At 45.0% G+C, this 126,528-nt stretch overlaps 4 protein-coding genes and 1 pseudogene across 11 annotated transcripts; 3 read left to right on the top strand and 2 right to left on the bottom strand.

The window, feature by feature from the left end:
* Positions 1-2,118: 2,118 nt before the first annotated feature.
* LOC101092471 (zinc finger protein 501) lies at positions 2,119-27,453 on the top strand. The gene is made up of 5 exons (XM_019818993.3): positions 2,119-2,379; positions 17,493-17,574; positions 21,794-22,236; positions 23,801-23,927; positions 24,790-27,453. The coding sequence occupies exons 3-5, from the start codon at positions 22,204-22,206 to the stop codon at positions 26,073-26,075; spliced, it is 1,446 nt and encodes a 481-aa protein (XP_019674552.2). The 5' UTR covers positions 2,119-2,379; positions 17,493-17,574; positions 21,794-22,203; the 3' UTR covers positions 26,076-27,453.
* LOC101092972 (zinc finger protein 211) lies at positions 24,980-69,207 on the bottom strand. 2 transcript variants are annotated; one of them, XM_003997358.6, is made up of 3 exons: positions 68,315-69,125; positions 64,080-64,206; positions 60,375-62,785 (listed from the first exon to the last, which is right to left on the bottom strand). In XM_003997358.6, the coding sequence occupies exons 1-3, from the start codon at positions 68,345-68,347 to the stop codon at positions 61,302-61,304; spliced, it is 1,644 nt and encodes a 547-aa protein (XP_003997407.2). In that variant the 5' UTR covers positions 68,348-69,125; the 3' UTR covers positions 60,375-61,301. The 2 variants fall into 2 exon arrangements, 1 of the variants encoding a protein (XP_003997407.2); XR_006590844.1 differs by lacking the exons at positions 60,375-62,785; positions 64,080-64,206 and adding an exon at positions 24,980-26,650 and having other exon boundaries at positions 68,315-69,207.
* On the top strand, positions 44,165-44,504 carry FELCATV1R-PS24 (vomeronasal 1 receptor felCatV1R-ps24 pseudogene; annotated as a pseudogene).
* A 7,971-nt stretch (positions 69,208-77,178) lies between the features above and the next one.
* Positions 77,179-110,586, bottom strand: LOC111556192 (zinc finger protein 551-like). 4 transcript variants are annotated; one of them, XM_045047314.1, is made up of 3 exons: positions 109,576-110,586; positions 106,696-106,819; positions 77,179-79,742 (listed from the first exon to the last, which is right to left on the bottom strand). In XM_045047314.1, the coding sequence occupies exons 1-3, from the start codon at positions 109,879-109,881 to the stop codon at positions 79,675-79,677; spliced, it is 498 nt and encodes a 165-aa protein (XP_044903249.1). In that variant the 5' UTR covers positions 109,882-110,586; the 3' UTR covers positions 77,179-79,674. The 4 variants fall into 4 exon arrangements, with proteins under 4 accessions (XP_044903249.1, XP_019674553.1, XP_044903248.1 ...); XM_019818994.3 differs by lacking the exon at positions 77,179-79,742 and adding an exon at positions 100,585-105,169 and having other exon boundaries at positions 109,576-109,843; XM_045047313.1 differs by lacking the exon at positions 77,179-79,742 and adding an exon at positions 100,585-105,570 and having other exon boundaries at positions 109,576-109,840.
* LOC105261204 (zinc finger protein 154-like) lies at positions 77,268-83,935 on the top strand. 4 transcript variants are annotated; one of them, XM_011289507.4, is made up of 3 exons: positions 77,268-77,406; positions 80,317-80,443; positions 81,767-83,935. In XM_011289507.4, exons 1-3 carry the CDS (start codon positions 77,374-77,376, stop codon positions 83,152-83,154), a joined length of 1,548 nt encoding a protein of 515 aa, XP_011287809.3. In that variant the 5' UTR covers positions 77,268-77,373; the 3' UTR covers positions 83,155-83,935. The 4 variants fall into 4 exon arrangements, with proteins under 4 accessions (XP_011287809.3, XP_044903253.1, XP_044903251.1 ...); XM_045047318.1 differs by having other exon boundaries at positions 77,269-77,406; positions 80,322-80,443; XM_045047316.1 differs by having other exon boundaries at positions 77,278-77,406; positions 80,299-80,443.
* Positions 110,587-126,528: the final 15,942 nt, after the last annotated feature.

A 126,528-nucleotide genomic window follows, 5' to 3' on the forward strand; every position in this document is an offset into this window, starting at 1 on the left:
TATTTCACTAGGTTAGTTTCTGAAATGAGGATGAGCTTTTCTTTTCTTTCTTTTTTTTTTTTTTTTTTTTTATGTTTATTTACTTATTTTGGGAGAGAGCAAGCAGGGAAAGTGCAGGGAGAGGGAGAGAGAGAGAATCCCAAGAAGCCTCTGTGCTGTCAGTGCAGAGCCCAATGTGGGGCTCAAACCCACAAAACATGAGATCATGACCTGAGCTGAAACCAAGAGTCAGATGCTTAACCGACTGAGCCCTGAGAATGAGCATTTCTAACAAGTCACCAGGTGACACTGATGGTGAAGGTCTAGGAATCAAACTTGAAAAACAGGGTTCTATGAAAAATGAGACTGCCTAGTTCCAGGCCTTCGAGTCCACCACCATGAAGAAATGCAGGCTCCCAGAAGCAGAGCCAAGGTTTCTCACGTACATCCCCTGAGCATCTGTGCAGGAGCAAGTCAGGCTAATGGCCTACTTGGCTAGAGTCCTTCACTGTGGAGCCCTTTGAGTGCTTTATCCACCAAAGCTATCTAACCACCTGTGTATTTTGCCTAGAGCTTATTCCAAAAATGCCCACCCAGTTATCCCTCATATATTATCCTTCAAGTTTTTGCTCAATGACCCTCCAGAGAGGCCTGCCTTACTGCTGTATGTAATACACATACCATACTCCTAAGCACATTCACCTTATGTTCGTCTTGTGCCTACCACATTCTAACATGCCGTATGATTTAGTATTTCTTCTATGATTTCTGTGACCTCCTTGTATATAATATAGCCCCCAGGAGGACAGAAATCTTTTGTCCCTTTTGTGTCCTAATGTCTCCTGTGCGTGTACAATAAGTTCTTGAAGCCAAATACTCATTGATCATTTGTTAGAACAGAAAAAACACGACACTTTAGCTTCCCTTTATAGTTTTACAGTTCTGCCTATTCCTCATGTGCCTGTTAGCTTTCCCTGAATGCCAATATCGCTTCATTTCAAGAATGAGTAAGAATCAAATTTTGGAGACAGAGTCTTCAGAATGATTGTTACAGTCACATGCTCAGCTTAATTGTATTTCTTCTCAGACAACACTGATATAATTTCTCTGAGGTCTTTTTGCCATCCACTGATATTTCCATTAATATCACAATTCTGACACAATTCTGAATCATTACATAGCCACTATTAATAGCTTTCTGTAATTTGCATTTTACAACTGTTTTTCTCAGATGTCAATTCCTCATGCAGAATATTCCCTGTAATCATAGGGGAAATGATAACCACTTTCCAGTAATGAGATGAAATCATGGATTTAAGTTGCTCCCTACATTTTGAAGTTCACAACACCGTTTTCATACATGCTACACCTGTGAACACAAGCCACTGAAGCTATCAAAGTAGCAGGTTCTTCACAGTTCTATTTTTGAGACTATTTTCATTTTTGAAAATGACTATCAGGCTATCCAAAAAGATTAAATAGATTTTAAAAAAGAGGTAAATATGTCGCTCACTAGGTTGGACACAATAGTTTACAGTCAAAGGAGACATTTTCTGTAGTAATTACAGAGCTCACCTTTTATTCCTGCTTCAGGGTAGCCCAGCCTCCCTCTACAATATTTCCTGTCATGACGCAACCTGTTTTTTCTCTTGTCCTTAATCAAGCATAGACTGATACAACGACTCTTCATACACTGCACAGTATATGGATTTGAACTGCAACGTGACATGTTAGCTTCTGCTACCAGTGGACACATTTTGTCTGAATGACTACGGATAAGTGCATTTGGATCTGTAGCCTCTGGGAGCAAACCGAACTTCACAAAGTCCGAAGTTAACACTTTTCCAAACGCTTGGGTGAACAGCTGCAGACAATACACAACACGCCCCAGAAACTTGAGTTCTGCTCCTTGAGGAAGGGACAAAGACCCTTCTACTCCCTTGGACTCGCAGACGCCATCCCCCAGGGCAGCTCGCGGCTCTAAACTCGTCCGCAGGTCTGCTGGGGAGCGCTCTTGCCCGAGACACCGGAGTCCGTGGGAACTACATTACCCGGCAGGCTCCGCGTCTAACGGCCCCCTCGCCGAGCCAATGAAGGTTTAGCACAGGGGCCTTCCGTGTGTGACACCTAGCGCGGGGCGGGACTTCCGGCGTCCTCCTCCGGGCGGTCATTTTGGCTTCTCCCCTGTGTTCATCCGGGCAGAAGTTCCGGAGCGGTGGGTCTGCGCGGAGGTGACGTGCCGGAGAAGGAGTCGGAGGAGCCGTTGTCCCCGCCGCACAGAGGCGGGTCTGAGGCTCGGCGACACCGCCCGGGGCGCCCCGCACGAGGGCCTGCCCGCTCCCCGCCCCGCTCCGCCCACAGGCCCGGATGGCGGCAGCCACGCTGAGGGACCCGGCTCAGGTAAACGCTGCGTTCCCCGTCCCCTCACCGCTTCCCAGGTCCTAAAGCGCCGGCGGAGGGGCGCCTGCTCACGTCCTCACGTCCCAGGCCTGACTGTCTGGGACAATAGGGCACGGGTAGGTGGGGTCCCGTTTCTGACAATGGCCGTGAACAAACATGACATCTCCGCTTCTCTGTTCAGCTTTACTGTTGTGGTTGTGATGAGGAGCGGGGGAGTGTTGCAGGCAGAGGAGCCGACCCGTGCCGAGGCTGGGAGGTGCGACTCAGCTGGCAGCGTTCGGGAAAGCTGGGGTCCGGTGTGCCTGCGAGGAACAGTGTTTGAGGCGGAGTCACACCTGGAATAGCAGGCCGAGGGTTCCACCTGCATCTCGGGATTCTGGAAGCTGTGGAGAACGGTAAAGAAAGGAGCGACACGAATTACGTCAGGGCTTTAAGAGCTTCTCAAAGGTAGTTGGTTGGAGGGTGGTGGAAACATTGAAGCGCTGGAAGGTTGACTCTTCAAGGACGCAGAGCTAGGAAGAGGAAACCCTGAGGCACAGAGGTGAGGCATCCAGTCCCAGATTCACCTGGCTCACGGGCCAGCCTGAGCGCACTCAATCTGACGTGGCCCTGTTCCTCTGGAACCTGCCTGTTAAAACATGGCTACGGACGCTCTCATGGAACCTGCACCGGTCCGTGTACGGTGTCCCGGGCCCACACTGGCTCCTCCCCCTCTTGTGTTCTCTGTCCCGTAGTGCCTGGGGACTCTCAGTGCCGTTCCTCCAGACCTTCCAGACCTTGGGTAGAGGGACCCTCGAGAAACCCCAGGCTTCCCCCCGCCCTGGGTCCATACCAGGGATTATATAGAGGTGTTTCCGTTTTGTGCGCCTGAGGGAAACAGCCGAGGAAAGGTTATCTCCATACTGGCACACAAGAACGCTTAGAGCTTTAGGGAAGCTGGGAGCGTTAAGGAAACCACAGATTCCTTTTCCTTCAGGTGGGAACAAAGAGCAGTGAGACAGGATTCAGGACTGAAATGGCTGCCTGAGAAGTTGCTTATCTGTTCTGGAGGTGACTCGAGCTTTGGATTAGAGGACGGAGATGATCTTACCCGGGTCTTCCTCTGGCTTCACTGTGGAGAAAAGATCGTGAGGATGAGGGAAGAGGAAGGAAAACTAAGGTGGAGCCCAGTGTAACATTCCAGTTCAGGGTTCACAGAACAGAGTGGTGGCTTAGGAGAAGTAACTGGATTCTGGATCTGTTTTTATTAAGGGCCAATTAGATTTCCTAATGTGGAAGGGAAGTCGCATGCTTGGTCTGCTGCTGTTGCTGTAACAAAATACCATAAACTAGGTGATTTATAAACAGCAGAAATTTATTTCTCATAGTTCTGGAGGCTAGAAGTCCAAGATCAGGCTGGTCAGTTTCTGTGTCTGGTGCGGGCCTGCTTCCTAATTTCAGCCCAAAGGCCCCAGCTCCTAATACCATCAGCTTGTGGGGGGTAGAATGTCAAAATATGAATTGGGGTGGGAGACATAAACATTCTATAACAGTGGGAAAGTGAAGCACTTTCAGAGATGACCCTAGGGTTTTGATCTAAGCAACGGGAAGGATGAAAATTCCATCAATTGATATGGGAAAATTGGTCATAATTTTCACTGGGGATATTGGGAACTTTGTTGTGGCTATTTTAAGATCTGAGGTGTTTCAGACACCACTGGGTAAAAGCATCAAGTAGGCAGCTGAACACCCATGTTTGGAAATCTGGGGAGGGCTTCGGGATGGAGACATCCAAAATATTGTGGCTACTGTATATGTCCAGGTAAGTGAGCTGTGATTACAAGAAGCAGTCTCTAGGCTATGATGGTAAAACCATTTTCAGACTAGGAAAGGGAAGTAGCCGAGGACTGGGCCTCTTGCTTGGATGTCTGGTTGATGGCATTGAGTTTTACATACTGAAGTTAACAGAAGTGAGTAACATGAAGGGAGAAAACATTGAGGATGGCGTAGACTCATAGCCGATGAAGGGTACCAGGAGAAGAGTGGACATGAGATGGACACAGAAGCATAGGAGTTGGCCCATTAATACTCAGTCCTTGGAGCTAGTGTTTATTCCACTTAAGGGACTTCATGGATTTTGTGGCAATTTTGGCGGGGCCTGGGATATTTCATTCAGTATGGAGGATAAGATTAGGGGCAAATCTGGGAGAAACACTGGGACTCAGGTAGGTGACCAGTAGGGCTGGGCTTTGAATGAGGGGTTAAGTCAAAATCAGAAAGTTCTGACTGCAGAGGGCACAGCAAGGGCAGCACAGAAATGGAATGAGGCCATGGGTATCTGCAATCTGCAGGTCAGTCTGGGTTGTGGAGGTTGTAGCAAGAGATCAAGTTAAGCAGGAAGAACTACATACCAGGCTTCACAGCTGCCTCTGGCAGTGAGGATCATCAGAGGATCAATTGAATCTTGATTGAATTTACAAAAAACTCTCTGGGTACCATGGAGCAAGTAACATGGGGAGGCCAGGGAGATGCCTGTACCTTCCTGTGGAGCACGAAGTGGCTGTGGCTTCTAAGAAGCAGCAAGAGAGAACCTCTCTAGGAAATGAAGGTATTTAAAGGCAATCATATATGCTGTAGCTAACACACACACTCAAACACAGGGAATATGCATTCCCAGAAAAGATTTGAGTGATCCCAGAACCTCTGAGGTAAGGAGATTAGTGAAGGTCTTCCCCTGCACAGGGCCAGTTCTTAATGACTGGAAAAGTTGGCTTTTATTTATTTATTTATTTTTTAAATTCAAATGCCTACATCTCAACAAAAGATCACAGAGCATACAAAGAAATAAGGAAACATGGCCCAACCAAAGGAACAAAATAAATGTCTGGAAACTGGCCATATAGAAATGTAGGCCTCTGAATTACTTGGCAAAAAGTTAAAACAGCTGTGCTAAAGATGCTCGGTGACTTAAGAGAACACAAACAACAATGTAGAAAACAATTCATGCACAATGTGAGAATGTCAATAAAGAGATAGGGACTGTAAGAGAGAACCAACCAGAAATTCTAGAGCTGAAAAACAATTAAGCTGAAAACTTTACTAGAGAGGTTCAGTAGCAGACTTGATCAGGTAAAGAATCTACAAACTTGAAAACAGGTCATTTGAAATTGACGAAGTCAGAGGAGCAAAAAAAAAAAAAAAAAAAAAAAAAAGGAGAAGAAGAAAAGTAAAGAGAGCTTAAGGGGCATGTAGGATACTAGCAGCTGACCCATATATGCATTATGGCAGGCCCAGAAGGAGAAGAGAGGGACTTTATTTGCAAAACGTATCTAAGGACAAGTATCTAAAATACATAAAGAACATTTATAACTCGATAGTTAGAAACAGTTTTTAAAAACAGGCAATAGATTTGAACAGATATTTCAAAAAAAAAAGTTTGGCAAAAAATTTACATAAAAAGATGCTGGAAAGAGTCATTAGGAAAATGAAAAACCCATAATGACTTAACCACTGTGCACTTTTAGAATTGATAATGTCACGGAACCTGTTCTGGATCACCCGGCAGAAGAACCAAGCAGCACTCCGAGATGTTGGAAGGCTGGAGGTTTATTTTATGCTGGCAGGCTCAGAGGAGATCCCTCTCCAGAGGTCTGAGCCCCGAGCATAAGCAGAGGGAATAATTTATAGTTTGTTACTTCTGCATTCCTCATTAGTAGTAATTTGGTGTTTGTGAGTGTGGCAAGTGGGGTGGGAAGAAGAACCCGGAAGGGAAGTCTTCAGTCGAGGACTGGAATTTCCCTATCAGTCCTGTTGGCCATCTTATAACAGATTTTTCCCTATCAGTAACATTAAAAACTGGCCATACCATCTTTTGTTAAGCATGTGGAGCAAATGGAACTCTCATCCACTGATAGTAGGAAGGGAAATTGTACAAGCACTTTGTAAAGCAATTTGGCAGCATCTTTAAAATTAAACATACAGGGGTGCCTGGGTGGCTCAGTTAAGTGTCTGACCCTTGATGTCGGGTCGTGAGACCGATTGAGCTCTGTGCTGAGCATGGAGCCTGCTTGGGATTCTCTCTCCCTCCTTCTCTCTGCCCCTCCTCCCCTGGTGCACACACTCTCAAGATAAATATACATTTTTTTTAATTTTTTTTTAACGTTTATTTATTTTTGAGACAGAGAGAGGCAGAGCGTGAACGGGGGAGGGTCAGAGAGAGAGGGAGACACAGAATCAGAAGCAGGCTCCAGGCTCTGAGCCATCAGCCCAGAGCCCAACGCAGGGCTCGAACTCATGGACCGCGAGATCGTGACCTGAGCTGAAGTCGGACGCTTAACCGACTGCGCCACCCAGGAGCCCCAAATATACATTTTTTTAAGTTTATTTTTGAGAGAATGCATGCATGTGTGAGCAGGGGAGGGGCAGAGAGCAAGAATCCCAAGCAGGCTTCACACCATTAGTGCAGAGGCTGATGTGGAGCTTGAACTCATGAACTGTGAGATCATGACCTGAGCCGAAATCAAGTTGGATGCTTAACCACTGAGCCACCCAGGTGTCCCAATAAATAAACATTTTTTTAAAGTTTATTTGAGGGGCGCCTGGGTGGCTCAGTCGGTTAAGCATCCGACTTCAGCTCAAGTCATGATCTTGCGGTCCGTGAGTTCGAGCCCCGTGTTGGGCTCTGGCTGATGGCTCAGAGCCTGGAGCCTGCTTCCGATTCTGTGTCTCCATTTCTCTCTGCCCCTCCCCCGTTCATGCTCTGTCTTTCTCTGTCTCAAAAATAAATAAACGTTAAAAAAAAAAGTTTATTTATTTTGAGATAGCATGAGTCAGGTAGGGGCAGAGAGAGAGAATGCCAAGCAGGCTCCTTGCTGTCAGCACAGAGCCTGATGTGGGGCTCAAACTCACAAACTGAGATCATGACCTGAGCCAAAATCAAGAATTGGACACTTAACCAACTGAGCCACCCAGGCACCCCTAAATAAACATTTTTAAAAAAATAAATAAAATTAAACATACAGCTTTCATACAACCCAGTCATCCCATTCCTAGGTATTTATCCGAAGGAAATAAAAGCATATGTTTATGCAAAGACCTGTGAACAAATGTTTAAAACAGCTTTACTTTTAATGGAAAAGGGGGAAAAAACTCAGTCCATCAAAAACAGTTGAATGAATAAACAAATTGTAATACCTCTATATAATGGAATATCACTCAGGAATAAACAATTTTCTTTGTCAGCTGTAACGAAATACCATAGACTAGGTGGCTTAAAGAACAGAAATGTATTCTTCAGAGTTCTGGAAGCTGGGAAGGAAGTCCAGGTTAAGTGCTTATTGCTTTGGTTCCTGATGAGGATTCTTCTTGGTTTGCAGATGGCTCTCTTGTGTCTTCACATGATGGAAAGACAGGGAGTGACAGTTCTCTGGTGTTCCCACTCCCCTCTTTTTTTATTGAAGTATAGTTGACATTAATTTTAGTTTCAGGTCTACAACATAATGATTTAACTATTACATACTTTACAGAATGCTCATTATAAGTGTACTATCTCTCACCAAAGTTATTACAATGTTAGTGACTATTCTCTATAATGTACTTTTCACCTTTGTAACTTGTTTTAGAGCTGGAAGGCTGTGCCTCTTAATCTTCCTCACCTGTTTTGTCCATCACCCCACACTCTTCCCTTTTGGCAACCACTAGTTTGTTCTCTGTATTTATAAGTCTGCCTCTGTTATTGCTGTTGATAGTTTTGTTTTCTACATTCCATAGATAACTGAAATCCTATCTTGTCTTTCTGTGACTTATTCCACTTGGCATAATACCCTCTAGGTCCATCCTTGTTGTAAATGTCAAGATTCCTTTTTTTTTTTTTTTTTTTTTTTTAAGGTAATCTCCATGCCCAGTATAGGGTTTGAACTCATGACCTGGAGATCAAGAGTTGCACTGTCTACCAGCTAAGCCAGCCAGACACCCTATGATTTCTTTTTTTTTTTTTTTAATGGCTAAGTAATATTCCCGTGTGTGTGTATCATGTCTTTATTCATTTATATATCAGTGAACACTTAGATTGTGTCCATATCCTATTTATTGTAAATAATGCTGCAGTAAACAGGGATGTATATATCTTTTTGAATTAGTGTTTTCATTTTCTTCAGGTAAATACCCAGAAGTGGAATTACTGGATCATATGGTTTTTCTATTTTTAGTTTTCTAAGGACCCTCCATACTGTTTTCCAGAGTGGCTGCACCTGTTTACATTCCACCCAGCAGTGCACAAGAGTTCTCTTTCCTCTATTTCATCATCTTGTTATTTCTTGTCTTTTTGATACTGTTTTGACTGGTGTGAGGTGATATCTCATTGTGGATTTGATTTGCATTTCCCTGATTACATTGAGCATCTTTTCATGTCTGTTGGCCATCTGTATGTCTTCTTTGGAAAAATGCCCATTTGGGTCTTCTGCTAATTTTTAATTGAATTGTTTCAGGTGTTTTGGTGTTAAGGTGTGTGAATTCTTTATATATTTTGGATATTAAGTATTGGGGTATTTGGAGTATAATATATATGTTATATATATTATGTATACATATATATTATATTTTTTGGATGTATCATTAGCAAATATTTTTTCTAATTCAGTAGGTTGCCTTTTTGTTTTGTTGATGGCTTTGCTTTGCAAAAGTTTTTTAGTTTGATGTGGTCCCAATTGTTTATTTTTGCTTTTGTTTCCCTTTTGTCCCTTTTACTTTTGTTTTTGCTTTTGTCTCCCTGAAGAAACATATCCAGAAAAATGTTGCTAAGGCTGATGTCAAAGAAATTATTGCATATGTCATTTAATTTTATGGTTTCAGGACTTACATCCAAGTCTTTAATCCATTTTGAGTTTTTAGTTTGTTTTGTTCTGTTTTATTGTTTTATTTTGAGAGAGAGTGTATGCATGTACTCTGGGGTTTGATCTCATGAACCATGAGATCATGACCTGAGCTGAAGTCCAAGAGTCAGACACTTAACCAACTGAGCCACCCAGGTGCCCCCCACCCAAGTTTATTTTTGTGTAGGGTGTAAGAAAGTGGTCCAATTTCGTTCTTTCGAATGTAGCTGTCCAGTTTTCCCAACACTGTTTATTGAAGAGACTTTTCTTCATTGTGTATTCTAGCCTCCTTTGTCACAGAGTAACTGACCATATAAGCATAGGTTTCTCAGCTCTATTCTGTTCCATTTTTGTGCCAGTACCATACTGTTTTGATTACTATGGCTTTGTAGTATGGTTTGAAATCTGGTGTATATTTCCAGCTCTGTTGTTCTTTCTCAAGCTTGCTTTGGCTATTTGTGGTTTTTTGTGGTTCCATACAAATTTTTGGATTCCTTGTTCTAGTTTTGTGAAAAATACTATTGGTATTTTGGTAGGGATTGCATTGAATCTGTGGATTGCTTTTGGTAGTATGGACATTTTAACAATGTTAATTCTCCCATTCCATGAACATGATACATGGTACGTCTTTTTATTTATTTGTGCTGTCTTCATCAGTGTCATATAGTTTTCAGAAAACAAGTCTTTCACCTCCTTATCTACATTTATTCCTAGGTACTTTACACTTTTTGATGCAATTATAAATGGAATTGTTTTCCTAATTACTCTTTCTGCTGGGTTTTTATTAGTGTGTAGAAACACAACAGATTTCTGCATATTAATTTTATATCCTGCAAATTGACTGAATTCATTTATTAGTTGGAGTCTTTAGGGTTTTCTGTATATAGCATATCACCTGCAAATAGTGACAGTTTTACATTTTTCTTCCAACTTGGATGCTGTTTAGTTCTTTTTATTATCTGAATTGAATGAAGGTGGTGAGAGTAGATGGTGAGGAAAGCTTTCAGCTCTTCACCATTGGGTATGATGTTAGCTGTGAGTTTTTTCATATATGGCCTTTATTGTGTTGAGGAATTTTCCCTCTAAACCCACTTTGTTGAGAGTTTTTATTATGAACGGATGTTAAATTTTGTCAAATGCTGTTTCTGCATATATTGAGATGATTATATAATTCTTACTTTCCATTTTGTTAATATATTGTATCATGTTGATTGATTTGCAGATATTGAACCATCCTTACATCCCTGAAATAAATCCCACTTGTTGTGGTGAATGACCTTTTTCATATGTTGAATTCAGTTTCCTAATTTGTTGAGGATTTTTGTATCTGTGTTCATCAGGGATATTGGTCTGTAGTTTTCATTTTTTGTGGTGTCTTTGTTTGGTTTTGTATCAAGGTATATGCTAGCTTTGAGGATGAGTTTGGAAGCATTGCTTTTCTATTTTTGGAGTAGTGTGAAAAGGATAGGCATTAACCCTAAATGAAATATTTGGTAGAATTCACCTGTGAAGCCATCTGGTCCTGGACTTTTGTTTGTGGTGAGGTTTTTGATTACTGATTTAGTTTTGTTACTAGTAATCAGTCTGTTCAAATTTTTTATTTCTTTGTGATCCAGTCTTGGAAGGTTATATATATATATATATACATACATATATATATATATATATATATGCTTTAGGAATTTATCCATTTCTTCTATGTTGTCCAATTTGTTGGCAAATAATTAATCCTTTATATTTCTATGGTGTTAGTTGTAACTCCTCTTTGATTTCTGATTTTGAGTCCTCTCTCTTTTCCTTTATGAGTCTGTCTAAAGGTTTATCTCTTTTATCTTTTCAAAGAACTGTCTCTTAGTGTCCCTGATCTTTTCTATTGTTTTTCAGTCTTCATTTCTTTCTACTCAGATCTTTATTATTATTTTTTCATTCTACTAACTTTCGACCTTGTTTGTTCTTCTGGTTACTTTAAATATAAGGTTAGATTGTTTGAGATTTTTCTTGTTTCTTGGTAGGTCTGTATTGCTATAAACTTCCCTCTTAGAACAGCTTTTGCTTCATCCCAAAGATTTTGAACTGTTGCATTTCCATTTTTATATGTCTCCAGCTGTTTTTTAATTTCTTTGACCTATTGGTTGTTTAGTAGCATGTTGTTTAGCCCCCACGTGTTTGTGTTTTCCATTTTCTTTTCTTGTAATTGATTTCTAGTTTCGTACTGTTGTTGGAAAAGACACTTGATATGATTTCAATCTTAAATTTATTGAGACTTGTTCTGTGGCCTAACATGTAATCTATCCTGGAAAATGTTCCAGATGCATTTGAAAAGAATGTATTCTGTTTGGAAATGATGTTCTGTGTATATCTGTTAAGTCTATGTGTCTAATGTGCCTTATTGATTTTCTCTCTGGATGATCTGTCCATTGATGTAAGTGGAGCATTGAAGCCCCTTTTTTAAGAAGAAAAAAAAATTAAACATTTATTTATATTTGAGAGACAGAGAGAAACAGAGCACAAGCTGGGGAGGGTCAGAGAGAGAGGGAGACACAGAATCCAAAGCAGGCTCCAGGCTCTGGGCTGTCAGCCCAGAGCCCATCACGGGGCTTGAACTCACAGACCGCGGGATCATGACCTGAGCCGAAGTCAAGATACTCAACCGACTGAGCCACCCAGGAGCCCCGAAGTCCCCTTCTATTACTGTATTGTTAGTTTCTCCCTTTATGGCTGCCAATATTTGCTTTATATTTGTAGGTGCTCCTATGTTGGTTTCATAGATATTTACAGTTATTCTGTTCTCTTGTTGGATTAATTCCTTTATAGTTATGCATGACTTTTGTCTTTAACAGTCCATGTCTTAAAGTCTATTATTATAAGTATTGCTACCCCAGCTTGTTTTCACTTCGGTATGCATGGAATATGTTTTTTTCATTCCTCTATTTTCAGTGTGTATGTCTTTAGATCTGAAGTGAGTCTGTTGTAGGCAGCGTATAGATAGGTCTTGTTTTTTTTTTATCCATTCAGTCACCCTACATCTTTTGATTGAGCACTTAGTCCATTTACATTTAAAGTAATTATTGGTAGGTATGTACTTACTGCATTTTGTTTTTTTTCTTTTGTGCTCTTCCCTTGTGATTTGTTGGCTTTCTTCAGTATTACAAGTTTTTAAGTTGGTGGTCATGTAAATTCTAAAAGCACTACATTTATTACTCTCTCCCCCCACGAAGTTTTATGTACATGATGTCATATTTTACATCTTCTTGTATATATTGCTTAACCAATTTTTGTAAAATAAAATTAATAAAACCAAAATTTTACTACTTTTGCTGTTTAGCCTTCATACTAGCTTTATAAGTCATTGATCCACTACCTTTATTATATACTTGTCTTACCAGTAAAACTTTTCCTTTCATAATTTTCTTCTAGTTATATGTTTTTCTCTTTTTCTGCTTAAAGAATTCCCTTTAACATTGCTTGTAAGGCCAGATGAGTGGTGATGAACTTTAACTTTTGTTTGTCTGGAAAAGTTTTATCTCTTCTTCAATTCTGAATGATAACCTTGCTTGGTAAAGTTCTTGGTTGTAGGTTTTTTTCCTTTCAGTATCATGCCACATGCCACTCCCTTCTGGCCAGAAGTGTTTCTGGGGAAAATTCAGCTGATAGCCTTATGGAGTCTCCATTGTATGTAGGTAACTGTTAGCTTTGCTTTTGCTGCTTTTAAGATCATCTCTTTAGATTTTGTTTCTACTTTAACTGTTATGTGTTTTGGTGTGGACCTGCTTGGGTTCATCTTGTTTGGGGCTCTCTGTGTTTCCTGGGATTGGTCATCAGTTTCCTTTCCCCAGGTTAGGGAAGTTTACACCATTTTCTCTCTTCTTCGGAGACTCCTACAGTGCAGATGTTGGTACAGTTGAGGTTGTCCCAGAGGTCCCTTAACCTATCCCAGTTTTAAAAAATACGTTTTTCTTTTTGCTATTCAGCTTGAGTGCTTTGCACTGCTGTATTTCCACTGCCATATCTTCTGGCTCACTGATCCATTCTGCTGCATCTTCTAATTTGTGAATTCCCTCTAGTATAGTTTTCATTTCAGTTATTGTATTTTTCAGCTCTAGCTCTTTTTTATATTTCTTTATTGAAGGTCTCACTGAATTCATCCACTCTTCCGCCAAGACCAGTGAGCATCTTTATGACTGTTACTTTGAACTCTTTATCAGGTAGATCGTTTCATTTAGTTCTCGTCCCAAGGTTTTGTTGTGTTTCATATTTGAAACATACTCCTCTTTTCACATTTTGTCTGACTCCTTGTGTTTGTTTGTATGTATCAGGTAGAGTGTACAGCCATACCACCCTGAATGCGCCCGGTCTCATCTGTATGTATTAGTAGATCAGCTACGGGGGTTCTGGTCTTGAAAAGAATGACCTTTTATGTAGAAGGCATCCTGTGGGGCCCAGTAGCCCAGTCCCCCAGTCACCAGGACCAGTTGCTGCAGGGTGTGTCCCCTGTGTGTGCTTTATGAGCTCTTTTGTAACTGGGCCAGGACTGCTGTGGGCATGCTAGTGGGTGGGGCTGGCCCTCAGCCCATCTGTGTGCAGTGACCAGCCGTGACTACTACAAGCATACCGGTGGGCAGGGCTGGTCCCTGGTGTGGCTGGCTGAGAGGCCAAGCTGTAGCTGCTGCTGGTATGCTGGTGAGGGGGGCCGATCTCTCCTCCCTGGGGCAGGACAGGAGTGGCTTTGGAGAGGTGCCTGTCTGGGGCTGCCTGCCGGCTGAGACAGGGCAGGAGCTGCTTTGGACGGGTACCTGCTGGGGTGAGTAGCTTAGGTCGAGTGGGTTTGCAGGGGGATGCTAGGAAGGGGGGAGGGTCTAACAAGGTAGCACTGACAGACGGTCCAAACTGACTCCCACAAGCATCCAGTCAGCTAGGCTGAAGGAGAGCAAGAAAAATGGCTCCTGCCAGCACTTCTCTTCCTTAAAAAGGCTTCTACAGATCCTTGCTCCTCTGGCATATGCTCTAAAATTAGTCAGTAAATCTTCATATGTAGTACAGTTATTTTTCAAACTTCTGCCTTTTGTCCTGGGTTTCAGCCTGAGTGTTATGGTATGCTGGCCCTTTAAGAACAGAATCTCAGTTTCCTATATAGCCTTCTGGCTCTCCCATTACCAGAGTTAAGTTCTGCTCATTTCAAAGTCAGACATTGTGGGGCTCATCTTCCTGGTACAGGTCCCCAGGACCAGGGGTGCCGGATGTGGGGATCGATCCTCTCATTCCTCAGAGAGGACCTCTGTGCCTGTGGTATCCCTCCTGCTTGTGGCTTGCCATGCTTGGGGTTTGGTTATGGACCATATCTCTGCTCCTCCTACCCTTTTCGATTTGGCTTTTTGTCTTGAGCCGTGGAATAAGAGTTCTGCTGGCCTTAAAGTCATTTTCAGAGTGAGTTGGGTTATACTTAGTTGTTGCCTTGTTGCGTTTGTGGGAGGAGGTGAGCCATGCTGCTCTGCCATCTTCCTCTGTTGTCTCTTACGTGGTATCACTAATCTCTTGATGAGAGTCCCAGCCAGATGACCTTATCTAACATAATTACCTGTCCGTACTCCACCTTCTAATTCTACTACATTGGGTTTGGGGGTTCAGCCTATGAATTTGGGGGGCACGTACCCACTACATAACAGGAATGAAATGTGGCTATATGTAATAACGTGGATGAATCTCTAAATAACTATGCTGAGTGGAAACATTCAGACAAAGTGAACACACAGCATGGTTCTGTTTAAGATTCTTGAAAATGCAAACTAATGCATTATAACACAGGCAGATCAGTTGTTTCCTGAGAATGGTGGTTGAATGGGGGAGAGATATAGTGAAAAGGGTTGTAAGAAAATTTTGGATGGTGATGAATATGTTTCCTGTCTTGATTATGGTGATGGTTTCAGTGGTGTAGGTCTACGTTAAAACTCACCACATTGTACGCTTTAACTGTATTCAGTTATTATAATTCATTAAAGCCACGAAAATACAGATAAATAAAAAATACTTTTGCTTCAGCAAAATAAAGAATGTATCTGAGGAGAATGGTTGGAATGAAAGCAATAAGGAGAAGAAACTGTAGCTACCAGCATCACATCCTGAAGAAGAGAGGAAACTGCATTTGTTTCTTCTTTCTCTTCCTCTGCCCAGTGGTATCAGTATGCAGTTAAGGACAAAGCAGAAACCCCCCTAAAAAGATAAGAATTGTTGGAGTCAATATCATACCATTAGGGCTTGAGGGGGATCCAGCACCAGATACTCCTAAAACCATATAACCCAATGTTCCTAATGAGAGGGAAGTTTGTGCTGGATTTTGGGAATTATAGTCATTTTTAAGCCAATGGGATAGGCAGAAAACTGCCCCACTTAAATGTCCTTGTCTTTTTTAGGTTTATTTATTTATTATTTTGAGAGAGAGAGAGAAAGGGCACGTGCACAAGTTGGGGAAGGGCAGAGAGAGAATCCCAAGCAGGCTCTGTACTGTCAGCACGTGGAGCCCGACTCAGGCCTCGATCTCACAAACCCGGAGATCGTGACCTGAGCCGAAACCAAGCGTTAGATACTTAATTGACTGAGCCACCCAGGTGTCCCTTAAATGTCTATGTCTTAATGTCGGATTACACAGCAAAGGGGAGTTAAGGTAGTAGGTAGAATTAAGAGTACTAATCCACTGACCTAGAAATGGGGAGATTATGCTGGATTACCTGAGCCTGCCCAGTATGATTGTAAGCGTTCTTACATGGGGAAACGATAGGCAGAAAATGGAAAAAGTTCAAGTGATGCAGGGTGAGAAAGACTCAGCTGGCCTTTTCTGGCTTTGAGATGAAAAGGGGCCATGAGCCCAGGTCTGTGTGTGGCCTCTGAAACTGGAAAAGGCGAAAGAATAAATTCTTTCCTAGCGCCTCCAGAAAGGAAGGCAGCCTTGCTGACTCCAGTGGAGACCCGTTGTGGACTTCTGACTTCCAGAACTGTAATTCAATGTTTGTATTGTTTAAGCAGCAACAAAAAAGTCAGAAGGCCAGTTTCACATGTTAAAATGATACCCAGTTGAAATTGTGCATTACCAGTATACTTAGGGTTGCCAGATTTAGAAAATAAATAATATATATATTTTTTACTATAAGTATGCAATAGACCCCATGCAATAGACCTTATAAAGTTATTCATTACTCATCTGAAATTCACATTAAACTGGGTATCCTATTCTGTTAGGGAATTCTAGATATATTAGAAAGCACTGTGAGCATGTTTTGCTATTTTAAGAATCCTGGTTATTCTTTGTGATGAAGAAGGATAAAACAAATGCATTTATTACTTAGCTGACTGCCGGTAGGATAACCTAGGATAAGATCTGAAAGTGTACACAAAAGTGTCCAGTTAGCTTCAGGCTATTAGGAGAACCTTGTGAGTGACTTGGAGAACATTCTGGGGCCCTGATACAGGTATGCAGATGCACTACTGAGTGTCAAAATAATCAAATCGTTTATGAATCACAGTTTGATCAGCGTTAGGAGCACCCAGAAACACCCCTTACTTGTCCCTTTTCCATGCCCTACCCAACCACAAATATTCAAACACAAACATGCACACATCCCCCTCTCGCGCTTTACTTAATAGAAGATTAAGACCTGAAGTTTCAGCAGTGGGAAAGTTACCGATCACATCCACAACTACCTAATGCTCCATGAGGATTTATTCAATTCCCAGTTGATAGATGTTAGGTTGATTCTGTGATTCTCATCTTTGTCATTAAAAAACAATGTACATAAAATAGCTTTGTAATTATGAAAGACTTGGTCTTATGATTATTACTAAATTGAAACAACTTGTTATGTGAGCAAAGAAATTTTCTGGTATAACGACCCAGTGTTCCTTCTTTGTCACTAGAGTCTTCTCATTCAATTAAATCAGCCTCTAGCACACTCTCTAAATTGGTTGATAAAGTAGTTTCTTTTAACTTAAATATTGTCTTCCTCATTCAGACTAGAGTTGATATCTTTGGAAATTCCTTGCAGTTTTCTCTATAATTTTATGACTTAATATTGACATTCCCTTGAGAGTGCCAGTTTGTTGAGCAGAAACAGGAGTGGGGGGCGGGGGTGGGAATGTATACATTTTTCCTGGGATATTGCAGATTGGAAGGCTTAGGAGGCATAGGAAATTTAGTCAGCATCTGTGATATTAATGTAATGTGTTTGAGCTTCGTGGTCTGGGCTTTTGACTCCACATTGTCTTTGTTCTTTACAGGTCCAAGCAGTGGGTTCAGTACCTTCTCAGCAGTGGACTCTCCTCCTGTGAAGCCAGAGCCATATGCACCATCCTGATCCTAGTATGTTTGACTCTTTTTACTCATTTACTTGTGTTTTTTCCTTTTGGGTAACCCTGACTCACAAACACCTCTCTTCTCTTGTATCTGCATGCTTCTCAGCATTTCCTCCCATTGTGCTCATTAGCAGTGACAACTTGTTTCTCAGTTCTGCTTGAGGGCAAGGAAAACATCTTTTTCCAAATACAGGCTCTGGGCTCTAAGTTCCTTCCAGAATATAAACTGTCATTTGAGCTGCTGGGAATTTTGCTTTCAGTGTTGAATAGCCATTGTAGGATACAAAAGAAGCTGTTGTATGAGCAATTATCCAAAGACAGAATTTCATGAAAATGTAAATGTATGTCTTTTTCAGATTTTGAGAGTATAACGGTAGGAATCCAATGCTGATCTGAATTTTAAGCTAACGTCCAAAATGTTTATTTTGTAAACATTGGGTGAAAAATGTTTTGTGTGAAGGTATGGACAGTGCATGTGGACCTTGAGGAGTATAAATCTCTAAATTGACTCAATAGTATTTTAATCTAATGCTATGAATGATGCAGAAAAGGTCACATGTCTTGTGTAGGGACCTGTTTCCCTTTATGTTCTTAGCAGAAGAAGGTAAAAATGTGAGAAAGCTAGAGGTTGGTTTGTGTAGTTTGAGTTCAGTTCCAACTTTCTTCTGAGGGAGGGTGGATTGAGAACACTACTCATTTCTAAAAAGTTTCTGCTTTTATCAGATGGATGCTCAGGAAGGCTTCTTTCTGCCTATGTTGATTCTTACGCCAAAGTAGCTTATTTTAGGCCATCAACAGAAACACTTTGGGTACAAATTTGGTTCCACACCACTGCAATAAAGCAAGTCAGATGAGTCGTTGGTTTCCCAGTACATACATAACTGTTGTCTTTACAGTATATAATAGCATTATGTCTTAAAAACAATATACATACCTTGAGAAATACTGTCTTCTAAAAAAAAACATTAACCCTCATCTGAGCTGTTAGTGAGTCATAATCTTTTTGTTTATGACCCTGAACGTGGGGGTGGCTATGGCAGTTTATTAAAATAAGGCAGTGAAGTTGCCATATCAGTGGATCTTCCTGTCACAATTTCGCCAAAGCACACGATGCTGTTTGATAGCATCTTATCCACCAACTGGATTTCTCTAGTCTTCAGGCCTCTCCCCAGAGTAGGTTCCCCCTCAAGCAACCAGTTCTCTGGTCATCCACTTCCGGTTCTATTGTGAGCTTGTCCCTTGCAGCAATTTGGTCACATCTTGTCTACTTCTTTTTTTTTTCTTAACATTTATTTATTTTTGAGACCGAGAGAGACAGAGCATGAATGGGGGAGGGTCAGAGAGAGAGGGAGACACAGAATCTGAAACAGGCTCCAGGCTCTGAGCTGTCAGCACAGAGCCCGATGCGGGGCTTGAACTCACGCACAGCGAGATCATGACCTGAGCCGAAGTCGGACGCTTAACCGACTGAGCCACCCAGGCGTCCCGCATCTCGTCTACTTCTAATTCTAGTTCTCTTGCCATTGCCAGCGCATCTGCAGTGACTTCTTCCAAACTCCTGCTACCGATGAATGGCAGCTAAATGGAATTCCAGAAGGATTTCAGTTTACTTTTCTGGCCTTTCAAATCATATTCTTAAGACTTGAAAGTCAAAATTACTCCTTGATCCACAGGCAACAGAATGGATGTCGTGTTAGCAGGCATGAGACATTAGTCTCATCATACATCTCCATCAGGATGCTTTGTCACTGAGCAGTGATATTTTGAAAGAGATCTTTTTTTCTGAGCACTGTGTTTCAGCAATGGGCTTAAAATATTCAGTAAACCAGGAGCACTTGGGTGGCTCCGTCAGTGAGCGTCCAACTTCGGCTCAGGTCATAATCTAGCCGTTTGTGAGTTTGAGCCCCACGTCAGGCTCACCGCTGTCAGACTGTCAGTGCAGAGGCCTGCCTCTTTAGATCCTCTGTCCCTCTCTCTGCCCCTCCCCCACTTGTGCTCTCCCCAAAGTAAATAAATATTTTTTAAAAAATTATTTAGTAAGCCATATTATAAACAGATGTGCTGTCATCCAGACTTTGCTGTTCTATTTATAGCACGGGCAGAGTAGAATTCCTAAGGGCCCTGGGCTTTTCAGAATGATACGTGAGCCTTGGCCCTAACAAGCTTGACTTTTCCAGCTATGAAAGTGCTAGATGGCCATCTTGCAGTCGAAGGCTGCTCGGTCTGCATTTGGAAAATCCGTGGTTCAGTGTCACCACCTTCACGAACGATCTCTGATCTCCACTAGGGCTACCAGAGCACTTGCTGCAGCTTCTCCGTCAGCACCTGCTGCCCCACCTGGTCCTTTGCAGTTAGGAGACGGCTTCTTTCCTTCAGTGTCACGAGCCAGCCTCTGCTAACTTCAAACTTGTGTTCAGCAGCTTCCTCACCTCCCCTGGCCTTCATAGAAGGGAGAGAGAGTTAGGGCCTTGCTCTGGATTAGGCTTTGGCTTAAGGGAATGTTGTGACTGCTTTGAGCTTCTGTCCAGAGCACTAAAACTTTCTCTGTATCCGTAGTAAGGCTGTCCTGTGTTCTTATCATTTGTTCACTGGAGTAGCACTTTTTTTTTTTAAGTGCTTATTTTTGAGAGAGAGGGAAATAGAGGATCCAAAGCAGGCTCTGCACTGTCAGCGCAGAGTCTGATGCAGGGCTCGAACTCAACAAACCACGAGATCATGACTTGAGTTGAAGTTGGATGCTTAACCAGCTGAGCCACCCAGGCGCCCCTGGAATAGCACTTTTAATTTCCTTTAAAGACTTTGTGGGTTTTTTGCGTTCATAACTTGGCTACGGGGATAGTTTTTGGCCTGTCTTGGCTTTCAACATACCTTCCTTACTAATCTTAATCATTTCTAGCTTATGATTTCAATGAGAGAGACTTACAACTCTTCTTTTCATCTAGAAGCTATTGTAGGCTTATTAATTGGGATAGTTTCAATATTGTGTCTCAATAAGGAAGCCTGAGGGTAGAGCAGTCAGAACAAATACCACAGCATTTATAAATTCTAGGTGGCCCTTTGAATAGGGCCTCATTACCTGCAAATCCCAAACCTGTTAAGTATTTCACAAGAGAGTCATGAGGTTTAGGATGTTTTCTAATTGAATGTCCAAAAAGATTATTCTTGGTGCATGTACTGTTTGTCCCCCGCCCCTCCGGAACTGTGAGAAACTCTTAGCATCAACACACAACAGGTTTCTCTCAGCCTTTCATACCATATCCTTTAAGTAGCAAATCATGGGGCACCTGGGTGACTCAGTTGGTTAAGTGTCCGACTTCGGCTCAGGTCATGATCTCCTGGTTTGTGAGTTCAAGCCCTGCATCAGGGTCTGTGCTGACACCTCAGAACCTGGAACTGCTTCGGATTCTGTCTCCCTCTGTCTCTGCCCCTCCCCCATTCACGTTCTGTCTCTGTGTCTTGAAAATAAAGAAACATTAAAAAAATGTAACTATCAAATCACAAATCATGTTCTTTGCCAACTCGATTCAGGAGTATATACATCAAAATATTCTTAATGAGTCTATATCTTCATCTGTTTAAGCCCCCTACATAGGTAAAATATATGGTTTTATTTGCTGCTTTCTCAGACACACGGAGTAACTCAGAACTACCTCTACAGAAGTGAGTACTCGTGCACGGTGCTCCTATCTTTGTGTTCTCTCTTCTCAGTCCTTGCATAGGTAATCCTCTTACGGTAGGTGCTACGTAAAGCCGTAGGAGCTAGTGAGCACAACTGGTGTCGGTCAAATCTCTAACACGACATAGAATTCGCTTTGGAGCCTTCTGTTTTATAATCCACATCTCTTGAGAACACTAATAACATTTGTAGAGTGTGGAGAAAGTTCTGCATGGAGAATTGGGCTTGGAAAGCCTTGGAATCCCTTTCATTTCCAAGTGTGTGAGGCTATAATGGTCTCCGTCATACTCCTCTGTAAGCGGCTGTAAAACTGGACCAAATACCAGAATCCATGGCCTTCGGGTGTTGGAAAAAAGCACTGACTGGGCGGTGACCCTTGAGAAAATAAAACCATGGCAGATGAGGTCCCACACGCTATGTGAGTGACAATGGAATGCTGTGTGCATTTGGATCTGTAACCTTTGGGGGCATCTGGGATAGAACTTGTCGCCTCTGGGAGCACATGGACTTCATGAAGTCTGAAGCAGCATCATTGTTGCTAACCCTTTAGGTGAGCAGTTGCCGGCAACTCCCCAGGAACCTGGCCTGGCCTGTTGAGGAGTGAAGCTGCTTCACCTGTGTTCCAGGAGGTTCTGATGTGCGGTGCCCTTCGCAGAGGCCCACGGAGCTGTGAGAACCACACTGCCCAGAGGACCCTGCACCAAGCGACGTCAGCGTGGAGCCAATGAAGGTCCAGGAGACGGGCGTTTCCACGTGTGCCAACTCCTCAGGGTGGAACTTGCGGGGTCCTGGTGGCAGTCATTTTGGCAGCTCTCGAGTCCATTTCCTGGTCAGAGGCTCCAGAGTGCTGGGTCGAGACGAGGTGAGGACTGCAGCGGCCCGAGAGGAGGTGTCCCCACTGCTCAGAGGAGGGTCTGAGACGCCGGACCGCTCCCAGCCCTGCTCTGCTCACAGAGTCCGATGGCGGCAGCCGCGCCCAGGGACTCAGCTCAGGTAAATGCACAGCCCCTGGGCCTGAGCTCTGGGCACCCGCTGGCTTCCCTGCGGTCCAGACCTCGGGGTCCCAGACAGGGAGGCACTCGTGGGCGGGGGCCACGTGTCTGAGCACCCGCTTGCAAGCTCCAAACCGAGGTGTGAGTTTTGTGCATGCGTAAGCAGAATATGAGGCAGAGTCATGCCTAGACTTACAGGCCAGGGGTGGGAGTGGGGGGTTAGAGGAACAGTAGAGACCAGATCTCTTTGAGCCCCACCCTCTACAGATGAAGCACTTTTAGAACCTATCGAAGTAAGAGGAGGGTGTTCAGGACCCTGGAGAGACATTAAACTAGAGGTTGTGTGGGGGGAGGCCTTCTCCATTCTAGCGGTCAGTAAGATGAGGTTGTCCTGGGACACAGCTACCCGTTTGCCGGAGCTGTGAGTATTCAGAGAAATGCAAATGTTCTTTCGTTCTGATGGTCTGGATCTTCTCTTACCCATGCTTCGTAGCTGCAGAAAACATACTGGGAAGGTTAGCGGGGAGGCTACGTAGATGTAAATTGTGGCCATGGAGGTAAGGGGAGTTGTTGGATTTTAACTTCCTTCTTCAGGTAGAACCAATCTGATTTTCTACTGTGGAGAGTGAGTTAGAATAAAGCCCTAGGGGCCACCCCTGTCTCTTTGTCTCAGAAAGCTTTGAGTGCAGGCACGAAGTGGGCAGCTGGATATAAAGTCTAAAAATTTGAGGTGGTTCAACATTAGATGTGTAGGTGGCGCTTTGTGTTGCATTTAGGAAGGGAAATTCTGATTATGGCAATAACATTATTAAGAGGCCAGGAATTTGGGCACTGAGTTCAAACCTGTTTCTTGGAGCAAGTGGCCTCTCAAACACGGGTAAGGGACAGAAGACTTTCAGGGGAAGAGTGGACATGAGCAGGCTGCTGCTTATTTGTGGCAAGCTCTCATGGAGCCTGGTGGGTGAGCTCAGGGGCAAAGATCATTAATTCCCAGTATTTGGATATAGGGTCTTTAAAGACCTTATAAAGTGAGGCTCTAAATCCAATATGATTAGTAGTATCCTTAAAAGAAGAGGAAATTGGAACACATACAATGAAAGGCAGGTCTTCATAGTGGATTTGAGGTTGCCCTGGAAAGTGGGGTCCATCTTGCCAAGCACTCTTGATGCTGTGGGCTCAGTACTAGGAAGAGGCACTTATGGGGTAAAAGAGGTGTGTGAACTGAGGGACCCCCCCCCCCCCCCCCCCAGGCCTTCAGTATCAGGGACTTAGGTGGGAGGGTGGAGTCTATCTTTGGTTGTACCTGGCCGGTACACTGTGGAGGATTTCAGGGACATTGCCTGGTTGGGGGCTGGAGAGGCCATGCCCACCCAAGCTTAAGATTATGTCTGTCTGCCCACATCGTCCTTGTTCTTGTAGAGGGTTGGACATAGTGATTTACTGGCAGCAGGGCTTGGTATCTCCTCTCAGTCGGGCGGCCTGCGAGGAGGATGAGTGTGGGATAGATGTGTGGGTCCTGTGGAGAGGGGACTGTTTGTAGTTTCATCTCTCCCCCATTACGACAGGATACTGTGACCTTTGAAGACGTGGTCGTGTACTTCTCCTGGGAGGAGTGGGGTCTCCTTGATGAGACTCAGAGATGCCTGTACCACGATGTGATGCTGGAGAACTTTGCACTTGTGATCTCACTGGGTAAGACCCTCACCCCCACTCCGTGGTATCCTGCCCCTCACATTTGGGTTGTAGAGATTGTAGGGACTGCCATCACCAGGGCTGGGCTCAGCAACTGCCCTCTTGCTGAGCCTGCAACATCAGCGTCCAGCACTGTTGTCCACATCTGTGGCCCCTGCCCAGGTTTTTCCCCTCCTTCTAGCTCATGTTTCTTCTGGTCTCTGGCAGCAGTTGCTTGGAGGACCAGGGACCGTTTGTACACACAGTATTATTTTTGTTGCCAGTTTTTGGTCGTGTGCAGAATTGCTCTGGGGCATTGCTAGTCCCTGCCTGTCCTTGCCTCAGGGATTTGTGTCATCCAAGTCCCGCTTCGCTCACCCGGGGTTTAGAAGAGTCCAGGGTCTTAGCAGGATGGCCCACCGGTGTATTTATGCCAGTGGTCGCACACATCATTTCTGTCTTTCCTTCCCCCTTCCTCAGGTTTTGTCCCTTGCTGTTTCCGTCTTCCATACATCAACCTTTCTTCTCTACTGTTCCCAATGTTAGGTTACGTGTCCTTAGTCTTTGAATACCATCTAGTCAGTTGCAACCAGATGTTCTGGTGCCTGGACATAAACTCCCACACAGCACTCCCAGCTGCAGGCCAGTGGCAGGGGTGCATTGGAGAACCTGCTTCTTCCTGTGCTGCTGCCCCCCCACCCCCAGTCTTGTGACATTAGAGTTCCAGGACTGCAACCCTTTTACCAACCCGACCCCAGCACCCTCATCTTGAAAACACATCCAGTGGACTCATTCTTTAGTGTGCCCGACAGACATTTGTGTTGAGCCCTCCCCTTCCACCAAAGATAGCATGCACTTCACACCAGCGTCTCTGGGCTTTCAGGTTGCTGGTACGGAATGGAGGACGAGGAGGCACTGTCTGTGCCACGAATGTCACTGGGCAAGGCTACAGATCCAGGTCCACCCGTGTGGAAAGCTCATCCCTGCGAGAAGTGTGTCTTGGTTGGGAGAGATATTCTGTACCTGGCAGAGGACCAAGGACCACATCCGGGCCAGAAATCCTACACCTGTGAGGCATGCGGGAAGCAGTTGTGGTTCAGCACAAGCCTTCACCAGCACCAGAAGCACAACGAAGAGAAGCCATTCAGGTGGGACATGGAGGTTGTGACAAGCTACAAGTTGCACGTGTCAGGGAAGCCCTTCCCCTGCGGGGAGATAGGGAAGGACTTCCTGGCCATATTGAGTCTCCTCCAGCATCAGGCCACTCTCAAAGGGGCAAAACCACACAGCAGCTTCGAGCACGGGGAGTCCTTTCAGGGCGGAAAAAGTCCACACACATGCAGCGACTATGGGAAATCATTCAGCTGTGACTATAATAAACTTTTCCAGCCTCAGCAGCTTGACCCTAGAGAAAGTTCCCATGCCTGGGAGAACTGTGCGAAACCTTTTAACCAAAGCTCCATCCTGAGTAATTGCCAGAGAGCTTACCCAGCAACAAGGTCTTACGAGTGCAACGAATGTGGGAGATCCTTCAGCCAAAGCTACAACCTCATTCAACACCACAGAATTCACACTGGCGCAAGGCCTTACAAGTGCAGCGAATGTGGAAAAGCCTTCAGCTTCAAATTCAGGCTTGTGCAGCACCTGCAAATTCACACCAGAGTGAGACCCTATGCGTGTGGCGAATGCGGGAAAGCCTTCAGCTACAGCTCTACCCTCATTAAACACCAGAGAGTTCACACGAGAGAGAAGCCTTACAAGTGTGGCGAGTGTGGGAATTCCTTCAGCCAAAGCTCCAACCTCATTCAACACCAGAAAATTCACAGTGGAGCAAGGCCTTATAAATGCAACGAATGTGCAAAATCCTTCAGCTACAAATGCAAACTTGTTCAGCACCTGCGCATTCACACCGGAGAAAGGCCTTATGAGTGTGGTGAATGTGGGAAATCCTTCAGCCACAGGTCCACTCTCAATCAACACCAGAGAATTCACACTGGAGCCAGACCTTATAAGTGCAACGAGTGTGAGAAATCCTTTAGCCAAAAGTCCAACCTCATTCAGCACCGGAGAGTCCACACAGGAGAAAAGCCTTATGAGTGTGGGGAATGTGGGAAATCCTTCAGCCAAAGCTCCCACATCATTCAGCACCGAAAACTTCACACCAGATAACCTCATGAGCTCAACAACTGTGGGGAAATGGCTCGTAAGCTACATATGTTACATATGTGCAGCAGATGTCGGTGGAAAGCCTTCATCTAAACGTCCGGCCTTGTTGGGCCCCAGAAGGTCCTGCCCAGAATATGGTATTTCATAGAACTAGAGACCTTGTGAGGGAGCCAGCTCTTGGCAATTGAACGTCACACACGTGTGAACGTCCACACTGGGGAGATCCCCCAAAACTCCTAGGTTTGTGGGGAAGCTTCCGGGAGCCCTGCATATTCTTACTCTGCTCTGCGAGGTTCCTCATTCAGGGCAGAGGTCCTTTCTCAACCACTGTCAGTGATGGGTGGGGGGGCATGTAACACAGCAAGTCCCTTCTTCCTCATTCGGGTTCTGACCCAGTTTTGACAGTGCCAAGGGGTTGAAATGAAAATACTGTTTACCTTCTAGACCTCCTTGCAGTGCACCACGAGGACATCGTATTTCTCTTCTGACCACCTGTAGGGCTCCCGCGAGAGTGGTTCCTCTTTCCCAGGGCTGTCGCACGATGTCGAGCATTATCATGGGGAAGCTGTTCCCGAGCACTGCAAAGGAATCATGTGCCTTCATGTGTAAAGTTCACTTTCTGGTGTCATTGGCTGGTTGTAAAACTACGATAGGAGCCAGGTTGAAAACCCGTGATTGTACAGAAACAGAAAATGGCAGGACTTAGGATATATAAACATCTAACAAAACTTGCGTCCACTGACATGCTGGTTTGTACACTCCACACCAGTGTTCCTCCTATAGTTGTGGAAATCGAGGCCATCGTGCCAATCTTAATTTTTAGCCCATCTCACAGATATTTGCTGCGTAGGCAAGAAAATGGCAATAGGATTAGAAAATCCCACTGAGATCTGTAGCTTTTTCTGACCAGTTGCTGACCCAGATAGAAATGACCTTGAAACTCTTCTTTGATGCAGGGCATCCCTTCCCCAGGCACGAGGAAGGATGGCGGACTCTTGTGCAAAAATATAGGGGACCCAGACCTCTATTTGATTTTTAAAAAAAGCTTTATTGAGGTATAATTAACATGCTGTAAAACTGCACATATTTAAATTGTATACAAAACCATGGGTGGTAATAAATCTATATAACTCCTTTTATTTTGTGCCCTTTTTAAACCTCTACCCTGCACAGTAAATTATTTTGTATTTTTTACATGATTAGAGTCAAATGTTTTACTTTTTTAAATTGTGGTTTCCTTTATGCTGAATAATTTTGAGAGAGCACATTTTTTTATTGCTGAATGCTATTCTGTATGGATGTACCATGATTTTGCTTACCCCACTTACCTATGCGCTTGCTGATCACCACAAATAAAACTTCAAATGTACGTTTTGCTGAACCTCTTTGAACCTTCCCCATTCGTTGTTTATTGCCTTGCTCCTACTATATTACTGACCCTGCAGCCCATTACCACCATGAAAAAATCATTTCAAAGTCAGTGGAGACTCTGCAGCAATGTTGCCACTAAAAATACTGTAGACTTTAACAGATTACCCACAGAACTACTACTGTCTTAGGTAAAAACCTGAAATTCTTAACAAAAAATTTTAACGTTTATATGTATTTGAGAGAGACAGAATCCGAAGTAGGCTGCAGGCTCCCAGCTGACAACACAGAGCCCAAAACAGGGCTCAAACCCACGAGCAGTGAGATCCAGACCAGAGCCGAAGTCTGACACTCAACTGAATGAGCCACCCAGGTGCCCCGAGAAATTCTTTCTTATCCCCAAACCATGAAATGGAAGACTGGTAAGCATGTTCAAGAAAAAAATTTCACACACACCAGGGAATTTTTGCAAGAAACACATTAGCATTTGGTTTCCCACTGGGATTTCTGTATACATGATGGCCTTTCTAAAACTAAGAAAAATAACATTGCAGCAGACTGCCTGCCTGCCTCACTCCCTTCCTTACTCCCTGGTTTCACACCAGGAAAATCGCACTCAAAATGGGATTCATCAACTCAGGAACAATGTGGAGAGGATTCCAAAACTAGAAGCTTATGATCTGTTACTGGTTCCTAAATTTAGCCCCTTCACAGCAGCAAGTTCTTCCCCTGTTTGTCTTCACCGGATTGTTCACACAGTGTGATTATAACCTTCAATTCGAATTCTGAGGCCGGTTTTGCTTGTTTCCAACAGTGGCAAGAACAACCAATAAGGCATACTTTCTTTCTTGCAATTGTAATACTTAGGTACAAAATCTTTAATGCTTACTTTATAAGTTGCTACCCCTGTATAAAAGCTGTCGATAGCATCCTTTCTGCCAGCAAACACCTTGACGACCCACAGACCCACACGCCCACTTCTGGTGGGCAGATACCCCATCTTCTCCCTGAAATTACCAGTGACAAGTGAAACCCACCAAACCCAAGACCCCCCTCAGAGCCCTGCCACTATGCTGTGAGCCATACCACGAGTCACACTGAGTCATACAAATCCTATTCTAACCTCCCCCGCCGCCAATGGTTTTTGGGTGAGCGCATCACAAGATCATAAAGAACCACCAGGCCAGAGGTATCACAACTATAAATTAGGCAGTGTGTTAAGAATGGACTCACAGCGCACACCCACTTTTAACAAATTCTGAACATAATTGAATATGCACTTGGAACTTAAATGCCCTCCACAAGATTATGTCCACGGAGGTGTACATCTTTTTGAAGTGAAATCACAAAAGGAGTTGGTCTTAGCCCCAAGCGCTGGGTTAACATGGGTGGTTCACGCTCAGTACGTTACCCTTTCCCTTTTTACTTTCGGACAGATCATTTTTATTCTTTTAAAAGTTTAAGAGATGGAGAGTAGGGGAGGGAACGAATCCCCAACAGGCTCCTGAGCCAAAATCAGGACTTGGACTCCCAACCAACTGAGCCACCCAGGCACCCCTTGAACAGCTTTATTAAACCTGTCCCCAAGGAAGGGGACGTCTGGATTAAGTAGGGATTGCCGCATGTATTCATACTGAGATGGCACATCTAACCCTAACCCAATCGAGGATGACCTTTACTGCTAAACCTTCTTGGCTCTCATCGGTCCTTATTAATTACACACAGCAAAGTCTTTTTCACAGCCAGCCACACCAACACCAAAACACAGGAACCAGAGCAGCCGAAAACTCGGCTCTAGAGTTTTCCCTGTTCCACATGGCACCAATCGCCTCGGGCGCCCCTCGGGGAACAGCACGACAGCCCGTGGTTCAGCCACCACCAGGGCGGGGCGCACCTGGGCTACCACGGAGCCCCTGGGCGGGAGGGGTGCGCCGGGCGGGCTGTGCACTCTCCCGCTTCCCTGCGCCGCGCTTCGGGTCCTCTCCGGTGCCCTTCCCGAGTGTTTTTCAACTTCCGCACCTGTTTTCTGCGGTCGGCCTCACGCCGGCTTGAGCCTCAAGTGGACCCTAACCAGGCGCTCTGCGTCCCAAGCGACCTGACACCGGGAAGGCCCCATTGGCCAGGAGGCCCCAGCGGCCCCGGGACTGGGCCTCCCGACGCTACACTCGCCGCGCCCCACCCGGAGGCAGGCTCCTCCCTGGTCTCTCATCGTTAGATCGACTTCGTGCTTCAAATTCAGCGGGTTACCACTTCCCTTGGGAGGCCAGGCCACCGTGATCAACTGCCAGCAGTGCAGGGAGAGACGCCGCAGAGAGCCAGAGGAGATCCGGGCACCGGGCCACCGTCTACGCCCATCTTCACCCCCCCATGCCCTGAGGGAGAAGGGGACACAGGCGGTCACAAGCCGGCCGGACCGGGAGTTCCTGCGGGGGAAAGAGGACGGCACCATACACGGTGTGGAGAACTCCGGCCTCCCGCCCATCTGCCCGGACACGTGCGCCAGGGGTCCCCATGGCCAGTGGACCCTGCTGCGCTACCACCGCGGGCGCAGGACGCACATACCCAGGGCGCAGGCCCACACACGACTCGGCCACGGACATAGCTCTCCAGCAGGGCCGGGAGTAGAGGGGGTGCAGCCCGGGGTGGGAGTACGTTCTAAGGGTCCACGATCAACGTGGCCTGCAACTCACTCCACCCTGCGCTGCACCCTAACAGCCGCGGGAGTTTCATTGGCAGCCCCCTCCCCCCGCCCCACCCCGGGGCGGAAAGGCCCCAAGCCCGTCCCCAGAGAGGACCCCCGCCGAGATCAGACCCCAGAGGTCAGAAGGCTTAACTGGGAGCCCGAGCTCGGAAGCAACCCCCCCCCCCCCTGCAGAGCGCAGTGTCCATGTGCTCAGTGGCGTCACCCCTGACCTGGGGGACAGTCCGGCAGAGGACAGGGCCTCCCAACTGTCCGCGGTCACCACAACCCGAGGTGGACAGGGGATCCCCAAGGGCCTTTAAGTCTCCACGCCAGTATGAGCTGCCCGGGCCTCCCCTCTGAACCATGTCAGAGCTTCTGGGGTCCGACCCCCAGTCCCTCTCCGCACCTGCTCCCCTCACCACCGAGGGCGCACAGGGCTCGGGGCGGGAAGCCAGACACAAGGCTCGGGGCCAGGGTGGGGTGTGGGGGGGAAGAGCCTCGGGGGCGGGATCTGGGCACAGGGCCAAAGACCCTGCACCACGAGGGCGAAGGTAGCTCCGCGCCGAAGCAAAGGTGGGACCCGTGACACGCGTGGTGGGAGGGGGACGCCACAGGCGGTGGGTAGGCACAGAGCACCCCCTCACACGGTGACCTCGGGGACGACCCAGCGCTCGCTCGGAGCTGCCGCCACCCTCTCCGATGACCCTGCAGGTTCCGCTCCCAGCACTGCTCTGGTGCCAATTCCAGCTGAGTGGCCGCGCGCCTCCGAGAGCAGACTCCATGTACGCAGCTTCCCCCGCGTGGCCAGGGGGTAGCATGCGGTAGACCTAGCACAGAGGGCACCAGCTCCTCAAACCGCTGACCTGCACGCGTCCAAGAAGCCCACCTCCGCCCGCAGAGGAGGAGGGCCCCAATCCATCCCTCCCGAGTCATGGCCTCAAGTCCAGAAAAGAACCACATGGGGGAGCCTGGGGGCTCAGTTACTTAAGCGACCGACTGGATCCTCACACTCAGGTCTTGATCTGAGGGTCAGGTGGACGTGAAGCCTACTTAAATAAAGAACCAGCAAAGGAACCACATAGAGCCATGGTCCCACAGCTCATGAATACCCAGCTGTGGTATCCAATTTCAAAGTAACTGCTTCCAGGCCAGTAAGGACACTCAACTGTTGAGGGCAGCAGCAGCAGCCACCCCCAGGGCCAAGTGACCACCTGCTCCCAAGAGCCAACTTATCAACAATACCGTCTCCTGGAGCTGGGGTTCCCACGGCTGCTGGCACCAGATTCACCCTCCAGTGGGTCCGCGCTAAGGACTTGGAGTGGACTCGTTCTGAGGCCAGGGCCCTGGGGAGTATCCTGTATCACTTCTCACCGTGGTCTGTGGCCCCAGCAGGTGCTTTGGGTGCCTGCTGCCTTCCCCGGACGTGGTAGCCCTTTCTCAGGCTCCCTTTCCGGAACTGTACCCAGATTTCCCAACCCCTGGGGTCCCCATCATCACAGCAATTGCTCCTGGAAGAGCAGGGCCACAGGTCAGGTTAGACGGGACCTGACTGAGGTTCTGGTGTCAGAATAAGGAGCAGCCCGGGACACACCTTTGCCCGCACACACCACTGCTGTGGAGCCGCAGCTTGGACACGGAGGGAGCCACAGGGGCCTGGTGATCGCGGCCCCAGGTTGACAGCATGACGGGGTGGGCACCACACGGCAGGGGCAGCAAGGGACCTTGGGTGCGGCGAGGGGTCGGGGACATCTTGGCTGCAAGTTGGCCGCCAGGAGAAGACACCCCAGGAACCCAGAACGCCCACCGGCCTTTGACTACGCTGTCCCGGTTGAGGCTCCGCCCCCACAACCGCCCACGCCCGCTGCCCCTGGTCTGCAGCGCAGGCAGGATGCCTGCACCTGCACCTGGGACACCGACAGCGGCGGGGGGGGGGGGGGGGGAAGGGGGGGGAAGGGGGGTGCGCTAGGCCGACACCCATGTGGCAGAACTGGCTCCGGCAGCAGGCGGGGCTGCTCGGTCTGGCGTGCTTGGAAAGTGCACGCAGGGACCGGCAGGGCAGCTCGGAGAGCAAGGTGCAACGCGGAAAGGCCGGGCAGGAACAATTGGAATGCAACTGTGCTGCCGGGAAAAGGCGCTCCCCCGCCCTTCCCCACCCCCCATAAAACACCGCCAAAGAGACAAAACCACAAAGGACAAAGGACAAACATCCAAGAGGAATGTGTAAAGAGCTCTCAAAATGCAACAATGTTACCTCCAATACACAAAAACACCCAAAAGCGAAAGACAAAACACGCAGAACGTTTCACGGAGGGGGAGAGACGCCGCTGGATGGCAAGTAAGCACATGAAAAGCTGTGAGCTGTTTCCTGGGAACGCAAGTAAATCCCAGCAGGTATCAGGATACGGTGGGGAACAGCATCCAAATGCTTGCGGGCTCATAGAGAAACTGGGCCGTTCATGCATGGTTAGTGATGTAAAATGGCACGCCTGCTCTGGAAAGTGTGGCAGTTTTGAACACGCGACGAAAACAAAAACGACAAACTTGTAAATAACTTACAACCCAGAACCTCAACCTGGGCTTCTGTCCCAGACAAATGAAAACACGTTGTACAGTGAAGGGTTGACTGAACAGGTCTAGAATACTCAGAACCTACATATTCCAAAGAAAGGTCTGATCTCACTCCTCTTAGAGAGGAAACCTCTAAGCCCTTGGGTAGTTAAGGCTAACAATGTGATTTTATGGTGGGGGGCCCTGGGCTATGTACCAGTTTGACTTCCAGGAAGTCAGCTTTTGTAGAGTCCTGTAAGTCCTTCTAGGAAGTGAGGCATCAAACCCAAGAGTGGACGGGAGGACCCCTCCCTGGGCCCGATGACACATGTTCTGAGAAAATCCTGGTCATGAATCTTGTTAGCAGCTCTGGTCATCATAACCCTGAACTGGAATCAACAACGATGTCCTTCAAGGAACACGTGGTTAAACAAACAGTGGGGAGAGTGGTTACGGAAATGGAAATAAAGTGTGTGGATACACGTATCAAGGGAGAAAATGGCCATGACTGGACAACGGACTGTCTATTGTGCGGCGTGATACAGGATAAGGAAACGCTTCCAGAGTTTGGAACAGGGGCAGTAGGTAAATTATGATAAAATCCATTCACGTGGGAAGTCTGTGGGCACAACCAACGCAAGGAAGGAAGAAGGTCAAGATTTTACGGCCAAACCATTTTTAGTATGATGTACTATGAGACATCCGATTCAGAAAACCAACTAGGTGGTTGTATATCCAAATCTGGATGGAGATGAAGTCTAGTGTTTATAGAGTTCACAATTAACGTCTTACAAGTGGACTAGGTCACACAGAGGTTGGTTTAAAAAATCATTAACAATGGCGGACTCTGAAGGGCCCTGGGTTGTGCAAAGGGTGCGCTTCAAAGTTTAACACCCAGGCAGTGGAGCCTGTGCCAGCAAACGGTGCCGTGGAGGCCGTCAGGAAAAGTAGGAATGAAGGGAGAACGTTCTGGTTGTCAGGAGCCAGAGATGAGAGTGTCTTGTGGAACAATGATAAGTAGGCCACTTACCTGGACTCCTCTGAAGGAAACCAGTACACGACACCCCAAAAAGATGCCTCTTTGGTATGTGGGTTTGTGTTTTTTTCAGTAGGCTTCATGCCCAGCACAGAGCCCAGTGCAGGGCCTGAAGCCACGACTCTGAGATCAAGACGCAGGCTGAGATCAAGAGTCAGATGCTCAGTATAAGACACAGAACATGGCCGAGAAGAAGGGGAATCCGAACTTCCCACGTCTCTTAAACACAGAAGCGTTGAAGCCAAAGGACTTTGAACCCCAAAAGTCTGGGAGGAAAAGAGACGACTCAGCTACCAGGGATACACCGAGACAACCTGACGGGCCATAGGTGCGTGACTGCGAACTGGGAGAGAGAAAATGAGGGATCCCATTCTGCGGAGAGACAAAGGAAAGAGAAAGAGCAGCTGGGGAAGCACAGGACTATGTCTGGACAAGAGGAAAACCTCCGACTGGGATGAAAAAAGACCCAATCTCTAACTGCAGGGCTTTCTCCGGACCGGGGCCAGCTTGCCGGATCGCACACCTGGAAAGGAGGGGAGCCAGCCCTGGGCTTGGTGGCTAGGTCAGGGGCTCAATCTGCAGGCAAAGCGCTCCCCTTCCTGGAGTGCTGCAAGATAGGACAAAACCAGCTGGACCACATATTGGGCGTGTGGAACTGCACTTCCCTGGTACCAGGGTGCACGGAGTTTTAATCCCGGCCAAGCACCGGGGCATGGGAGTCGGTGGAGTGAGACAGACCTCCTCATCTGTGCCTGTGGCACAGTGAGGAGGGCTCAGACAGAGTGATTTGGGACACCGGTCCGTGGAGGAGAGACTGGGGGGTCGCCATTTTTGTCCCCACCACCACCAAGGCAGGACCTCAGGGATGGGTCCGCAGGGCCCACAGTGGAGTCGGGACCCACATACACAAAACCACACCCCTCCACACCGGGTAAATGTGTATCTACTGGAGCAGAATAGACTCTGTGGAACCAGGCAGACCCCTCCGCTTGACCAGTGCTGCCGCATTGCCTGGATTAATTCTAGGACAATTCTTGCTATGTAGATATATTCTCCCCCCATTTCTCCTTCTTATCTCTTTTCAACTCAAGGCTGGTTACTCTGTTTATTGGTTTGTTTAAACAGACATATTTAATCCATTCTCTTCATACATGTTCTACACCTCCTCCTTCACATTCCTTTCTCTCTTTCCGGAATAATCAAGCCATATAAGTTTCTCTGTCTGGGCAACTTTATCTTATTTTCTTTTTCCCTGCCTCCTTCTTTATTTTCCTTTCTCTCTCTCTGGAATAAGTCATTTAGTCTCTCTGCCTGGTCAATATTTATTTTTTCTCCCCCCCCCCCCCCCGCCCCTGTCATTTCTCTCTTTGTATGCTCAGCATACGCCAGCTTCATCAGCACTGCTTCTACCTGGTTCTTTACTTGTAGCTGATGTTTCTGGTTTTTTGCTTTTAGTTTGTTTCTTTTTTCTTTTTTTATTTGTTTGTGTGTTTGCATGTTTTTGTTTTCTGTTTGTTTGTTTTCCTTTCCCAGGCTACTTCAGGAACAAAGGAAAGCACACCTGGTGGAGGGTCCAAAACATCACTATGAGTAGGGAAATAAAATAACCAAAATCACAACAACAGAGAGCAAGTAACACTGTCCAAAAAACACCTCCCGAAGGGCCAGGCCCTGGACAGTGTATGGCCCCTCTTTCATATAGCAGTGTTCGCAGGTGCAGGACACATAACAAGCTTTTAAAACACATAAGGGACAGAAAACTAGCCAAAATGATGAAACAGAAGAATTCTCCTTAAAAGAAATTCCAGGAAGAAATGACAGCTAAAGAATTGATCAAAACAGATATAAGCAATATAACTGAACAAGACTTTAATGTTTATTTCTGAGATAGAGACAGAGCATGAATGGGGGGGGGGTCAGAGAGAGGGAGACACAGAATCCGAAGCAGGCTCAGGCTCTGAGCTGTCAGCACAGAGCCCGATGTGGGGCTCGAACTCACGGACTGTGAGATCATGACCTGAGCCGAAGTTGGACACCCAACCGACTGAGCCACCCAGGTGCCCCTAACTGAACAAGAATTTAGAATAATAGTCATAAGATTAATCACTGGACTTGAAAAAAGCATAGAAGATAGCAGAGAGTCTATTGCTGCAGAGATCAAGGAACTAAAAATAGTAATGATGAATTTTAAAATCCTATAAATGAGGTGCAAAATAAAATGGAGGCAGCCACAGCACAGATTGAAGAGGCAGGGGGGAGAATAGGTGAATTAGAAGATAAAATTATGGAAAATGAGGAAGCTGAGAAAAAGAGAGACAAAAACATTCTGGATCATGAGAGGAGAATTAGAGAATTAGGTGATTCAATGAAACAGAACAATATCCGTATTGTAGGAGTTCTAGAAGTAGAAGAAGAAGAAGAGAGAGAAAGGGGCTGAACGTGTACTTGAACAAATCATAGCTGAAAACTTCCTCAACCTGGGGAAGGAAACAGACACTGAAATCCAAGAAACACAGAGAACTCCCTTCAGACAACTTGAATCGATCTTCTGCACGACATGTCATGGTGAAACTGGCAAAATACAAGGATAAAGAGAGAACTCTGACAGCTTCTAGGGATAAATGGGCCTTAATATACAAAGGCAGACACATAAGGGTAGTAGCAGACCTATCTACTGAAACTTGGCAGGCCAGAAGGAATGGCAGAAAATCTTCAATGTGATGAACAGAAAAAATATGCAGCCAAGAATCCTTTATGTATCAAGCCTGTCATTCACAGAAGGAGAAATAAAGGTTTTTCCAAACAAACAAAAACTGAAGGAATTCATCACCACTAAACCAGCCCTACAAGAGATCCTAAGGGGGATTCTGTGAATGAAATGTTGCAAGGACCACAAATACCAGAGACACCACTATAAGCATGACATCTAAGATAACACAATGACTCTAAACCCATATTTTTCAATAATAACACTGAATGTAAATGGACTAAATGCTCCAATCAAAAGACATAGGGTATCAGAATGGATATAAAAACAAAACAAGACCAATCTATTTGGTGTCTACAAGAGAACCATTTTACACCCGAGGACACCTTCAGATTGACAGTGACGGGATGGAGAACTATCTATCATGCTACTGGAAGTCAAAAGAAAGCTGGAGTAGCCACACTTATATCAGATAAACTAGACTTTAAATTAAAGGTTGTAACAAGAGATGAAGAAGGGCATTATATAATAATTACGGGGTCGATCCATCAGGAAGAGCTAACAATTATAAATGTCTATGCACCGAATTTGAAAGCACCCAAATATATAAAACAATCACAAACATAAGCAATCTTATTGGTAAGAATGTGGTAATTGCAGGGGACTTTAATACTCTACTTACAACAATGGACAGATCATCTAGACACAGAATCAGTAAAGAAACAATGGCCCTGAATGATACATTGGACCAGATGGACTTGACAGATTTATTTAGAACTTTTCACCCTAAAGCAGCAGAATATACTTTCTTCTCGAGTGCACATGGAAAATTCTCTAAAATAGATCACATACTTGGTCACAAAACAGCCCTCAATAAATATAAGAGAGTTGAGATCATACCATGTACACTTTCAGATCACAATGCTATGAAACTTAAAATCAACCACAGGAAAAAGTTTGGAAAACCTCCAAATGCATGGAGGTTAAAGAACATCCTACTAGGGGCTCCTGGGTGGCGCAGTCGGTTAAGCATTTGACTTCGGCCAGGTCACGATCTCGCGGTCTGTGAGTTCGAGCCCCGCGTCAGGCTCTGGGCTGATGGCTCAGAGCCTGGAGCCTGTTTCCGATTCTGTGTCTCCCTCTCTCTCTGCCCCTCCCCCGTTCATGCTCTGTCTCTCTCTGTCCCAAAAATAAATAAACGTTGAAAAAAAAATTAAAAAAAAAATAAAGAACATCCTACTAAAGAATGAATGAGTCAACCAGACAATTAAAAAAGAAATTAAAAAATATATGGAAACAAATGAAAATGAAAACACAACAATCCAAACCCTTTGGGATACAGTGAAGGCAGTCCTAGGAGGAAAATATATTGCAATCCAGGCCTATCTCAAGAAACAAGAAAAATACCAAATACAAACTCAAACAGAAGATTAGGAAATAGAAGCAGAACAGCAAAGGAAAAAGAAGCAGAACAGCAAAGACACCCCAAACCCAGCAGAAGAAGAGAAATAATAAAGATCAGAGCAGAAATAAACAATATAGAATCCAAAAAACAAACAAACAGTGGAACAGATCAATGAAACTAAGAGTTGTTGTTTTTAAAAAATAAGCAAAATGGATAAACCTCTAGCCAGGCTTCTCGAAAAGAAAAGAGAGGACCCAAATAGATAAAATCATGAATGAAAATGGATTCATTACAACCAATCCCTCAGAAATACAAGCAAATATCAGGGAATACTATGAAAAATTATATGCCAACAAATTGGACAATCTGGAATAAATGGACAAATTCTTAAACACTCACACACTACCAAAACTCAAACAAGAAGAAATAGAAAATTTGCAAGACCCAAAACTAGTGAAGAAATTGAATCAGTTATCAAAAATCTCCCAACAAATAAGAGTCCTGGACCAGATGGCTTCCCTGGGGAATTCTACCAGACATTTAAAGCAGAGTTAATACCTATCCTTCTCAAGCTGTTCCAAAAAATAGAAATGGAAGGAAAACTTCCGGACTCATTCTATGAAGCCAGCATTACTTTGATTCCCAACCAGACAGAGACCCAGCAAAAAAAGAACTACAGGTCAATATCCCTGATGAACATGGATGAAAAAATTCTCAACAAGATACTAGCAAATTGAATTTAACAGCATATAAAAAGAATTATTCATCATAATCAAGTGGGATTCATTCCTGGGCTTCAGGGCTGGTTCAATATTTGCAAATCAATGTGATACATCACATTAATAAAAGAAAGGATAAGAACCATAGTATCCTGTCAACAGATGCAGAAAAAGCATTTGACAAAATACAGCATCCTTTCTTAATAAAAACCGTCAAGAAAGTCGGGAAGGAAGATACTTAAACATCATCTTAGAAGGAACATAGTTAAATATCATAAAATCCATTTATGAAAAGCCCACAGCTAATATCATCCTCAATGGGGAAAAACTGAGAGCTTTCCCCCTGAGATCAGGAACACAACAGGGATGTCCACTCCCACCACTGCTGTTTAACATAGTGTTGGAAGTCCTAGCATCAGCAATGGGACAACAAAATGTAATAAAAGGCATCAAAATGGGCAAAGAAGAAGTCAAACTTTCACTTTTCCCAGGCGACATGATACTCTACATGGAAAACCCAACAGACTCCACCAAAAGACTGCTACAATTGATACATGAATTTAACAAAGTTCCAGGGTACAAAATCGACGTACAGAAATCAGTTGCATTTTTATACACCAATAATGAAGCAACAGAAAGAGAAATCAAGAACTGATCCCATTTACAGTTGCACCAAGAACCATAAAATACCTAGGAATAAACCTAACCAAAGATGTAAAAGATCCGTATGCTGAAAACTATAGAAAGCTTATGAAGGAAATTGAAGAAGACACAAAGAAATGGAAAAACATTCCATGCTCATGGATTGGAAGAATAAACATTGTTAAAATGTCAATACTACCCAAAGCAATCTACACATTCAATGCAATCCCAATCAAAATTACACTGGCATTCTTCTCAAAGCTGTAACAAACAATCCTAAAATGTGTATGGTACCACAAAAGACCATGAATAGCCAAAGTAATATTGAAGAAGCAAACCAAAGCAGGAATCATCACAATCCCAGACTTTAGCCTCTACTACAAAACTGTAATCATCAAGACAGTATGGTATTGGCACAAAAACAGACATATAGACCAATGGAATGGAATAGAGAACCCAGAATTGGACCCACCAATGTATGGCCAACTAATCTTTGACAAAGCAGGAAAGAGTATCCAATGGAAAAAAAAACAGTCTCTTTAATAAATGGTGCTGGGAGAACTGGACAGCAACATGCAGAATGAAACTAGACCACTTGCTTACACCATACACAAAAATAAATTGAAAATAGATGAAAGACCTGAATGTGAGACAGGAAACCATCAAAACCCTAGAGGAGAAAGCAGGATAAGAAACTTCTTTGACCTCGGCTGCAGCAATTTCTTACTTGACACATCTCCAAAGGCAAGGGAATTAAAAGCAAAAATGAACTATTGGGACCTCATCAGGATAAAAAGCTTCTGCACTGCAAAGGAAACAATCAATAAAACTAAAAGGCAACCAATGGAATGGGAAAAGATATTTGCAAATGACATATTGGATAAAGGGCTAATATCGAAAATCTATAAAGAACTCACCAAACTCCACACCCAAAAAACAAATAATCCAGTGAATAAATGGGCAACAGACATGAACAGACACTTTTCCAAAGAAGACAACCAGATGGCCAACAGACACATGAAACGATGCTCAATGTCACTCATCATCAGGGGAATACAAATTAAAGCCACACTGAGATACCACCTCACACCAGTCAGAGTGGCTAAAAGAAACAAATCAGGAGACTATAGATGCTCGCGAGGATGTGGAGAAATGGGAACCCTCTTGCACTGTTGGTGGGAATGCAAACTGGTGCAGCCGCTCTGGAAAACAGTGTGGAGGTTCCTCAAAAAATTAAAAATAGAACTACCCTATGACACAACAATAGCACTACTAGGAGTTTACCCAAGGGATATAAGAATGCTGATGCATAGGGGCATATGTACCCCAATGTTTACAGCAGTGCTTTCAACAATAGCCAAATTATGGAAAGAGCCTAAATGTCCATCAACTGATGAATGGATAAAGAAGATGTGGTTTATACATACAATGGAATACTGCTTGGCAATGAGAAAGAGTGCAATCATGCCATTTGCAGCAATGTGTATGGAACTGGAGGGTATTATGCAAAGTGAAATAAGTCAGTCAGAGAAAGACAGATACCATATGTTTTCACTCATATGTGGACCTTGAGAAACTGAACAGAAGACCATGGGGGAAGGGAAGAAGGGAAAAAAAGTTACAAACAGAGAGAGAGGGAGGCAAACCATAGGAGACTCTTAAATGCAGAGAACAAACTGAGGGTTGATGAGGGTGGGGGAGAGGGGAAAGTGGGTGATGGGCATTGAGGAAGGTACCTGTTGGGATAAGCACTGGGTGTTGTATGGAAACCAATTTGTTTAAATTATATTAAACAAAAAAAGAGTCAGATGCTCAACCAACTAAGCCACCCAAGTGCCCCTGGCACATTGATTATTTCACATTCATGACCCTTAAGACACAGCAGATGCAAGAAGAATGCTCTGATCAGGGGCCCTCCATATACCACAAGAAGACATTTTAGTCACCAGAGATGGGAGATGGGAGCAGCAACAGGGGGGCCAAGCAATCCACACCAACAAACTTTACTAAACTAACCTCTATCTTCCTAGTTACTTCTTCACCATGAACTACTCCAACCCAAATCCCTTGTCTTGTCATCTCCTCACAAATTTATTGATTCTTTCCTGCTCTGGTCACTTCTTGAGGTCTTCATTCCTTTGTGAAGGCTCCTGTGTACCTGTAAACACTCAACAAAATGTGTTCTCCTGTTAATCTGTCTTAAGTCAGTTTCTATCTCAGGTCCAGCCAAAGTCCAAGAGGGCAGAGGAGACATTTTCCTCGCCCACGGGTGCCAGAATGTACAGGAAGATGGAAGATAGAAAGTGGGCATTAGATGTTCACCACAGAACTCATCGGTGTCCACAGCAAGAGAGAGTAGTTTTTGGAGCAATCTGGGGGATGATTTAAGACTGCAGTGAAGTAAAGAGCAGATGTCAGGTGAAGATGTTGGAAGGATGCGTGTTGAAAAGACAAGTTAGTCACAGAAGAATATATTCTTTAAAAAAAATAGGGCTGTGTGTGTGTGTGTGTGTGTGTGTTTTAAGAGTTTGGGGTTTACAGCAAAACTGAGTGGAGTACAGGGATTTCCCATATGCCCTCTGCTCTGCCTTTACTGCTCCCTGCCCACCGCAAGCATACACACACACACTCACACACACACACAGACATAGAGGCACTCAGAACCCTGCCCCGCCCCCCATCCTATCAACATCCTGCACCAGAGCAGTGTTGGTTCCTCCTGAAGGACATCTTGGTTGCCTCCAACCAAGGTCTGGCAGTTATGAATAAAGTTGTGGTAAGCATCAGCGTTCAGCTTTCTGTGTGCACATAAGTTTTTTACTCATTTGCGTCAATAAATACTGATTTATTGTCGGATCTTATGGTAAGAGTATGTTGTATTTCGAAAGACACTGCAAATATTCATAGACTTTCTTAAGATGGTCGCTGAGACCACGCCAGCAGATGGAAGAATCAAGCCAATGAAGGAGGTAGAATTCCAAGATGCCAAAAAAGAAGATGTCATTGCAGAAAAACCGTACCTCAACCCTCTTAAAGAAGATGTCATTGCAGAAAAACCGTTCCTCAATCCTCTTAAGGTTATAGCTGGGTCTGAGAACTATATGGACACAAGACAGATTAAGAGATAAATGTACACATTTATTTCCTATAACTTTTACATGACATGGGAGCCCTCCTAAGGAAACAAAGACCCAAAGAAGTGGCAAAACCTAAATGCATTTATATTGGGTGGAACAGAGTGGGGTTGGGGGAAAGTAACTGAACTGTGCAGAGACTATAAGAAGATAATAATTACTTATAACAAAATCTGTACAGAATTTTGTTTATCCTCAGCTTCCTGTCCTTGACAAGAATGTCACTCTCCTTCTGGCATAGGGAGGACATCTTCCATAGAAAGGGTGGTATCTCCTGTTTTCAGGAAGGAAAAAGGGGGAGGTGAGTGCACCATTCAGGCACCTGATGTTTGGGGGGGCTTTTTTAAGTGTCTATAGTTCAATAAATACTTTGGTTTCTTTATTGAATCCCCATATGTGGAACTTCCAAATGAAGAGAGGACACTCATTGGGCAAATTGTGACTCTAAGGGCTGCTTTAACCGTAACAGTTGTTTAAAAGAGTTAATACAAGAAGGATGTGAATTTACTTAATGACACTGAACTGAATGCTTACAAACGGCTAAAATGATAAATTGTATGTGATATCTATTCTTACCACAATTTTAAAAGCCAAAAGAACACCCTCTCTTTGACCTGGAGTAAGGGAGTTCTGGAGTCCTCTCAGAGAGGGTCACTGTCAGTGTGAGAAACCAGGGTTCAGCAACGTGGAAAATTTTCTTCCTCTCAAGGTGAATTAAAACTGTGAATGACAGTAGGTGTAGTTCCTGTAATTGAAAAGGAAAGGCAGGGAGAATTTCTGACATTTAAAAGCATACTCCATCACCTTTCACTGCATTTACATTATAAATTATGTGTAATTTCTTTGCAGGATAACACAGTGCATCAAAACATTGCAGAGCAACCAAAGCTGCCGTCCAATCTTCGGTCAGGGCTCATGGAGGTGGGCTGCGTGTGTCCGAGGATGTACAGAAAGGGTGACGGGGTGGGGAAGACTTCTGGTGTGTACGTCTGCACTCAGCAGGTGTAGGGAAAGAAAAATGATGCTCCCTCTATTCCCCTCCTGTGTTCTCAGATGAGATCCATGGAACAGATCTGAGGGAGGAAGGGAGAGGGAGGGAGAGGGAGAGGGAGACAGACAGGGTGGGGGGTGGGGAGAGGGGGAGAGGGAGACAGGTAAATTTATTATGGCATTCAGAGCACATCGCCAGAGGAAATCTAAACCAGAAGTAACTCAAAATGGCAGCTCAAATTCCAGCTTCTATAGCATCAACAAAGAATGAAAATGCTGCAGTGAAATGATGAGAGAAAAAGGAGCAGTTTTAGGGTTCCAGGGCTGGCATTTGTGAGAAAGGAAACATGGGAGGAGACTAATGTAGTGAAGTCTTGTGGGTAGGTGTTCTGGTGCCTTCTCTGGGTCGATGAGAATGTCTTCTTTCTTCCTGGTCCAGAGAGGGCACCTTCTGCGTGGGAGTTTTACCTTCTTTCAGGGAATTAACAGAAGAGTCAGTGTCCTCGTGCCCATTGTTTCTTAAGTGCTTTGAATTAAAAATAATCAATATACCAGGGCGCCTGGGTGGCTTGGTCAGTTAAGTGTCAGACTTCAGCTCATGTCATGATCTCATGGTTCATGGGTCTGAGCCCCGCTTCAGGCTCTGTGCTGACAACCTGCTTCGGATTCTGTGTCTCCCTCTCTCTCTGCCCCTCCCCCACTCACACTGTGTCTCTTCCCTCAAAAATAAAGAAAACGTTAAAAGAATTAAAAAAAAATCAATATGCCAAAGTGGCTTGTTTTAGGGTGAAATACTTTGGTTCCCTCCTTCGACAGGGAAAATGGTTCTTTCCTTATTATATAAAAATACATTATGTGTTCATGCTCTGCTTCATTGATGTTGTGTCTTTGGGTCTCATGGCCTGGGCTAGTGGCTCCATGGCGAGCCCCACTATGGGCACAAGAGGCAAGAATAATGTATTCATGCCACCTGACACTCCCCTGACACCACAGCCAACCAAACCATCTGGATGCTGGCGTGCATCTCTGTCACCTTCCCCCTTTCTTCCATCTTGGTAGTTTATAAGGGGCTATTTGATAACCCAAAGTTTGGTTGATAAACACCACTGCACTTAAGGAAACATGTTCCTCCACATGGTTAGCTTCTTTGTGCTCATCAGGAACAACAACCCTGGCTGTTCCCTGCTGGGGCAAAAGGTAATTTCTCTACATTTCTCATGAGGTCCGGTGGTTTGGATTCTCTGCAACACATGCATATGTCCATTCACCCATTATGTAAGGCTAAGCCTCTACTATGAACAGGGACTTCTAGGTAATTCAATGGTGCAATACATTTGACTGACCAGGGGCCCCAGTCTTTCCAGGGGTTGACATACATTGCAATGATCTTAGGACACACACATAGTCTAACAACTCAGAAATTGGGCTGCATCATATACCAAATAGCATCTTGCACTTGTGGCTGAGTTTTGACTCAGTCCTTTGCTCCATGTGAGACACACGACAAAGGGAGAAATTGTCAAGTCCTTAAAAAAGTAAGCAATCTGAAAGTAACGTTAGACTGTAGCTGATTTCTGCATCAGTAAAACTATCATGAAGACACCTCATCACAGCAATTTTCTTTCTGAGTTTCCTATAAAATAATGGTCTCTTTTATAATTGGTGGCATCTGAGCCCCGGATTAATTAAAACAATTTTTTAGCAATCCCTATCAAAATAACACCAGCATTCTTCACAGAGCTAAAAGGAACAATCCTAAAATTTGTATGGAATTACAAAAGACCCCAAACAGCCAAAGTAATCTTGAAAAAGAAAACCAAAGCAGGAGGCATCACAATCCGGAACTTCAAGCTGTAGTACAAAGCTATGATCATCAAGACAGTATGGTACAGGCACAAAAAAAGACACATCAACAGAACAGAATAGAGAACCCAGAATTGGACCCACAATTGGATGGCCAACTCATCTTTGACAAAGCAGGAAAGAATATCCAATAGAATAAAGACAGTCTCTTCAGCAAATGGTGCTGGGAAAACTGGACAGTGACATGCAGAAAAATGAACACGGACCGTTTTCTTATACCATACACACACATACACACACACACACACACCTCAAAATCAATGAAAGACCTAAACATAAGACAGGAAGCCATCAAAATCCTAGAGGAGAAAACAGGCAACAACCTCTTTGATCTTGGCCACAGCAATTTCTTACTCAACACATCTCTGGAGGCAAGGGAAACAAAAGCAAAAATCAACTATTGGGACCTCATCAAGATAAAATTTTCTGCACAGCAAAGAAAACAATCAGCACAACTAAAGGGCAACAGACAGAGTGGGAGAAGATACTTGCAAATGACAGATAAAGGGTTAATCTCCAAAATCTATAAAGAACTTATCAAACTCAACACCCAAAAAACAAATAATCCAGTGAAGAAATGGGCAAAAGACATGAATAGACACTTCTCCAAAGAAGACATCCAGATAGTCAACAGACACATGAAAAATGCTCAACATCACTCATCATCCAGGAAATACAAATCAAAACCACAATGAGATACCACCTTACACCTGTAAGAATGGCTAACATTAACAACTCAGGCAACAACAGATGTTGGTGAGGATGCGGAGAAAAAGGATCTCATTTGCACTGCTGGTGAGAATGCAAACAGGTGCAGCCACTCTGCAAAACAGTATGGAGGTTCCTCAAAAAATTAAAAATAGAACTATCCTACAACCCAGCAATTGCACTTCTAGATATTTATCCACAGGATACAAGTGTGCTTTTCAAAGGGGCACATACACCCCCATGTTTATAGCAGCATTATCAACAATAGCCAAAGTATGGAAAGAACCCATATATCCATCGACAGATGAGTGAATAAAGAAGATGTAGTATATATATACAATGGAGTATTACTCGGCAATCAAAAAGGATGAAATCTTGCCATTTGCAACTACGTGGATGGAACTAGAGGGTATTATGCTAAACTAAATTAGTCAGAGAAAGACTAATATATGATTTCACTCACATGAGGAGTTTAAGATACAAAACAGGTGAACATAAGGGAAGCGACGCGAAAATAATATAAAAACAGGGAGGGGGACAAAACATAAGAGAGTCTTAAATATAGAGAACAAACAGGGTTACTGGAGGGGTTGCGGGAGGGGGAATGGGCTAAGTGGGTAAGGGGCATTAAGGAATCTACTCCTGAAATCATTGCTGTACTATATGCTAACTCAGATGTATATTAGTAGATAAATTAAAAATAAATAAAATAGGGGCGCCTGGGTGGCGCAGTCGGTTGGGCGTCCGACTTCAGCCAGGTCAGGATCTCACGGTCCGTGAGTTCGAGCCCCGCGTCAGGCTCTGGGCTGATGGCTCGGAGCCTGGAGCCTGTTTCCGATTCTGCGTCTCCCTCTCTCTCTGCCCCTCCCCCGTTCATGCTCTGTCTCTCTCTGTCCCAAAAATAAATAAAAACGTTGAAAAAAAAATTAAAAAAAATAAATAAAATACATTAAAAATTTTTTAAACATTTTCTTCATTTATTTTAAGTAATTTATACACCCAATATGGGGCTCGAACTCACAACCCTGATATCAAGAGTCACATGCTCCACTGACTGAGCCAGCATGGCATCCCTGTATTAATTTTTAAAATGATAGTTTAGGGGCGCCTGGGTGGCGCAGTCGGTTAAGCGTCCGACTTCAGCCAGGTCACGATCTCGCGGTCCGTGAGTTCGAGCCCCGCGTCGGGCTCTGGGCTGATTGGCTCGGAGCCTGGAGCCTGTTTCTGATTCTGTGTCTCCCTCTCTCTCTGCCCCTCCCCCATTCATGCTCTGTCTCTCTCTGTCCCAAAAATAAATAAACGTTGAAAAAAAATAAAATGATAGTTTAAATCTTAACCAAGTATGAAAGTGCAACACAAGTGGGCCAAGATGGCGGAGCAGTGTGGAACTTGTTTTTGCATCTCTCCTCCCCGAAATGCAACTAGATCCACACCAAACCATCTTGCACACCTACAAAACTGATGTGAGGATTAACACAACTTGAATTCAACAGGTACGTGGTGTGGAGAGGTTAACTGGGGGAGAGAGAAGCCGCAGAGGGTAGGGAGCTATTGTTGTGGAGAGAGGACAGAGACAGGGAGGGAGTACAGGAAAAACACTCCCCCCCTAAAAAGCAGGTGGACGGAAAGAGAAAGAGTGGACTGAAAAAGAAAAAAAGAGAGAAAGGAGAAAGGGACTGCAAGGGACTGAAGCAAAAAAGGAGAAAAGAGAGGGCTTAAATTCCATTAAGATGGTATAAACAGGGGAGCAGAGTGAAACTCATCAGCTCGTTACCTGGCGGTGTTCTGGTGGGAAGGGTGAATCCCCAGGAGCAGAGTGAGATCCAGGGAGGGTCCTCAGGCCACATGGGAGACGTTTCCCCTGCTGGAAGCACTCCCCACAGGCAAAGGTGCCTGCAGACCCGGGAGAACAGCCACATTTGCTGGTGCTGCAACAAGGCCGTTAAGGGTGAATGAAGCCTGGTGCCAGGTGTGTGTTGTAAATTCCCATAGTCCCTGAAACGTTGCTGCTGCACAAGCACGGGAACTTTCTCTGGGGCGGCCTGGCACCAGGCCACAGTCTCTGGGCATTGGCAGTGGCACGGTCCCACGAATGTTCTTGGGTGTGGCCGGCACTGGCCACTGCTCGGTGAGACGCTCCCCCAGAAGGTTTGAGCGGGTCAAAGCCACAGTCCCTCAGAAGTGAGGGGTCGGGAAAAAGCTGCATCTGAGATAAAACTCAGGAGGGAAGTACCGCCTGGCAGCCTGATGGCTTGGTCACGGACAACGTAAAAGCGGGCAGCGGACAGATGCAGGAAACAAAGGAGTACTTAATTGCCAGGAGGCAAAAGCACAGACTTCTGATACTAGAGACTGGAAATCTGAGTGACACCATTTTCGCCCCTCCCGGGCATGCGCGGGGGTGCGCGCACGCACACGCCTACGTCAGCCACAAAAATCAGCTAAGCAGCGCCATCTAGTGGGGAGAATGAAGCTGTTACACTCAGCCCCACCCAATTGGGCCAACCGAGCTCTTCAAGAACACGAGTCTCTGCACCTGCTTAGTTTAGGGACTATAAAGTGCTTCACAGTTTGACTTCTAGGAGAAATCGATGTAATTTCAATGGTATTTCAGTCTGTTCACTGGCCCATCTATCCAATTTTTTTTCTTTTCCTTTTCTTATTCTTGAATACATAAAGAGAAAAATTTTATTTTCATCGTCTGTTTTTATTTAAAAAAGACATAATTTTTCCTACTTTATATTTTTAAACTTTTTTGTAAATGTTTTAAATTCTATTTTAGTTTCATAATTACATTTTATTGTTTTTATTGTATTCATTTTTAAAAATTTTCAAACCTTTGCCTTTTTTTCCTCTTTTCCCCCCTTTTCTTTTCTTTCCCTTTTTTCTCTACTCTATCAAGCTTCCTTCAACAACCAGACCAAAACACACCTAGGAGCTAGTATCCTTTATTTGATTTTTTGTGTGTTTTGTTTTTAACTTTCATTTTTTAAAAATTCTTTATCTTCCTTCAAAATGATGAAAATTTGGAATTCACCCCAAAAGAAACAACAGGAAGAAACCAAAGCCAGGGACTTAATCAAAACAGATACATGCAAGGTGTCTGAACCAGAATTTAGAATCATGATAATAAGAATACTAGCTGGGGTTGAAAAAAAGCATAGAATCCCTCTCTGTGGATATATGAGAAGTAAAATCTACTCAGGATAAAATTAAAAATACTATAATGGCATGGTGGCTTGATCAATGAAGCAGGGCAGTCAATCAGTGACATAGAGGACAAAATTATGGAGAATAATGAAGCAGAAAAAAGAGGCAAAAGAGCACAATATAAGAATTGGAGAACTCGGTGACTCATTAAAAAAGGAATAACATCCAAATCATAGGGGTCCCAGAAGATGAAAAGAGAGAAAAAGGGGTAGAAGGTTTATGTGAGCAAATCATAGCAGAAAACTTTCCTAACCTGGGGAAAGACACAGACATCAAAATCCAGGAAGCACAGACAACTCCCATTAGATTCAACAAAACCCAACCACCAACAAGGCATATCATAGTCAAATTCACAAAATACTCAGTCAAGGAAAGAATCATGAAAGCAGCAAGGGGAAAAAAAGTCCTTAAACTACAAGGGAAGACAGATCAGGTTCAGAGCAGACATACTCACAGACACTTGGCAGGCCAGAAAGGGAGTGGCAAGATATATTAAAGGTGTTGAATTGGAAAAATATTCAGTCAAGAATTCTTTATCCAGCAAGGCTGTTATTCAAAATAGGAGAGATTAAAATTTTCCCAAACAAAAACTAAAGGAGTTCATGACCACTAAACCAGCCCTGCAAGAAATGTTAAGGGGAACTCTCAGAGGGGAGAAAAGAAAAAAAATTAAAAGACCAAAAGCAACGAAGACTAGAAAGGACCAGGAAACACCACCAGAAACTCCAACTCTACAAGGATCATAATGGCAATAAATTCTTATCTTTCAGTACTCACTATATGTGTTAATGGACTAAACACTCTAATAAAAAGGCACAGCATAACAGAATGGACAAGAAAACAAGACCCAGCTATATGCTGTTTACAAGAGACCTATTTTAGACCTAAAGACACCTTCAGATTGAAAGTAAGGGGATGGAGGACCATCTATCATGCTAATAGTCATCAAAGAAAGCTGGAGTAGACATATCAGACAATCTAGATGTTAAAATATAGACTGTAACAAGAGATGAAGAATGGCATTATATCACACTTAAGGGGTCTATCCACCAAAAAGATCTAACAACTGTAAACATTTATGCTCCAAACGTGTAAACACCCAAATATATAAATCAATTAGTCACAAACATACAGAAACTCATTGACAATAATATCATGATAGTGGGGGACTTCAACACCCCACTTACAGCAATAGACAGATCATCTAAACAGAAAATCGACAAGGAAACAACGGCCTTGAATGACACACTGGACCGGATGGACTTAATAGATACACTCAGAACATTCCACCCTAAAGCAGCAGAATACACATTCTTCTCCAGTGCATATGGAACATTCTCCAGAACTGATCACATAGTGGGACACAAATTGAGTGAGTGGCCCTCAACAAGTACAAAAAGAATGAGATCATACCGTGCACGTTTTCAGACCACAATGCTATGAAACTCAGAATTAACTAGAAGAAAAACTTTGCAAAGATAACAAATACTTGGAGACTAAAGAACATCCTATTAGAAAATGAATGGGCTAACCAAGAGTTAAAGAGGAAATTAAAAAGTCCATGGAAGCTAATGAAAATGATAACACCACAGCCCCAAACCTCTGGGACACAGCAAAGGCAGTCATAAGACGGAAGTATATAGCAATCCAGGCCTTCCTAAACAAAGAAAAAAGATCTCAGATACACAACCCAACCTTACATCTTAAAGAACTGGAAAAAAAAACAGCAAATAAAACCCAAACCAGCAGAAGACAGGAAATAATAAAGATTAGAGCAGAAATCAATGTGATCGAAAATAAGCAAGCAAGCAAACAAACAAACAAAAACAAGAACAGTATGACATATCAATGAAACCAGGAGCTGGTTCTTTGAAAGAATTAACAAAATTGATACCCCCCCCCCCAGCCAGTTTGATCAAAAAGAAGAAGGAAAGGACCCAAATAAATAAAATCAAGAATGAAAGTGGAGAGATCACAACCAACACCGCAGAAATACAAACAATAATAAGAGAATATTATGAGCAATTACATGCCAATAAATTGGGCAATCTGGAAAAAATGGACAAATTCCTAGAAACATATAAACTACCAGAACTAAAACAATAAGACATAGAAAATTTGAACAGACACATAACCAGTAAAGAAATCAAATTAGTAATGAAAAAATCTCCCAAAAAACAAGAATCCAGGGTTGGATGGCCTTCTGGGGGAATTCTACCAGATATTTAAAGAAGATTTAACACCTATGTTTTGAAGCTGTTCCAAAAAATAGAAATGGAAGGAAAACTTCCAAACTCATTCGATGAGGCCAGCCTAACCTTGATTCCAAAACTAGACAAAGACCCCACTGAAAAAGAGAACTACAGACCAATTTCCCTGATGAACATGGATGTAAAAATCCTCAACAAGATACTAGCCAACCGAATCCAACAATACATTAAAAGAATTATTCACCACGACCAAGTGGGATTTATACCCAGGATGCAGGGTTGGTTCAATATCCATAAAATAATCAATGTGATACATCACATCAATAAAAGAAAGGAAAAGAATCACAAGATCCCCTCAATAGATGAGAGAAATCATTTGACAAAATACAGCATCATTTTTTATTAAAAACCCTCAAGAAAGTAGGCATAGAAGGATCGTAGCTCAAGATGATAAAAGCCATATATGAAAGACCCACCGCTCATATCATCCTCAAGGGGGAAAAACTGAGAGCTTTCCTCCTAGTTCAGGAAGACGACAGGGATGTCCACTCTCACCACTGTTGTTTAACATAGTATTGGAAGTCCTAGCCTCAGCAATCAGAGAACACAAGGGAGTAAAAGGCATCCAAATTGTCAAGTTGAAAGGCAAACTTTGACTCTTTGCAGACAACATGATACTTTATATGGAAAACCCAAAACATTCATCCCAAACAACTCCTAAAACTGATCCATGAACTCAGCAAAGTCACAGGATATCCAGTCAATGCACAGAAATCAGTTGCATTCCTATACACCAGTAATGAAGCAACAGAAAAAGAAATCAAGGAATTGATTGCATTTACAATTGCACCAAAAACCACAAAATACCTAGGAGTGAACCTAACCAAAGAGGTGAAAAATCTATATACTGAAAACTACAGAAACTTATGAAAGAAATTGAAGAAGACACAAAAAAATGGAAAAGTATCCCATCCTCATGGATACGAAGAACAAATATTGTTAAAATGTCGATACTACCCAAAGCAATCTACATATTCAATGCACTCCCTATCAAAATAACACCAGCATTCTTTACAGAGCTAGAACAAATAATCTGAAAATTTGTATAGAACCAGAAATGACCCCAAATAGCCAAAGCAATCTTGAAAAAGAAAACCAAAGCAGGAGGCATCACAGTCCTGGACTTCAAGCTATACTACAAAGCTGTAATCATCAAGACAGTATGGTACTGGCACAAGAACAGGCACTCAGATCAGTGGAACAGAATAGAGAACCCAGAAATGGGCCCACAGACATATGGCCAACTCATCTTTAACAAAACAGGAAAGAATATCCAGTGGAATAAAGACAGTCCCTTCAGCAAGTGGTGCTGGGAAAACTGGACAGCGACATGCAGAAGAATGAACCTGGACCACTTTCTTACACCATACACAAAAATAAACTCAAAATGGATGAAAGACCTAAATGGAAGACAGGAAGCCATCAAAATCCTAGAGGAGAAAACAGGCAACAACCTCAATGACCTTGGCTGCAGCAACTTCTTACTCAACACATTTCCTGAGACAAGGGAAACAAAAGCAAAAATTAACTATTGGGACCTCATCAAGACAAAAAGCTTCTGCACAGAGAAGGAAACAATCAGCAAAACTAAAAGGCAACCAATAGAATGGGAGAAGATATTTACAAACGGCGTATCAGATAAAGGGTTAGTATCCAAAGTCTATAAAGAATTTATCAAACTCAACACCCAAAAACCAAGTAATCCAGTGACAAAATGGGCTAAAGATATGAATAGACACTTCTCCAAAGAAGACATCCAGATGGCCAACCGACACATGAAAAAATGCTCAACATCACTCATCATCAGGGAAATACAAATCAAAACCACAGTGAGATATCACCTCACACCTGTCAGAATGGCTAACATTAACAACTCAGGCAAGAACAGATGTTGGCGAGGATGCAGAGAGAGAGGATCTCTTTTGCGCTGCTGGTGGGAATGCAAACGGGTGCAGCCACTCTGGAAAACAGTATGGAGGTTCCTCAAAAAACTAAAAATAGAACTACCCTACGACCCAGCAATTGCCGTACTAGGCATTTATCCACGGGATACAGGTGTGCTGTTTCGAAGGGGCACATACACCCCATGGTTTATAGCAGAACTATCAACAATAGCCAAAGTATGGAAAGAGCCCAAATGTCCATCAATGGATGAATGGATAAAGAAGATGTGGTATATATATATATATATATATATATATATATATATATATATATATACACACACACACACACACAATGGAGTATTACTTGGCAATCGAAAGGAATGAAAGCTTGCCATTTGCAACTACATGGATGGAACTAGAGGGTATTATGCTAACGAAATTAGTCAGAGAAAGACAATGTCATATGACTTCACTCATATGAGGAATTTAAGATACAAAACAGATGAACATAAGGGAAGTGAAGCAAAAATAATATAAAAACAGGGAGGGGGACAAAACATGAGACTCTTAAATACAGAGAACAAAGTGAGGGTTGCTGGAGGGGTTTTCAGTGGGGGATTGGCTAAATGGGTAAGGGCCTTAGGGAGGACACTTGTTGGGATGAGCACTGAGTATTATACATAGGGGATGAATCACTGGAATGTACTCCTGAAATCATTATAGCACTATATGCTAACTAATTTGGATGTAAATTAAAAAATAAAACAAACAAAAAAGATAGTTTAGCTAGTACACAGTCTATATGCATACATCAATACAAAATTTAAATTACTATGAATGCTGGAAGGTCAACTAGGTGAATATGATAAAGTACAACCAGTGTACTTGACTTAGTCTGAGGGCTCAAGGAAACATTCCTTGAGGATATATTTTTATGACTGGAATGATTATTATGCAGTGATTTACTAAGTGTAGAGTGTTGGGAAGAGTATTCCAGGAGTGTCTGACCAGGAATGGTCCTGGGAATCCATGTGAGGAAATGTTTTCCATGTTTTCCATTCAGGAAACAGAAAAGCCTGAACAGAATGAAGTATACTTCATCTGCAGACACTGAACTGGAAGGATAGAATACTTTGTGAAAATGATAACTTATTGACTCCTAAACCCAGTGCATGTAATTTATATATTTGAAATCATTAGGAATTAAACTTTATCTTATTATAGATTGCAATACAGTGACACTTTTTACCTGGTAAAAATCAGTGAAAAGATGTAGTTCCTTTTCTTTTTTTTTTTTTTAAGTTTATTTATTTATTTTTAAAGAGAGAGAACATGGGGGAGAAGCAGAGAGAATGAGAGAGAGAACCCCAAGCAACCTCCATTGTCAGCACAGAGCCCAATGTGGGGCTTGAATTCATGAACCGTGAGATCATGACCCAAGCCAAAGTCGGATGCTTAACCGACTGAGCCATCTAGGTGCCCCATGTAGTTCCTTTTCTAAAAATAAAAATTTTAAATCAGTTTAATTGATTCAAAAAGTCAAATTGATATGGATATATGAACTTTAAAAAAAAATTAGCATTTATTTATTTTTTGAGAGACAGAGAGAGAGCACGAGCAGGGGAGGTGCAGAGAGAGGGGGAGACCCAGAATCGAAAACAGACTCCAGGCTCTGAGCTGTCAGCACAGAGCCTGACGCAGGGCTCGAACTTAGGAACCGTGAGATCATGACCTGAGCCGAAGTTGGTCGCTTAACCGACTGAGCCACCCAGGCGCCCCTGAACTTTAAAAAATATATAATTTGTAAACATCTACATACATTAACCAATGTATAAAATCACTTGATATTATACAAAGGCTCTGAGGATCTCCTGTTTCTTATTTGGTAACCTAGGGGTCGAGGTCATTATTCAAAATCACAATTTAGCAATTTTTTAAAAAAAACTGCTTTGAGCATGGTTATGTTTAGTAATATAAAGAGCCAACCATTTTCAAAACATTAGAAGATTAATATTTATCTTTCCTTTATGCTACATTTGCACAATAATTTTCTCTTACATTATCAAGTATCCTTTGTAAAGGTTTCAAAACATTTTCAGTTCTTTTGCTTTTTAAACAATAAAATTTCATTAATCTTGAAATATTTTTAACTCAGGTCTACTGGACTCTTTCCAACCAGTTTTTGGATCTCTTGGCTCAATCAAAAGATAGTCTGATTCCTGGAGAATGTTTACACAGGAGAAGAATAAATGACTTAGAAACTTTTCTTTTTCCATCTGGGATTTGGGAAGTCTTTGCCAATGCCACAGATTTCAACACAACCAGGTCGAGTGTCCATTTTCCAGAAACGTCTCTCCTCTACAAGGAAGTTACAAACTCCAGGGATACAAAGGCATTTCAGCCAACTCAGAATACTGTGGAGGGAAGGAAAAGAAAGGAAAGAAGGGCTAAAAATAGGGCAAAGAGGGACAGGGTTAAGGAGGATTCACCAGTGAGGAAGTTTTAAGCTTATCATAAATTACCCAATGCCAGAGTTCTTAAGGGGACCCTGCAATACTGTTTATTTGCAAGACAAAAAGGAAGTACAGTTCTGATTTACCAATGACCCTCTTTCTATACTTGATATGGAGAGGCTCTAAAGTGATTTAGACTGGAACTTGCTTCCCTGAGAGATGTTTAGATATGGGTATCTTCTTAGGCAAATCCATCAATTGCTGTAATGTCAATAACCTAAGATGGGAAATGAAATGCAACAAGTAAACTTAACACTAGAACTAATAAATCCTTGTAAAATCACACAAAATTATTTCAAATCAATTTAAAACACAGCAGTTTAAAGAAGACATCCTAAGAGCTGTGGAAATAGATGAAGACCAGCCAAATGAGAATACTCAAAGGTCATCTATTCAGATCTTGCTGCAAGAAGGTTGTCAGACACCATCACTCACATTTTGGCATATTCTCAAAGGCAGGCAGAGGAGTTGTAAAGCCTTACAGTCTAAAAAGGCAAGACTTCAGCATGGCCCAGAGGTTTTATCATGGTGGGATGGTGATGAATGCCAAATCCGGCAGTAAAACTGAGGACAGTAGCTACTTTTAGGGATAATCTATTATCGGTGTTAGAATGAGTATGTTCTGGCCTAACGCTTATAATAGGAAGGAAGAAATGAGTAAAAGGGCCATTAATGGTGATGACAACAAGGGTCTGTAGAAAATGAGAAGTGGAACAATTAGAGGCAAGCAGATTAAAAAAACAAAACAGGAATTTGGCAGATATCTTGCTCTGAGGTCTTGAGTGGAAGATGTCATTTGTTTGTTCTGAAGGTCTTGGGTCACCTGTCTGCTTCTGAAGATCAGCTTAAAATCCTGTTTGAGGTCGCAGATTGTAGTAGCCTTCCAATTGTGTGGAATTCTGGATTTCTTATTTTTTTTAAATTTTTTTAACGTTTATTTATTTTTGAGACAGAGAGAGACACAGCATGAACGGGGGAGGGGCAGAGAGAAAAGGAGACACAGAATCGGAAGCAGGCTCCAGGCTCTGGGCCATCAGCCCAGAGCCCGACGTGGAGCTTGAACTCACGGACCGCGAGATCTTAACCTGAGCTGAAGTCGGACGCTCAACTGACTGAGCCGCCCAGGCGCCCCTGGATTTCTTCTTTAGTTGTGAAACTTAAACCAGAGTGACTCCCTGGAGTTTCACTGCTCTATTTTTTTTTAAAGTTTATTTATTTGAGAGAGAAAGAGAGAGAACATGCATGTGTGTGTGTATGGGAAGGGCAGAAAGAGAGGGAGAGAGAATCCCAAGCAGGCACTATGCTGTCAGCATGGAGCCCGACCCGGGGCTTGAACCCACAAACTATAAGATCATGACCTGAACTGAAACCAAGAGTCAGATGCTTAATGGACTGAGCCATCCAATCACCCCTAATTGCTGTATTTGTTGCTAACAGCACCTGATAGGTTCCTTCCAATGAGATTCAAGAACTGTTACTCTCTGAGGTCTATTCCAATAGATGGAATCTATTAGTTGAAGATCATGAAAAAGCTGTTTAAAACATATCTTCAGATGGTGGCCTTAATGAGTTGGTGATAAGACTGGATATAGTACCTGAGTCCCTGGTAATATTTTGCCGTGTCTGCAAATAGCAGAGCAGCAACCAGTGATGGAAGTGAAATCCTTAGACATATGGGTCTTCTAGTTAGTAATTCATAGGGAGATAAGTGAGTGAGCGGACTACATGGCCATAAGGGCTACAGGGAATACCTTTGGCAAGGGAGCTCAAAGATTCTGAAAGTTTTGCTGACATTAACAATGCTAGTGGTCCTTTAACTTTTCCAGATTGTGAGTGATAAAGACTGTTGTTTCTGAGTCAGGGTTGATGCCTTACAGAGTTCTTGTATAATGGTTCCTGTAAAGTGTGTGACATGATCATCTGATGTAGATGTAAACATTGGGATAACCCAGGGTTGGAAACAAAATCTATCAGCTTTTCAGCAAAGAAATGCTTTAACCCACCCTGCAAATAGACAGAATAACTAAAATATATTCAAGTCCCACAGAGGGCAGAAGCTGACTAAAATCCACTTGAAGGTGTTCAAAGGGCTCTTCAGGTGTGGCTACCACTTATCTAGGACCCCACAGTGATGTTTGCATGTCCCTATTTGTCCCCAGTGGCTTAGGACCATCTAGTAGGGATCAGAGCTTCAAGGAGAGCCAGGTGGGAACCTCACCTACTCCTTCACCTCAACCTCAGCCCCTGCAAGGCCCCTCAGTTATAAATTGCCCAACTTTCTCCCGCAGTGGTCTGCTGCCCCCCTCTCCAAAGGCACTGTTGCCTCTGCTCCCCACCCCTTAGGACAGTCATCACTCTAACAGATTCTCCATCTGAGACCTTTCCCTAGGCCATGAGTTCTCTACATCCTCAAATAGCCCCTGAGGCAGGTCTGCTCACTGTTCCCATTTTACCTGGCTGGAAACTGAACATAGGGGGAGGCTGGACAGAAAGTTTCTCTTTATGACCTCCAGTGAAAGGTGGGGATGGAGGAATTCGCAGCCCATGGCACAGTGTCTCAGGAAGTCTGGCCGCCGGCACCCTCCTTGCTTCCTGGCCTAGTTCCAACCCAAGCACACCCCTCCCTCTGGTTCCAACTACTCTAAGGATCCTAATCCACCTCCTCCCTCTGTCCTTAGGGCACAGACCTGCAGACCCTTTCCTTCTGAGATGCTGATGGACCCCATAAGACTTTTCTAAAGCCTCCATAACACATTACTTCAGACTGAGTGGCTTAAACAATAGAAATGTATTTTTTCACAAATCTGGAGGCTAGATATCTGAGATCAAGGTGTCAGCAGCATTGATTTCTCCCGAGACCTCTCTCCTTAGCTTAGAGGTGGCATTTTCTCCGTGTCTTCACATGGTATTCCCCGTGTACTAATTACACCAGTCTTAATGACACCATCACACTGAATTAGTGTCCATGTATTGCCTTTATTTTACCTTTTTTAAAAAGACCTATTTCCAAATACAATGACATTCTGAGGTATTGGAAGTTAGGATTTCAACATGAACTTCGGAGCATACAATTCAGCCCATAACTAACACATCTTTTCATCGGGAGCTAACACTTAGGAGTTCTCCTGAGAATGACCACATTTAACAGCCCCAAAACCACAGCCCTGTAACTCACACATTGCATTCTGAGGTATTATCACAAGAGAAATGAAACATACTGTATAAAGAATCATAACTGTAAGAATCAAACAAACGTCTATAACAACCGATAAAGCCAAAAACTGGAAACAACTCAAATATCTAAAACAGATGAATGAATAAAGAAATAGTGGTTTGTCCACTGAACATTACATTTCTTGACCCTTAAAAGAAAAAACTAATTACACAGACCCACTGACAAATCTCAAAATAAATATACCAAATGAGGACACCCAGAGGAAAAAATTTAAACATTTTATTCTCAATCACATAAAATACAGAAAATACAAATGAATCTATTGTAAAAGAAAGTAAAAACCAATGTTTGCCTGGAGGAGAGAGAGAGATAATTAAAGGACATGGATGAATATGGTGTGATGCATATGTACAATGTTATGATTGTGATGATGGTTTCATGGGTTTATATGAATATCAAAACTTACCAAATGGTACACTTTAAATATGGACAATTGTTTATTAACCATACCTAAAAGGCATTAACAGTATAATAAAAAAGTTTCTTTCTGTTTTCCAAAAATAAAATTTGGCCAACCTATATTGACCCCATCATATCCCTTGTAATGCCTTGGGATCAGCACCTTGCCTCAGTGGCAACATATATAAGTGAGCAATGAAAGCCATTTCCACCTGAGTGATCGGGAATGCAGGCTGGGTACCAAAGCCCACAATGCTGGACTGAGATCTTCCTTCTTTCTATTCTTGTTTTCCCTCCTGTGCAGCAATGGCCTTAAGGTGAACAATGCAGACAAACTACAGGAATCTGTAAAACCATTAGATTATTTTCTGACAAGGCCCTCAGCTACACAAGACTCATAGTTCAGGAGGATCTGAGAATTTTTTTTCTTTCTTTTTTTTTTTTTTTTTTAAGTTTATCTATTTTGAGAGAGCACAGAAGGGCAGAGAGAGAGAGAGGAGAGAGAATCTCAAACAGGCTCTGCACCAGCAACACAGAGCCCAGTGCAGAGCTTGAACCCACGAACCATGAGATCATGACCTAAGTGGAAACCAAGAGTTGGACGCTTAACTGACTGAGCCACCCAGGTGCTCCTACCCGGGGAGGATCTGAGAATTTCTGTTCCTGTTCATCCTTCACAGCCTTACCAACTGGAATGATGGCAGGTACCTTTTATTTTTTCAGCTTTTTGTTTTTGTTTTTGAGAGAAAGAGAGAGAGAGAGAGAGAGAGAGAGAGAGAGAGAATCCCAAGCAGGCTCCCTGCTGTCAGCACACAGCCTGACACGGGGCTCAATCTCATGAACCATGAAATCATGACCTGAGCCAAAATCAAGAGTCAGACGCTTAACTCACTGAGCCACCCAGGCGCCCCTGGAACAATGGCAGGTGCCCTTTTAAAAGAGGCTCATTCCAACCAGATGTTGCAGTCTCTTGCACTCTTCTATTTACCCACTGTTTGTATACAATGATAATTTCCTCATAGTCTTTCAGCCAGTGACACTACCACACAGAATTCTGGACATCAGGGTACATCACTCATTTGCAGGACCTAGGTACAGAATTCCTGCACCAGTGCTGAGCACGAAACAGTATCCCCTGCAAAGCAGAGAACAATTTTATGTGGTTCCAAGAAGTACCAGAGGTTGTCACAACTGCCCCCTCTTCAGGGTGAGCTCCAACACCACAAAATGTCCTGTATCTAGGCTACAATTCAGCCACAAAACCTGACATAATTTCCTTACAGGCCTTGGGCAGCAATGCAAACAAGGACCAAACTAGAGAGAGGACTACCATCATCCCATCCCCCTGAAGTGCACAAACATTCCACTGTTCTGAAACCACCCCATAAGAGTAAGTCTAACCCTCAAGATAAAGGCGACTCAAACAATAAGGCCTTTGTTATAGCACAAACCAGAATGACGGAGGCAGGCTGTTCCTGGGTTGGTGACTTGGAGGCTAAAAATTCCACAAGAGTCCCCAGACCAACAACATCCCTAAAAAGGTGACTTGGAAAGTCAGATGGAGTCCTCTGGACCACAACTGGGTCATCAGACAGAAAGAAATGAGTACTTTGGCTTCTCACATATTTACCACAAATGGGAAAACAGGAAGGTTTACTTCTCTGAACATGTCAAGATGGAGAAATGATACACGTGTGGCACCTGCCATGTGGCAGAGGTGAATGGCTGCTGCTACAGAATCAACAGTAATAAAAACCTGACACGGGCCTACGCTGAAACATGCAATGCAGCTCCCACATACCTGCCATTTATTCTGATGTCTGGATGCATGAGGCTCAACAGGCAGATGGCACCCTCAAAAGAGATCGCCTCGAGTGCTGTTACACTCAACAAGAAAACACATTTGCTACACAACTAAGTTGTTTTTGCCATGTGCACTTTGTGGTAATCAATGAGGTAAGGCCTTTGGCTAATGGCTTTCTCATTCAAGACACTCATAAGGCCCAATCCAGTATGAACTCTCTGGTGTCGAGTGAGGCCAGAGCTTTTACTAAAGGATTTCTCACACTGGTTGCACTTATATGGCCTTTCTCCAGTGTGAACCCTTCGATGGTCACTGAAGTTGGAGCTTCGCCTAAAGGACTTCCCACATTCACGGCACTCATATGGCCTTTCTCCAGTGTGAACTCTCTGGTGTTTAAGGAGCGCAGAGCTTTGGCTAAAAGATTTCCCACATTTGCTGCACTCATAAGGCCTTTCTCCAGTGTGAACTCTCAGATGTAGAACAAGGCTGCAATTTTGGCTAAAAGATTTCCTACATTCACTACACTCATAAGGCTTTGATCCAGTGTGGACCTTCTGGTGTTTTAACAGACTGGAACTGTAGGTAAAGGATTTCCCACATTCACTGCACTCATAGGGTCTTTCTCCAGTGTGAACAGTATGGTGTTGAAGGAGTGCAGAGCTTTGATTAAAGGACTTCCCACATTCACTGCACTCATAAGGCTTTTCTCCAGTGTGAATTCTCCGATGCTGAATGAGGTTGGATCTTTGACTAAATGATTTGCCACATTCTCCACACTCAAAAGGCCTTTCTCCGGTATGAACTTTCCGATGGTTATTCAGGCTGTAACTTTGGCTAAAAGATTTCCCACATTCACTGCACTCATAGGGCCTTTCTCCAGTGTGAACTCTCCGATGTTGAAAGAGGTTGGAGCTTTGGCTAAAGGATTTCCCACATTCCCCACACGCATAAGGCCTTTCTCCGGTGTGAACTCTCTGGTGTTTAATGAGGCTAGAGTTATGGCTAAAAGATTTCCCACACTCACTGCACATGTAACATCTTTCCCCGGGGAGGACTCTCTGGTGATGAACAAATGTGTGTTGGTTGCTGAGAGCTTCTGTGCAGTCTCCCCAGTGGTGTTGAGTTTTTCCCTTGTGGAGGGCTGCCCCACACTCAGTTCCATTGTTTGACTTCTCCCCAGTGTGTGTGGCCTGTTGCTGGAGGAATCCCGAGCTGACCAGGAAGTCCTTCTCAGTCTCCCCACAGATGAAGGGCTTCCCTGACACATGCCGTCTGCAGCTCTTTGCCACCGAAGCTCCACTCACGCTGCTTCTGAAGGGCTGATCTCCAGTGTGCTCCTTCTGCTGCTGCTGAAGGTTTCCGCTGAAATAGACACTTTTCCCATGTGTCCCACCAGTGTACAATTTCTCATCGAACTGGGTTTCCTGGTGCTCAGCCAACTGGAAACTGTCTTTCAAGACTGGAGCACACACTTCACAGGGGCTGGCCTTCTGGGGAGAAAGACCTGCCTTGGGAGTCCTGACATGTGACACTCCTTCTATAGAAACGCTCTGCTCAGAAGGTGCCTCCTCATTCTCTGCTCCATGCTGACAACCTGAAAGCAGGAAATGCTGGTGAAGCGCACAGTGACTTTTGTGGGTGGGCAGCCCCACACATGTGTGTGTCTAACAAACCCAGACACGAGCCCATGAGATTGCTTATAGGACAAGAGGTTCAAGTTCAGGCTGAGGATGAGGCCGCTTAGCAGTACCGGGCCACTAATGATCACAAAATGGGGGTGGGGGTGCCTCATGAGGTGAAATAAACAACACTGAGGACAGGCAGGGTCTACAAATAACTTTCAACAGGACCTAGTCTGCTGGGCAAAAGGGTGTGTTCAGGCCCAGGAAAATTCAACAGTGAAAGAGAAGCTGGTATGCAAGGGCTGTTGAAGAATCTATGTGCACCTCAGGACACGGTACACAGGAACCGATATGGAGAGCACCCCAAATAGAGCAGTGACAAAACCGGTCAAGATGAGGAGTCCAGAGAGGTACAGATGAGCCCAGGGTGGGAAGCAAGAGTATAGTGCTGAGTAGCAGTTGACCAGTCACCTCAGTGTTTAGAATGGGGAAGGAAAGGCACATACGAAGTGTGGGTGCCACTGTCATTACCAACGAAAGACCAGTCCCACGGAATAAGTTTCTGGTATGACATGTACACAGCCCTGGGGTCCTGCCCTTTCCCAGGTGTGTCACTGTTCACAGCCAGGCTCCCTCTGAGCCCATCCTGCTTTAGTTGGGTTCATATCTCTTCTGTGAACCACAACAGGCTCTCCCGCCCCTCCCCCGCCCCTAAGATGGGCAACTATGTGGCACCTGGATGATGCAAGTACTGAGGGGAAGACAGGAGGTGAGCAGCCAGCACTGACCAAACACAGCTCAGTGCACAGCAGCACAAGGGAAAGAAAAGTTACGTATCATAAAGAGAACCTCCAAGGAGGGTCCTGCAAGAACAGACCGTGGCCTACGTAACAGTGATGAGGTCAGTGATGGCAACCTCTGGCCCAAGCAGGAATGAGGAAATGTTAGCCAGAAGAAAAAAGCAGAACCTGGGATTCTCAGGTGCTTTGTAACTAGAAGAGTCACCTGGCAGGGAGAGGGCAAGCAAAGTGACTGGAACACTCCTGACCCTGGTTCTTTCCCTGAAAGGCTTAGCAGTAGCAGGTGTTGGGGCTGCTCAAGGAGTAGGCAGTGCACATACCTCAGCCCAGCCAACCACACTGCCTACTCAAGAAAGTGCGGAAGGAAGCAGCGGTCATGGTCCCGATGGGAGGGCAGACCTGCCCTCGGGGGAAAAAGGGAAAGGGAGTGGCTAGCTCAGGGCAGAGGTGGGTGTGCAGACCTTACCCAGGGAGGTTACAAGTGCCAAGTTCTCCAGCATCACATCCTGGTACAGGCGTCTCTGAGCCTCCTCAAGGAGACCCCATTCCTCCCTGGAGAAGTACACGGCCACATCCTCAAAGGTCACAGTGCCCTGGCAAGATGGAGACAGATGAAACCATGAACAGCCTCTCTCCCAAAGATGGCAATCCATCCCCTACACACCTACCCCTCACCCATCTTCCTCCCGAGCATCCAACACAGAAGAGAAGCCAGGCCCCAGCACCGCTGGTGCCACTGTCTCCTCACAGGCCCAGTGATTACAGGCACCAGCGATGAGCAGATGAGGATAAAAAAGTAGCAAACAAGGGTCTGGCACAGAAGCATTCACTCATTTCTGCTAAGCAGTCCCCTGATACGGACAAATCATGTAATTCTCAATACCAGGGCCCTGGGGCACCAGGCATACACGCTCTGCAAGTACACATCACTCTCGAGGCTGCACATCCCTCACATTCCCAGACACAGCCACCACCAGCTTGCTGCCCCACACACCTTAGGCATCTCTTTGGCCTCACTACTGTGTATTACGGTATCTCCACCACCTCTTCCTCACCCCACTGGTGAGAGTGGGGTTGTGTGCTAGGGTTATGGGGATGGCAAACACAGGGCGCCTACCACCGGACAGATGACATCTACAGTTTTCTAACCATATACAGTCACAGTCTGGGAGAGGGGGACGCCACACGCTGTAAGGGTTAAATTGTAGTGTAGGGCTAATGCTTAGCTTGAAAAATAACAGCTTTGTGTTGACACTGAAGGTTAAGAGATAACAGCCTTGCTTTGCTCTGGTAAACTATGCCTCATACTCTTGTAAATTAGGCTTCACCAATTAAGGAAACAAAAGTTCAAAGAAAAGAGCATCAGAGGCAGGGTCAAGGAGATCCACTGGTTGCAACTTAGAGGCAGAAAGTCTAAAGTAAACACCTCATTAGGCAACTGTTTCTAACTCATCTGGAAACTGTTTCTTTGTTCTGTTCCCAGGTGATGATAAAACGATGTGATCGGCTTTAAAAACTCTGTACCCCGGCTGTTTGGGGCCACACTCTTATCAAGAGTGTTGGTCCCAATCGGTCGGCCTTGCCTCTCATTGTAATAAACTTTGTTGTGACTGTCACTGGTGCCCGTAGCATTCTGTTTCAGGAGTCGTGTGGATGCAACAACGCGACACAGGGCCACACGGGGGCTGCACTCTGGGAAAGAGCCAACAGCCAGTGGTTGTGAGATCCAAGCTTTGTTACAGCAGTAGAAAGAGGTGCCCTGTTTCCTGTGGGAAGAGGTCACTGACTGATTTGAGTGACTCCACGGGCAGGTAGGGAACTGAAACCAACTAGAGGGCTACACAGGAACTACTCCTGATCCCTCGATAAAAACGCTGTTTGGTTGGGAGATCTTATTTGTGGGAGCAGAGTGGGGAGGGGAAGCAGCACGCTGGCCGTCTGAGGCCCCCATGGTTCCCGGACATGGGTGCAGCACACAGTATTGGATCCTAGATTCAGGCCTTGCACCACAACCGACGACAGCATCCACGGGATGCTCTGCAAATTCAAACAGGACTGAATACTGCTATTGACTTCCCAGGACTCGCACAAAGTCACAGGCCCTAATCCTCCTGTGACGGCTTCACTGCTTGGGTCTGTTCCTGGCCTCAGACTTGGGGATCTCAGATACCCGCAGCCCTATTCCACTAGGTGCTGCACTTCCTGTCCCCAAAGCAACCACAACCTTCCTGGGTCCACCTAACCCTCATCCAAAGCCCAGCCCCATCAGTGGCCCACCTTACTGACTCTCACAAATGACCACATTTGCCCTTGACCTTATCCTCCGGGCTGAATGAAGTACCCCAGGCCCCAACAAAGTCCTCACAAAATCCTGGTGAGTGCACAGAGTGGTGAATGAACACCTGCTCTAGTCTGCATGACATCTTGCCTCGCTTATCTATCCCTTGTCTCTGCATCCACCTCATGTCCACCATTGCCTTGGAAGCCTTAGCCACCTGCCAGACTATCCTGTCCCCGACATGTACTGCTCTCAGGACCACTTACCTGCCTCATTTGTGTTTGTGAAGCCTTAACCTATCGCTCAGGTACCCAAGCAAGAGACTCACCCATGGCCCCCACCCTCCTCTACCTGGTCCCCTAGCAGCTTTACAGTCATAACCTGAAGATTACCCGTCCTTTTATTTCTTTTTTTTTTTTTTATTTTTTTTTCAACGTTTATTTATTTTTGGGACAGAGAGAGACAGAGCATGAACGGGGGAGGGGCAGAGAGAGAGGGAGACACAGAATCGGAAACAGGCTCCAGGCTCTGAGCCATCAGCCCAGAGCCCGACGCGGGGCTCGAACTCACCGACCGCGAGATCGTGACCTGGCTGAAGTTGGACGCTTAACCGACTGCGCCACCCAGGCGCCCCATTATTTCTTATTTTTTGAGGGGGGGGCATATGTGTGCATGTGCACGAGGGGGGTAGGGACAGAGAGAGAAAGAGAACCCTAAGCAGGCTCCACACCCAGCACAGAGCCCAACAGGGGGCTCGATCCCACGACCCTGAGACCATGACCTGAGCTGAAATCAAGAGTTGGACGCTCAACTGACTGACCCACCCAGGTCGACCGAAGATCACTTAAACGTGACCATGGCTCACACACCTGTACCCACCTCATTTTGGATGCCTCCATCCTGAACTCTTCCCCTGATTTTTAGACCTATGCGCACATCTGCCCACATCACGCATCCATTCGGTGGGCTCTGAAACGCCCCAGACTCTCAACATACCTAAATCAAATACTTCCTGATGCTCCCCTCCCCGCAGCGAATATTACTTCTGCTGCATTCTTCATCTTAGACCATGGACCTTCCACTCCTACAGCTGCTAAGGCCTAAAACACTGGGGTCATCCCCGAGTCCTGTATTTCACTCCTTCTCCCTCATTAGAGAATTCAGTTGCCCCTTTTCAAACATGCATCCAGAGTCCAACCACTTTTCCCAAGCCACAACCCTGGTCCGTTAACCTTCACCTGGACGTTGGCATATCCTGCAGCCCCATCTTCCCTCCTGCTCCTCGGGTCCCACAGTCCGCTCTCCACTCTGCAGCCAGATGGAGTCTGGGAAGGCCTTATTAAGATCGCTTTCTGCCTCTGGTTCACACCTCCTCATCACCTCCAGAATATACACCCAACTTCTCCGTTGTTCCAGACGTGACTCCTGTCCCCCTGCTCTTGTTCCCACATAGAAGGACAGCTGTGGTTTTCTGAACACCCTCAGCCGGTTAGACCCCTAAGCGCCTGCATATCTTAGAACCGGTTCCTGGCAGAACTCTCCACACCTGTTTAGGTCAGTTGCCACAGATGGAAACGCTTCTACATAAAGGCCGACAAGGACTTCGGATCCTCTGCTGGGGGTTTCCCCAGGGCCCCCAGACCCAAGCCTGGGGGAATGACACTTGAGAGCCCCAGGACACCACATCCGGAGAATATGGAGGTGGGGGGGGTCAGGGCCAGCGAAGGGCTGAAATACCCCCCAATGACCTGCGTAAGGTCCACAGCGCTTCTGCCGCAACGGGAAACTGTGCAGAGAGGCTGGACATAGAGGAAATAGAAATACAGAAAAATAGAATCCACGGCTGGGTTCGACGGGCTCACACTTTCCGTACACCCTGGCCCTGGAGTCGACTGACTTCATGCTGGCTGTCTAACGTCTGTGCCTCAATGCTGTGTCCCCTCTTGCCAGCTGTGTCACCTGAACTAAGATCCAACCTCCCGATGCCTCGATGTCCTCATCACTCCCGTCCGGCCCGCTCTTCCTTTGAACCGCCTTTGGGAAACTGTTAAATCCCAAACGGAGATTGTGTCCCTCCTTTGGCCAGAACTCTCCTTGGCGTCTAGGGCAACCCTCCAGACCGCCAGTACCCCCGTGACCCCGCCGCACACCCTCTGTTCCCAGAGAGCAGAAGGCGGACCCCACATCCCCGATTGCACCCCCTTGAGACCCCCCTGCAGCCCTGCACCATCCGACCCCTCCTCTGCAGCCCGCTCCCGCACCCCGTCATGCCGGCGCTCAGATACGGGGTCCCCACCCGCGAGCGCCTCCCCGGCCTGGACACCGGGACCTGGGCCGCAGGGACGCGAGCAGGCGCCCCGCGCTCGGGCCTCGAGGGTCTGGGTGGGGGAGGGCGGGGACGGCCCTTGGGGCCGCGCGTTTACCTCAGTCTGGTCCCTGCGCGCGGCCGCCGCCATCGGACCCCCTGGGAGAACGGACACCCGGGCCCGCGGTCCTTGTCCGGACCCCGGAACGGGGCAGCCCGGACGGCGTCGCCGACTCGTGGAGCCGTCTGCGAGGCGGGGACACCGCTTCTCCTCGGGCTTTGTCAGCTAGTCGCCTCGGTCCCGAACATTAGCGGGTGAAGACTAATGAAAAGAGGCAAAAATACCGCCAGGGGGATGAAACCGGAAGTCCCGCCCCGACGTTAGGCGCACACCCAGAAACGACTATCTTTTCTGTCTTCATTGGTCAGAGATGCCGTCCATCGACGCGCGCTCTTCTGGGTAATGTAGTTCACAGGCGCCCAGCGCCAGGATTAAAACACTCCTACGGACCTCCCAGAGGAAAGGCCGCTCCCTGTCGAGGGCTCAGGAAATCGGGGTCTTACGTCCCAGGCCAGAGGGGCTCCGCTGCTTCTTAAAGGGTCCATACCCAGATTTCTGGAGAGTGACGTCTGCAACTGATCACCCAAGTGTTTGGAGACGTTATTTCAGATTCCCTGATGCTCAGCATGGTCCCAAAACTAAAAACAATATTTCATATGTTCCCAAAGGCTACAGATCCGAATGCACATAATATTCCCTAGAGTCAGTTAGATACAAAATACGTCGCTGGAAGCAGAACCTAGTAAACCTTATCATCCTACAAGTCAAATACTTACACCCGGAACCATTACAGACAGTTTTGTCAATCTGTATGTTTGGTCATGGACAAGGTAAAAATATTCCATATAGGGCAATGACAGAGAAGACACAGGATGGATGTGAGGCCACTGTGAAGTAAGAGATTTTTTTTTTTTGTCTTGAGAGAGAGAGAGAGAGAGAGAGAGAGAGAGAGAGAGCTTGAGCGGGAGTGAGCAGGGGAGGTGCAGAGGGAGAGAGAGAACCTTAAGCAGGCTCCACACTCAGCAGGGAGTCCCACACAGGATCCACTGAACAACCATGAGGTCATGACCTGAGCCAAAATCAAGAGACTGTTGCTCAACGGAATCAGCCACCCAGGCGCCCTGAAATAAGAGTTTTTTGTTTTGTTTTGTTTTGGTTTGGTTTTTTGTTTTTAATGCATCCATAGAAAACACCTCTCTAGTCTGATCATTAATTTTTTTGTGTCCAATTCATTGAACAATACTTTTATCCATTTAATATATTCATATCCGGGCATAAACCCAGTTCCTTTTAGGAATCTAACATCTTCAAAAGAGGACAATGTAATAAATGTTATTTTGGGAGGGGACAGTGGCTGCAGTGCTCAAAGATGGAGCATGTAGGCAAAGGCTGTTCTCCACCATGAGGTACCTGGGTACTTAAAACCATGATTTCACCTCGTTGTTGGGAAGTGATTATCATTTCTCTTGCAGAGATTGTTCTGTATGGGGATTTGGTATTATCGCAGAATCATAGCTGCAAAATGCAAATTACAAAAAGTTTTTAACCAATGACTATGTAGTAATTAGGGGTGGTGGCAGACAGAACTCTGGTGAAACATCAGTGGATGGGGAAAAAGTTAAGCCCTCAGAGAAGATTTTTTTTTTTTAATTAGAGAGAGAGAGCATGCGCATGAGTGGGGCAGAGGAGAGAGAGAGAGAGAGAGAGAGAGAGCGAGAATTCCAAGCGGGCTCCATGCCCAGTGTGGAGCCCAATGTGGAGATCCATCTCACGACTGTGGGATCATGACCCGAGCCAAAATCAAGAGTCAGATGCTTACCCGACTGAGCCACTCAGGCGTCCCAAGACCTTAGGGAAGATTCAGCATTTGTGTCTGAGAACAGGAATAATTAGGTTGAAAACATAACCAGAATGGTCACTCTGATGGTTCTCCAAAATGAACTCTTTCTTCATTCTTGAAAACATTGTACATTATCAGTGCAGGAAAGAAACAATGTAGACAGAGTAGACAGAATTGTAAAAATGAACAGAGAAGCTGAGGCTTACTGTATAGTGTTATCCTTTTGGAATTGTGTCTGCTCATATGTGTGTCATTCTGTTGGCATCCGTGGATTCAAAGTGGTTTCTATAAAAGGTGTTTGTTGTGGTAAAACTAAAAATATATTTTACAGTCAAATGCTCTACCCCTGAGCTACACCCCCCTAAAAACATATTTTGTATACACATTTGCACTATGCATTTCTCACTTAACTAAATATCTTGGACAACCTAAAGCCACTTCCTCATTTGACACCCACTGCTTCTTATTTCCACATTTACTAGACCTAAGCCTGATTCTTTTTTTTAATGTTTCTTTATTTTTGACACACACACACACACACACACACACACACACACACACAGAGTAGGTGAGGGGCAGAGAGAGAGGGAGACACAGAACCCGAAGCAGGCCCCAGGCTCTCAGCTGTCAGCACAGAGCCCAACTCGGGGCTCAAACTCACAAACTGTGAGGTCATGCCCTAAGCTGAAGTCAGACGCTTAACCACCTGAGCCACCCAGGTGCCCTGTAAACCTGATTCTTTTTAAAGATTGCTGTGCACTTCATTGTCCTCCTGCTCCATGGCTGACTGGCTGGCCCAGCCTACAGATCTCTCCTATGTGTCCCCAGTGCCCTTCCTCCAAGCCCACAGAAAACTGTAGAGACTTCTAGGGTAGTCCCTTGTCCACCCGGCCACTCTCAGGAGTCCCCTGTACTGAGAACTGGTCCTGGGCATTAAGGCCAGGAGGCTGGTGACACTGACACAGACTTAGGTTCCAGATCCCTGTGGTTGGGGTGCTGTGGAGTCTTGGCGCCCTCCTCAGAGTCCAGAAGCCAGAAGCAAGGGCCACATCATGCTGGCTGCCTCCTGTCCGTAAGAAGGTGTAGCTGAACCACGGGAGGGTTCGTCTGCCAGATTCACAGCAAGCCAGAGAGGACTAACACCCAGCTTTCAAAGTGAAGAAAGATGGGCTATTTATTGGTGTGGCAGCACCCAGAAACACAGGGAGCTACTGCTCAAAGTCCTACACTTCCTAATGGGGCAAGGGATCTCTGGAAAAGGTGGATGCTATTGATTGAAAGTCCACGAAGTCATGTTAACAGAGGTTACTTCCGGTGCCCTTTCATCTGGTCCCACGGAGGCCTGTTCTATCTCATGAGATTTAAAATCTAGAAAATGGATTCATTTCTTACGTTACAGATTTCATCAGGTACATCAGGTGATGACGTGTTTAGGATAGTGCTGATCAGCTGCTCATACTTGCCTGAACTAACTACTTGTACGTGCATAAGCTAGTGTGGTTGCATCCCCTTGTATTCCTTTGAATGGTAAGCAGACATTCCTATGTCTTGGGCCTGCATCTATGTGTTCCATGGCCAGTCCAGCTGTGCATGGGGACAATATGAGCTGCACCATTCCTTCTTTTGTCAGAAAGATGGATGCTGACTTCAACCAAGATTGTCCCCCTACATGCAGAGTCATTGTCCAGGTGGCAAAGGTTGGGAGTTAGACTCGAGTGAGAAGTGAGGACTCAGCCTCTGGAAGAGGAACATGGGATTCAGTGGATGGTATCACCTGTCTGCACCTGACCTCTGCTGGGAAAGAGTGATGCTCTCTGCTTCTGGGGTGACGGGGACCTAAAGAGCCCAGACTGAGGCCATAGATCAGCCTTGTCCAGGGAGATCCCCTCCCCTAAGGTCTAAGCAGCAGGATTTCCTGTTGCCTTCATATCCTTCAGCCTAGATCTCTGTTTCCTCCACCCTCTGCTCTCTGGGCTCCACATCCATGTGTAGCTTTGGGTAGTGCCCTGAAAGGAAGATGGAAGGATGTGCAACCTCATCTTCCATGCTTTCCCTCTGCCAGAGCCCTCTCTTTTAATTACATTTTACTATTACCCATAGCAATAAACAAGGGATTGCATGTTTTTATTTTTTTAAAAATTCGTTTCCACTTTTTTATACATCTACAAAACCAAGTTTCCAAGAGTGGGATCCATTTTTTTTTTTTAACATTTGTATGTTTTTGAGAGACAGAGATAGAGCACAAGCCAGGGAGAGGGGGTGCAGAGAGAGGGAGACACAGAACCCGAAGCAGCCTTCAGGGTCTGAGCTGTCAGCACAGAGCCCGACATGGGGCTCAAACTCACAAACTGTGAGATCATGACCTGAGCCAAAGTTGGACGCTCAACTGACTGAGCCACCCAGGCACCCTTAGAGTTGGATCAATTTGTAAATTCCACTGGTAGCTTTTACCCTTAGTAATTGAGCAGAACACAGCTGCTGCTCCATACCATGGGTAACCAGGTGGCCCCCAGGAATCAGTTTCCTGACCTCTGCCCTTACATCTTTGATTTCCCCAAGCCACATGTTTCTGTGAGCCAGGGCTATTCTCACAAATCCCACTTCTCTAGCAACAAGGAATGACCCTAAGTGCCTGCACAAAGTTTTCCATGGCCTTTGAGGAGGGACTTTGGAAGGACCAAGGGGCGATCAGTAGGTAGGCCCAGCTCCTCCAGTGCAGCTGGCCAGCCACGGAGCATGCAGACAATGAAAGGCAACCAATTTTTTTTTTTTAATTTTTTTTTCAACGTTTATTTAGTTTTTTGGGACAGAGAGAGACAGAGCATGAACGGGGGAGGAGCAGAGAGAGAGGGAGACACAGAATCGGAAACAGGCTCCAGGCTCTGAGCCATCAGCCCAGAGCCTGACGCGGGGCTCAAACTCACGGACCGCGAGATCGTGACCTGGCTGAAGTCGGACGCTTAACCGACTGCGCCACCCAGGCGCCCCAAAAGGCAACCAATTTTTTAAGAGGCATCTTCAGGTCTACTAAGTGTGGCCTTTAGGAGGTATCAGGTATAAAAGCCTGAAGTAGCTTTAGGTTGTCCAAGATAGATTGTTTTTTTTTTTTAAAGCGATTATTTTTTTTTAACTTTTTTAATGTTTTTATTATTTTTGAGACAGAGAGAGACTGAGCATGAGCAGGGGAGGGGCAGAGAGAGGGGGAGACACACAGAATCTGAAACAGGCTCCAGGCTCTGAGCTGTCAGCACAGAGCCCGACGCAGGGCTCGAACTCACAGAGTGTGAGATCATGACCTGAGCCGAAGTCAGACGCTCAACCGACTGAGCCACCCAGGCACCCTAAAAACAATTATTTTTTTATGTTTATTTTTGAGAGAGACAGACCATGAGCAAGTGAAGGGCAGAGAGAGAGGGAGACACAGAATGCAAAGCAGGCTCCAGGCTCTGAGCTCTCAGCAGAGCCAGACACAGGACTCAAATTCACGGACTGTGAGATCATGACCTGAGCTGAAGTCAGACGCTTAACCGACTAAGCAACCCAGGCGCCCCAATCCAAGATACATTGTTAAGGGAGACAAAGTACTGATCTATACACAAAACATGACTTTACTTTTACTAAGGAAAGCAGCTTGTACATATTTCAACATACAGACATACACAGAGGAATCCATGTGCACAAGCCATTCTAAAAGGATACTATACTTCAAACATTTTTCGCTCCGGAAGATTTAATTATCTGAGACTTTTGACATACTACTTTATAATTATATATGGTATAGGGCTCCTTCAATAAAAGATAGAAAATATTTTATGCTTTCTTGTATTAGGAAAACAAATATGTACATATCCGGTTTTTTGTTTTTTTTTTTTCTCTTTGTTTTTGCCAACTTCAGTTTCTTTTTTTAAAGTTTTTGTAATGTTTACTTATTTTGAGAAAGACAGAGAGAGACTGTGCGTGACTGGGGGAGGGGTAGAGAGAGGGACACAGAGGATCCAAAGCAGGCTCTTTGCACTGTCAGCGCAGAGCCCGATGTGGGGCTTGAATTCATGAACCATGAGATCATGGCCTGTGCCAAAGTCAGATGCTTTACCGACTGAGCCATCCAGGCACCCCACCAACTTCAGTTTAAAAGGCCTACAGATGTAGACAGAATGTCTGTTAATGAGGAGAAATGTAGGTACATGTTCTGGCAGAACACACAGCAGAATGGTGGAAATGTCTTCAATATGTATCAGAAGCTTGGAAGCTTGTTAAAACACACATTCCTGGGGCACCTGGGTGCCTCAGTCGGTAAAGCATCCAACTCTTGGTTTCCGCTCAGGTCATGATCTCGTGGTTTCTTGAGTTCAAGCCCAGCTGCTTGGGATTCTCTCTCTCTCCCCCTCTCTATTCTCCCCACTTCTGCTTTTGCTATTTCTCACAAAATAACTAAATTAAAAAAAAAAAAAACAACAACCCATCAGCACACACACACACACACATTCTTGAGCCTGATCCACAGGATGCCTGATTCAGTAGATGTGGGTTCAGGATTCAGAATGTGCATTTCAAACGAGATAGTAGGTGACACTGTGGGTGAAGCCCAGGGATCAAACTCTGAAAACCAGAGGTCTAGGAAAAGTGGCATTGACTGGTTCCAGGCCCCAGTCCACCACGATGGAGATTTGCAGGTTCGGAGAGGGAGAGCCAAGATTTCTCACCCACACACCCTGAGTGTGTCTGTAGTGAGCCAAGTAAAGGAATGGCCAGCTGGGTATGAGTCCCAGGCCCACCACTGCTGAGATCTACGAAGCCTGCACTGACTGAATTATCCAACAACTGCTTATTCTGCCTAGAACTTATCGCAAACATATCCATACAGTTCATCGCTCACAATTCCAAGTGTTTTCTCCTCTTATTAAGGAAGCCTCCCTTACTGGGCTGAGTAATACTACATTCTACATTCTAACGTAGTACCTATTTCCAAAGTTACTCGTTTTGTTCCTGGTCTTTCTTTCTTGAATACGACATGAATCCCGTGACTGCAAGGGTCTTTATCTATCTTACGACATAATATCTCCCATGAAACTAAAATAAGTGCCTAAAACCAAATATTTGTTCACAGATCATGAAGGAGACAAGGGAATAAACATGACACCTCAATTTCCCTGTATATTAGTTACAGTTCTGGTTACTCTAAATGCCCCCCTTTAACTTTTTCCATGCTTGGTACTGCTCAAATTTTTCAAGAGCGGAGATTTGTATTTTGGAGACAAAATTTCAGAGTGACCATTCTGGTCCCATGCTCAGCTTGATTTGTTCAGTTTTGAGACATCACTGCTAAAATTTCTCTGAGACATTACCTTTTCTGACCTTCAACGGATGTTTCAACAGGGCTTTCTGCCACCCCCGTTGAGTCACTACACACACATTAATAATAGCTCTTTGTAATTTGAATTTTATAAATGTTCTCCTGAGATCATATCAATTCTTCAATCAAAACAGTCCTCGCATCACAAAAGATATGATAACACTTTTCAGCAGTGAAATCACGGATTTAAGATACTCCCAGTATCTTCAGGTGGATAGTGCATACAAGCTTTGCATACAAGCTCCAGCTTGGAATACTGCAGCCACTGTACCAAATCAAAGTAGCATTTTGTCTCATGGATCTCTGTTTGAGATTGATGTTAGACTCCTAAAAGGAAGTGAATGTATTCAGGATATCAAATAAGACATATGAAGTGGATAAAAGTGTTTCTCAGTGAATGGGACAGAACAGTTGATTCTACAGGCAGGAGAGATGCTTTCTTGGGAATACACAGATCTGTTAAAGAATTATTCAGACACTTGTTGAAACAGTAACATAAACTTCAGTCAGACAATTCCCACAGGTGTAGGGACAATGGGAACTTGCAGTAAAGGCAAGAGAGATTGGACTCAACTTCACATTTTTTTTTAAGTTGGTATTTATGCCAAAGAGCATGGTTCAGGTGTCTGTGGGAGGGTGAGTGATAGAAAATCACTAGATTAAGGGGCGCCTTGGTGGCTCAGTCGATTAAGCGCCCGACTTTGGCTCAGGTCATGATCTCGTGGTCCGTGAGTTTGAGCCCCGCGTCGGGCTCTGTGCTGATGGCTCAGAGCTGTAGCCTGTTCAGATTCTGTGTCTCCCTCTCTCTCTGACCCTCCCCCGTTCATGCTCTGTCTCTCTCCGTCTCAAAAATAAAATAAACATTAAAAAAAATCACTAGATTAGGGAAATTCCTCCTAAACTGACCTAAAAGATACTAGCTGTAAGCAGGTCACTAAAATGAGAGATCACCTGTGTGATGCCGAGGATTGAGGAAATTTAATCAGGTATCAATGGTGATCAGATATTCAGGAGGGGAGATTCTTGCCAAACCAACTAAAAAGAATTCTCGTTCCTGCCAAGGCCTGGATCTAGTAAAAAAAAAAAAAGTGTACAGTGTCTTAACTAAATACTATGCAACGAGAGACAGTCACATCTGTGTACTTGGGATTCTGGCGGCTCAACATCCTTCCTCTTATCTTTACTAATGTGGCACAATCTGGAGTATTTTCTCTCTTGACCAAGGGAACTTAATGCTCTGGAGGGCACACAATTGAACTGAAATAAGATACTGTTTACTACTTTCCACTAGGCGTGGACACATTTTGTGTCTAAAACACTCAATAGAACAATGTGTTTCTTTGCTTTGTAGCCTTTGGGAGCATCACCAACAATATTCTCAGCCTCAGGGAGCATGCTGCCCTTTTCTGGGTCTGAAATAAGTCTGCAAGCACTTGGGTGATCAGCGGCAGAGAGCCATGCACACGTACATGGTTACATTCTGTCAAACGGGAGGGGAGCCTACCCGTGTGTGCCTTTTCCCTTCGTCCCTCCAAGCAGACCTTGGCTCCTTACTGCAAGAGGCCCCTGTCCGCCTCAACGGAATTGTGGAGACGACTTGATCCAGAAAGCCCTGAGCCGAGGGGCTGCGTCGTCCTCCAGTGAGAGCTAGAGGAGAGACTTCCGTGTAGACAATACCGAGGGGCGGCACGTGGCGACTGTCTCCTGAGAGGGGCCATGTTGGCGCTCTTAGTTTTGCTCACCTGGTAACAGGTTCCGGAGTTCCGCTTCCACACTGACATAACGGGACCGAGAAGGTGCGAGAGGAGGCGCCAACCCTGCTGAACCGTTAAGGGTCGGGGTCGCCACGTCTCCCGGGCTACCCCGACCCGAGAGGGACAGGGACCGCCCGCCCGGGTGACCACCGCCCACCCACAGAGTCCGATGGCGGTGGCCGCGCCCAGGGACCCGGCTGAGGTAACCGCGCGGCCCCAAGGAACCTCCCCGCCCTCCCCCACCCAGACCCTCGAGGCCCGAACGCGGGGCGCCTGCTCGCGTCCCTGCGGCCCAGGTCCGGTGTCCGGGCCGGGAAGGCGCTCGCGGGCGGGGGCCCGGTGTCTCAGCGCCGGCGTGACGGGGTGCGGGAGCCGGCTGCAGGGGAGGGGCACGTGGTGAGGGGCGGTGCAGAGCACTGAGGCACAGAGGCTGAACTGCCAGCCGAGTCGAGTTGTAGTCTTCAGAGCCGGCAAGAGTTCGGGGAGCCTTGATCCCTGGAACCCGCCGTGGCCTCCCGCATCCACGGCTGGACACGCCCCCATTTCCCGGGGCTGCAGGGGCGTTTTTGGAACCGACGCGACCAGGTGGGCGGGGCCCCGACCCCCACCCCCTTGTCCTGGATTGTTGTGTCCCCGGGACTCTTTTTTTAAGTGCCATTCCGCAAGTTTGGGGTCTGGAGACCCTGGAGAAACCCCAGGCCCGTGCCAGGAGTTACACGAAGGTGTTTCCGTTTGTGATAATCGGTGTGGGGACGGTTGTCCCAGGACCTGGTAGCGAGGTGTGCACACGCTGGAGTTAACACCCAGCCGGAACTATTCAGGAAACGAGCGGTCCCTTTGTTTCGGTTGGGAACAAGGAGCGGGGGCACAGGAGTCAGGACCCGACGACTGCCTGAGAAGTTGGGTGTCTCTTGTGGTGGGAATGGGAAGCTTGGATGTGAGCAGGGACGTGACATTACCAAGGGCCTCATGGGATCCACCCCGCTATAGCATGAAGTGTAGACTGCGGGTTCAGGGAGGAGGCTACTGTCATAGTCTCCGTGAGGGTTATTGGAGCAGGGCCCTGGCTTACAGGTCGTTGGAGTCGGGATGTGTGTTTTAAGAAGTGACAACTCTATTTTCTAATGTTTCACCCTATCACGGGGTGAAACGAGGATTCAGGGATACTTCCAGGGTTTTGTTCACATGGACATGGGGATGAAGCTCAGCCAACGGAGATGAGGAAGCTGGTAGTCTGAGTGATGTGCGGGCAGGAGATGTTTTGGGAGCACTGAGTGGACGCATTAAGTAGGCAGCAACACACAGCTCCGGAAATCTGGGGAGGGGTTCGGGAGACCTCTAAAAGTATGTGGCTGCTGTGTGGGCCCAGGCGAGTGAGCTGGGGGTCACATCTGCGAGGAGCAGTCTTCTGGTTCTGCTGGTAGAGCGATTATGGTGCCAGGAAGAAGGGGGGAGAAAGGGAGTTCGGGCCCCATACTTGGGTGATGGTGTGACTTGAGAGATGAGGGATGTAATGGCCATGAAGGGAGAGTGTGTGGGGACAGGATGCGCGGGCAGGCGGCCACGGTTTGGCAGAAGAGTAGACGTGAGAGGGATGCAGAGGCTGAGGAGTGACAAGAGCAGGAGGACGACAGTCAGGCCTGAGCCTGTGGAGCTTCTCCACTCTGCGAACTCTGCCAGGATGTGTGAGGACGGTGGTGCAGCCGGGGCGAGGGGGGAGGGTTCGTTCATGCTGGAGGGTAAGGTCGCCTGTGACCTGCTGACCTGGTCACCTGTGACAGACACTAGGTCCTGCCGGTCTGAGGCAGGGTGGCCTGCACAGAAGGATCTTGGGGCTGCCACCACTAGTGGAAACCACGACAGGTCTAGAGTGGCGTTGGATCCTGTTTGTCTCTACCGAGCACACTCTGGAAGCTGGTGCTCACTGTGGTGTGAGGCCTAGAGCGAAGACCCCTGTGATGCCCTGTCTCTGTGTGCTGAAAGGCAGAGGGACTCACTTGGCCTAGTGGACGTTCTCCTCCTCCCTCTTCTGCTGCCGGTGAGGTTTCCGGGCCACACAGCCTTCTCCTCGAAGGTGCGTGTGCTGCTTAGCCCCTCGTGTGGGTTTCAGTTCCCTGCCAGCCCGTGGAGTGACTCAGACAGGCCAATCACGTCCTCTGACAAAGCAGGAGGCACCCCACCCTCTCTATCCAATGAAGCCTTCATCCTCCGGCTCCTGGTTGTTCGCTCTTTTTTCTTTTTTTTAATTTTTTTTAACGTTTTTTATTTATTTTTGAGACAGGGAGGGACAGAGCATGAACAGGGGAGGGTCAGAGAGAGGGAGACACAGAATCTGAAACAGGCTCCAGACTCTGAGCTGTCAGCACAGAGCCCGACGCGGGGCTCGAACTCAGGGACCGCGAGATCATGACCTGAGCCGAAGTCGGCCGCTCACCTGACTGAGCCACCCAGGCACCCCATGTTCACTCTTTCAGAACACAACAACCACGCTCTGGGCCCGTCTGGGTGCAGTGTCCTCCTCTCCCAGGCGGTGAATACCTGTGGGTAATAAAGTGCTGTCCGTCTCCTCTGTACGGGGTCGGGTGCCGTGTGTTTAGTCATCCCATTGCCCTAAGATGGGATGCCCGCCCTCACCAGTGGGGTGAAGAGGAAGTGATTACAATACAAGTCGCATATGGGGAGGCCGGAGACCTTCCTGCAGCGTGGGACAGTGAGGCGGTGTTGACAATAGGCATGTGGTTGTGAGATCCAGTTTCCAGCATTGTGTGTAGTTAGGGAGGGAATGTGCCTGATGGCCTGGGGACCTGGTATTGAGACTTATGTGACCGTGGCCGCCACAGAAGAATAGCCTGGTATGAGTGGGTGGATCCTCTGTGCCAGGTCCACAACTTGGATACGTACTTGTCCACGTGCCTCTTGTGTCGGCAGAACCCTGTGATCAGTGGGCCCATGAGGAGGGAAGAGCGCCTTGGCTCCCAGCACTGGGGCCTGGTTTCTCCTCTGAGTTGGGAGAATGGGGGAGGATGGGCATGGATTAGGGGTGGGTGGGGGAAGGGATTGTGGATCTTGGGAAAGGGGCTTTTTGTGGTTTCAGCTGTCCCCATCATGCCAGGGCAGGGTGACCTTCGAAGACGTGGCCGTGTACTTCTCCGGGGAGGAATGGGGTCTCCTGGACGAGGCTCAGAGATGTCTGTACCAGGATGTGATGCTGGAGACCTTGGCCCATATAACCTCCTTGGGTAAGACCCTCAAACCCACCCCTGTGCCCTGGGCTAGTCTCTGCCCTCCCCATGTCCCCAGCAGCAGTCTGTCTTTACTTTGGGACCACGAGTACTGCTTCCTTCCCCAGTTCCCCGGGTGGGTGCTGTAGTAGGTAAGGCTGGGGTCTGTGCACTGCCGTCCTTCCTGGAGTGGGACCGGCTTTCCTGCTGACGTGCAGGGAAGAGGGTGGAGTCTCGCGGTGGACCTAACGGACACCAGCTTCACTACCCTCTTCCTGCCTGGGTGACTTCGTCCACGTGCAAGGCATCTGCATGCTCCAGGTCAGCTGCCTTCTCTAGCTGACGCTTCGCCGTGCCTGCCTGTGCCCGCAATTGCTTTCTCCGCCAGAGTTACTGCTTCCACGGACCATGGGCTGTTGTCACGAGACCCCCTTCCAGAGTTGTCCGGGGACTCTTTAGTTCTCTTTCCCATAGGCTGTCATGCGCTGGGCTGTTCTAGGCTGCTGGTGGCCACTCATCTGTCCGCTCCTTCTCCTTAGTACCTGTATCACGAAGGTGCCATATCCTTGCTCGTGGTGGGAGTGGGGCTGGGTCGGGGAGCCTGTGGTGGTTCACAGTAGGTCCAGTGACCCACCCACAGGATGGCTCAGAGGCAGCCAGGCCCTGCAGAGTGGCACCTGGAGGAAGACGACGTCAGTGTTGGGTTCAGATTGCCCCCAAAGCCTATTCTCTTTGACTAGTACTTTGAAGCCAGTGGCCGTACTTCATTTCTGTCCTTCCTTGCCCTTTTATGGTGCTTTGCCGAATGTCATCCCTGTTACTTGTCAGTTCTACTCTAACTTCCAGCCCGGGGTGAGCGTCACAGCTCTGGGCTCCACATGGCACCGGTTTTTCTCACCACTCCACCTGCAGCACTCTGCACAGTGGCCGCTGTGTATTCTGTCATGAGGTGTGGCCGTGTTCTTAAGCCGTCCCTGAACACCACCTGCCCTGTCACAGTCCTGTTTCCTTGAGCCTTGACACACCCTTCTGCACGGCATTGGTGTCACCACTATAAGTTCCTTTGGAAAGCTGTTTGCAGAGGACTGAATTGTAGACGTTTTGCCTCCTCCCTGTCCCGCCACATGCTTGGCCTTCATCTCAGAAGGCCTCTCTCACTCAGTGTTCTTTGTACCCCACTACTGCTAAGCAGCCCCATCCTCAACCTCAACCAACTCTGTGGTCCTGCAGACAGGCCCGTGCATGGGTTCCCGGGTTTGTTGGCCACACATTTGTAGCTCGTGTACTAGCCTCCCTCCCGTCAAAGTCAGCCCACGCTTCACCAGCATTTCCTGCTTTCAGGCTGCTGGCATGGAGCAGGGGACGAGGAGGCACCCGAGCAGAGCGTTTCTGTACAAGGAGTGTCACGGGGCAGGACTTCCAAGGCGGCTGTGTCCTCCCAGAAGGCCCCCCCTCGTGAGGTGTGTGTCCCGGACTTGAGGGAACTTTTACATTCGACCGAGCACCACGCGACACCTGGTGGACAGAAACTGCACAAGATGGGGGCACGTGACAAGCAGATGTATTTCGACACAGACCTTGCGCACCAGCAGCAGCGCACTGGAGAGAAATGCTTCGGGAGCAACAGGGGCGGAGCCTCTTCTTGGAAGGACTACACATTCTGTGTGTCCGGGAAGCCCTTTTCCTGTGGCGAGGTTGTGAGGGACTTGTTGGCGAGCTCGAGATTCCTCCAGGATCGGGCCACACACACCAGGGAGAAGTCAGACAGGAGAGCTGAGTGCGGGGCGGCCTCTCACGGAAGGAGAACTCCGTGCACCTCGGCAGAGAGCGCCAAGGACCTCACTTGCAGACACACCCTTGTTCGTCACCAGAGACACCTCAGCAGAGAGAGATGCTTCATGTGCAGTGAATGTGGGAAATCTTTTAGCAAAAGCTACAGCCTCAGTGACCACTGGAGAGTGCACACTGGGGAAAAGCCTTATGAGTGTGGGCAATGTGGGAAGTCCTTTAGGCAAAGCTCCAGCCTCATTCAACACCGGAGGGTTCACACTGGAGCAAGGCCTCACGAGTGTGACGAATGTGGGAAATTATTTAGCAACAAGTCCAACCTCATTAAACATCGGAGAATTCACACTGGAGAACGGCCGTACGAGTGCAGCGAATGCGGGAAGTCCTTCAGCGAGAGCTCTGCGCTCCTTCAACACCGGAGTGTGCACACTGGAGAGAGGCCTTATGAGTGCAGCGAATGCGGGAAGTTCTTTACCTACCACTCCAGCCTCATAAAACACCAGAGAGTTCACTCAGGATCAAGGCCCTACGAGTGCAGCGAATGCGGAAAATCCTTTACTCAGAATTCCAGCCTCATCGAACACCGAAGGGCCCACAGCGGAGAAAGGCCTTATAAGTGCAGCGAATGTGAGAAATCCTTTAGCCAAAGCTCTGCGCTTCTTCAACATCGGAGAGTTCACACTGGAGAGAGGCCTTATGAGTGCAGCGAATGTGGGAAATTCTTTACTTACAGTTCCAGTCTCCTAAAACACCAGAGAGTACACACTGGATCGAGGCCTTACGAGTGCGCTGAATGTGGAAAATCCTTTACTCAGAACTCTAGCCTCATTAAGCACAGGAGAGTTCACACTGGAGAAAGGCCTTATGAGTGCAGCGAATGTGGGAAGTCCTTTAGCCATAGCTCCAGCCTCATTAAGCACCGGAAAGTGCACACCGGGTAAGGGCTTGAGGAGTACGGTGAATTTGGGAAACGTTTACACGTGTCTTCCATTTCAGTGACTGTTCAAATATTCACACCAGAAAAAAGGCTTTATGAGTTTTGAAGGTGGGAAATATTTACGTCCGTGTCCAAGCTCCTAAAACACCACAATGTCACCTCAGATGAAGGCCCGGGAATGTGGCCAATGGGAGAAGGCGCTGACTGAAGTCTAGCCTCGGTGCACTCCAGAGAACTCACACTGAAGAATGGCCTTAGAAATGCAGTGACTGTGAGAAAGCCTTTAGCCAAAGGACTTACCTCATCGGAGATGACAAATTTCAAATGGGAGACCTACCTGAAATGTGCAGGTATACAGCATTTAGGTGTTCAGTGTGACAGCGCTGGAGGAGAGCCTTTCGGAAGGTGCCATTTGTCTGTGTTGAACCTCATACATCTTAACATCCACAGGAACCCCAGGGATGTGGCAGCTGCAGTGCACTTTGTGAACCTGCCCAGGGCCATGCTCCAGTGTCAGGGCAGGTCCCAGATGACCATGAACAGCCCAAGTACTTGCTCCTTCCCCACTTTTCCACCCTGAGGAGGTAGGGCATGGATCTCACCCACTTTTGGCCTAGAGGACTGTTGGTGCATTGAAAAGGTGGACTGCATGTCTCAGGGCTGTTATTGTCCTCGTGGCTCTAGAGATGGAAATCCCAGCCTCCCAAGTCACCAACCCAGCAGTCACCCTCCCATTGCTCTTGTTTGTACCATAATAAAGGTCTTACTGTTTAAGTCACTGTTAATCGTGGGGATTCCATTCACTGTGTGCGTGTATGAAGTTAACTGTGTTTGCTAGCATGAGCATGTGGACAGATTCGTGTGCCTTAGAAGGGACAGTGTGACGGCAGAAGGTAGCTCTCCAGTCAGAGTTTAGTTTGTATGGCTGCTTGAAGACTTTAAGGGAAGGCTGAAAGGCTCTGTGATCCTAATTTATAGTTGGATGCCAGGATATCTTGTAGGGTCAGAGTTTCAACCCGAAGAGTGGCAGTTGTTGGCTGTTAGGACAACCTTCAGGGCTTCTAAGCAACATAAAGTTGTTGTCTTGTTCACAAGGGATATTGATGGTATAGTGAGTGCCCGGTGCTCTTGAAGGAAATCTGTTCCCCAGGCCTGGCAGCACAGCCACAGGCCTTGACGTCCTGAATTCTGTAGGTAGCATCACTGGTTTTAAGCCTATAAGGGCCATGGGCATGATCACTGTGACACAAATTGGATTCATAGAGAGTGCAGGAGACCAACAAACTGGAGTGATCCTCTCTGAAAAGGGCATCCACAGTATTTAGGCACTATGACCTTGAAGGATGAGCAGGTACAGAAAATCTCAGGCCCTCCAGAAGGGTCTGTCTTGTGTAGCTGAGGGCCTGTCAGAAAAAATAATCTCAAGGTCTTGTGGATTCCTGTGTCCCCTCTGGGCTGTTCACCAAAGTCTGTTACAGATGGCAGCAAAATGAGGACAGAGACAGGAGAGAGCTCTTAGTTCAACAGTGAGGCCTTTTTGACCCAGCCAGTGTCTTTGTTGAATGACACGGAAACACCTTCATTGCTCACCTAATTTTCCTGCCGCTGACACCTATGTCTTCTGATGAGGACACACATGGTGGAGTCAGTATGGTGGCCCAACGTGATATCTGAAGTGTAGGCAACCAGACTTTTTTTTTCTTTTCTTTCCTCTTCTTTATATTTTAATTTTATTTTATTTTTAAAAATTTACATCCAAATTAGGTAGCACATAGTGCAACAATGATTTCAGGAGTAGATTCCTTAGTGCCCCTTACCCATCTAGCCCATCCCCCCTCCCATAACCTCTCCAGCAACCCTCCGTTTGTTCTCCATATTTAGGAGTTTCTTCTGTTTTGCCCCCCTCCCTGTTTTTATATTATTTTTGTTTCCCTTCCCTTATGTTCATGTGTTTTGTCTCTTAAAGTTCTCATATGAGTGAACTCATATGATTTTTGTCTTTCTCTGACTAATTTCACTTAGCATAATACCCTCCAGTTTCATCCACGTAGTTGCAAATGGCAAGATTTCATTGCTTTTGATTGCCAAGTAATACTCCATTGTATATATACACCACATCTTCTTTATCCATTCATCCATCGGTGGACATTTGGGCTCTTTCCATACTTTGGCTATTGTTGATAGTGATTGCTATAAACCATGGGGTGTATGTGTCCCTTCGAAACAGCACACCTGTATCCCGTGGATAAATGCCTAGTAGGGCCATTGCTGGGTCATAGGGTAGTTCTATTTTTATTTTTTTGAGGAACCTCCATACTGTTTTCCAGAGTGGCTGCACCCGTTTGCATTCCCACCAGCAGCGCAAAAGAGATCCTCTTTCTCTGCATCCTCGCCAACATCTGTTCTTGCCTGAGTTGTTAGTGTTAGCCATTCTGACAGGTGTCAGGTGGTATCTCATGGTGGTTTTGCTTTGTATTTCCCTGATGATGAGTGATGTTGAGCATTTTTTCATGTGTCAGTTGGCCATCTGGATGTCTTCCTTGGAGAAGCGTCTATTCATGTCTTTTGCCCATTTTTTCACTGGATTATTTGTTTTGTGGGTGTTGAGTTTGAGAAGTTCTTTGTAGATTTTGGATACTAACCCTTTATCTGATATGTCATTTCCAAATATCTTCTCCCATTCTGTCAGTTGCCTTTCAGTTTTGCTGACTGTTTCCTTCACTGTGCAGAAGCTTTTTATTTTCATGAGGTCCCAGTAGTTCATGGCAATCCAGACTTTTAATGTGAACCTTATTGTTAAAGCTTCAGTCGGGTACAAATGACATGCAGCTTCCATCATTAAATTATGCAGTTTGATGTTTTGACATTCATGTAACCCATGAAGCCATCGATCATGACCATAAACCTTCCCACACCCCCATATTTATTTGTGTTCCCTGATAATCCATCCTCGAGGCAGCCATTGACTTGTCATTTTAATAGGTGAGTTTGCATTTTCTAGAATTTGTATGATTGAAGTCTTAAAGTCTTTAGTCCATTTCCTCGGGTGCCCTCATGTGGCATTTATTTTGGAATTCATCAGTGGTGCCTGTACAAGCAGTTCATTTTTATATCGCTGAGAAGAGTGTCCTATCGATACGACGCTATTTACTTATTTATGCCTGTTAATGGATATTTGTTTCCAGGTTCAGCTGCTGCAAGTAAAAATGCTGCAGAAATTGGATACAGTTCTTCGTACTGACAGGGTCCTCTCTGTTGTGTTAATCCTGGAGTCAGCGTGTGGGTGAATGTAGGGCCTCTAAGGGACCCCAGATTGTCATCTAAAATGATTCTTCCTCTTGTATTCCCACTAGCAGTGTATGAGAGTTCCATTTCTCTGGTATCTCTGCTAGGAGTGGGTACGGTTAGTCTTTTTAAATGTGAACCCAGTTGGGACACGTGTAGCAGTATCTCACGTTGGTATAGGTGCGTTTCCCTCATGTTGCATGATGTTGAGCAAAGCTCTTGGACTCAAAATACAAAATACGGGAGGAGGCTGGGCATGGAGTCAAGAAGCCGCATCTACACTGTAGCAAATTCGAATAGACAAAAGGCCGGGCACTTTATCAAGTGAACAATAAAAGCTAACAAATGGTCAGTGGTACATATAGGTTAGAAGCCTTGCAGATTTACCTAATACTTGCCTAAGGCTAAATTTTCCATCCTGATTGGAACCAATCTGCATTAAATAAGGAGCACAACTGACTGACAAAACCCAGCACTTAAAATGATATATCATAGGTTCAAATATTTTGATTGTGTGTAATAAAGTTTTTGGAGTCATACAAGAGCATTTCCATCTTAGAAACACATTCTGAAGGGATTAGGTGAGTAACGACATCACGTCTGGGATCAAATTTAAACTCCTAAGTGGATGGGGGTAGATGAGTGAAGAATGACCATAAAATGATAGCCTTCTCCGTTTGGGGAATATATTTGGAAATGCCATTATAATGGGTAGAATATGTCATGTTATGAGTAATATCATATGGTGAGGAGGATAAACTCAAAAGGACAGAAGGAAGCTTTTAATACCGTGAGCATGAAAAGGACAAAACATACGTTCTAGATATGAGCAGTTGAGGACAGTTATGCCTGAATTAAATTGTTTAAAAGATATTTAAAACGTAAAACTTTCTTGTCTTTTTAAGTGGCCATTATTAATGTGTGCGTTATTCCATTTTGTGTGATCTAGTAGACAAATCCTGCAAAGATTGAGGTAGCTCTCTGTAGCTTTAAAGTAGAAACAATTAGTATTACCACAGGAAGGGGGAACGCAAAAAAGCCTTACAAAACACAAGGCACATTTCCTTCCTTTGCAGATAATTAAATTAGGGCCCAAGAAGCGGAAGTGACTTGCAGGATGGGAAGTAAAATCCAGGGCTACTAACTCTCACTTCAACGTTTTGTTTCATGTTTACTTGTTTTTGTTTTTGTTTTTAATTTAAAAACTTTAGGGGCACCTGGGTGGCTCAGTCAGTTAACTGTCTGACTCTTCGGCTCCAGTCATGACCTCACTGTCGTGAGACTGAGCCTTGCGTCCGGCTCCGTGCTCGGGGTGGAGCCTGCTTAAGATTCTCTCCCTCTGTCCCTCTCCCCTGCTCACGTGCTCTTTCTCTCAAAATAAGTAAATGCAAACACATAACTGTATTTTTGCTGGTGCCTGGCTGGCTCAGTTGGAAGAGCACGTGGCTAGATTTCAGGTTGCTGTATTTGAGCCTCACACTGAGTGTAGAGATTACTTAAAAACATGACTAACTTCAAAAAAAGCTTTAATTTGTTTAGAGCACTTCTAGGTTTATAGGAAAATTAGGAGGAGGGTAGGCACTTCCCGTGTATCCCCTGCCCCCACACACGCAGCGCCTTTCCTCCATTATCAAGGTCCCCCACCAGAGTGATACATTTGTTATCTTTGATTATCATTATCACCCAGAGTCCATTGTGCATATGAGGGTTCACTCTTGGTGTGTACATTGGAGTCTGAACAACTCGTAATATATAACACAGTATCACACAGAATATTTTCACTGCCCTAAAAATTCTCTGATTCCTTCTATCCATCCCTCTCTTGCTCACACATTGCCCAGGAACCACTGATCCTTTATTCTGTCAATAATGTTGCCCTTTTCACAATGCCTTATAGCTGGAATCCTACAGTATGAATCCTCTTTAATTATTTTAATGGTTTTTTAATTTATTTTTGAGAGAGAGAGAGCATGTGTGCGTGAACGGGGAGGGGCAGAAAGAGAGTGAGACACAGAATCTGAAGCAGGCTCCAGGCTCTGAGCTGTCAGCACAGAGCCTCACAGTGGGGCTTGAACCCACAAACTGTGAGATCATGACCTGAGCTGAAATCAGACTCTCAATCAACTCAGCCACCCAGGCGCCCCCAGTATGAAGCCTCTTCAGATGTCTGTTTTCACTTACACACTTAATATGCACTTTAAGATCCCTCCATGTCTTTTCATGGCATGATAGTGTATTGCTTTTCATAACTAGATAATATCCTTGTCTGCACATATCAATGTGATCCATTCACCCACTAAGGAGACATCTTGATTGCTTCCAAGTTTTGGCAATTTTGAATAAGATGCTAGAAACCATTACTGGCAGATATTTGAGTGGCCCTGTTTTTTTTTTTCTTTAATTTATTTAAATGTTTATTTTCGAGACCGAGAGAGACAGAGCATGAACGGGAGAGGGGCAGAGAGAGAGGGAGATCTGAGCTGTCAGCACAGAGCGCCACATGGGGCTCGAACTCAAAGACCGCGAGATCATGACCTGAGCTGAAGTCGGAAGCTCAACCAACTGAGCTACCCAGGCGCCCCGAGTGGTCCTGTTCTCAACTCCATTGGGTAAATACGAAGGAGCACAGTTGCCAGGTTGTATGGTAAGAGTAACTTTAGTTCTGAAAGAAACCGCCCAAGCGTCTTGCAAAGTGGCTGTGCTGTTGTCACCAGCAAGGAATGAGAGTTCACGGTGTCCCCTATCCTCACCGGCATGTGCTGTCGTCAGCATTCCCGTTCCTCACTCTAACAGGTGTGTGGTGGCATCCCGGTGAGGATTTTTGCATCTGTCTTCATGAGAGACTGGGTCTATAGTTTTCTTCGTTGTCACAGCTTTGTTTGGTTTGGGTTCTGGGGCTATGCTAGCCTCTTAGGAGTTGGGGCTCATTCCCTCTGCCTCTCCCTCTGAAGAGATTGTAGAGAATTGGTACAATTTCTGCTTTAAATACTGAGGAGAGAGCATCAGTGAAGCCATTTTAGGGTGCTACGTTCTGTTTTGGAAAAAATTCCAAAAGGAGACTGATTCAGTTTCAAGACCGATGCAATTTGGATTCAATTGAAATTCTTGATTCAGTTTCTTCTGTCCTGTATCTCTTTGTTCTATTATTCCTGGAACTGGTAATTGACAGCTTCTGTGGTTGTCCTACAGCTGTGTCATCTGTTTTCTCTTCCAGGCTTTTCTGTTTGTTTTTTCCCAGTTTTAGAGGTTTTTCTGAGATATCTTCAAGTCAGATTCTTTGCTTAGCTACGTGCAGTCTACTGATAAGCCCACCAGAGCATTCTTCACTTCTGTTACACTTTTGATCTCTAGTATTTGTTTTTTGGGGTGGGGGTGGGAGGGTTGTTCGTTTGGAATTTCCATCTCAGTTTACATAACCCGTCTGTTCTTGCATGCTGTCTAATTCATCCAGTACAGCCCTTAGCATCTTAATCACAATTGTTTTAAACTCCTAGTCTCCTGGGGCGCCTGGGTGGCTCAGTCGGTTAAGTGTCCAACTTCGGCTCAGGTCATGATCTCGCGGTTTGTGAGTTTGGGTCCCGCGTCGGGCTCTGCGCTGACAGCTCAGAGCCTGGAGCCTGCTTCGGATTCTGTGTGTCCCTCTCTCTCTGCCCCTCCCCTGCTCATGCTCTGTCTCTCTCCGTCTCAACAACAACAACAACAACAACAACATTAAATTCCTAGTCTCCCACTTCCACATCCCTGTCTAGTGTGAGCCTGGTTCGAAGGCTTGCTTGGTCTCTGCAGACTTTTACATTCATCACGCCTTGTGATATTGTCTTGAGGTCTATGTGTGAAGTACTCCATGAACGGGACTCGTGTAGACAGGAGCGGCATTAGTGTGGGGAGAAGGGGACTGTTACGTCGTCTGTGACTAGGGGTCTGTTTGGTTTTGTCTTGTTTTATGCCTGGAACAGTGTTATGATTTGTTTGGCACAGAAATTTCCTCTTTAACCTTTGAGTTCCTTATGAGTGGATCATCATAGTTTCTGAGATTAAGAGGTTTTGTTTGTAGGTTAAAGATTTATTATTTAAAAAAAATTTTTAATGTTTATTTATTTTTGAGAAACAGAGAGACACAGCATCAGCATGGAACAAGCAGAGAGAGTGTAGAAGCAGTCTCCAGGCTCTGAGCTGTCAGCCCAGAGCCTGACATGGGGCTCGAACTCACAAGCCATGAGATACTGACCTGAGCCAAAGTCAGAGGCTTAACAACTGAGCCACCCAAGTGCCCCAAAGATTTATTTTCTTTTATGGAATGAATTTACTGACATAAACTAGAGGTCTCAAGTTTTATAGTGAGTTTGTGCTTCTGCACTGTGCCTTGTCAGTGTCCCCCCACACCTTGGCTGGGACAGGATGGATCGAGTGGCCTGGAGGTAGGTATATTTCCCTTCCCTCTGTTCACCTAGGCTCTGGTAAATCCTGAGCAACTTAGGCTCTGCTCAAATAGCGTGCATATTGGTTTGGTATGATTTAGAGCCATTCGTTGATGACGAAAATGAATCTGTTTTTAGAAGTAACATGTTTTGACAAAAGAATGAGGTTACTTGCATCAAGACGTCATCAACTCATCCGTTCTCACCAATAACAACTCAGTAGCCCAGGTGCTGAGGGTTCCTGCCCGGACTTCGCAATAAAAGAATAGAAAGGAGCATATATGGCTAAGGGCCATTTAGACCAAAACTCCTGAGAGTTGGAGAAGACCATCCCAGAGTGCTGGGTTGGGCAAGGCTAACTGCTCATCTGAATAGCTCTCCAAAGACCTTACGGCATTAGCTCCTGCCATAGTAAAGGCCACTCTTTTACACCAGTGGGGAAGACCACAGTGGCCCTGGAAGGAGACCCACTAGCCCATCAACACTGGCATCATCGTTCCCTAGCAACATGTTCTAGGAACAGGGGACTTCCCTTTGCGCTGGCGGCTGGACATCAGCTATGGGTTTGCCGTCTCTCCATAGTACTAACTCAGAACAAGTTTTGCCTCCACTCCATGTGGACGTTACTCCTTTCATCTCCTTCTGCTTGCTACAATAGTGTGATTAATTGACTATTGATTTGGATATGTTATTTTCTTCCTTGGCTTATTAAGAGATTACCTCGTATGTCACTAGCTTGTGAAATTCCCACCGTGAACCTCTGTTACATAAAGACAAATTCAGTCTCAGAGCATTAATTTGCCTCAAATCAAAAAAACAGTTTTTTCTGCAAGCAGACTTTGCAGAGAACCATGCTTTGGCATATTTGAAAGTGGTTTCTTTGGGGGAATCTGGCCGGCTTCGTCAGTAGAGCACGTGGCTCTCGATCTCAGGCTCATGAACTCAAGCCCCACCTGGGACACAGGGCTTACTTAAAAGCAAACAAACAAACAAAGAAAAGAGGTAACATTCAAAGAAAAAGAAGAAGAAAATGGTTTCTTTTCCTTTCTGCTGTTGGAGCACAGGATCTTCTCCTGTCATAGAAGATCACAGAACATCACGGGATACTCACTGTGAGAATCAGGTAGAACTCTACAAGTGTGTGGGAGCTCTCCACAGGGCTGGGTTCCCCAGGAAGTTTTCTCTCTCAGGCTCGTTTCCACTGAGACTCCAGCAATTGGGCAAGTACATTCAGTCTCCCTACCCCTGCACGGGCTCCCACTGATTCCACATGTGCATTTCTGCTTCAGTATGTTGTGATCTCTGTATCTGCTGGTCTCAACTGGGGCACAGCAGTTTTCCCTGTGACCACAGTTATTTTTGGAATCGAAGAAGAGTTTGTTAGTTTGTTCAGCTTTTTCCTTCTTAGGATGGAGAGGCAACTTCCAGTTTCTTACACGCTAGGCCAGATCCACAAGTACCCTGTTACCCTTTTGATTTCTTCCTTCTGAAAAGATAAAATTACTGACACAATGCCACTGCTATGGGTTTGAATCTTTGTGTTCCCCCAAATTTCATATGCTGAAATCCTACATCATAGAAAGGTGATGGTCTTAGGGGGTGAGGCCTTTGGGAGGTGCTTAAGTCATGAGGGTGGAGCCCTCCTGAATGGGATCAGTGCTCTATGGGAGGCTGCAGAGAGACCCATGGCCCCGTCCACCATGTTGAGGACGCAGAAAACGTCAGCACCCCAAGGAGAGCCCTGGCCCCACCATGCTGGCACCGTGGTCTCCAACATCCAGTCTCCAAGACTGTGAGAAATAAATTATGTTGTGTATAAGCTACCCCGTCTGTGAAAATTTCTTACAGCAGTCTGAACAGACCAAGCCGCATTTTATCATTTCTTCTGGCGATATGCAACCATACACCAAACAGGAAAACACTGTGTAATGAAGCAAAATGAAGCTTCCCCAGTCTTCCACCATTACTTATCATTTCATAGCCATTTTTGTATGATCTGTCCTCACATACACCGGTACCTTACTTAGACATTACACTTAATGCAGAGGAACTCATGGAGGATGTATTTTCAACAGGTTCATAGTCCCAATAGCCATCAGACAACACATTTTTTTAAATCTGGCAAATATGTTCTTGGGGCGCCTGGGTGGGTCAGTCAGTTAAGCGTCTGACTTTGGCTCAGGTCGTGATCTCACAGTTCATGAGTTCAAGCCCCACATCGGGCTCTGTGCTGACAGCTCGGAGCCAGAGCCTGCTTCAGATTCTGTGTGTGTGTGTGTCTCTCTCTCCCTGCCCCTCCCCGCTCACACTCTGTCTCTCTGTCTCTCTCAAAAATAAATAAAACATTTTTAAAAATCTGACATATTCCTAATGGTCAATTTCCTCAATTGTGTCACAAATGTTGTTTCTTAAGCCATATTTATTGCAGCTAGGACCCAGAAGGTATCCTGATGCCCTACAGTCGCTCTCTCAAAAGTTATATTAACCCACAGGTCCCACTTGCCTTCTTATTAATTGTTGAAGTTGCTGAGGGGTTTGTTCATTAGAGTCTGCCATCTCCTGGGTACAGCCTAGTGAGTCTCTGAGGCTGTCCAACCGGTCACACTGGTCCATAATCCTGCACACTAGCTAGATAGTGGTGACACAGGTGATGCGGCTTTTCTCCTGCAGGCATGTGTGATGGTGACTGGTGGGGACATACAACAATCTTCCCCTGCCTACAGATCCACTCTGCACTCGTATTTGATATGTGTATTCATCAACACTGCCAAGGAATTAATTCTGTCTCTATCTAGCTGAAGATTTTACCAGATCCCACAGGACTGTGCCTTTCAGATGCCAGTCTCAAATCCAGGTTGTCACCTGTGCTTCACAGTGACTGGCTGTAAATGAGCAGATCTCCTGACCCCTCCTCTTGCTGGATTGTCTTGCCAGGGTGGCTCACAGAACTCAGGGAAATATGTTTAGAGGCAGATGAAGTACATAGGGGGACCCAGAACGTATCCCGATGTCCTATAGTTACTCTAGGGGGACTCATAGGGGAGGTGCAGTAGGGTCCCCAGTGCAGGAGCTTTTGTCCTCATGGAACTGAGGTGTGCCCCCCTCCAGGCATGTTTACAGACCTGGAGGCTCCTCACGTCTCCTTTTCAAGAGTTTTTACAGACCTCTATATTGAAAGGGATATAGAGATCTTTTTTATCCTCCAGCACACTCTCCTGGAGATTGGTGGGTGGGGCTGCAAGTTCTAGCCCTCTAATTCTCGTTTCTTTTTTTTTTTTTTATGAAATTTATTGACAAATTGGTTTCCATACAACACCCAGTGCTCATCCCAAAAGGTGCCCTCCTCAATACCCATCACCCACCCTCTCCTCCCTCCCACCCCCCATCAACCCTCAGTTTGTTCTCAGTTTTTAAGAGTCTCTTATGCTTTGGCTCTCTCCCACTCTAACCTGTTTTTTTTTTTTTTTTTCCTTCCCCTCCCCCATGGGTTCCTGTTAAGTATCTCAGGATCCACATAAGAGTGAAACCATATGGTATCTGTCTTTCTCTGTATGGCTTATTTCACTTAGCATCACACTCTCCAGTTCCATCCACGTTGCTACAAAAGGCCATATTTCATTTTTTCTCATTGCCACGTAATATTCCATTGTGTATATAAACCACAATTTCTTTATCCATTCATCAGTTGATGGACATTTAGGCTCTTTCCATAATTTGGCTATTGTTGAGAGTGCTGCTATGAACATTGGGGTACAAGTGGCCCTATGCATCAGTACTCCTGTATCCCTTGGATAAATCCCTAGCAGTGCTATTGCTGGGTCAAAAGGTAGGTCTATTTTTAATTTCCTGTGGAACCTCCACACTGCTTTCCAGAGTGGCTGCACCAATTTGCATTCCCACCAACAGTGCAAGAGGGTTCCCATTTCTCCACATCCTCTCCAGCATCTATAGTCTCCTGATTTGTTCATTTTGGCTACTCTGACTGGCGTGAGGTGATACCTGAGTGTGGTTTTGATTTGTATTTCCCTGATGAGGAGCGACGCTGAACATCTTTTCATGTGCCTGTTGGCCATCCGGATGTCTTCTTTAGAGAAGTGTCTATTCATGTTTTCTGCCCATTTCTTCACTGGGTTATTTGTTTTTCGGGTGTGGAGTTTGGTGAGCTCTTTATAGATTTTGGATACTAGCCCTTTGTCCGATATGTCATTTGCGAATATCTTTTCCCATTCCGTTGGTTGCCTTTTAGTTTTGTTGGTTGTTTCCTTTGCTGTGCAGAAGCTTTTTATCTTCATAAGGTCCCAGAAATTCACTTTTGCTTTTAGTTCCCTTGCCTTTGGGGATGTGTCGAGTAAGGGATTGCTACAGCTGAGGTCAGAGAGGTTTTTTCCTGCTTTCTCCTCTAAGGTTTTGATGGTTTCCTGTCTCACATTTAGGTCCTTTATCCATTTTGAGTTTATTTTTGTGAATGGTGTGAGAAAGTGGTCTAGTTTCAACCTTCTGCATGTTGCTGTCCAGTTCTCCCAGCACCATTTGTTAAAGAGGCTGTCTTTTTTCCACTGGATGTTCTTTCCTGCTTTGTCAAAGATTAGTTGGCCATACGTTTGTGGGTCTAGTTGTGGGGTTTCTATTCTATTCCATTGGTCTATTTGTCTGTTTTTGTGCCATAATTCTCGTTTCTGATGACCATTCCCCATCCTGACTGTATTTAGGGCCCCCACCCCAACACAAGTCTTTAGCAGAAATTAAGGAGTGTTCACAAGGGGGCTCCGTTATGAATGACACAAGATACTTCTATTACTAAGGAGATAACAAGTGTTGTAGGAGCTCTGTGCCAGGAACAGTGCACAGGGAACCAAGACCAAATAGATTTCTTCATATACCACATTACTGAGTAATGTGTTTAATACTTTAAACTGGAATGTGATGTGCACCAGGAGTAATCAGCTACGAAATATGCAAAGACTTGCAGAAAAAATCTCAATGTCATACGGAGAAGCAGACAGAACTCATTACATACATGTTTTCAAGGTAAATAGAACTCGTCTTCACATAAGGGCACTTGACAGCACCATTTGTTACATATAGTTTGTCCTAACTTTACCTTTGTAGTCGGGGTAAACATCTGTGTTTGTTTCTTGACTTCACCAGAGGAAAAACAAACTTGTTTGTATGACAGGAAGTTCTTTTTGAAATTAAATAATATAAGTCAGGAATGCAGGTATGAGGGAGCCCAGGTGGTGAAAGGCCTGTGTGGTCCTCAAAGGGATGGGTTGTTGGGATGATGTAGTTCTTACAAGTTCTCTAAGCTAGATGCTATGAGAAAAGGGAAGGGGAGAGTGTCTCCACATTTTCAACAGGGAGAATTATGCCTCTTCTATCTAATCTGTATTTCAGACACCTGAAATCACAAGAATATAGATGACATTCTAGCAACTGATGGATCTACCTAAAAAAGATACCGTACCTAAATAATCATTCAGGGAGGCAACATAAGAGTCTAAATTGTACTAGGATATTTGTTCATAATAAGTATAGAAAGGTTATTCGCTAAGCAATATTTTATTTCCTTTCTGTCTTGTATATAAACAGTTTTGAAAGGTCCCCTTTGAACTCTGACATTAGGTACTTTGTGATAAGCTTAAAACTTCCTCCCTGGCATATCCTTCTCAACCCTGTCCCTCAGTATCCTATTTGTAGACCTCCTTTCTTTACTTTTTCTTCCATCGGCAGAATTCTAAGCTGGCTAAAATTCCTCAGTGTTCCTGGAGTTTATAGATTTTTGTGCAGGAGATACACTTCTGGAAAATAGACATTCAACCTGGCTTTGTTGAAGTCTGTGGCACTGTCAGGGCGCCTGGGTGGCTCAGTCGGTTGAGCCTCTGACTTCGGCTCAGGTCATGATCTCACAGTTGGTAAGTTCGACCCTGACACTGGGCTCGCTGCTGTCAGCACCAAAGGTGTCAGTGTGGAGCCAGCTTCAGATCCTCTATTCCCCCCGCCCCCCTGCAAAATAAACAAACATTAGGAGAAAGGGGAACCCTATTGAAGTGTTGGTTGGAATGAAAACTAGTGCAGCCACTCTGGAAAACTGTGGATGTTCCTCAAAAAATAAAACCAGAACCACCCTACAACCCAGAAACTGCGCTACTAGGAATTTATCCAAAGGATATAAAAATGCTGATTTGAAGGGGCACATACACTATATCCTTTATAGCAGCAGTATCAACAACAGCCAAAGTATGGAAAGAGCCCAACTGTCCATCAACCGATGACAGTTTTGTCTACTCTGTGACAAAAAAGAAAGAAATCTTGCCATTTGCAATGTGGATGGAAGTGGAGGGTATTATGCTAAGTGAAATAAGTCAATCAGAGAAAGACAAATATCATATGACTTCACTCATGTAGAATTTGAGAAACTTTACAGATGAACATAAGGGAAGGGAAGGAAGGACAAATAAAAACAGAGGGAGGCAAACCATAAAACTCTTAAATACAGAGAAGAAACTGAGGGGTGATGGGGTGGGTGGACTGGATTAAATGGGTAATGAGCATTAAGAAGGGCACTTGCTGGGATGAGCACTGGGTGTTATATGTAAGTGTTGAATCACTGGTTTCTACTCCTGAAGCCAAAACTACACTGTATGTTAACTAACTTGAGAATAAAAAATAAATAGGGGTGCCTGGGAAGTGGCCAACATCAGCTCAGGTCACGACCTCGCAGTTCACGTGTTCAAGCCCTGTGCTAACAGCTCAGAGCCTGGAGCCCACTTCGGATTCTGTGTCTCCCTCTCTCTCTGCCCCTCCCCTGCTTGTGCTGTGTCTCTCTTACTCTCAAAAATAAGTAAAACATTTTAAAATAATAATAATAATAATAATAAAAACATTAAAAGAAATCTGTGGCATTGTCAATGACTTCTCAAATACCATGTGGGAAAACTTTGTAAATCATTCATTCTTGTGCTCTACACACATACTACAGAATCAATCTCTCCATCTTTGATTGAACCAAGAGATGCAAAAACATGGTTGGAATAAATTTAAAGACCTGATCTGAAAAGGATATAAAAATATGGAAAATTTAAGTCTTAAGAAGAAATGAAGACTATAATACATTTCAGAAGTCTGCTTACTGATACTATAGGATATAAAAGAAATGATTTGTCTTAACATAGCGTAACAGAAAGGGAAGTATTAATTTTGTCATGCTTTACAAGGGATGAGCTCTTTACCCTGACAAACAGAATCATGCTCATAGTTGTTTTACCAAAAACAAACCAACAAACAAACCAACAAACAAAACCCCAAAATTGTTAAACTGTGATTCTGAACTATAGCCTTGACTTCTAGGTCTAGACAAGCATGATCCCTTCTCACCTACTTTCTCTTTGGAATATTCTTCCCAACACTCTACACTTAGTAAGTCACTGCACAGTATTCATTCCAGACATAAAAATATATTCTCAAGGAATGTTTCCTTGAGCTTTGAGACCTGGTCTTCCACTGGGTGTACTTTATCATATTCACCCAGTCGACCTTCCAGCAGTTATATTAATTTACATTTTGTAATAATTTGTATAGATGTATGCTTACAGGCTCTGTACTAGATAAACTATTTTTTCAAATTATGCCAAAGCTACGATGTACTTGGGATAGATTTTTAAATTTTTTAACGTTTATTTATTTTTGAGAGACAGAGAGTGACAGAGAACGAGCAGGGGAGGGGCAGAGAGAGAGGGAGACACAGAATCTAAAGCATGCTCGAGGCTCTGAGCTGTCAGCACAGAGCCTGACACGGGGCTTTGACCCCATGAACTGTGAGATCATGACCTGGGCCAAAGTTGGATGCTTAACCGACTGAGTCACCCAAGTGCCCCTTATCTTTTTTTTTTTTTTTAATGTTTATTTACTTTTTTTTTTTAAACAGTTTATTTATTTTTGGGACAGAGAGAGACAGAGCATGAACGGGGTAGGGGCAGAGAGAGAGGGAGACACAGAATCGGAAACAGGCTCCAGGCTCCGAGCCATCAGCCCAGAGCCTGACGCGGGGCTCGAACTCACGGACCGCGAGATTGTGACCTGGCTGAAGTCGGACGCTTAACCGACTGCACCACCCAGGCGCCCCGAATGTTTATTTACTTTTGAGAGACAGAGACAGAGTGCAAGCGGGGGAGGGGCAGAGAGAGAGGGAGACACAGAATCTGAAACAGGCTCCAGGCTCCAAGCTGTCAGCACAGAGCCTGGAACAGGGCTCGAACTCATGAACCAGGAGATCATGACCTGAGCTGAAGTCAGAGGCTTAGCCGACTGAGTCACCCAGGTGTCCCTACAACATGCACTTTTTTAATGTAGTGACATTCTGTATTTTGTGACTGGGATTCCAGTAGGAACTGGCATAACTTCAGTGAATGTATTCATTGGTGAAGCTGAGTTAGCAGGAAATCCAAAAGGCTGTATTATAACACTGGCAATAGTTTAACCCATCAAGATGAACGGCCCACTTTCTTTGATGGTCATGAAAATTATAAAAAGACAATGGCTACACTTCAAATTAAGGCCAAAGGGTTGGACTATAGTTAAAAGAGCTGGTAAGATTAGTGTGTTCCTGATGGTCCCTGGCAGCAATATCTGACCCTTATATTCTAAAGGAATATAGAAACTCACAATTATCTTTTATGTCTCCAAACACAAAGTGTGTTGTCTTCAGAGAAAAATTAATAAACATATTCTGTATTTTTGTTCCATGTGATGAATTGAAAGATCCTCTTCCATTGCTCTATTTCTTTTAATTTTTTTTTTGTTTTTTTTCAACGTTTATTTATTTTTGGGACAGAGAGAGACAGAGCATGAACGGGGGAGGGGCAGAGAGAGAGGGAGACACAGAATTGGAAACAGGCTCCAGGCTCTGAGCCATCAGCCCAGAGCCCGACGCGGGGCTCGAACTCAGGGACTGCGAGATCGTGACCTGGCTGAAGTCGGACGCTTAACCGACTGCGCCACCCAGGCACCCCCATTGCTCTATTTCTCAATGTTAGTTCAGATAAGGCTTTTTGCATGATTTCAATCTTTTTTTTTTTTTTACCTGTATAGAAGTACAACTGGCAAATAAAATTATATTTAAAGTGATGATCTGATATATGTACACACTGACAAGGGAAGACTGAGGCTTTTGATTTGCAGATTTCAACTTCCTATTAGAAAAGTTTAAAATTTTTAAAAACAGAGACGTGAATTTGTAAACTGCTGAAGAAATAACTTTGAAACAAAGTTTTGACAGATGGAAGTTAGAGAAGTCTAATTGTGTTAAGCATCAAGAAGTATAGTTTATGTACATGTCTGTACTGTACACATTGGATTATTCAAGGGCAACTCATGATTTTCAATTATAGAAGTAATATTAAACTATATAAAAATATTAACACCGTGACTAATTTTTCAGCAAACAAAATAAAAGAGGTTAAGTGAATAGACTTAAAAAAACACATGTAATAAAAGCCATAATATCCTAACTGCATTCAAACTGCCTTCGATAACTCAATTAATAAAATTCAGCATTAACATATATATTCAAAAATATGTTTTGTGTATTCAAGTTATCAGAGTCATGAGAGTCCTTAGATTTGGGAAATTCTTAAGAGGTTATGCACTGACTTGTTAAGATTACAAGTAAAATAACCCACTAGTATGCATGGGGATAAATAGAAGAACGACCATGAAAATGATAAATAATGATGGAGGATTGTGACAGGTTTAATGGGACTTAACAGTCTTATCCACGGACATATTGTAAACAGCCATTTACAATGGGATGTAAGTACGTATGAAAATATCAAAATGTACATTTAAAATATGTGCAGTTTAAGTTAATCATATTTAAACTCTTTCTGCAAAACATGTTTAAAACTTGCCACTTACTAGTTATTCTTATTGTTTTATTACCTATGTTCCTGAAGAGATTAGTGGGTACTGTATCAGTACTTTGGGAACAGAATATAATGAGAGGTTACTAGGAGTATCTTACCAACTCCATGTTCAGTGACACCACTTTGGCGATTTGCATTTACCATGAGGGGAGTGTCTATGCCAGGGATTGCCAAAGACTAAAACCTAGGCTTGATTTAATGTGTCACTGAGTTAAGAAAGCAGAGATGTATTAATGCAGATTAAACGTATAAATCTAGTGCATGTGGCTTTTCAATTATGAGGACAAAAAGTTGAGGGAGAAAAATCTGGTATTCAAAAACAATTGTTCCATGTAATAAATACATAAGTACATGAAAAGAAAATAGGTTAAGAGGTTACAAGCACACATTTTACCAAAGAAGATAAACAGATGATAAAAAGAATGCATGACAAATGTTCAACATCATGAAATACTTTGGGAAATGGAATTAAAACCAAAGTGGCTTATGGCTACACACTTATCTCAAGGGCTAAAATTTAAAAAGATAGACCACATCTGGTGTCAAGACCACATCTGGTGTCAAGGTTCCCAGAGAACTAGAATTCTCATGTACTACTGGAGGGAAGGCAAAAGAGAGTAACCATTATAGAACACGGTTTCACATTTCTTAAAACACGAAGCGTTCATCTACATGGTAACAGTTTTAGTTACTATAACAAGAGTTATAACAAGAGAAATAAAACATATATCCACATAAAGAACTGAATGTAAATATTCATAGCAGCGTTTTTTGTAAACATCCCACGCCCAGAAATAACCTCTGTCCAGAACAGATAAATGGATAAAGTCATTATTCATAGAACAGAATGCTACTCAGCAATAAAAATAAGCATCATTGTTGAATTTCAATAAGTATGCAGAATGAAGGAAACTAGTACAAAAAATATGCATATACTTAATAATGCCTATTTAAATTATAGAAAATACAAACTAACCTAATGTAAAGGAAAGAGAATTGATGGTTGCCTGGAAGGCTGGATAAGGCAGGGAGAGACACTATATGAGCACAAAGTAAATATATCATGACAAATATGTGCATTTTCATGAGTAATATGGTTTCATTACTTTATACATATGTCAGAGTTTACCAAATTGATAACATTAGATAAGTGTATTTTTTTGAGTGTCAACTATACAAATTATACCTTAACAGAGCTTTAAGAAGTGGTCCAAAATACAAGCCCAGATATCCTTTTTTAGGAAATTAGTTTGGCAACCCTATATGGACTCCACCATCTGTACCCTCATGCCCGGGGAGGGGCGGCCTTCCCTCAGTGGTAGCAAATATTGGCAGCATGAAGACTGCTCCCACTTGAATCTACAAGAATGATGGCTGGGTCATGAAAGACACACCCTTGGACAGCAGGCTCAGCCTTCTCTCTATTCTTGTTTTTCTGACTCTAGAGCAATGACCTGTTGAACAGCCCAGAGAGGCTATGAGAATCCACAAAACCTTTAGAATATTTAGTTCATCAATGACCTTGGCTACAAGAAATAGTTATGGAGGTCCTGAGAATTTCTGTACACATCAATCATATAAGTCACAGTTCTGGAATGTTTAGAAATGAACTTTTAGGTAAGGCACATTCCAGCTAATTTACTGCAGTCTCCTTTATGCCCTATGAATCCATGTTTTTGTTCCAATTACAGTTCCACCTGTATTTCTAGTCTTACAGCAAATGACACTGAAATTTTGTGCATCGTGGCACATGGCTCCTTTGCAGGACCTGGGGAAGAAGTCCCCTGAATATTGGTGGGAATTATGTGATATATACAGCAAACAAGAGAATATAATTTATGTTGCTCAAAGAAGCACAGGGAGGTTGTTACCACAAAGGTCTCCTCTTTCGGGTGACCCCTGACCTCCCCCCAAATCTCGGCACCAAGTTGCTAAGCACCACAAAGTCCTGCAGTCTTTCTTTCAAAGCACTGGGCACCAATGCAAACTAGACCAATATTGGACAACTGCTATTTTCCACCATCATACCGTCCTTCCTGAAACACAGGAAGCATGGGATCCCCACAAAATTTGCTGGTCTCTACCTGCTGATAGATCACAATTCTGCTTTCAAATCACCTCACACAGTGAATACAACCACCAAAATCAAAGGTGCAGAAACAAAGACCTTGACCAAAAGAACATAAACCAACCCAATGTGTAGCAAGCAGTTCCCATGCTGGTGAATTAGAACCGGGAAGAATTCATCACAAGCATAATGTGAGAACAGCGTTCCTGAAAATAGGTCCTTCTTAGCAAGGTGAGGATGGGTCCACTGGACCAAAACTGGGTCAGGTCGGCTCCTTAAAGTCAGAGAGAAAGGAATGAGGTTCTCCCTAAGCGCTCAGGCTATTCACAGTTTCCTCAGGCAAATGGGAAAACGGAAGAGGCTAGCTTCTCTGCGTACTCTGGATGATGAATGACCTACATTGTGCAGATGGGCCAGGTAGTAGAGGTGAATGCCCTCGGCCACAGAAGCTGGCGGTGACATAAATACGGCAGTAGCGCTGGACAAGTGAAACCGTACAATGCATCCTCCTAAAGTCTTGCATGTACCTCAGATTTAGGAGGAATCTCACAAAGTTTATGTTGAGATAAAAGATGTTTAAATTCAGGAAAATGTCTCTCACACACAGTCTCCTTTAGTGTTGTACACTGAATGAAGAAATAAACCATAACCAGCACAATTAAGGGTTTTCTCCAGTATGCACTCTCCGGTGTCTAAGGAGGTTAGATTTGCGGCTAAATGATTTCCCACATTCATTGCATTCATAAGGCCTTTCTCCAGTGTGAACTCTCTGATGTTGAATGAGGTCAGATTTGTGGGTAAAGGGTTTCCTACATTCATTGCACTCATAAGGCCTTTCACCAGTGTGACCTCTCTGGTGTTGAATGAGGCTAGAGCTTTGGCTAAAGGTTTTCCCACATTCGATACACACATAAGGCTTCTCTCCAGTGTGAACTCTCTGGTGCTGAATAAGGCTTGCACTTTGGCTAAAGGATTTCCCACATTCCCCACACTCATATGGCTTTTCTCCAGAATGAACTCTCCGGTGTTGAATAAGACCAGAGCGTTGCCTAAAAGATTTCTCACATTCATTGCACTCATAAGGTCTTGTGCCAGTATGAATCCTCTGATGTTGAATGAGGTCAGATTTGCGGGTAAAGGATTTTCCACATTCACTGCACTCATAAGGTCTTTCTCCAGTGTGAACTCTCTGATGTTGAATAAGGATAAATTTGCGGCTAAAGGATTTCCCACAAACACTGCACCCATAAGGCCTTTCTCCAGTATGAACACTCCGGTGTCGAATGAGGTTAGAAAACTGTCTAAAGGACTTCCCACATTCACTGCACTCATAAGGTCTTTCTCCACTGTGAATTCTCTGATGTTGAACGAGTTCAGATTTGCAGCTAAAAGATTTCCCACAGTCACTACACTCATAAGGCATTTCTCTAGTGTGAACTCTCCTATGCCGAATGAGGTTAAAGATTTGTCTAAAGGATTTCCCACATTTGCTGCAATTATATGGCTTTTCTCCAGTGTGAACTCTCTGGTGTCGGAAAAGGCTAGAGCTTTGTCTAAAGGATTTCCCACATTCACTGCATTTATAAGGCCTTTCTCTAGTGTGAACTCTATGGTGCTCGATGAAGTTGGATTTGTAGCTAAACGATTTCCCACATTCACCACACCCATAATGTATTCCTCTAGTGTGCAGTCTCTGGTGGTGAATGAGTTTGGATTTGTGGATAAAGACTTTTCCACATTCACTGCATTCATAAGTTCTTTCTCCAGTGTGAATTGTCCAGTGTTTCCTGAGACTGAAGTTATGGGTGATTAGTTGTCCACATTCTCTGCATCCATAAGGCTTTGTACCACTGTGAATTCTCCAGTCTTTAATGAGGTCAGAAGTCTGGCTAAAGCATTTCCCACATTCACCACACTCATATGGCCTTTGTCCACTGTCAGTTTGTTGGTGCCGCACCAATCTGTAGTTGCAGCTGAAGGTTTTCCCACATCTGCCACACTCATACAGCCCTTCTCCAGAGCAGACACTCTGAGGCTGATCCAGTGCATGGTTGTGGCGGACAGCTTTTTCACATTCACAACAGCTGTAGTGACTTTTTCCACTGTGAAAGGCCTGCCCACTCTGGTTGCCCCTGTGTGGCTCCTCACTGTTGGGAGTGGTCTGGTGCTGCAGAAGTCCCGAGGTGGCTGGGAAGTCCTCGCCAACCTTCCTACAGGTGAAAGGCTGTCCTGACACAAACATGTTGCAGCTCTTCAAACACGAGGCTCTGTCCACATCCCTTTTCCAGGGCTTCGCCCCACTGCCATGCCTCTGTTGCTGGTGAAGGTCTGCATGGAAAGAGAAACATCTCACACACGTGCCACCCAAGCATGGCTTCTGCCAAGGACATCTTGCTTGGGGCTCAGCATGGTGCAAGATATCCTTCGAGGCTGGGATACACATCTCACAGGGGTGGATCTTCTGGGTGGACGGACCTGCCTGAGAAGCCCTGAACTGGGACTCTCCTATAGACACAGTCTACTCAGAAGGGGCCCCTTCATCTTCCGTCCCATGCCGACAACCTGAAAGCACAGAGGTGCTGACGAGATGCTGACTTGGTGAGAGGAGAGAGCTCCATTACCAAGGTGTACCAGACACAAGTTGGGTCCATGAAATTGCTGTGAGAACAAGGGAGCTGGAGGCAGGCTGAGGTAGGGGCAGCTTGACAGTACTGGGCCTCTGAAGAAACCTGAACAGAAGAAACCTCAACAGACAAAGCACAGAAGCATAGGGTGCACCACATGGAGGAGAAACTCCTGCCTCCTCACTCCTTCTTCAGTAGGACCTTGTCTGCTCGAGACGTGGGCATGCTGTGTGGGAAGGCTGGTTGTGTCCTGTCCCCCCCAAAATTCAACTAGAACTAAGTAGCTGGTTCAAGGACTATGTAAGGATATGTGCACACCTCATGACACCATGTGCAGGTCAATGTTGGAGAATATTGTAGAGGGAGCAGTGCAGAGGAACTGGTGGCCCATGGAGGCCACAAAGGTGGAAGGAGCCAGGAGCCAGAAGTCTCAGATGAAATGACAAGTCAGCAAAGTGTTAAGTATGTAGAAGAAAAGGTAGAAACAATATGTGGCTAGTGGTACTTGTACCAAAATACCATTGAACACATGGCAGGTTCCTGGTATGATCTGAACACAGCCCTGAGGTCATGCCCACCCCCGGTTGCCACACACCAGGGCCAGGCCTCTTGTGAGACCATCTTGCCATGTCCACCCTGTGAAACAAGCAGTGTTTTTCCTGCACTCTCCACTGTGTAACTCCTTAGAACCTGAATGATGCAAGTCTTAATGAAAGACGCACAGTGAGTGGCCACCACTGGCCCCAGGCAACTTGTCATGCAGTAATATTCAGGAGAAAAATACTACAAAATACAGCTGAAGGAGGGTCTTAGTCCATGGTTCATGTAACCAAGAATAGCCCATGGTTCATGTAATGGCCATGACCTGGCACAGGCAGTCACACAGAACTGTTAGCTAGAGAAAGGGGGCAAAACTGGAGGCCATGGATCTGGAAACAGTCACCTGCCAGGGACATGACAAGCAAGGTGGGATCCATTAAGTTAACTGCAAGACTCCAGACTCCCAGACCCTCTTCTGCACTTTCTGAGGCAACAGGTGTGAGGGATGATTACGGAGTCCATTGCTCTGGTCACTATACACAGCTCAGCGCTGGCACCCACCACACACATAACAAGAAAGTGTGGAAATCAGATCCCATGATCCAGCTGTGGGAAAGACAGAGCTAACTCTGGGGGCTGGGGAAGGCACGACATCACCTCAGAACACCAGGAGCAATGTAACAGTCTTACCCAGAGATGCTACAAGTGCAAAGGTCTCCAGCATCACATCGCAGTACAGGAGTCTCTGAGTCTCATCAAGGAGCCCCCATTCCTCCTGGGAGAAGTCAATGGCCACATCCTCAAAGTTCACATCCTGTCATAATGTGGACAGTTCACTCAATGATCAACATCTCTCCTAGGAGTCCAAGTTCATCATGCCCCCCGCCCTCCACATCCATCCTTGGCTCACTCTACTCCACGCCTCAGAGGAAATATCAGGCCTCTCCTCACGTTCCCACTGATACTATGTCTTCTCACGACAACAGGCAGATGGGCAGAGAGAGGATATCTGAACTATGGACCTGGCATGGTAGCCACCTTGCCTCTTGTCAAAGTAGTTGGTGTCAAATGAACACAGGTTAGGGAGAGAAGTTGGCTATACAAGGAGGGTGTGAATGCTGTGACTCTGGTCTTATCAGGCAATACCGCTGAAGTCCTCTGGATCATCCCTCCAAGACAGAAAAATTGTGGCATTATCCTTCATCCTTACGACCTCAATTCCAGGCCCTGGGATCATGCGTCCACACTCCCTCTCCATGTGCACGTCACTCTTGGCACACCTCTCACAACTGCACTCCCACAACTCCTACCCATCACTATAGTCATCTCCTTGGCCTCTACTTGTCACTCAGCATATGTGGCCCAGTTTCAAACAGGATCAAATACTACTCCAGACTCTGATGGTCCCCACTGACAGACACAGCCTTGAGTCCTACTGCGAAGGCCTCCCTCCCTGTTCCTTGATCCAACCCCACTACCTAAAAATGAAAGCAGATTTCAGATACCCATGGCTCTCCCCCACTTGTCCTGCATGCACTTTATGTCCCCTCTCCAGTCACATGTTTCTTCTCTCCGTCTAACCTGCGTTCAAGACTCAGCTGCCCAGTGAGTCTCATAAATGACCACTTGTGCTCCTAAGCAAATACACCAGCCTCACCTGAACACCTAAGCCCCCACCAGACACAACGAAATCCTGGTGAGTCTGCAGACGTGAATAAGCACCAGCCCCCATCTCAATGTCACCTTGTTTGAATGACTCCTATGCCTCCACATCTATCTCATGTCCACTTTTCCCCTGGAGTCCCTGGCCACATCCCAAACCATGCAGTCTCCCCTGCCCTCTCTATGATCGCTTCTCTCCCCATCTGTGTTGTGGCACCCACATCCCACAACCAGTGAGCCAGGCAGGAAACCTGGTCCTCAGGCCTACCCTCTTCTTCCTGGGCTACTATTACCACTGTCATCCTGACCAGGAATCCCCATATTTTTTTTTTAATGATTTTTAAATTTATTTTTGAGAGAGAGACAGAGACAGAGCGCTGAGGGGGAGGGGCAGAGAGAGAGGGAGACACAGAATGCGAAGCAGGCTCCAGGCTCTGAGCCATTAGCACAGAGCCTGACGCGGGGCTGGAACTCGTGAACTGCAAGATCATGACCTGAGCCTAAGTCAGGTGCTTAACCGACTGAGTCACCCAGGTGCCCCAGGATTCCTCCTATTAAGTAACCTACAGCTCCTCCCTGGTCCGCACTCTCCGCCACCTTTTGGAGAAGCCTACACCCTGACCTGTCCTGAAACATCTCATACCCTTAACAGACCGAAAAGAAATCTTCTGATGTCCCCAATGAAAATTACTCTTACTAGCTTCCCCATCTCAGCTGATGGAGCTTCCATTCTCCCAGCTGCCAAAGCCAAAACTTCGTCACCTCTGAGTCCTACCTCTCTGTCCGTACCTCAAAATTAGAAAACCCAGGCAGCCACACCTCAAACACTGACACAGAATCCAGCCACCTCTCCCACCTCCACAGCCACCACCCTGCTCTGGCTACCATCACACAGGCCCAGACTACTGCAGTAGCCTCCTCCCTTACCTTCCCAGCACCACCATCACAAATGCACTCCTCTCCATGCTGCAGCCGCAGGGAGATCACCTGCCTTCACTGCTCCAATCCCTCCCAGAGCACCGGACACCTGGGTGTCCAGACCTGACTCCTCCCAGCTCCCATGAGAAACAAAGGTTACCCGCAGGTTCCCGAACTCTCCAAGCCTTTGCACGTCCTAGTACCTATGCCTGGGACCCCTTCCATATCTCACTGCACTGGTTGCCAAAAATAGCAACCACTCTGTAACTCTGGGCCTGGAGTTAGGACCCTGCGCTTGATGTCTCCTCCAAGTTCCCAGACCCGGGGACTGGAGGACTGGCAGAAGAGTCACAGCACACCATTATCCCAAAGCACGTGCGGGGGTGGGGTCTAGGGACGCCCTAGAATAAGCTCCACAACCCAGCACCCCTAAGCCAGGATCCACGGGCTCAGGCGGCTAAGTACCTTAGCCCAGCGCAGGATCCGGAGACAAGACGAACGCGCTACTTCTGGGCTCCTGTTCTCAGTGCACTGTCGCCACTTAGGCGATCTTTACAGAACTCAACTTTCCTGCTCCTATCATCACCCCTCTTCCCGTCTGTCCCTCCTGTGAGCAGCTGCAGGAAACCTGTTAGAACCCAATCTCGGACACCGTCTCTCTATTGTCCCCAACCCTTCGTGGCTCCCAGCGTCCCGAGAAAGAAGGTACAACTCCTATGGCCTTCGCCTCACGCTCTGTTGCCTGTAGACACAAAACAGAGCCTGGGCTTCCCCGGTGCTCCCGGCCCGGTCGCACCTCTAAGTCTCTGCACCGAGCGGCCCCTCCCCTTCAGCCCGCTCCCGCACCCCGTCACGCCGGCGCTCAGACACGGGGTCCCCGCCCGCGAGAGCCTCCCGGCCCGGACACCGGGACCTGGGCCGCTGGGACGCGACCAGGCGCCCCGCGCGCGGTGGGGGAGGGCGGAGAGGGCCCGGGGGTCGCGCGTTTACCTCAGCCGGGTCCCTACGCGCGGACGCCGCCATCGGACTCTGTAGGCGGAGCGCAGCTGTGGGGCGCGGAGATCTCGATCCCAGGCCGTTGCGGGTCACCCCGAGGCCGCCGCCTCCAAGGCTCAGAGCCGCGTCTCTGCAGCCGGGAGAACGTCTTCCTTGTCTTATGGGGCGCCGACCCAGTTCTCCGGGGCCTCTGAGTGAACAGACTCGAAGGAAGCCAAAATGACCGCCAAGAGGCAGACGCCGGAAGTCCCGCCCTAATCTGATGCGTCGCACGGAAATGCACCTGTTCTGGGCTTTCATTGGGTCAACTCCGCAACTCTTATGCGCATTGCCGTTTGGGTAATGGAGTTTCCTCAGCTAGAGTGTCTAATTCTTGACCTCCGCCAGTAAAGTTTTCCCGGTACCACGAGTGTCTCAGAAATAAGAGGACTTTAGCCTTCAGGGAACGGAAGCTGTTTATTCCTTTAAATTTTTGTTTTGTTTTGTTGTTTGTTTCTTTTGAGAGAGAGCAGAAGAGGGGCAGAGAGAGGGAAAGAGAGAATCCCAAGGAGGCTCTGCACTGTGAGGGCAGAGCCCGAGAAGAAGCTTCAACCCACCAACCCTGAGATCCTGACCTGATCTCAACCTTTCAATTAGTCTCAAATGCTACAGATTTAAATATACACAGTCTCTTTCAGACTCAAAATGCATCCACTCTTAGCAACAATGTAATAAACATTTTCTTGCTATTCAGACGCATGTAGTCAGAAGGATTAGTCGATTTTGTAACTATGTATCTATAGTCAGGGCCATGACTTAGAAAGAAACAGTGATGTTTAGGCCGCCCTGGAAGTAGGGGACAAGGAGTTATTTCTGCAACTGGTTCCCACAGAGAACATCTTTCCTACCTGCATTTTCAGTGATTGTGTCCAAATCACAAAGCAACAGTGTTTATCCATTTAGTATTTCTTCATTTCTTAAGATATAGTCAAATCCTTTACTACTCTGACATCTATCTCAAAGGGAGTGTAACTTATTAAATTCTGTTTTGTTATGTGACAGTTGTTATAGCATTCTCAGAGTGCATATGCAAAGGAAGGATCTGATTTAAAAAAAAAAAAAAAGAGTTAAGCTGAACCCAATCTTGGCATCATGATTCTTTTTAATCAGTTTTGTCTTGGTGGACTGTAGTCTTTCTCATTGTAGTTTTAAATTATAATTTCATAATGACTAGAGTTGCATAACTTTTCTAGGCTTAATGACCATTGATATATGTTCTTTAATGAATATTTTGTTCAAATATGTTGCCTATTTTATTTTTTGTCTTTTTTTCTAATTGATTTCTATGATTTCTTTTGTGTATAGTCCTTCAGGTTAGATATTCACAAACTTGTTTCTACCATTCTGTGTTGCATTTTTAAAATTTGCATCCAAGTTAGTTAGCATATGGTGCAATAATGATTTTAGGAGTAGAATCCAATGATTCATCCCCTACATACAACACCCAGTGCTCATCCAAACAAGTGTCTTCCTTAATGCCCCTTGGCCATTTAGCCCATCCCTCCACCCACAATCCCTCCAGCAACCCTCAGTTTGTTGTCTATATTTAAGAGTCTCTTATATTTTGTTCCCCTCCCTGTTTTTTATATATATTTTTGCTTCCTTTCCCTTCTGTTCATTTGTTTTGTATCTTAAATTCCACATATAAGTCATATGATATTTGTCTTTCTCTGACTAATTTCGTTTTGCATAATACACTCTAGTTCCATCCACATTTTTGCAAATGGCAAAATTTCATTCTTTTTGATTGCCGAGTAATACTCCATTGTGTATATACACTACATCTTCTTTATCCATTCATCTGTCAATGGACATTTGGGCTCTTTCCATACTTTGGCTATTGTTGATAGTGCTACCATAAACATTGGGGTGCATGTGCCCCTTTGAAACAGCATTCCTGTATCCTTTGGGTAAATACCTAGTAGTGCAATTACTGGGATGTAGGGTAGTTCTATTTTTAATTATTTGAGGAAGTTCCATACTGTTTTCCAGAGTGACTGCACCAGTTTGAATTCTCACAAACAATGCAAAAGGGTTCCTCTTTGGGGCGCCTGGGCAGCTTAGTCGGTTAAGCATTCAACTTTCGCTCAGGTCATGATCTCGCAGTTCATGAGTTCGGGCCCTGCCTCAGGCTCTGTGCTGATGGCTCAGAGCCTGGAGCCTGCTTCGGATTGTGTCTCCCTTTCTCTCTGCCCCTCCCCAGCTCGCTCTCTCTCAAAAATAAATAAACATTAAAAAAAAAAAAGGTTCCTTTTTCTCTGCATCCTCACCAGCATCTCTCATTACCTGTGTTGTTAATGTTAGCCGTTCTGACAGCTGTGAGGTGGTATCTAATTGTGGTTTTGATTTGTATTTCCCTGATGATGAGTGATGTTGAGCATTTTTATTTTGAATTATTCCAGTGTTTTTAGGGTTGTCTTTACTTTTCCTAGCAATTCCTAAATACTCCAATGTCTTGGTTAATAATCCTTTTATTAAATTTTCCCTATTCAAATTAATGTGGAGGTTATTTCCCTTGATTGAATCCTAACTATTAATGAATTGGTTCTGTCAGTAGCCCTAGTAGATAAACCCATGAGGATGCAATTTGGGAGTTGGTTTGGCCAAGCCCTTGGGCTTGAATGAAGTGCTGAACACCTAGCCAGTAGGAAATGGGATGCTAATGACCCGTGGTGTGCAGTGACATCATCATGAATCCATTACCTAGTGTTGATTATGACGAAGAGGCAGCACGTGCCTTGCAGCACATGCCTTGAGATCAAGTGGGTGCTGCAATGAGTATTAAGGCAGTGATCGTAACTACAAAGACTATGGTCTGGGAAGGATTCAAGTTCATGTTATTGCTTACAAAGAGAAAATGGTAAGCTCAAGACCATTATCTCTCAATTCAATTCCCAATATGAAAAGAGAAAATTTTTAGGGTAGCCCGAAAAGAAGCCCCAATTTCTGTAGCTGCAGCATTCCTATTGCTGAAAATCAAAGTATTAAATTAAGGGCTTGCTAAATTACAATGACTTTTGAATACACAGTTTCACAATGTTTCTCATGTGAAAGTTAGGTCATTGATTGATAAAGTGGGATTCTGACTCTTGGAATGGGGCCATCTGGTTGGATGCAAAGAAACCAACAATTTGGAACCCTAAGTCAATCTGAGTCTCTTTTACCAGGTGTGTGAAGAGACTAGCCTTCCTCTGTTAATATCACCTGGGCAGATGCCTATAAAGGAATGCCAAATCTCTACAAGACTCACCACAACAACCTAAAACTAGTATCAACTGAGCACAATCCAGGGAAATAAGAGGAAATAATGGACCAAGATGGATTGTGATATTTTGCTAGTATATACTATCAGAAACCTGGGGATCAATTGTGGGTATGGGTTCTAGGACTATTTGACCAAGGGGGGTGGAATATATGAACAGATTGGACCAAAGTCATTGATATGGTGCAGGTACTAGAGATTCTGGATTTAGTGTGCTACCTCTTGCAGCTGGAGGTGACTCTAATATCCTACTTGTTGGATTGACTGGCTTGGATTCAGTGGTAGCCTATAGTTAAGGAGGCTGAGATGCTTGAGTTAGTCTGGAATGATATACAAGACAAAATTGAAAGGCTTAGGGATAGGACTGGATAGATCATGTGGAAGATGTACATCTACATCTGTATTAATCATGTTCTTTTTATTTTCTGTGTTTTATAATGTCGACAACTTAAGAGCCCTACACACTTGGAAGAGGCTGCCTCTCCTAAGGATAGCTAATTCCTAGAGATACGAAACAACCTGTTCGAGAGCATGCCTTTCATATGCAAACCAACCAGTCCAAAGTCATAGCCCCAACCACTTCCTTTATCTAACTCTCAAACATCACACAATACTTCCCTTGCTCTGTATCAATGCAAGGCCAGGTAACAGACAATTAGGGACTACCCCTGTGCCCCAAAGCCTGATAGAATTATTCAAACTAGCCAATCCTAAGTGATTCACCGTATCCTGCCTTGCCTTTCACATGGAAACCAAATGAGAGGTTTGCGCCCATGTTCTGTCCTCACGCCTTTGTTCCTTTTGACCAACACTGTTGCTACCCCATGTGGCCATGTGTGGCATGGCATGTTCCTGCTCTTGAGAATTTCTTTTTCAAGTAGGCTTCAGGCCCAGCGCGGAGCCCAATGTGGGGCTTGAACTCATGGCCCTGAGATAATGACGTGAGCTGAATCAACAGCCATACGCTTAATCGACTGAGCCACCCAAGTGCCCCTCCTGCTCTTGAGAATTATAACTTCTTACAGAGGCATTAACCTATGTGTGTCACCATCCCATCACCTCTATAAATTAAAACGCTGTGGGTATAATGGAACAGTGTGGGGAGAGTGGTGACTGATTCAGTGTTTCACAGAGGAGCACACCAAGGAGTAATTGTCCTTGGGTTACTAACTGGACCATCAAACAGCCTGCAGTGCCTGGAAAGGACTGTCTGGCTGGTGACCCACTTGCACTTTGGCTGCCAGTTCTTTTTTTCATCATACTACTCTCAAATTTGATTAATGCTTTAGTTTGTGCATCATTGAAAACAAAGTATATAATTTAATTTTTTCTTTCGTTTTTAAAAAATGTTTATTTTTGAGAGAGAGAGAGTGCAGGAGCAGGGGAGGGGAGGACACACAGGGGACAGAGGATCTGAAGTGGGCTCTGAGCTAACAGCAGAGAGCCTGATGTGGGGCTTGAGCCCACGAACTGTGAGATCATGACCTGAGCCGAAATCAAGAGACAGATACTCAACGCACTGAACCACCCAGGCGCTCCCCTTCCTTCCTTCTTTTAAATCTGTTTTGCTGGAACTTTTTGTAAAGAATTTTAGATTGGAATTTTAATAGCCTTTCTAAAGCCAAGAACCAAGCCAAATATTTGCCATCAGATTCACCTGCAATACCTGTAGATTCGTGTGAATTCCTCTTTTCTTGAGGTCACCCAAATTTCTTGAGGTCACTGCATCTGCCAGGAAGTGGCATTCTTTACTCATCTGGTAAGGCTGTTAGGAATTCTATAAGCAAGGTATCAGACCAACATTCCCAAGAGGCTTCATTGGCTCCATAAGGCCAATCTGAGTTTCTTAAAGCTGTCTGGTCATACTTGAGTCTATGTGTGTCTCTCTTAAAGATGACATTCTCGGAGCACCTGGCTGGTTCAGTCAGTAGAGCACACCAGTCTTGATCTCGGGGTTATGAGTGCGAACCCCACATTGGTTGTAGAGATGACTTAAAAATAGCTTAAAAAACTGACATTCCAGTCAAGGCTTTGACATTCCAGTCCAAGCCTTGGTAATATAACCAATCTTTCCAATGGTGTCTTGTTACAAGAACAGATTCTCATTGAACTTACGCAAATAATTTATAATTGCCATAAAAGAAAGAATACTCACTGAGAGCTTCTGAATTCTGGAGGGTTTCAGGTAGCGAGGAAAAGATAAATATGTTAATTTGATTACAAATTTCTGTAAGTTGTGGATCTCTTAAGAGAAAAAGTTTCCTTAAATCTGGGAAAGCAAACATTAGAGAACCAGCAATGCTTTGAGCAAGAGTCATTAAAAAAGATCATCATTTTCCTTAATTGATTAAGTTCCATGCTGTTACTTTTTGTTCTGTTTAAAAATAGCTTTTTCATTAGTTCTGGAAATTCATAGTTTAGTCTGATGATCTTAAGGTTACCAGAAACCTGTATTTCTCAAAAGTCCTTTTCCTGAATCTCCTTGAAGCTGAAACATATTTTGCAAAAGCGTCAGAACAACAACTGTAAATGACACGAGGCAAAAATGGACATGGCTAAAGACTTGATGAGAGCTCAGGTATAATGTAGTTGATAAGAAATTTTGGTTATTTTTGTGACACACAGCATTTTAACAATTTGAACGTCACATGATGACATGTACCAAGACATATTAAAACTTTAGGAATTGCTTATAATTTCCTTGAACACTTACAGTTATATTACCCACATAATATTATCTAAAGAGGTTTATCATTAGTTGTTTGACAATGCTTATAAACCAAATAAACCAAATAAACTAGATTAGTCAGTCAAAACACTTTATTTGGGATTTGAATTTCTGAGAATCTGTTAAAAATAAATGAATGAAGGAATGAACACACAGAAAGCCCCAGGATTCTTTCCTCAGCATGTGGGAGCCATTTCTTTAAAATGGAAAGATCTTGGAGCTCCTGGCTGGCTCAGTCAGTACAGCGTGCAACTCTTAATCTTGGGGTCATGAGTTCGGGCCCCACCTTGGGCATGGAGCCTACTTAAAAAAAAAAAAAAAAGGAAAGATCTTGAGAGCTATCATTTTGAAATGCAGACATCAAGGGAGATATTTGGCCTATCTCTCAGTTCCTGGGAAAAAGAGGACCCTAACCTTGGTGGGTGCCTTGTTACATTTCAAAAACTACTTCTTGTCATACAGATAAAACAAAGTTTGTTTTTCCTCTGCATAAACTCAACAAACTAACATACATGGTCACTCAAACTACAAAGGGAAAGTTGGGATAAACTAGGGGCCAAATGATGCTGTCAAGTGCCCTTACTTGAGGACCAGAACTGTTTATCTTGAAAACATGCATGTGATGACAATATGCAATGATCAGAGGGGTTCTGTCTGCTTGTCGCTATAACAGAGTAAGATATTTTCTACATGTCTTTGCAATTCTTAAGCTGATTTCTTGTGGTGCACGTCACATTCCAGTTTAATACTTATTCAATAATATGGTATATGAAGAAATCTATTTGGTCTTGGTTCCCTGTGCACTGTTCCTGGCACAGAGCTCCTACAACACTTGTTATCTCCTTAGTAATAGAAGTATCTTGTGTCATTCATAACGGAGCCCCCTCGTGAACACCCCTTAATTTCTGCTAAAGACTTGTGATGGGTGGGGGCCCTAAATACAGTCAGGATGGGGAATGGTCATCAGAAACGAGAATTAGAGGGTTAGAACTTGAACTTGCAGCCCCACCCACCAATCTCCAGGAGAGTGTGCTGGAGGATAAAAAAGATCTATATATCCCTTTCAATATAGAGGTCTGTAAAAACTCTTGAAAAGGAGACGTGAGGAGCCTCCAGGTCTGTAAACATGCCTGGAGGGGGGCACACCTCAGTTCCATGAGGACAAAAGCTCCTGCACTGGGGACCCTACTGCACCTCCCCTATGAGTCCCCCTAGAGTAACTATAGGACATCGGGATACGTTCTGGGTCCCCCTATGTACTTCATCTGCCTCTAAACATATTTCCCTGAGTTCTGTGAGCCACCCTGGCAAGACAATCCAGCAAGAGGAGGGGTCAGGGGATCTGCTCATTTACAGCCAGTCACTGTGAAGCACAGGTGACAACCTGGATTTGAGACTGGCATCTGAAAGGCACAGTCCTGTGGGATCTGGTAAAATCTTCAGCTAGATAGAGACAGAATTAATTCCTTGGCAGTGTTGATGAATACACATATCAAATACGAGTGCAGAGTGGATCTGTAGGCAGGGGAAGATTGTTGTATGTCCCCACCAGTCACCATCACACATGCCTGCAGGAGAAAAGCCGCATCACCTGTGTCACCACTATCTAGCTAGTGTGCAGGATTATGGACCAGTGTGACCGGTTGGACAGCCTCAGAGACTCACTAGGCTGTACCCAGGAGATGGCAGACTCTAATGAACAAACCCCTCAGCAACTTCAACAATTAATAAGAAGGCAAGTGGGACCTGTGGGTTAACATAACTTTTGAGAGAGCGACTGTAGGGCATCAGGATACCTTCTGGATCCTAGCTGCAATAAATATGGCTTAAGAAACAACATTTGTGACGCAATTGAGGAAATTGACCATTAGGAATATGTCAGATTTTTTTAAATGTTTTTATTTTTCAGAGAGACAGAGAGAGACAGAGTGTGAGCGGGGAGGGGCAGGGAGAGAGACACACACACACACAGAATCCGAAGCAGGCTCTGGCTCCGAGCTGTCAGCACAGAGCCCGATGTGGGGCTTGAACTCATGAACTGTGAGATCACGACCTGAGCCAAAGTCAGACGCTTAACTGACTGACCCACCCAGGCGCCCCAAGAACATATTTGCCAGATTTAAAAAAATGTGTTGTCTGATGGCTATTGGGACTATGAACCTGTTGAAAATACATCCTCCATGAGTTCCTCTGCATTAAGTGTAATGTCTAAGTAAGGTACCGGTGTATGTGAGGACAGATCATACAAAAATGGCTATGAAATGATAAGTAATGGTGGAAGACTGGGGAAGCTTCATTTTGCTTCATTACACAGTGTTTTCCTGTTTGGTGTATGGTTGCATATCGCCAGAAGAAATGATAAAATGCGGCTTGGTCTGTTCAGACTGCTGTAAGAAATTTTCACAGACGGGGTAGCTTATACACAACATAATTTATTTCTCACAGTCTTGGAGACTGGATGTTGGAGACCACGGTGCCAGCATGGTGGGGCCAGGGCTCTCCTTGGGGTGCTGACGTTTTCTGCGTCCTCAACATGGTGGACGGGGCCATGGGTCTCTCTGCAGCCTCCCATAGAGCACTGATCCCATTCAGGAGGGCTCCACCCTCATGACTTAAGCACCTCCCAAAGGCCTCACCCCCTAAGACCATCACCTTTCTATGATGTAGGATTTCAGCATATGAAATTTGGGGGAACACAAAGATTCAAACCCATAGCAGTGGCATTGTGTCAGTAATTTTATCTTTTCAGAAGGAAGAAATCAAAAGGGTAACAGGGTACTTGTGGATCTGGCCTAGCGTGTAAGAAACTGGAAGTTGCCTCTCCATCCTAAGAAGGAAAAAGCTGAACAAACTAACAAACTCTTCTTCGATTCCAAAAATAACTGTGGTCACAGGGAAAACTGCTGTGCCCCAGTTGAGACCAGCAGATACAGAGATCACAACATACTGAAGCAGAAATGCACATGTGGAATCAGTGGGAGCCCGTGCAGGGGTAGGGAGACTGAATGTACTTGCCCAATTGCTGGAGTCTCAGTGGAAACGAGCCTGAGAGAGAAAACTTCCTGGGGAACCCAGCCCTGTGGAGAGCTCCCACACACTTGTAGAGTTCTACCTGATTCTCGCAGTGAGCATCCCGTGATGTTCTGTGATCTTCTGTGACAGGAGAAGATCCTGTGCTCCAACAGCAGAAAGGAAAAGAAACCATTTTCTTCTTCTTTTTCTTTGAATGTTACCTGTTTTCTTTGTTTGTTTGCTTTTAAGTAAGCCCTGTGTCCCAGGTGGGGCTTGAGTTCATGAGCCTGAGATCGAGAGCCACGTGCTCTACTGACGAAGCCGGCCAGATTCCCCCAAAGAAACCATTTTCAAATATGCCAAAGCATGGTTCTCTGCAAAGTCTGCTTGCAGAAAAAACTGTTTTTTTGATTTGAGGCAAATTAATGCTCTGAGACTGAATTTGTCTTTATGTAACAGAGGTTCACGGTGGGAATTTCACAAGCTAGTGACATACGAGGTAATCTCTTAATAAGCCAAGGAAGAAAATAACATATCCAAATCAATAGTCAATTAATCACACTATTGTAGCAAGCAGAAGGAGATGAAAGGAGTAACGTCCACATGGAGTGGAGGCAAAACTTGTTCTGAGTTAGTACTATGGAGAGACGGCAAACCCATAGCTGATGTCCAGCCGCCAGCGCAAAGGGAAGTCCCCTGTTCCTAGAACATGTTGCTAGGGAACGATGATGCCAGTGTTGATGGGCTAGTGGGTCTCCTTCCAGGGCCACTGTGGTCTTCCCCACTGGTGTAAAAGAGTGGCCTTTACTATGGCAGGAGCTAATGCCCTAAGGTCTTTGGAGAGCTATTCAGATGAGCAGTTAGCCTTGCCCAACCCAGCACTCTGGGATGGTCTTCTCCAACTCTCAGGAGTTTTGGTCTAAATGGCCCTTAGCCATATATGCTCCTTCCTATGTTTTCATTGCGAAGTCCGGGCAGGAACCCTCAGCACCTGGGCTACTGAGTTGTTATTGGTGAGAACAGATGAGTTGATGACGTCTTGATGCAAGTAACCTCATTCTTTTGTCAAAACATGTTACTTCTAAAAACAGATTCATTTTCGTCATCAACGAATGGCTCTAAATCATACCAAACCAATATGCACGCTATTTGAGCAGAGCCTAAGTTGCTCAGGATTTACCAGAGCCTAGGTGAACAGAGGGAAGGGAAATATACCTACCTCCAGGCCACTCGATCCATCCTGTCCCAGCCAAGGTGTGGGGGGACACTGACAAGGCACAGTGCAGAAGCACAAACTCACTATAAGACTTGAGACCTCTAGTTTATGTCAGTAAATTCATTCCATAAAAGAAAATAAATCTTTGGGGCACTTGGGTGGCTCAGTTGTTAAGCCTCTGACTTTGGCTCAGGTCAGTATCTCATGGCTTGTGAGTTCGAGCCCCATGTCAGGCTCTGGGCTGACAGCTCAGAGCCTGGAGACTGCTTCTACACTCTCTCTGCTTGTTCCATGCTGATGCTGTGTCTCTCTGTTTCTCAAAAATAAATAAACATTAAAAATTTTTTTAAAATAATAAATCTTTAACCTACAAACAAAACCTCTTAATCTCAGAAACTGTGATGATCCACTCATAAGGAACTCAAAGGTTAAAGAGGAAATTTCTGTGCCAAACAAATCATAACACTGTTCCAGGCATAAAACAAGACAAAACCAAACAGACCCCTAGTCACAGACGACGTAACAGTCCCCTTCTCCCCACACTAATGCCGCTCCTGTCTACACGAGTCCCGTTCATGGAGTACTTCACACATAGACCTCAAGACAATATCACAAGGCGTGATGAATGTAAAACGTCTGCAGAGACCAAGCAAGCCTTCGAACCAGGCTCACACTAGACAGGGATGTGGAAGTGGGAGACTAGGAATTTAATGTTGTTGTTGTTGTTGTTGTTGTTGTTGTTGTTGTTGAGACGGAGAGAGACAGAGCATGAGCAGGGGAGGGGCAGAGAGAGAGGGACACACAGAATCCGAAGCAGGCTCCAGGCTCTGAGCTGTCAGCGCAGAGCCCGACGCGGGACCCAAACTCACAAACCGCGAGATCATGACCTGAGCCGAAGTTGGACACTTAACCGACTGAGCCACCCAGGCGCCCCAGGAGACTAGGAGTTTAAAACAATTGTGATTAAGATGCTAAGGGCTGTACTGGATGAATTAGACAGCATGCAAGAACAGACGGGTTATGTAAACTGAGATGGAAATTCCAAACGAACAACCCTCCCACCCCCACCCCAAAAAACAAATACTAGAGATCAAAAGTGTAACAGAAGTGAAGAATGCTCTGGTGGGCTTATCAGTAGACTGCACGTAGCTAAGCAAAGAATCTGACTTGAAGATATCTCAGAAAAATCTCTAAAACTGGGAAAAAACAAACAGAAAAGCCTGGAAGGGAAAACAGATGACACAGCTGTAGGACAACCACAGAAGCTGTCAATTACCAGTTCCAGGAATAATAGAACAAAGAGATACAGGACAGAAGAAACTGAATCAAGAATTTCAATTGAATCCAAATTGCATCGGTCTTGAAACTGAATCAGTCTCCTTTTGGAATTTTTTCCAAAACAGAACGTAGCACCCTAAAATGGCTTCACTGATGCTCTCTCCTCAGTATTTAAAGCAGAAATTGTACCAATTCTCTACAATCTCTTCAGAGGGAGAGGCAGAGGGAATGAGCCCCAACTCCTAAGAGGCTAGCATTGCCCCAGTACCCAAACCAAACAAAGCTGTGACAACAAAGAAAACTATAGACCCAGTCTCTCATGAAGACAGATGCAAAAATCCTCACCGGGATGCCACCACACACCTGTTAGAGTGAGGAACGGGAATGCTGACGACAGCACATGCCGGTGAGGATAGGGGACACCGTGAACTCTCATTCCTTGCTGGTGACAACAGCACAGCCACTTTGCAAGACGCTTGGGCGGTTTCTTTCAGAACTAAAGTTACTCTTACCATACAACCTGGCAACTGTGCTCCTTCGTATTTACCCAATGGAGTTGAGAACAGGACCACTCGGGGCGCCTGGGTAGCTCAGTTGGTTGAGCTTCTGACTTCAGCTCAGGTCATGATCTCGCGGTCTTTGACTTCGAGCCCCATGTGGGGCTCTGTGCTGACAGCTCAGAGCCTGGAGCTGCTTCAGATTCTGTGTCTCCCTCTCTCTCTGCCCCTCCCCCGTTCATGCTGTCTCTCTCGGTCTCAAAAATAAATAAACATTTAAATAAAGAAAAAAAAAAGAAAACAGGGCCACTCAAATATCTGCCAGTAATGGTTTCTAGCATCTTATTCAAAATTGCCAAAACTTGGAAGCAATCAAGATGTCTCCTTAGTGGGTGAATGGATCACATTGATATGTGCAGACAAGGATATTATCTAGTTATGAAAAGCAATAAACTATCATGCCATGAAAAGACATGGAGGGATCTTAAAGTGCATATTAAGTGTGTAAGTGAAAACAGACATCTGAAGAGGCTTCATACTGGGGGCGCCTGGGTGGCTGAGTTGATTGAGAGTCTGATTTCAGCTCAGGTCATGATCTCACAGTTCGTGGGTTCAAGCCCCACAGTGAGGCTCCGTGCTGACAGCTCAGAGCCTGGAGACTGCTTCAGATTCTGTGTCTCACTCTCTTTCTGCCTCTCCCCCGTTCACGCACACGCGCTCTCTCTCTCTCAAAAATAAAAAACCATTAAAATAATTAAAGAGGATTCATACTGTAGGATTCCAGCTATAAGGCATTCTGAAAAGGGCAAAATTATTGAGAGAATAAAGGATCAGTGGTTTCTGGGCAAGGTGTGAGCAAGAGAGGGAAGGATAGAAGGAATCAGAGAATTTTTAGGGCAGTGAAAATATTCTGTGTGATACTGTGTTATATATTACAAGTTGTTCAGACTCCATTGTACACACCAAGAGTGAACCCTCATATGCACAATGGACTCTGGGTGATAATGATAATCAAAGATAACAAATGTATCACTCTGGTGGGGGACCTTGATAATGGAGGAAAGGCGCTGCGTGTGTGGGGGCAGGGGATACGCGGGAAGTGCCTACCCTCCTCCTAATTTTCCTATAAACCTAGAAGTGCTCTAAACAAATTAAAGCTTTTTTTGAAGTTAGTCATGTTTTTAAGTAATCTCTACACTCAGTGTGAGGCTCAAATACAGCAACCTGAAATCTAGTCACGTGCTCTTCCAACTGAGCCAGCCAGGCACCAGCAAAAATACAGTTATGTGTTTGCATTTACTTATTTTGAGAGAAAGAGCACGTGAGCAGGGGAAAGGGACAGAGGGAGAGAATCTTAAGCAGGCTCCACCCCGAGCACGGAGCCGGACGCAAGGCTCACTCTCACGACAGTGAGGTCATGACTGCAGCCGAAATCAAGAGTCAGACAGTTAACTGACTGAGCCACCCAGGTGCCCCTAAAGTTTTTAAATTAAACACAAAAACAAAAACAAGTAAACATGAAACAAAACGTTGAAGTGAGAGTTAGTAGCCCTGGATTTTACTTCCCATCCCTTGGGCTCTAATTTAATTATCTGCAAAGGAAGGAAATGGGCCTTGTGTTTTGTAAGGCTTTTTTGCATTCCCCCTTTCTGTGGTAATACTAATTGTTTCTACTTTAAAGCTACAAAGGGCTATCTCAATCTTTGTAGGATTTGTCTACTAGATCACATAAAATGGAATAACACACACATTAATAATGGCTACTTAAAAAGACAAGAAAGTTTTACGTTTTAAATATCTTTTAAACAATTTAATTCAGGCATAACTGTCCTCAACTGCTCATATCTAGAACGTATGTTTTGTCCTTTTCATGCTCACGGTATTAAAAGCTTCCTTCTGTCCTTTTGAGTTTATCCTCCTCACCATATGATATTACTCATAACATGACATATTCTACCCATTATAATGGCATTTCCAAATATATTCCCCAAACGGAGAAGGCTATCATTTTATGGTCATTCTTCACTCATCTACCCCCATCCACTTAGGAGTTTAAATTTGATCCCAGACGTGATGTCGTTACTCACCTAATCCCTTCAGAATGTGTTTCTAAGATGGAAACGCTCTTGTATGACTCCAAAAACTTTATTACACACAATCAAAATATTTGAACCTATGATATATCATTTTAAGTGCTGGGGTTTGTCAGTTGTGCTCCTTATTTAATGCAGATTGGTTCCAATCAGGATGGAAAATTTAGCCTTAGGCAAGTATTAGGTAAATCTGCAAGGCTTCTAACCTATATGTACCACTGACCATTTGTTAGCTTTTATTGTTCACTTGATAAAGTGCCCGGCCTTTTGTCTATTCGAATTTGCTACAGTGTAGATGCGGCTTCTTGACTCCATGCCCAGCCTCCTCCCGTATTTTGTATTTTGAGTCCAAGAGCTTTGCTCAACATCATGCAACATGAGGGAAACGCACCTATACCAACGTGAGATACTGCTACAACTGGGTTCACATTTAAAAAGACTAACCGTACCCACTCCTAGCAGAGATACCAGAGAAATGGAACTCTCATACACTGCTAGTGGGAATACAAGAGGAAGAATCATTTTAGATGACAATCTGGGGTCCCTTAGAGGCCCTACATTCACCCACACGCTGACTCCAGGATTAACACAACAGAGAGGACCCTGTCAGTACGAAGAACTGTATCCAATTTCTGCAGCATTTTTACTTGCAGCAGCTGAACCTGGAAACAAATATCCATTAACAGGCATAAATAAGTAAATAGCGTCGTATCGATAGGACACTCTTCTCAGCGATATAAAAATGAACTGCTTGTACAGGCACCACTGATGAATTCCAAAATAAATGCCACATGAGGGCACCCGAGGAAATGGACTAAAGACTTTAAGACTTCAATCATACAAATTCTAGAAAATGCAAACTCACCTATTAAAATGACAAGTCAATGGCTGCCTCGAGGATGGATTATCAGGGAACACAAATAAATATGGGGGTGTGGGAAGGTTTATGGTCATGATCGATGGCTTCATGGGTTACATGAATGTCAAAACATCAAACTGCATAATTTAATGATGGAAGCTGCATGTCATTTGTACCCGACTGAAGCTTTAACAATAAGGTTCACATTAAAAGTCTGGATTGCCATGAACTACTGGGACCTCATGAAAATAAAAAGCTTCTGCACAGTGAAGGAAACAGTCAGCAAAACTGAAAGGCAACTGACAGAATGGGAGAAGATATTTGGAAATGACATATCAGATAAAGGGTTAGTATCCAAAATCTACAAAGAACTTCTCAAACTCAACACCCACAAAACAAATAATCCAGTGAAAAAATGGGCAAAAGACATGAATAGACGCTTCTCCAAGGAAGACATCCAGATGGCCAACTGACACATGAAAAAATGCTCAACATCACTCATCATCAGGGAAATACAAAGCAAAACCACCATGAGATACCACCTGACACCTGTCAGAATGGCTAACACTAACAACTCAGGCAAGAACAGATGTTGGCGAGGATGCAGAGAAAGAGGATCTCTTTTGCGCTGCTGGTGGGAATGCAAACGGGTGCAGCCACTCTGGAAAACAGTATGGAGGTTCCTCAAAAAAATAAAAATAGAACTACCCTATGACCCAGCAATGGCCCTACTAGGCATTTATCCACGGGATACAGGTGTGCTGTTTCGAAGGGACACATACACCCCATGGTTTATAGCAATCACTATCAACAATAGCCAAAGTATGGAAAGAGCCCAAATGTCCACCGATGGATGAATGGATAAAGAAGATGTGGTGTATATATACAATGGAGTATTACTTGGCAATCAAAAGCAATGAAATCTTGCCATTTGCAACTACGTGGATGAAACTGGAGGGTATTATGCTAAGTGAAATTAGTCAGAGAAAGACAAAAATCATATGAGTTCACTCATATGAGAACTTTAAGAGACAAAACACATGAACATAAGGGAAGGGAAACAAAAATAATATAAAAACAGGGAGGGGGGCAAAACAGAAGAAACTCCTAAATATGGAGAACAAACGGAGGGTTGCTGGAGAGGTTATGGGAGGGGGGATGGGCTAGATGGGTAAGGGGCACTAAGGAATCTACTCCTGAAATCATTGTTGCACTATGTGCTACCTAATTTGGATGTAAATTTTTAAAAATAAAATAAAATTAAAATATAAAGAAGAGGAAAGAAAAGAAAAAAAAAGTCTGGTTGCCTACACTTCAGATATCACGTTGGGCCACCATACTGACTCCACCATGTGTGTCCTCATCAGAAGACATAGGTGTCAGCGGCAGGAAAATTAGGTGAGCAATGAAGGTGTTTCCGTGTCATTCAACAAAGACACTGGCTGGGTCAAAAAGGCCTCACTGTTGAACTAAGAGCTCTCTCCTGTCTCTGTCCTCATTTTGCTGCCATCTGTAACAGACTTTGGTGAACAGCCCAGAGGGGACACAGGAATCCACAAGACCTTGAGATTATTTTTTCTGACAGGCCCTCAGCTACACAAGACAGACCCTTCTGGAGGGCCTGAGATTTTCTGTACCTGCTCATCCTTCAAGGTCATAGTGCCTAAATACTGTGGATGCCCTTTTCAGAGAGGATCACTCCAGTTTGTTGGTCTCCTGCACTCTCTATGAATCCAATTTGTGTCACAGTGATCATGCCCATGGCCCTTATAGGCTTAAAACCAGTGATGCTACCTACAGAATTCAGGACGTCAAGGCCTGTGGCTGTGCTGCCAGGCCTGGGGAACAGATTTCCTTCAAGAGCACCGGGCACTCACTATACCATCAATATCCCTTGTGAACAAGACAACAACTTTATGTTGCTTAGAAGCCCTGAAGGTTGTCCTAACAGCCAACAACTGCC

Source organism: Felis catus, chromosome E2 (assembly GCF_018350175.1).
Source record: "Felis catus isolate Fca126 chromosome E2, F.catus_Fca126_mat1.0, whole genome shotgun sequence".
NCBI classification, from domain to species: domain Eukaryota; kingdom Metazoa; phylum Chordata; class Mammalia; order Carnivora; family Felidae; genus Felis; species Felis catus.

Coding starts and splice junctions, on each gene's coding strand:
- LOC101092471 (XM_019818993.3), top strand. CDS start 22,204: ATGGCGGCAGCCGCGCCCAGGGACTCAGCTCAG. Junction 22,237..23,800: donor CGCCCAGGGACTCAGCTCAG/GTAAATGCACAG, acceptor CCATTACGACAG/GATACTGTGACCTTTGAAGA. Junction 23,928..24,789: donor TGCACTTGTGATCTCACTGG/GTAAGACCCTCA, acceptor CTGGGCTTTCAG/GTTGCTGGTACGGAATGGAG.
- LOC111556192 (XM_019818994.3), bottom strand. CDS start 109,608: ATGGCGGCGTCCGCGCGTAGGGACCCGGCTGAG. Junction 106,820..109,575: donor CGCGTAGGGACCCGGCTGAG/GTAAACGCGCGA, acceptor ACATTATGACAG/GATGTGAACTTTGAGGATGT. Junction 105,170..106,695: donor TGCACTTGTAGCATCTCTGG/GTAAGACTGTTA, acceptor CTTTCCATGCAG/ACCTTCACCAGCAACAGAGG.
- LOC101092972 (XM_003997358.6), bottom strand. CDS start 68,347: ATGGCGGCGGCCGCGCGCAGGGACCAGACTGAG. Junction 64,207..68,314: donor CGCGCAGGGACCAGACTGAG/GTAAACGCGCGG, acceptor CCATCTTGCCAG/GGCACTGTGACCTTTGAGGA. Junction 62,786..64,079: donor GGCACTTGTAACCTCCCTGG/GTAAGGTCTGCA, acceptor TCCTGCTTTCAG/GTTGTCAGCATGGAGCAGAG.
- LOC105261204 (XM_045047315.1), top strand. CDS start 80,218: ATGGGGGAGGATGGGCATGGATTAGGGGTGGGTGGGGGAAGGGATTGT. Junction 80,444..81,766: donor GGCCCATATAACCTCCTTGG/GTAAGACCCTCA, acceptor TCCTGCTTTCAG/GCTGCTGGCATGGAGCAGGG.